This window comes from Neoarius graeffei, chromosome 1 (genome assembly GCF_027579695.1).
Source record: "Neoarius graeffei isolate fNeoGra1 chromosome 1, fNeoGra1.pri, whole genome shotgun sequence".
NCBI classification, from domain to species: domain Eukaryota; kingdom Metazoa; phylum Chordata; class Actinopteri; order Siluriformes; family Ariidae; genus Neoarius; species Neoarius graeffei.
The window spans coordinates 92,201,413-92,345,591 of record NC_083569.1 but is presented as its reverse complement, the minus strand read 5'-3'; the positions used below and the strand labels follow the sequence as shown (position 1 = coordinate 92,345,591).

The following is a 144,179-nucleotide window of genomic DNA, read 5'->3' as shown; positions in this document are numbered from 1 at the left end:
CAGCACACAGATACCCATATCTTTGTCCCTTTTATGTAACATCCCAATGGTATTGGTTTAGCAGAAGTGAGTCAACCCTGAAGTACTGAATTGTTGGATATGTGTTAAACATGGACTGTGTGGGGTGTAGACGGCACCCTGCCTCCGGAGGTTGGTAGTGAGATTGGCAATACTCTCCTTCCATCTCATCCTTTACAGGATACTTTTGAGTCGGATTATTTGTGTGACCATGTTATTTTTTTTTTCTTTTCTCGTGATATTTAATATTTTAGCAAAATTCAGTGGGGGTGGGTGTAACAGAGTTGGAAATGTGCTTGGTGAATTTCATTAAAAATATTTGGTTCTTGTGATTTATACGAGTTTGGAGCCACCTGGTGGTGTATTCTTGCAGCTGCAGTAGGTTGGTTTTTGCACACGATGCTTACTCCAGCTAGAAAGAGTTGTCTCCGCTGGAGGTAAGTTCAGTGGTATAATGCTCCGTGTATATCCATAATTGTAATATTATAAATGTGTGCATACTAAGGTTTGCAATTAAAAATGTTGTTTTGAGTAATACTGCTACACGGTCATGGAGTTGCAAACGATTGTGCATTAATATTGTAATGTTATTTTGGAATGATCATTTCTGACCACGTTATGAACTTGCTAGTCGGTTCGCTGCTAGTCAGAGCACACTTGTATTCTTTGTTGTTGACCGTGGACAGTAAGCTAACTATCTCAATCATTCCGTGTAGGTTACAGATCTACAAATGTACAGCAGTTGCATTGTATTATTTTCTGTTTCAGCAGGTAGGCGTTGTCATTACTTTTATGTCTCAGAAACGTAATTGAAATGCAGAAAACTGAGGTGTATTTTGTCTCGTTGCTTGTCTGATTCAATTCTCCCTGTAACTTTAAGGAATCAAATATTAAGTACTGTTGATGTTTAGTGTGGATCATTTCAAAGTAGTTCTTGTCCTGTTCATTTACCCAACAATGGAATGTTGTAATGGAATGTCCCGCTGTTTAATGAGGGAATGTTATCGTAGAATGTTTGCACTTGTTGCGTGTGTAAAAAGAAAATGGCTCCGTGTCTCACTTTGATAATTCTTAAAGTTAATCACGATACGATCACAAGCCAGCTAGAAAGAGTTGTCTACGCTGGAGGTTACAGATCTACAAATGTACAGCAGCTGCATTGTATTATTTTCTGTTTCACCAGAATAAAAGTGAGTTGGAGCCAGTCCTTGTCCGTCCTTCCTTGCCTTCGACCTGCCGCTGAACGCGGTCTGTTACATGTGCTTCATCATTTAACAAATATAGAACATCAGAGGACACTTACATTTCATAACCGCAATCTGATGTGTTGTTCATTTACTTTATCATTACATTACACTGCTTCATCTATTTATACTGAATTTATACAGAATACTCAAAACTATTTTCTCTGTTTCAGCCTCAGAGCTTCAAAAGGAGAAGCAAGATGCAGGTGAGAATAAAGTGTGTGTGTGTGTGTGTGTGTGTGTGTGTGTGTGGGGCCGGAAAGGAATTTCAGTAAATACACAAATTACTGATATGAATGATCATTTTAACATACAACATTAGCTCTGCTGTACACTACATGGCCAAAAGTATGTGGACACCCCTCCTAATTCAGCTGTTTCAGCCACACTCATTACTAACAGGTGAATAAACTCAAGCCCATAGCTGTACAGTCTCCACAGACAAACACTGGCAGTAGAATGGGTCGGACTAAAGAGCTCAGTGACTTTAAACACGGCTCTGTCAGAGGATGACGCTTTTACCACAAGCCAGTTTGTGAAATTTCTGCTCTGCTAGATTTGCCTCAGTCAGCTGGAAAGATATGTTCACACTCACGAGCAACAAAGCAACAGGCAGCCATTCATGTTCTCTATACACACGTGACACAGAGCTGCGATTTCAGCGACAGTGACAACGCAACAAGCAACATGCGAGTTTACATTTTCTCAACTTTATGCAAATTAGGTATGAAGTTGTAAATCCAAACAACTGTCACAAACGATTCCTCAGACTAATCGTTTGGGACACGTAGTACAATATTTTTTCTTTCCTGCCTCATTTTATTTCCGACCTGCAATTAGTTCCTATGTACTGCTTAACTAAACTAAAATGGGGGGCGACCTCTTCACAGTGGATTCAGTTTAACCTGTCCTTTAGGATTTCTCATTAAACATGTATTGAGACATTACAAACAAAACTAGCTGGTACAGTTACCTTGTGTTCCTAATGTATGTGTGTATATATATATATATATATATATATATATCTCATCTCATCTCATTATCTCTAGCCGCTTTATCCTTCTACAGGGTTGCAGGCAAGCTGGAGCCTATCCCAGCTGACTACGGGCGAAAGGCGGGGTACACCCTGGACAAGTCGCCAGGTCATCACAGGGCTGACACATAGACACAGACAACCATTCACACTCACATTCACACCTACGGTCAATTTAGAGTCACCAGTTAACCTAGCCTGCATGTCTTTGGACTGTGGGGGAAACCGGAGCACCCGGAGGAAACCCACGCGGACACGGAGAGAACATGCAAACTCCACACAGAAAGGCCCTCGCCGGCCCCGGGGCTCGAACCCAGGACCTTCTTGCTGTGAGGCGACAGCGCTAACCACTACACCACCGTGCCGCCCGTATGTGTGTATATATATATAAAATATAAAATATTTCATACGGACAGATGGACATTGTACAGTCAAAAGCCATCAAAAATCAGGTCGATGCATTCCCATATTCTCTTAAGTATGGAGCTCTGTTCCGCTAATACAAAAATGCATGTTATACAGCGTACAACAAACACACAATTCTCACTTTTTCCACTTTGATAAAATGTTACAATTAAAAGTATATTTTCAATACAAGTAAATCATATCTTGGAGTAAATTGTGTGCTGGAGGCGACATTTTGTTCAGGACTCCTCCTCATTGGAGCTGAATGGACGGTACACACCCACCGGCTACAACAGTCGTGCTCGCTCCACGCCAACAAGAGACAAAATACAAGCGACATGAGTGACTTGTGACATCAGGGGCCATAGGGCTAGTGTTATTATTGTGAATCGTCAAGGAGCAACAACAGTTCAAGCACGAAGTGACAGTCCACACAAACTCCCAGAGCAGGGCCGCTGAGTGCTGAAGCACAGAGTGCAGAAAAACCCTCTGCTGCATCACTCACTACAGAGATCCAAACTGCCTCTGGAAGCAACATCAGCACAAGAAATGTGCATCAGGAGCTTCATGAAATAGGTTTCCATGGCCAACAGCTGCACACAAGCTTCAGATCACTATGCGCAATGCCAGCCCCATATTAACACCCATGGTTTTGGAATGGGACGTCCAACAAGCTCAGATACAGGAGGTGTGATGGTCAGGGGTCCACATACTTTTGTCCATATAGTGTATATAATATTATCCATATGAACCCATTCATGTGTTCAACACCACATTTTTACTCTCTATAAAATGTATAATCATGAAGTAGAAATCTCAAGTTCAGTCAAGTGAAATCTGGTTTTATTCAACACGTACAACGAACACCATGGGAAATAATAAAGGCTAAAGTCCTTTCCCGCACCATATGGCGCATAGGGCGGCGCCGATCTCTGTTTCTGTAGCCCTCGGCCTCTTGCCTGTTACATAGCTAGGGTTACAGTGGGGGGCTAGTCCTCTGGTAACCGCGAGAGTTTGGGGAAATAATAACAGTGTATTAAACAGGATCCTACAAGTATGTCTTGTCTCGAATTTGAACTTTTGGTTTGTAGTGTAAATATTATTCACATGGTACACTACACACATTTTTGTTATTGAATCTAATTGTATTTGTTGAAAGTAATTGCTGCCAGCTGAAACATATTAATGACCTCAGTAATTATACGATCAAAGGCTCTTAAGCATTTACTAATTTAAATCCAAACTGTGACTTTTTTTTGTCCTGGTAGTGTATTTGATGATTTTCTATCATATTGTGCAGCAGTAAGGCACTGTGTGATATTAAATGTGGTAGTGATTGTGCTGAACTCGCACTAACACTGACTCAGTAGTGTTTTATCAACCCCTTCCCCTCAGTACCCAGGACTTATAGAGACACAGTTTAACATGGTGAAGGTTCATGAGAAGGTGCAGATCGGGGCAGAGGGCAGAAATTACAGCTGTTTCTCATGTTTAATGAAATGAATGCTACCAGATTATGGGCAGCTCAGGTCATGTATCCAGATTTGGACAACAGGAAGTAAACAGGAAGCAAACAGGAAGGAGGTTTATGGAGTGAAATCAGAGTCAGCAGAACCCGATATTATACTACATCATTTTATTATGACCTGAATTCTTGAAACCAGAATTTCTGAAACCTTGAATTTCGTAACCTAAATTTTCAGTGTCAGAATTTCAGATGGTTTAATTTAGGACAAATATATTCAAATATCTTAAGATTCACACTCTCAGTTTTCAATCATCACGTTTACACATTTCTTTTCAAGCATTACAAATTCAGGTTGAGTTTCTACTGACTCTGATTTCACTCCATCGAGGGTTCTGTAAGAAGAGCAGAGACACAAACACATCACTCACAATACATTAAATGACTTTGTAACAGTCCATATAGGTGGGTGGAGCACAGAAGGACAGAACTGAGTTCCAAAAACTCTTTTTATTTGCACTTTTCAGTCACAAAACCACACTCTCCCAGCCACACGCATACACACACACACAAAAGTCATCTGGTTGGGGAGAGAGAGCCCCCTCTGCTCTCGCTCTCTCTCCTTAAATAGGGCGCGGTCACTGGGAAGACACACAAACACATTAATTAACAACAGGTGTAGTGATTCTGCCACTTAACTTCCCCGACTCCGCCCTCCTGTCACAGACCGCTGCTAGACCACGCCCCCGCTGCCACATACCCCCACCGCCGGGCAGCCGTCCGGCCCGCAGCCGACCCCCCCCCCCCCCCCCCCGATGGGAGAGGAAGTCCGCCACGACCATCTGCGCCCCCGGCCTGTGGATCACCTTGAAGTTAAAGGGTTGGAGTGCCAGATACCAACGGGCAGGGGTGCCGCCAGAAATTTTGGGCCCCATGAAAGATTAGAATTTTGGGCCCCCCAACTTTGCCCACCCTCGTCACAATTGCACTATTGTCATTATTTGACTTTTGATAGCCCATGGACCTTGAGTTTGTGACTTTGTTATTACATTTTATGTATTAACCTACCAGGGACTAGATGAAAACTGGTCAGTGACTAATTTTGGTGCATTTACAATCACAAATGAAAATTCAAGATTTTGCCACATTCCTTCTTGTGCTAGGACAATTGGTAGTGAAATGTGTGATGTGACTGCTCTATCCCTCTTTTATGTGTGCTGCGCTTTCTCCAGCTCCTCAATTTGAAACCAATGGTTTAGAACGTGTGAACATTCCACACACATAACCATGTCAAACACTTGACTGGTGTCTGTTATTAGCAACACTTTAATCTAGCAAACTGTATATGGTGCTCGCTCATTAAAAACTTCAATCCTAAAGCATTTATGGGTTGTATTGCTGCTTACCTCCTTCTCCAAAGGGGGGTTCAGTGGTTTGGTAGGGCGGAGGTCCCCCTGAGGCTGAATCTGTGCATATTTAGGGCACCCCATTAGTTATGAAACTGGTTATTAGCACTAGTTATTAGCACCAGCATAACGTAATATTTCATCTTGTTTATCACACAAGTCAGTTCAGTTATTAAAATGGAAAAAATGTCACTGTACAAACTGTAAAAGTGTTCTCTTGATAGGCTAATCCAACCACGTTCATACTGTTCATTTACCATTCGCTAATATTTTGAACACACGTGAGCAATAGCTACCTTTCTTTGGGAAAAACGGAGTGACCAGTTGCCTGCCTCTCCGGTCCCTCTCAGCTTTCAGCTGCCTTTCTTTACGTTTTTGACAGCCACTCTTCATATTTAGCGATCATAGACTGTACGCACTCCACTGCTGGCTGGCTGGCTGCTGCACCGCGACACAGCAGCAAGTAGCGTTGCACTGATCAGCACACAGATTTAACGCATCACGCTTCTACCAGAACTGGACTGTACCATTTCGCAAAAGGGGGAGGGTTAAATGACAATATGTTGAAGAACTCAAGAAATAGACAACCTTGTTCAATTAGCTCATTTTACCAGATGGAATATTGCATTGTTGTTATTTCAAAAGTCTTATTAAAATCATTAAAAGCATATTAGCCCCTTAAAGGGCCCCATGGCAGTGCTGGGCCCCTAGAATTGTTCTAACCTTTCCCCCCCTGGCGGCGCCCATGCCAACGGGTGAGCTGTGCATTGGCATACTTCATGCAGTGGAGCCACTGGAGGGGCGCGTGGTCCAAACAGAGGGTGAAAGGGCGTCCCAGCAGGTAGTACCGGAGGGCGAGGACCGCCCACTTGATCGCCAGGCACTCCTTCTCAATGGTACTGTAGCGCCCCTCACGCATCGACAGCTTGCGACTAATGTACAAGACGGGGCGATCCTCCCCCTCCACCTGCTGGGACAAAACGGCCCCCAGCCCTCTGTCCGACGCATCCGTCTGCAACATAAAGGGGAGAGAAAAGTCAGGGGAATGTAAAAGTGGCCCCCCACACAGTGCAGCCTTAACCTTAGAAAAAGCCCGCTGGCATTGCTCCGTCCACTGGACCGGATCTGGTGCCCCCTTTTTAGTCAGATCAGTCAGCGGGCTGGTGACGTCCGAATAATTAGGTATAAACCTACGATAATAGCCAGCCAGCCCCAGGAACTGTCTCACCCCCTTTTTGGTCTTGGGCCTCGGGCAGGCCGCAATCGCTGCAGTCTTGTTAATTTGGGGACGCACCTGCCCGTTGTCCAAGTGGAAGCCCAGATACCGTACTTCCACCCGCCCAATCGCACACTTCTTCAGGTTGGCCGTGAGCCCCGCCCGCCTCAGCGACCTAAGTACGGCCCTCAGGTGTTGTAGGTGCCGCGGCCAGTTATTACTATAAATAATGATATCGTCTAAGTACGCGGCCGCATAGGTGGCGTGGGGGCGGAGGACCCTGTCCATCAGCCGCTGAAACGTAGCGGGCGCCCCAAACAGCCCAAAAGGAAGTGTGACGAATTGGTGTAAGCCGAACGGTGTGGAAAAGGCCATTTTTTCACGGGATAATGGAGTCAAGGGGATCTGCCAATAACCCTTTGTTAAATCCAGTGTCGAGTAAAAACGAGCCGTGCCTAGCCGATCGAGCAACTCCTCAATACGAGGCATTGGTTACGCATCGAATTTAGACACCGCGTTGACTTTTCTATAGTCGACACAGAACCGGACCGACCCATCGGCCTTGGGTACCAAGACCACCGGGCTGCTCCAGTCACTGTGGGACTCCTCGACGATGCCCATTTCGAGCATGGCCTCGAGTTCTTCCCGAACCACCTTTTTCTTGTGTTCGGGTAACCTGTAAGGGCGGCTACGCACTACCACCCCTGGGGGCATCTCAATGTGGTGCTCTATTAGGTTAGTGCGGCCGGGCAGGGGTGAGAACACGTCTGAAAACTCGGTCTGCAACTGGGCAACCACCGCGAGTTGGGTTGGGGAGAGGTGGTCTCCACAGGGGACCGGAGAGGGACGTGATGCTAATGTTCCTTTTTGAACCTCCGGCCCCAGCTCCGCCTTCTCCGGAACCACCGACACCAACGCCACGGGGACCTCCTTGTTCCAGAGTTTGAGTAGGTTGAGGTGGTAAATCTGTAGCGCCCCACCCCTGTCTGTTCGCTTCACCTCATAGTCGACGTCCCCGACTCGCTGTGTGACCTCAAATGCTCCTTGCCACTTGGCAACTAATTTAGAGCTCGATGTGGGCAACAGTACGAGTACTTTCTCTCCTGGTGCAAACTCTCTAAGGCACGTACCCTTGTCGTACAGGTGGGTTTGCCGTTCTTGGGCCTGCCGCAAATTCTCCTGGGTTAGGTGTGCAAGTGTGTGGAGTTTTGCGCGCAGGTCAATAACGTATTGAATTTCATTTTTGCTTGGTGAAGGTCCTTCCTCCCAATTTTCTCGCAGCACGTCTAAAATGCCGCGCGGCTTACACCCATATAATAATTCAAACGGGGAGAACCCCGTGGAGGCTTGGGGGACCTCTCGCACTGCAAAGAGCAAGGGTTCGAGCCATTTATCCCAGTTATGCGCGTCCTCACTTACAAATTTTTTAATTATGTTTTTAAGGGTGCGATTAAACCGTTCCACTAAACCGTCCATTTGTGGGTGATGCACGCTGGTGCAGATCGGCTTAATACCTAATAACCCATACAGTTCGTTCAGTGTTCATGACATGAACGAGGTGCCTTGATCAGTCAGAATCTCTTTCAGGATTCCAACTCGGGAGATGATGCGGAAGAGCGCCTCCGCAATACTGCGTGCTGAGATATTGCGAAGAGGCACGGCTTCCGGGTATCGCGTTGCATAGTCCACCAGAACTAATATAAAGCGGTACCCTCGTGCCGTGCTGACCGATCTAATGGCCCGACAAGATCCATCCCAATTCTTTCGAACAGGGTCTCGATTAACGGTAGAGGGCGCAAAGGTGCTTTTGGAATGGCCGCTGGATTTACTAACTGGCATTCGCGGCACGCCGTACACCACCTACGGACATCGCCGCGAATCCCCGGCCAATAGAATCGGGCCATTATTCGGGCTAGTGTTTTATCCTACCCTAAGTGTCCAGCCATGGGATTAAAGTGAGCCGCCTGGAATACCAATTCCCGGTGGCTCTTCGGAATTAAAAGCTGCGTGACTCGCTCTTTAGTTTGAGTGTCCTGCGTCACTCGGTATAATCTATCCTTCATAATCGCGAAGTAAGGGAAGGACGTGGTGGCGTTCGGCTGGAGCGTTTGACCATCGATTACTCTCACTTGGTCAAACGCATGCCGCAGAGTCTCGTCTCGCGACTGCTCTAATGGGAAATCCGCAAGGGATTCCCCAATAGAGAGAGGAGGAGCCAGTGGCTCCTCACTCTGACGCGGAGATGACGTAGACGGCTCTGTGACAGCTGCTCCCGCCAAAGCGACACCGGGACCCCCCCCCGTCAAATGGCAGGACCCACTCTCTACTAGGCATGTCATTAAACCCCGAAATCCCGGCCAATCAGTCCCCAAAATTAAAGAGTGGGTAAGGCGATTATTAACCACCGCCTTCACTATAAATTTTTCCCCTCTGAAAATAATGTGGACCGACACCAAAGGGTAGCGGTGAACATCCCCGTGCACACACAACACCTTCACCCCTTGTGCTCCCCCCAATGCCTCATCTTGAACCAGGCTTTGGCGAATTGAGGTCTGATTACAACCAGAATCCACCAACGCCTGATATGTAGCCCCTTGGATACTCACCGGTATGTGATACGCTCCGGCCCGATCGAGGGCGGCCTCTGGCGCGTCGGGGATCCGAACCACCGCGCCCACCTCCATCGCCGTGCACGGCTGTTGAAGGTGGCCCGGCTCCCCGCCGCGCCAGCAAACCGGCCCGGGCTTTCCCTCTGTACCGGTGACCTGGGGCTCACTCACCTGAGGTGGGGGAGAGACAGACACAGAAGGGAGAAATGGGAGGGCACTGCGGGTGTGGCGGGATGGCTGGGGTGGTGCCGGCCCCCGCCTCCGTGGTGGGGGAACAGGGAGAGGACAGGACACAGGAGGAGGGGGAGAGAGAGAGAGAGAGAGAAGAGGAGAGAAGAGAAGATGCCATCTGCTGTCCTGCCGCCGGGACAGCCGCCAGATGATCCTCCGCCAGCTCGATTGCCTGATCCAGTGACGCCGGGCAGTGGCACTGGACCCACTCTGCGATTCCCGCTGGTAAACGCGCAACGAACTGTTCCAGTACCACCTGGTCGATGAGTCCCTCGGTGTCGCAACTGTCAGCCCTCAACCACTGCCAGCAGGTGTCCCGGAGTTGCTGGCCAAATGCAAACGGCCGGCCGACTTCCTCCAAGCGCAGAGCACGGAAACGCTGATGTTGTTGCTCCGGGGTGCATCCCACCCGCTGGAGGACGGCCCGGCGAAGGTCTGCGTAGGCCAGCCGGCGGTCGGCGGGGAGCTGTAGCGTGGCCAGCTGTGCCTCTCCCGTTAGCAGGGGGAAGAGGCGCGCCGCGCGCTGTTCCACCGGCCACCCCGAGGTCTCTGCTACCTGCTCAAAGAGCATGAAGAATGCATCGGGGTCGTCCTGCGGGCCCATCTTCATGAGGGTGAGGGGGGAAGGGCCCGCGGCGGTGGACCCTGCCGACGCGAGGAGGTGCTGGAACGCCCGACGATCTTCCTGTTGCGCCAGCACCAGGGCCTCGAACCGTTGTTCTTGCTCCTTTCGGAGGGCGAGCAGCGCCTGGTGCTGGCTCTGTTGGGCCGTGGAGAGGGCGTGGATCAGGTCGGCGAAGGTGGAGGACTCCATGGGGCTGTTGTCTTCTGTGCGCAGGTCCCGGGTTTCGGCACCACTGTAACAGTCCATGTAGGTGGGTGGAGCACAGAAGGATGGCAGGACAGAATTGAGTTCCAAAAACTCTTATTTGCAATTTTCAGTCGCAAAACCACACTCTCCCAGCCACACGCATACACACAAGTCATCTGGTTGGGGAGAGAGAGACCCCTCTGCTCTCGCTCTCTCTCCTTAAATAGGGCGCGGTCACTGGGAAGACACACAAACACATTAATTAACAACAGGTGTAGTGATTCTGCCACTTAACTTCCCCGACTCCGCCCTCCTGTCACAGACCAATGCTAGACCACGCCCCCGCTGCCACAGACTTGTTTTCTATCGGAGTCATAACTGACCTGTAACATCATGTTCCACTGTGTGAAGTGTGCTTCATCATTTAACAAATATAGAACATCAGAGGACACTTACATTTCATAACCGCAATCTGATGTGTTGTTCATTTACTTTATCATTATATTACACTGCTTCATTGATTTTATACTGAATTTATACAGAATACTCAAAACTATTTTCTCTGTTTCAGCCTCAGAGCTTCAAAAGGAGAAGCAAAATGCAGGTGAGAATAAACTGTGTGTGTGGGGGGGGCCTGAAAGGAATTTCAGTAAATACACAAATTACTGATATGAATGATCATTTTAACATACTACATGGCCAAAAGTATGTGGACACCCCTCCTAATTCAGCTGTTTCAGCCGCACTCATTACTAACAGGTGAATAAACTCAAGCCCATAGCTGTACAATCTCCACAGACAAACACTGGCAGTAGAATGGGTCGGACTAAAGAGCTCAGTGAATTTAAACACGGCTCTGTCAGAGGATGCCGCTTTTACCACAGGCCAGTTTGTGAAATTTCTGCTCTGCTAGATTTGCCTCAGTCAACTGGAAAGATATGTTCACACTCACGAGCAACAAAGCAACAGGCAGCCATTCATGTTCTATATACACACGTGACAGAGAGCTGCGATTTCAGCGACAGTGACAACGCGACAAGCAACATGCGAGTTTACATTTTCTCAACGTTATGCAAATTAGGTATGAAGTGGTAAATCCAAACAACTGGCTCAAACGATTCCTCAGACTAATCGTTTGGGACACGTAGTACAATATTTTTTCTTTCCTGCCTCATTTTATTTCTGACCTGCAATTAGTTCCTATGTACTGCTTAACTAAACTAAAATGGGGGGGGGGGGACCTCTTCACAGTGGATTCAGTTTAACCTGTCCTTTAGGATTTCTCATTAAACCTGTATCGAGACAACACACACACACACTGTATATGGCACTGCCCAACAGCGGTGCTCCCGATTAGTGTAAAATATGATTGTAGAGTTATTTTTTCAAAATCAAATTAAAAATAAGCACTGGGAGGAAAAATCAGTCTTATGTAAATAAAGATACAAATCTCGTTGTCTGGTGGTCAAGTGTTCATGAGATATGTTCATACGGACATTGTACGGTCAAAAGCCATCAGAAATCAGGTCGATGCATTCCCATATTCTCTTCAGTATGGAGCTCTGTTCCGCTAATACAAAATTGCATGTTATACAGCGTACAACAAACACACAATTCTCACTTTTTCCACTTTGATAAAATGTTACAATTAAAAGTATATTTTCAGTACAAGTAAATCATATCTTGTTGTAAATTGTGTGCTGGAGGCGACATTTTGTTCAGGACTCCTCCTCATTGGAGCTGAATGGACGGTACACACCCACCGGCGACAACAGTCGTGCTCGCTCCACGCCCACAAGAGACAAAATACAAGCGACATGAGTGACTTGTGACATCAGGGGCCATAGGGCTAGTGTTATTATTGTGAATCGTCAAGGAGCAACAACAGTTCAAGCACGAAGTGACAGTCCACACAAACTCCCAGAGCAGGGCCGCTGAGTGCTGAAGCACGGAGTGCAGAAAAACCCTCTGCTGCATCACTCACTACAGAGATCCAAACTGCCTCTGGAAGCAACATCAGCACAAGAAATGTGCATCAGGAGCTTCATGAAATAGGTTTCCATGGCCAACAGCTGCACACAAGCTTCAGATCACTATGCGCAATGCCAACCCCATATTAACACCCATGGTTTTGGAATGGGACGTCCAACAAGCTCAGATACAGGAGTTGTGATGGTCAGGGGTCCACATACTTTTGTCCATATAGTGTATATAATATTATCCATATGAACCCATTCATGTGTTCAACACAACATTTTTACTCTCTATAAAATGTATAATCATGAAGTAGAAATCTCAAGTTCAGTCAAGTGAAATCTGGTTTTATTCAACACGTACAACGAACACCATGGGAAATAATAAAGGCTAAAGTCCTTTCCCGCACCATATGGCGCATAGGGCGGCGCCGATCTCCGTTTCTGTAGCCCTCGGCCTCTTGCCTGTTACATAGCTAGGGTTACAGTGGGGAGCTAGTCCTCTGGTAACTGCGAGAGTTTGGGGAAATAATAACAGTGTATTAAACAGGATCCTACAAGTATGTCTTGTCTCGAATTTGAACTTTTGGTTTGTAGTATAAATATTATTCACATGGTGCACTACACACATTTTTGTTATTGAATCTAATTGTATTTGTTGAAAATAATTGCTGCCAGTTGAAACATATTAATGACCTCAGTAATTATCCGATCAAAGGCTCTTAAGCATTTGCTAATTTAAATCCAAACTGTGACTTTTTTTGTCCTGGTAGTGTATTTGATGGGGTGTAAGGGGTGTCCATGTGCCTTGCAGTACAGCCAGTGCTGTGAGGGTCGGCTAGCCTAGTTTATACTGGGCGAAGAGTGAAATCAAGTAGCCTGCCGATGAACCGTAGGGCATCCCAGCCAACCTCACCTCCTAGTGGTACACCCTGGAAACTAGTTCCTCGCGGATCTAGGCCAACGAGGCAATGGCTCGGAGAAGGAAAACTCTAGAAAAAACCTACTGCGATGGGCTAACAACCCACCCAGTTCAATTCATTGTTACCGAAGCACGGACAACTGAAACCAATCAACCTTGCTTGGAAGAGGGAATGCCTCAGCCTCTGAGAAAAATGATGCAGTGCAGTGAAAGCCGAGAGGAAGCTGCACCGCCGATAGCCCTCCTGACTTCCAAGAAAACCCTGAGACTAGGAAACTGGAATGTAAGAACAATGTATGTAGCAGGGAAAACAGCACAGATTGCTAATGAAATGAAGAATTACAAGATCTCAATCCTCGGACTGAGTGAGACCAGATGGACCAATTCAGGGCAGCTGCGATTAGCATCAGGAGAAACGGTACTGTATTCAGGCCATGAAGACGAAAATGCATCCCACACAGAAGGAGTGGCTCTCATGCTCACAAAGGAAGCTCAACACTCCCTGATTAGCTGGGAAGCAGCTGGCCCAAGAATAATCATAGCCCTCTTCAAGACCACACAAAAGAAGATTAAGTTCCACATAGTACAGTGCTATGCTCCCACAAATGAGGCAGATGACGACCTGAAAAACAGCTTCTACAATAGATTACAGAACATCCTGGAAAATGTCAGTGAGAATGACCTACTTGTGGTCATGGGTGACATGAACGCAAAGGTTGGAGCAGACAATACAGGTTTGGAAGAAGTGATGGGAAAACATGGTCTTGGTGAAATGAATGAAAATGGAGAAAAATTCACAAACCTATGTGCTTCAAACAACCTGATCATAGGTGGCAGCATCTTCCCACATAAAAGAATTCATAAGGCCACATGGATATCCCCAGACCATGTTACAGAAAACCAAATCGATCATTTCTGCATCAAGAAGAAATTCCGGAAGTCGCTGCTAGATGTGCGTGTCCAAAGAGGTGCCGACGCAGCATCGGATCACCACCTACTACTGGCCAAGGTGAAGCTCAAGCTAAAGAAAATCCAAGCACCAAAAGGAAGTGCCAGGAAAATGTTCAATGTTACTTCACTGAAAGACAAAGCAATATGCACAGAATACTCTTTGGCAGTGTCAAACAGATACCAGGCCCTACAAGAAATGCTGGAAGATGAAGACTTGAGTGTAGACCAGACATGGCAACAGGTGAAAAACCTATGGTCCGACGAGTGTGAGAAAACCTTGGGACTGAAAAAGCAGACACAGAAGGAATGGATCTCCCCTGAAACAGTGAGAAAAGTGGAAGACCGGAAGACTAAGAAGTCATTGCTAAACAACAGCAGAACCCGGCTTGAAAAAAAGGAAGCACAAGAGAAGTATACCGAAGCCCACAAAGCTGTAAGATGAAGTGTTCGGGCAGACAAGAGGAAATATGCAGACAACCTGGCAAAGGAAGCAGAAGATGCAACAGCCAAGAGAAATATGAAGGCATTATATGATACCACCAAGAAGCTTGCAGGGAAACACCACCGAGCAGACAAGCCTATCAGGGACAAAGCAGGTACAGTGCTGACCAGGACAGAAGACCAACTCGATAGATGGAGAGAACACTTCAGTGAGCTTCTCAACCGACCATCACCTGAAGATCTACTGCAAATTGCACCACCAGACACCCTGCTAGATCTGGACTGCAGCAAACCAAGCAAAGATGAAATAAGAAAGGCAATCTCCCTTCTAAGAAATGGGAAAGCGGCAGGCCCAGACAATGTTCCTGCAGAAGCCATCAAAGCCAGCATAAACACCTCAACAGATGCCCTACACACCCTGTTTAGCAAGATCTGGGAAGAGGAGGAGATACCACCGGATTGGAAAGGTTATCTGATCAAGATATCAAAGAAAGGAGACCTTAGCAACTGCCAAAATTACAGAGGGATAATGCTGTTGTCAGTTCCGGGCAAAGTCTTCACCAGAGTACTCCTGGAGAGAATAAAAGCAGCAGTAGACAGTAGACTGCGTGATCAACAGGCAGGTTTTCGTAAAGATAGGTCTTGTACAGATCATATAGCCACCCTCAGGATCATAATAGAACAATCAACTGAGTGGAACTCTCCGCTGTATGTTAACTTCATTGACTATGAGAAAGCCTTTGACAGCATCGACAGGAACACACTCTGGAAGCTGATGCAACACTATGGCATTCCACAAAAGTTTATCACGCTGATTCAGAAAATCTATGAAGGCTCGTCTTGCAAAGTCATGCATGGAGGACAACTGACCAACAGCTTTGAAGTGAAAACAGGGGTCAGACAGGGCTGCCTTCTATCACCGTTCCTTTTCCTGCTAGGGATTGACTACATCATGAAAAAGACCACTGAAGGCAGGAGAAATGGAATCCAATGGACGTTTTGGTCTCAGCTGGATGACCTAGATTTTGCAGATGACCTTGCATTGCTGTCCCACAAGCACAGTCAGATGCAAGAGAAGACAACATGCCTGGCACAGGTGTCTACACAAATAGGGCTAAACATCCACCTCGGCAAGACCAAAGTACTCAGGATAAATGCAGCTAATGACGAAGCAGTCATGCTTGGGGAGAAGGCCCTCGAAGAAGTCAACAGCTTCACGTATCTGGGCAGCATAGTGAACAAACAGGGAGGATCCGATGAAGATATTAGGGCAAGAATAGGAAAAGCAAGGGCCGTCTACATCTCTATGGAAAACATCTGGAAATCAAGAGAGCTGACTACCCCAATAAAGATACGCCTGTTTAACTCAAATGTCAAATCGGTACTCCTATATGGCTCAGAAACTTGGAGGCTGACCAAGACAACAACCAAAAAACTGCAGACGTTCATCAATTGCTGCTTAAGAAGGATCCTGAGAATTCATTGGACGGACCATGTACGGAACGAAGTGTTATGGGAAAGATCCAAACAAGAACCCATCGTGAAGACCATCCTGCAAAGGAAGTGGAACTGGATTGGGCACACCTTGCGAAAGCCAAGTTTGAATGTTACCAGGCAATCCCTGACATGGAACCCTCAAGGGAAGAGAAAACCAGGACGCCCCAAGAACACATGGCGACGCGACCTGGATGCCGAGCTGCGAAGAGCAGGCTACTCTTTCCGAGAGGCAGAAAACCTAGCACAGGATCGGCAACGCTGGAGAGAGGTTGTCCGTGGCCTATGCTCCGCAGGGAGCCAAGGGCCTAAGTAAGTAAGTGTATTTGATGATTTTCTATCATATTGTGCAGCAGTAAGGCACTGTGTGATGATAAATGTGGTAGTGATTGTGCTGAACTCGCACTAACACTGACTCAGTAGTGTTTTATCAACCCCTTCCCCTCAGTACCCAGGACTTATAGAGACACAGTTTAACATGGTGAAGGTGCAGATCGGGGCAGAGGGCAGAAATTACAGCTCCTTCTCATGTTTAGTGAAATGAATGCTACCAGATTATGGGCAGCTCAGATTTTGACAACAGGAAGGAGGTTTATGGAGTGAAATGAGCGTTAGCAGAACCCGATATTATACTACATCATTTTATTACGACCTGAATTCTTGAAACCAGAATTTCTGAAACCTTGAATTTCGTAACCTAAATATTCAGTGTCAGAATTTCAGATGGTTTAATTTAGGACAAATATATTCAAATATCTTAAGATTCACACTCTCAGTTTTCAATCATCACATTTACACATTTCTTTTCAAGCATTACAAATTCAGGTTGAGTTTCTACTGACTCTGATTTCACTCCATCGAGGGTTCTGTAAGAAGAGCAGAGACACAAACACATCACTCACAATACAGTAAATGACTTGTTTTCTATCGGAGTCATAACTGACCTGTAACATCATGTTCCACTGTGTGAAGTGTGCTTCATCATTTAACAAATATAGAACATCAGAGGACACTTGCATTTCATAACCGCAATCTGATGTGTTGTTCATTTACTTTATCACTATATTACACTGCTTCATCTATTTATACTTTTATATAGAATTTACACAGAATACTCAAAACTATTTTCTCTGTTTCAGCCTCAGAGCTTCAAAAGGAGAAGCAAAATGCAGGTGAGAATAAGGGTCATTCCACGAAATCGGTATCTTTTCAACTTTGAAAAATTTAAATATAAAATCTCTTTTTTCTCAATTTTTAAAATACCTATGGAAAGAAGACATCTTAAAGTGACAATAAATTATATGGTGCCATCTCAGGCTATTTATTTTATTCATTTTATGACATGTTTTGAGGGATTTGTAGTTGGAATCATGACTTCTAGACAAAGTTCTTTTAGCTGATATTTGGTTTCATTTTCTTTAACAGATAGAGGGTGAGGTTCTGTGTGTCATTGCATTTACACATCATTAACAAGAGTTTTAGAAGAATGTTACTTTAATTGAAACTGATCTTCAGTAAAACTAGACCATAAAGACCGATCACACATCACAAATCTCTGAAGTATCAAAATTCACACTGAGTCGGGTAAAAACTCCATCAAATTGGTTAACATGGTGAACATGCAACATCACCAGACCGTTAACACTTATCACAAGTTACATGCCTCATTGAAGATGTGTGAAACACTGAGAACAGCAATAGCAATCAGCACATATGAAAGTGTATCATCTTCACATCAAAACTGAAAACATATACTTTAAGGGTAGAATGAAAGTAAATGCATAAAAATCTGAGAATGTATGGCGACTGTATTGTGTAGCAGTTTAGAGACTAACAGCTGTACAAACATAGTATTAGAAATGAAAACTTTCCTGCCATTGAGGGAGGTAGCACCATAGGAAAATGAGATTTAAAACTCAGAATGTAACCATACTATAATGTTAATAAGAAATGGAGCTCAGAGAAATGTAATGAATTTTTCATAGATAATTTCTATGGTGCAGCAATATAGAATGAAATGCTGTCGGAGCCATCGTGGATTTTACAATGGCATAGAACCAATCACAATCAAGGACCGGAACTATCAGTTTTAGAAATACACATATATAATGTACTTGTTCTGTGTCTGTTCTTGAATGCATTCTTCCATGCAGAATTGCACTGCTTCTAACACTCTTTATCTGTGTATGTTGTATGTATACCTGCATGTACACCTGGCTTATAGTGACTTTATTTTTTTTATTGTTCTGACCTTGAAGAACCAGCTTCTTCTTGATTTGCCTGTTCTGGGCTCACTGGAGGAGTTGCTACACTACTGAGTGCAACTGAAACTGCCTTTTTTGCTGCTCTGCTCTTTGCCTGGGCTTGTCTCCATTTTCTCTGCTGTAACCTCTGCTCTCTCTGACTGCACTCATGTATGGATTTCTTCTTTCCCTGTTCTCTATCTCTCTTCCATTTCTTCCTCTCCCACTCAAGGTACTTGGCCCTTCTCTCAGGATCTTGGTCTCGGGAAGCGCGATAGCGCCTTTGCTTTTCTGCTGCACTTAATGGCATACTAATAGCATCTGTAAAAGTGTATCGAAGCATAAATATAAACAAATAATAAAAACAACAATATTACATTATCTTTAGCTAGCAAATAAGACAGCAACCTCAGTAAGTCATTAAATATTAAGCACTACTAGCAAATGTTACCAAGACTGTAATAAGCGCTCATAAGCAGCCACACTGCATAATATGGGCATCTTCTCAATGATACTTGAATGAAATTTTTAAAAATACACAATGAAACTTTTTAAAAATGATAGCAATTTAACTAAATAAACTTTTAAAACTGTGTGACTAGAGTGAAACCTAATCAATGTCACTCCTGTTACTTAGATGTCAAACCTGTTACTCTGGGGAGAGTAACAGGACTGACAGTAACAGGATTGATGATTTTAAGCTAATTTGCCCCTAGCTAGCTAATGTTCAAGGTCACAAGAGCAGATGTCATACAGTTTGAAAGGAGATTACTTGCAGATATGGTAAACATCAAGATATGAAAATTATAATTTTAATTAATATGTAAAAATTGGTAACAGTAATGATGCTGTATGATGTCCTCACCCCCAACAATCTCATAAAACAATAAAATTTTACATTATAGAAGAGAGAAACTTATTTGTGTTTCAAAGATTGTTAATCCTCTCCTTGTAAATGATGTAACTTCCTGTGAATGATGTCACTGCTGGAATGTGCCATTATTTTACAGGGGTGTTTTTGTGTCAGTAACAGTGTTGACTTGAAATCAGGGGACACTGATAAAATAGGGTGACCAGACGTCCTGGTTTTAACGGGACAGTCCCGATTTGGGGTTGTGTGTCCCGAGTCCCGACAAAAGTCTGTCGGGACACGGATATGTCCCGGTTTTCGCCACTCACGACGTTTGCGACTGAGCAGTGTGGGAATCATTAGCGGAGAAATGTCTGCATTTACTATTTTGATGAATTGACAGGAATCGCAAACTTTCCTGGTTACTGCCCCCTGGCCCTGTGGCATGGCTGTTTATTTAGCCACATTATTCCAGACAACAGAACGTGTTGCCATGCAACAATAAAATAAACATTAACTGGTGCGAATGTTCTTTGTCTAGCAGCTAGCAGCAGTAATGCTGCAGCAATTATGCCAAAAAGAAAATGTACCTTTTCCAAAGATTTACAGGGCACCTACCCCTTCCTCCGAGAGGTGCAGAACAATGCGCACGAAGCCTACTGCACACACTGTAAGTGTTCCTTCTCCGTAGCCCACGGTGGTAACGCCAATATACAGGATCACATTAAAACGCTTCTTGTAAATATACGTAGGCTAATGCATTTTGTTTAGGGTGGGTGGATTGACAGTCGCCTTAGCTTTGTTCCTGTGCTTTGTTCTTGTACTGAGTTGGGTAGCCTATGTTGCAAATGCTGTGCGCTCCTGTGGGGGCTTTCCTCAGGCTGTCGCCCCTCTCCTCTTTTATTGCTGTTTTGTTTGAGTGTATATTCTCAAATCACTTGTCTCTTTTTTGTTTCTGTTTAACATACCATTCAGACAGTTTGGCCATATTGCTGTGTTGAACAGCTTGTTGCACCTTCCATTAAAGTGTTCACTTTTGTACACATCTTCTTGCTTTATTCATTCAGTTGTGGGGAATGGTTAGTAAGGTTGATTCTGACCTAGGCTATGTTGAGGTCACATATCTACTTTTTAAGTTCATGCTATAGTGCATACAATTTTAGAGATATAGCCTACATGTGCATATGCATTCTTCTTGGTGTTCTCACAAACGGGTGAAATAAATCAGTTTAAATTTGGCCTATGGACATAGCCTGGCCTGTTCTCAGCCATTACAAAATCTGTTGTCTGACCATAATTTAACTGATCTGTATACCACTATGCTACTAGATAACAAAATGCCTGTTTGTTTTATTTAATGTGAAATGTTGATAAATGTGAGCTTCAGCAAAATGATAAGAGCACCTCTTTGAGTGTCACGTTTATGTAAAAAAAAAAAAGGTGTGCGTGCACGAGCATGGTCGCGCGCAAAATGTCCCGGTTTCAGACTAGGGAAATCTGGTCACCCTATGATAAAATGATTTATATTTTATAAAGATAAAAAGTATTCATGCCAAAAACATTATTTAACAATATTAGTTGTAGAACAATATAGAAATGCAAAATTTGTATCATTTTAACAACAATTTACAATTAAATCAACGTGCTGAAAAATAACTTTCATAGTGAGGGACAAGCCGAAATCCCTGCCTTATCAACATAATAGCACATTTAACCATGGACAATAATATTTAATTCACTTAATTTTGAGGTAGTGTTGATGGGAGAAGACATACTAATGTTATGTTTTCAAATTATGAATATATTTGGTATTATATTGATTTCATGACAGATTATTTCTCTGGGACGCAAAATATACCGATTTCACGGAATGACCCATAAACTGTGTGTGTGTGTGGTCTGAAAGGAATTTCAGTAAATACACAAATTACTGATTTGAATGATCATTTTAACATACAACATTAGCTCTGCTGTACACCACATGGCCAAAAGTATGTGGACACCCCTCCTAATTCAGCTGTTTCAGCCGCACTCATTACTAACAGGTGAATAAACTCAAGCCCATAGCTGTACAATCTCCACAGACAAACACTGGCAGTAGAATGGGTCGGACTAAAGAGCTCAGTGACTTTAAACATGGCTCTGTCAGAGGATGCCGCTTTTACCACAAGTCAGTTTGTCAAGTCAAGTTTATTTGTATAGCGCTTTTAACAATAAACATTGTCGCAAAGCAGCTTTACAGAATTTGAATGACTTAAAACATGAGCTAATTTTATTCCTAATCTATCTGCAATGAGCAAGCCTGTGGCGACGGTGGCAAGGAAAAACTCCCTCAGATGAAATGAGGAAGAAACCTCGAGAGGAACCAGACTCAAAAGGGAACCCATCCTCATTTGGGCAACAACAGACAACATGACTATAACATTAACAGTTTTAACATGAAGACAGTTTCGTTGATGTTAAAAATCTTCATTGATGGAAACTTGAGTGCAAAACTGTTCATGACAACTGCAGTCCTAAAGTTAGCAAGTCAACTGTAGTCCTCAGCCGTAAAAGCATTATTGTAAGAGTCCAGAGTGTCCTCCAAGTGTGACTTTCAACTGTCCTCATGGGGCCGTCCTCCACAGGAGCAATGTGATGAGACTCCAACCAGACACAGGGCACCAGGATGGATCAGGCAGGTCCGAAGAGCAGAAGAGGTCAGCATCTCGATCCCAGGACCAACATGTAACTCAGAGGGACAGATTGGGGGGAGAGAAAACACAGGTTGTTAGGTATGCCCAATGTCACCTGAATAAGTAGGAACAGTATACATATTGCACTGAGTACAAGCAGGGACTCCGGCAACTAACAATGACAGCATAACTAAAAGGGGAGAGCCAGAAGGTAACACAGGCATGAGGGAGCCCCGGGACATAAAGCAGCAGCCACTACACCATCAACAAACTCGAGTGAGCAAGCGAGTGGGGACTGACAGCATCCATACATCCCAGTTTACCAGAACACTCTGAGGACCCTCCAGATCTACACCTTTACCTCATAAACACCATTAACAAAAGGCTTGACAAAACAGATATGTTTTCAGCCTAGACTTAAACACTGAAACTGTGTCTGATTCCCGAACACTACTTGGAAGGCTGTTCCATAACTGTGGGGCTTTGTAAGAAAAGGCTCTGCCCCCTGATGTAGCCTTCACTATACGAGGTACCAGCAGATAGCCTGCACCTTTTGATCTAAGTAGGCGTGGCGGGTCATAGAGGAGCAGAAGTTCACTCAGGTACTGTGGTGCGAAACCATTCAGTGCTTTAAAGGTCAATAGTAGTACTTTATAATCAATACGAAATTTGATTGGGAGCCAATGCAGTGTGGATAAGACAGGGGTGATGTGGTCATATTTTCGAGTTCTAGTAAGGACTCTTGCTGCTGCATTTTGAACTAACTGGAGCTTGTTTATGCACTTATTGGAACATCCAGACAGTAAGGCATTACAGTAATCCAACCTGGAGGTAACAAAAGCATGAACTAGTTTTTCCACATCACGTAGTGACATTAAATTTCTTATCTTAGCAGTATTTCTGAGATGAAAGAAAGCTATCCGGGTGATGTTATCAATGTGAGTTTCGAATGAAAGACTGGGGTCAATAATCACTTTGAGGTCTTTTACTGCTGCACATGAAGAAACAAAAAGGCCATCCAGAGTTACTGTGTAATCAGAAAACTTACTTCTAGCTGCATGTGGTCCTAGTACAAGTACTTCAGTCTTGTCAGAGTTAAGCAGAAGGAAATTAATAAGCATCCACTGTCTAATGTCCTTTACACATTCCTCAATTCTATGAAGGTGGTGTCTCTCATCAGGTTTTACAGAAACATACAACCCCGATTCCAAAAAAGTTGGGACAAAGTACAAATTGTAAATAAAAACGGAATGCAATAATTTACAAATCTCAAAAACTGATATTGTATTCACAATAGAACATAGACAACATATCAAATGTCGAAAGTGAGACATTTTGAAATTTCATGCCAAATATTGGCTCATTTGAAATTTCATGACAGCAACACATCTCAAAAAAGTTGGGACGGGGCAATAAGAGGCTGGAAAAGTTAAAGGTACAAAAAAGGAACAGCTGGAGGACCAAATTGCAACTCATTAGGTCAATTGGCAATAGGTCATTAACATGACTGGGTATAAAAAGAGCATCTTGGAGTGGCAGCGGCTCTCAGAGGTAAAGATGGGAAGAGGATCACCAATCCCCCTAATTCTGCGCCGACAAATAGTGGAGCAATATCAGAAAGGAGTTCGACAGTGTAAAATTGCAAAGAGTTTGAACATATCATCTACAGTGCATAATATCATCAAAAGATTGAGAGAATCTGGAAGAATCTCTGTGCGTAAGGGTCAAGGCCGGAAAAACATACTGGGTGCCTGTGATCTTCGGTCCCTTAGACGGCACTGCATCACATACAGGCATGCTTCTGTATTGGAAATCACAAAATGGGCTCAGGAATATTTCCAGAGAACATTTTCTGTGAACACAATTCACCGTGCCATCCGCCGTTGCCAGCTAAAACTCTATAGTTCAAAGAAGAACCCGTATCTAAACATGATCCAGAAGCACAGACGTCTTCTCTGGGCCAAGGCTCATTTAAAATGGACCGTGGCAAAGTGGAAAACTGTTCTGTGGTCAAACAAATCAAAATTTGAAGTTCTTTATGGAAATCAGGGACGCCATGTCATTCGGACTAAAGAGGAGAAGGACGACCCAAGTTGTTATCGGCGCTTAGTTCAGAAGCCTGCATCTCTGATGGTATGGGGTTGCATTAGTGCGTGTGGCATGGGCAGCTTACACATCTGGAAAGACACCATCAATGCTGAAAGGTATATCCAGGTTCTAGAGCAACATATGCTCCCATCCAGACGACGTCTCTTTCAGGGAAGACCTTGCATTTTCCAACATGACAATGCCAAACCACATACTGCATCAATTACAGCATCATGGCTGTGTAGAAGAAGGGTCCGGGTACTGAACTGACCAGCCTGCAGTCCAGATCTTTCACCCATAGAAAACATTTGGCGCATCATAAAACGGAAGATACGACAAAAAAGACCTAAGACAGTTGAGCAACTAGAATCCTACATTAGACAAGAATGGGTTAACATTCCTATCCCTAAACTTGAGCAACTTGTCTCCTCAGTCCCCAGACGTTTACAGACTGTTGTAAAGAGAAAAGGGGATGTCTCACAGTGGTAAACATGGCCTTGTCCCAACTTTTTTGAGATGTGGTGTTGTCATGAAATTTAAAATCACCTAATTTTTCTCTTTAAATTATACATTTTCTCAGTTTAAACATTTGATATGTCATCGATGTTCTATTCTGAATAAAATATGGAATTTTGAAACTTCCACATCATTGCATTCCGTTTTTATTTACAATTTGTACTTTGTCCCAACTTTTTTGGAATCGGGGTTGTACAACTGTGTATCATCAGCATAACAGTGGACACTAATACAATGTTTACAAATCATATCACCCAGAGGTAACATATATAAAGAAAAAAGCAGTGGACCCAAGACAGAACCTTGTGGAACACCAAACTTTACCTCAGTACGTCTAGAAATATCACCATTTATATCAACATGCTGATGGCGATCAGTTAAATAAGACCTGAGCCAGGAGAGGGCCGTTCCCTTAACTCCCACAACATTTTCTAGTCTATCCAGAAGAATGGAATGATCAATGGTATCAAATGCTGCACTAAGGTCAAGCAACACAAGCAGCAAGACACAGCCCTGATCAGACACCAACAGTAGGTTGTTTACTACTTTAACCAGAGCTGTCTCTGTGCTATGATGAGGTCTAAATCCTGACTGATACATTTCATGGACGTTATTCCGATGTAAATATGAGCATAACTGCTGATATAACTGACCTGTTATATATACGGAGTCATAACTGACCTGTAACATCATGTTCCACTGTGTGAAGTGTGCGTCATCATTTAACAAATATAGAACATCAGAGGACACTTACATTTCATAACCACAATCTGATGTGTTGTTCATTTACATTATCACTACATTACACTGCTTCATCTATTTATACTGAATTTACACAGAATACTCAAAACTATTTTCTCTGTTTCAGCCTCAGAGCTTCAAAAGGAGAAGGAATTCGCAGGTGAGAATAAATTTTGTGCTTTAAAATTACAGTGAATAATCAACTGTAAGATAATAAAGCACTCTAAAAGGTCTACACATAAAAATAAATGGTGTGTGTGTGTGTGTGTGTGTGTGTGTGTGTGGTCTGAAAGGAATTTCAGTAAATACACAAATTACACAAATAACAAATAACATTAGCTCTGCTGTACACTACATGGCCAAAAGTATGTGGACATCCCTCCTAATTCAGCTGTTTCAGCCGCACTCATTACTAACAGGTGAATAAACTCAAGCCCATAGCTGTACAATCTCCACAGACAAACACTGGCAGTAGAATGGGTCGGACTAAAGAGCTCAGTGACTTTAAACACGGCTCTGTCAGAGGATGCCGCTTTTACCACAAGTCAGTTTGTGAAATTTCTGCTCTGCTAGATTTGCCTCAGTCAGCTGGAAAGATATGTTCACACTCACGAGCAACAAAGCACCAGGCAGCCATTCATGTTCTCTGGGAGCGTTCACCGTGACGTCACGAAATGGTCACGTGATGTTTTGGTTGGCAAGAAGCTGTTTATAAATGGCCGATTGGAGTTATTGGGTCATTAATTAATTATGATAGTGTCGTGTTATCGGCTGTACATACAGATTTGATAAGAATGATCCCAAGAGCTTTTACCGCATACCAAAGAAACCTGAAGCTCGCCGAAAGCTTTGGATCGCAGCAATTAAGCGTGACAAGTGGGAACCTACTGACAACGACCGTGTTTGCTTTCAACACTTTATATCTGGCAAGACACATGATTTTTTATTATTTTGTTTTACAGTTTAATATTGTGATATTAGATAAAATTTCCTCATCAGAAATAATTTGTTGTGCTATGACATTGCTTAGATATCAATCAAAAGATGAGTAAAAACACACGAGCAGCTGATTTGTATGCAGCACACGAGTACCATTTCCGCAAACGCACTCGCGGCAAATTTATGTACTTTTTGCAGTATAAATATTTGACATTAGAAGATTGGTCGAGCTTTTCATGATATGTATTTGAAGATAAATAGCATAGCCTGGATTTAAAACACTGCTTGTGCATTCTAAATGTAGAACTTGCTGAAGTTTAGTACTGTACTGTACATCTTTGGTGTGCACGTGTGAAGCAACAACATTAACTTATGTTTCAAAGATTATATATTGTGCCTGTTTAATCTTTGTCTTTTTATTATTAGGCACAAAAAGCAAATATAAATGAGTATTTCAATAAAAACAACTGAATAACACTTGTATGCATCAAGAGACTTTCAGGCTTTCATTGATTCTTTTGTGTATATTGATGGCGTGTCAATCACATACAGTAGATATCGCCGAAGGTCAGGCCAGGTGCTTGGATTTGGGTCCCATTTGTTCGTAACTGCGTAAGGATCAGGCAAAACTTTGGTGCCACTGTTGTACAGAAGCTTTGCTGCATGTCTTTGTTTAGCATCAGTTGGCAACGAACTTGCATACTGTGATAAACCGCTACGAAAACTAGGTGATGATGCAACTTTGGTGGCCATTGTGAATGGTTTAACCGTCATATATGATTTCTCATTAAACCTGTTTTGAGACATTCCAAAGAAAACAAGGCAATCAGAGATGGCAGACCTCGCCCCCACAGCATAACGATGATTTCCTCTTGGCTAGAAGGGGGTCATTCAGATTATATTCATGCACTTTTTTTTTTCTTATTTGTTTCTTCCATTTCTCCAGTTGAATATAATTTTTGTCGGGTTACAATACATTGGTTTATCAATTTTCAAGGGCATCATTAAAGACAGGCAGTGCGGCGCTAGTATTATTAAACAGATCAAAACAAATCGTAGTTCATTCTTTTCTCATAAAGCAGAATTGTTTGGAAAATATACATGTGAAAGTACTCTTTTTCTTTTCTTTTTTCTTTGCACCACAATGTAATTAATTGAATGGTTTCCGATGATCATGATACATCAGCCCAACAAATTTCCTGTCAATCCGTCCAGTCGTTGCTGAGTTATGAGCGAAAATCTGGGGTGGGCAGCGGCACGGGAAGACACTGTCAGCAGGGGGTGCTGTGACGTGACCTGGGACATCTTTTTGAAGGGGGGTCTGGGGGTCCTCCCCCAGAAAATTTTGTATTTCTTAGATGCAATTGCCTGCATTTTAACCAATCAGGCGTCCGAAATCCTTTTAAGCTTGCAATTGCAATATTTCGTTAAACTGCCTACTACTTATAGGCCTAATCCGTAAAAACGACGGTTTTTTTTTTTTGAGTGATGACGGAAGAATCTGAAGCCTGTCTGTCAATGACAATTCTCAGTTAACACGATTACGAAGGACAGGTTATTTTAGAAGCAGAAGCGCACAGCTGTGGTTTAACAGTCGCAGGTTTTACATCTGCTCTAGATAAACTGAAGGAGACGCGGATTCCACCCGATTACAGCCTTACATACCCAGATCCAGTCAAGCGAGTGTGCATTTCAAATACAGTAGTTAGTCGCACACATATGAAACAGAACAACACTCTCGCTGGAACAACACAAACACCATGGTTCTCTCAATCAACAGACCGAAATCCATGAACCCACTCATCCTACTACTATGGGTTAGTGACACTAACTTAGTGTTCTATTGCAAAAATCACTCATAAAAGTGATGCAGCGGTATTTCACACTCTCCATTAAGAAAAGTAAAAGTAAAACATGATGAACATGGACACACCGTTTTAAACGAACATTTTTTAAGACTGTAGTTACATCTGAGTCAACTTCAAAGCACGATGCTAGCAACACCTGCACTTCTTCAAGGCATACCAAATAGGCTCAAGTGAACATGACACAGCGGGCAAAATTAATGACCAAATGGCCTTACCTTAAAACGCTGTCTTGATCATATGACTTCTCGCAATTATTCCACTTAAATCCACACGGTTTAACACACCCAACGCAGATACCAAGCTGGAAATGTGCTAACATTGTATTTCTCTACAGACGGTCGACTCGTACTCGCTTCCTGTTGTAATTTCGCGTGCTGAAAAGCTGAACGTCAACGTCACGACAAAAAAAAATTCTGATGGTCCACTAGGCTACATATTAAGTTACAAGTTTTAATTGAATCCTTTTTTAAATAACTAAAATGTAGCCCTCATCATCCTACATCTAAAACATGACATATAAAATCAGCAGAGCCAAATGAAAGCAAATAAATAAACAAATATATTTTCACGTAAGTTTTGTTTTATGTTCATGTCAGTTTTGAGGGTCCACCACCAGGGGGTGCTGCCGCACCACCAGGGGGTGCTGCCGCACCACCAGGGGGTGCTGCCGCACCACCAGGGGGTGCTGCCGCACCACCAGGGGGTGCTGCCGCACCCCCCGCACCCCCGGTTCCCGCGCCGGTGGGGGTGGGGGACACGGACACACACACACACACAGACTCACACACACAGAGTCTCACACAGACAGACTCACAGGGTGATCACAATACCTTGCCATCCCACTAGGGGGCGAGGTAACTAGGTATTACAGTTAGTGTGTGTTGCTAATAGCTAATACAAATATGCATGTTATGTAACATACAACACGCAACCAGATTTTCCTCATTTTTTCCACTTCAATACAATGTTTCAACTGAAAAAATATATTTTAAAGACAAGTAAATCATATCTTGTAGTAAATTGTGTGTTGTAGTCTACATTTTGTTCAGGACTCCTTCTCATTGGAGCTGAATGGACGGTACACACCCACCGGCGACAACAGGAGTGCTCGCTCCATGCACACAAGAGACAAACTACAAGTGACATGAGTGACTTGTGACACGCTAATGTGAACATAGGGCTAGTGCTATTATTTTGAAGCATCGAGGAGCAGCAACAGTTCGACCACGAAGTGACAGTCCACACAAACTCCCAGAGCAGGGCCGCTGAGTGCTGAAGCACGTAGTGCAGAAAAACCCTCTGCTGCATCACTCACTACAGAGATCCAAACTGCCTCTGGAAGCAACATCAGCACAAGAAATGTGCATCAGGAGCTTCATGAAATAGGTTTCCATGGCCAACAGCTGCACACAGGCTTCAGATCACTATGCGCAATGCCAACTCCATATTAACACCCATGGTTTTGGAATGGGACGTCCAACAAGCTCAGTTACAGGAGGTGTGATGGTCAGGTGTCTGAATACTTTTGTCCATATAGTGTATATAATATTTTACTTGTGAACACATTCATGTGTTCAACACCACATTTTTACTCTCTATAAAATGTATAATCATGAAGTAGAAATCTCAAGTAAAGTGGACTCTGGTTTTATTCAACACGTACAACTAACACCATGGGAAGCAATACCAGTGTATTAAACAGGATCCTACAGGTATGTCTCGTCTCTAATTTGAACTTTTTTCTCTTTTTAGAGCTGCAGAGACAGAGAGTGGAAGACGGTAAGGACATCTGACTTTGTGAAAAGTAATTTGTTAAAAATTGTGAGTAGAGAAATTAGATACATAATATTTGGGACAGCATATTGTTTTTATTTGCCTCTGCACGCCATAATTTTAATTTGTCCTCAAACCATTGTCATGTGGTTAAAGTGCACATCCTCAGATTTTCATAAAGGGTATTTTTATCCTCCTGAGTTTTACCATGTGGACATTACAGCACTCAGAATTCATTGTGCTGCTGCCATCAGCAGTTCCATCATCAGTGAAGATGAGTGAGCCAGTACCTGAGGCAACCATACAGGCCCATGTTTAACAGATGAGGTAGTGTGCTTTGGATCTTGGACAGTCCCTTTTCACCTCCACACTCTGCTCTTGCCATCACTCTAATACAAGTTCATCTTGCTCTTATCTGTCCACAAGACCTTTTTCCAGAACGCTGCAGGCTCCTTTAATCACTTTTTACTAAACTATCCTGACCCTCCTGTTTCTGTGGCGAACTCATGGTTTGCATCTTGCAGTGTCGCCTCTGTATTTCTGTTCATGACATCTTCTGCAGACATTTTTCACTGACAAATCCACACCTACCTCCTGAAGAGTGTTTCTGATCTGACAGACAGGTTTATGGGGATTTTCCTTCATTATGGTGAGAATTCTTCTGTTATCAGCTGTGGAGCTCTTCCTTGGCCTACCAGACCCTTTATGGTTACTAAGCTCACCTGTCCTCTCTTTCTTCTTAAGAACGTTCCAAACAGTTGGTTTTGCTGAGCCGAAAGTTTGGCCGATATCTCTCACTGTTTTATTTTCGTCTCTCGACCTTTTAATGTGTCCTTGACTTTCATTGGCACAACTCTGTTCCTCGTGCTGACAAACAGTAAAAGACGACTCTAAAGATGACAGCACTGATGAAGCAATTAAACATACCTGAATAATCACCAACACCTGTGAAGCCCCGTGTCCCAAATATTATTAAAAAGTGCTGTAATTTCTACATGGTCAAACTATAATGGATAAACATTTGCTTTATTAAAATCTGAGGATGTGCACTTTAACCACATGTGAATTGTCTCATCTCATCTCATTATCTCTAGCCGCTTTATCCTGTTCTACAGGGTCGCAGGCAAGCTGGAGCCTATCTCAGCTGACTACGGGAGAAAGGCGGGGTACACCCTGGACAAGTCGCCAGGTCATCACAGGGCTGACACATAGACACAGACAACCATTCACACTCACATTCACACCTACGGTCAATTTAGAGTCACCAGTTAACCTAACCTGCATGTCTTTGGACTGTGGGGGAAACCGGAGCACCCGGAGGAAACCCACGCGGACACAGGGAGAACATGCAAACTCCACACAGAAAGGCCCTCGCCGGCCACAGGGCTTGAACCCGGACCTTCTTGCTGTGAGGCGACAGTGCTAACCACTACACCACCGTGCCGCCCACATGTGAATTGTTTGAGTACAAATTTAAAACTGTGGAGTTCAGGGGCAAATCAAACATCTGCCTTTGTCCCATACATTATGGAGGGAACTGTGTATATTTAGTAAGAGGAACAGATTGAGATTTATATTTCTCTCCTTTCTTTACATTCAGTGTTTTTAGAGAAAATCTACTGATGGCAATAAACTTTTTTTTTTTTGTACATTGTTTTGTACTTTTGGTCTGTAGTGTAAATATTATTCACATATTAATTAATTTATTGTTATTTTTGTTGAATCTAATTGTATTTGGATAAATTAATACAAAATAATATTGTTTTGTATTTCAGAGTTTATAAAGAAATCGTTGTGTGCAGGTAAGAACAATTTGAACTTTTTATCTTCAGGACAGTTAAATCACAGACTCTACTGTGTGTGTGTGTGTGTGTGAGTGAGTGAGTGAGTGAGAGAGATCCTTAAGAAAATAACACAGACATGATTTTGTTTTGAAACAAAAGTGCTGAGGGGGAAAAAAGACATTAATTTTGAATTCCAAAATTTTTAATGTTCTGTCTGGAAAACTTCAGTGTAACCTGTGTTTAAATCCACAGTTCATTAATCATGGAGTAACAATAGTTGTTATTGTTATTGGGTTGCTGTGGTTTCCATCACCTACACTGGGAGTTTACTGGGAGTCTGTTAGAAGAAAGAGAAAGTAAAGTCTGATCCTACAGGATTAAACTCACCGTTATACTGAACTACAGCTTCACACTTTAGCTCTATAATAGATTTATATGAACACAGTCTCATGATGATAGTTTTCTGTAAATAAGAAAACAATAAGAGACTTCTGTAAAATCTCTGGAGAGATTGCAGCTCTCGGCTGGCCCGGGAATGGCTCGGTATTCCCCCGGAAGAGCTGGTGGAGGTGGCCGGGGAGGGAAGTCTGGGCTGCTCTGCTTCTGCTGCTACCCCCATGACCCGGATCCAGATAAGTGGTAGAAGATGGGTGGATGTTTGTGATTTTTTTTTTAAACTCGCAGTCGGACAGAAAAACACACAGAATGATATAAAGCGCGAGTCTGTGGGTGAACTGTAACGAGCCCAGTGCTGTAGTCAGGGAGACGCTCTGCTGTAGGGTCATGCAGCCAATCAGCGGCAACCGTGTCATGTGACTACAGTGTGACACGCCCCCCGAGTTTTGAGCTCCAATGGGTGAATATATTCTAACCCATTTTGGTGACATTTCCGTATTACGTCACCAGTGGGCGTGTTCCAGACTCAGTCTCGGGTGAACTGAACATGAATGAAGTGGATTATTCAGTCCATCATTATTTTTCCTTTCAAAGATGTTTGGAGGAGAAACTGAAAGTTGATGGACTGAGCACACATTTTCGAAACAAAGTATAAATTACACAAAAGGACAGATGACAAAACCGTAAGTTTGTTTGTTTTTAACAAAAGGGTGAAAACTTTTCTGTGTACCGTGTTTGTTATTCAGATGAAACACAGTTCAGATTCAAAAGACAAAAAAGCTTTTATATAAACTTTTTAATTATATATTAGTGATGTATGTTATTTACTGTGGCCCACAAATAATTTACCACCAGCCACCATCAAGACGCTTATTCAAGTACATTTATGATTTAAAAAAGTATTTATACTCCATTACATCAGACTACACACTTCTCACTACTTTTATTTATTAAATTGTTTTGCAGGCATCAGATTTTTCCGGTTTTTAGACATCTATACGGGTCATTCATGAGATCAGTGTAAATTCGATGAAAAATGCTGGGGAAGGTGTTGGTTTGGGTCCATGATTCGGTCCTCAGTATTACTGTTCAGTCCTTGCAATGTACGCTTTGAGACTGGCTGTGATTTTTAGCGGTTCCCGGCCCACAGAGTGTTTAAAGTGTTGACTTTTGGTCAGTTGGGATATCTTTGACGAATCCCGGTTCGCGATGTACATTCTGTCAACTACGTGGCCTGCACAAAAATGGAGACGATCATCGGTGCTCGTGATACTGGGGCGATTAAAGAGTTGGATTCTTCCATAAAAAATAAATTTACGGGGTTGTGGTTAGAAGAAGAAATAGAGTGGCAGCTACAATTATCAACAGTCCATAATTATTGACCCCTTTTCAAATGTACCAATAAAAAAACAATTTTACAAAGGTGAGTTTCAGTTCCAACAGTTATTATTGGTTAATTAATCAACCGGAAGACCCGCCTCACCCTTTGATCTTGTCGTCTGATGACACAGCTCGTTACCTGAGATGGAATTTTTTTAGCACGATCAACAATTTGAGGAAAACCCGGGCGTTATCATCGCAGGTAAGCATGGTGGAAAGATCATGGACATGTTTTTACTGATCAAATTCACTGAAATTTCATGATCTCCTTGTCGAAACCTACTTTGTTTCTTACTCTTTCATTTGACAGTCGCCATTTTGTATCTAAACGCGCGTTTGAGAGTCACGTGAGGTGTCGATAATAGTGATCACTTTCACTGATGTCCACCGTTATCGACACCCTGTGGAATTAAGGGACATTTACAACTGTTATGGATCGATCTTTGTGTAACATTTGTTGAAGTACATGAAGTACTTTTAAAAAAAATAAGTGCTATGATTTATAATTTTTTTTTCTGATTCATAACAGAGTGGCATGTTTGTAGAGTATTTGGAATCCAATTGCAATAAATAGAATTAGAACAGAATTAAAGTCCTAACATATAGAAAATTACATGCTTGAAATCGTCAGATTTTATTTCATTCAGAATTTTTTTTTTTTTGCAGTTTGTTGTAAATATTGACCACATATTACAATATCAGGAGACATTTTATATTTTTAGATCTAAATTTAAAATCTCAATGGAAAAAAATCAGTTGCTTGAAAATACTGAAGCTTCACCAACCTGAGCATTGTTTGAATTAATGGTAAACTACAAAACTAAAAATTAATACAAACAACAATGAATGATTAACAAAATGTGATCTACGAAAATAGTTAGAAAGTGGAGCAAAAAGATTTTCTGACAGGTTAAACATTATCAGTTCATTTGTTTACAAACATTAGTACAGTGGCCGGGAAGTGCAAAACAAAATTACAAACTGTAAAACACCTTTTACATTTTATAAAACAAAATTACATTGCCAAAACACTTTTACCAAGGACAAAACAAATTTACATCTTAGAAAACAAACTGACAAGATGTGAAACACTTTTACGAGCACTGAGACAAATCTACAAGTGGAGAACACTTTTACGAGTCCCGGAACAAATTTACAAACGAAAATCTTGACGGAAGGGGAATGTACCAAATGCCGCAAGCGACTTGGAAGTACGGTGGCCGGGAAGTGATGGAGTGAGCGGTCAATTCATGTCGTCTTCTATGGAGTTTATGGTGAAAGAACTTCAACTGTGACCTGAATGATGTTTTGCCCCTTTTGTGGAAAACACACGAACCACTTAACACTGCTTTGCTTTTCGTGTGGACGGTCTCTAGAGGTTTTAAAAGGACACGGACCAGACAGAAGGACCAGATATGCCTTGCCATTACATACAATATTTGAATGAGAGCTACTCGTATGATGTAATCATGGATATGATGTCAAGTTCCTGCAGTGTAAACATCAGCTTGAGGACTTTTAAAAGTAATCAATGAAGCCGGGTTGTACCTCAGAAAGGATTATTCCTCTGCAAACGCGATAATTAACACCATCAGATTGGAACTTTGTGGACCTGGACAACTGTTTGTCTGCCGCACGATGTGGCAGGTATTCGAGCAAAAGTACAATCTTCGAGTGAAGAGAGATGATGTGATGAATTTGCTCTGGGACCTTAATCCTCGAGGGTGTGAGAGGAGAGCACACAGAAGGTTCTTATAAGAAGAACCTACCACTCATTGGAACCGAACTACATGTGGCACGCTGATGGTTATGTTGTTGGGTTTTCTTCCTGCATTTTTTTTTTAAATGTATGCCAAGAGATGACCATGTTGTTATTTGGTGCTCTATAAGTAAAATTTTCTAGCCTGAGAATCATGTACATTTGAAAATGCACTTTTGTTGTTTTAAAATGGATTGAGAAAATCTCATGACCAGTCTATCACAGAAATAATTAAAAGGCAATATCTGAATTTTTGTTGTTTATTAACGTAACATTTGGTGAAGAGGTATCCGAATCATTTGGAAACATCACAGGGAAAAGTGAAAATGCAATCTTAAACTATGAAACCAGACCGTGGTGAGCCCCGTCATCTGATCTGGAGTGAAACATTGCTGTCTATGCCTGAACACTAAGTGTCTGAATCTGTCACCCACAGCTGGACAGTGGTGTACATTGTACAGTGAAAAACTGGAATGCTACAGTTAATAGTTGTTAGTTTACATTGCTGTGTGTTTTGTAAATTTTTTCACACTGAATGCAGCCAGCTCCTCGTCCTCTTCCTCAACATCTGGTGCGTACAGGTCTGTGTATTTACTGTTGGGAAATTACCATTTTCATGTTAAAACATCTGACAACACACAAATTTCTTTCCCATGGAATCCATGAATTAAAATTGAGTTCTTATCATTTTTTTTTACTTCCCTGTAACAAGAAGTCTTGTCTGGATTTGTTTCAGGTGAATCCAGATCCTCAGTATCAGATCTTAATATCTGAAAAACAATTTAAAATGTATGAAACAACACTGAAAGCAAGAAACATCAGGCTGCCACAGTCTGCCTTAATACCTGTCCAGGCTGATTTGTGGCTGAATGTCCCGGTCCATCTCGGAAACATGATAAAATTCATAAAATTACTACGTTCATGATACAGGCTACAGTAGAGCTCTGAGTAATATTTAGTAGTCAGATTTATAAATAAGATATTATTTTTTATTATTAATCACATTACATGTATAGTGTTTTCTGCTACATGTTCATCAAAGCAAATGCTCTGGGATAATCACATCAACAATTTAAAGATAAATTACTGATTGTGGGCGGCACGGTGGTGTAGTGGTTAGCGCTGTCGCCTCACAGCAAGAAGGTCCTGGGTTCAAGCCCCGGGGCCGGCGAGGGCCTTTCTGTGTGGAGTTTGCATGTTCTCCCCGTGTCCGCGTGGGTTTCCTCCAGGTGCTCCGGTTTCCCCCACAGTCCAAAGACATGCAGGTTAGGTTAACTGGTGGCTCTAAATTGACCGTAGGTGTGAATGTGAGTGTGAATGGTTGTCTGTGTCTATGTGTCAGCCCTGTGATGACCTGGCGACTTGTCCAGGGTGTACCCCGCCTTTCGCCCGTAGTCAGCTGGGATAGGCTCCAGCCTGCCTGCGACCCTGTAGAAGGATAAAGCGGCTAGAGATAATGAGATGAGATGAGATGAATTACTGATTGTATAAAAGTGAGTACTTACCTTTCATCATCAGGTTTGTGTTGGGGAGTACTTTGGTTTTGTGGTTCAAAAACCTGAGAGGAAACGCATACAATTATCAACAATTTTTAACAGCTTCCATTATTGTTCCCTTCCCACATACAGTACAGTATATATCGATGGTGAAAGGTTGTCCGTGTTTCTGATAGTAACTGCAAAATAATCAAAACAAGCCTTGTTCTTCTAAAATATAGACCAGGATGTAGGTTTTACGCTTAAAATGTAGATCCAATAAATGAATGAATACATGCATACTTATTTTTAAAAAATTAAATACATAATAAATGTATGTACCACAATGTCAGCTTGATTGAATTTACCTGTGCTCCTTGATGTGATGACAATCTCAGAATCAGAGTCTGACGTATCATCCACTGTTGTAAAAACAAAAAATCCAACAGATTATTATGTATCCTGCAGTAGAGTATGTAATTATGTAAAAAATATTGAATCATGAGCTCCACAAACCTCCTTTAAAGTGTCTTTCTATGCAAATGAAAAAGTAATCCTGGAATATGCTTTTCCTGTTTCATTTTTATATTCTGGCAGTTTGAATGGCCTTTCTGACCCAGGCACATGGATCACCTCTGAGCAGTCTAGAGAAAAGAATATACAATCCATCACGCATGTCTTTGTTGAAATTTTGCATTTTCTGGACAGCTTGTTTCAGTAGATCAGGTGCTGCTACCTCCGGGTCTGTAAATAACGGGAGTGTTTTCCCTCTTAGAGCTTTTAAATCAGTTCCATGTGGCACCATCAATTTTATGTTTATCTAGTAAAATAATAGAAAGATAAAATTAATTTCATATATCATGCACAGATAAAATGATATACAGTTTTGCAATGCTATAGAACAGCCAATCGAGCTTACCTGGCCATGTTTCCTTCCTTGTTTTGGCCGATGTCTTCCCTTTCAGCCCACAGTTACAGGACTGTCGTTCTTCTGTCTTTGAGCTTCTGTACTCCAGGAACTGTTTATATGATGGACACGGTTATTCTGCTGGAATGGACAGAGTTCCATTTCGTGGTTCATGTGTTTTCCACAAAAGGGGCAAAACATCGTTCAGTCACAGTTGAAGTTCTTTCACCATTAACTCCATAGAAGACGACACAGATTAACCGCTCACTCCATCACTTCCCGGCCACCGTACTTCCAAGTTGCTTGCGGCATTTGGTACATTCCCCTTCTGTCAAGATTTTCGTTTGTAAATTTGTTCCGGGACTCGTAAAAGTGTTCTCCACTTGTAGATTTGTCTCAGCTCTCATAAGTGTTTCACATCTTGTCAGTTTGTTTTCTAAGATGTAAATTTGTTTTGTCTTTGGTAAAAGTGTTTTGGCAATGTAATTTTGTTTTAATAAATGTAAAGTGTTTTACAGTTTGTAATTTTGTTTTGCACTTCCCGGCCACCGTACATTAGAATTATTTCCTCATTTACGTAAGCACCGACATTGATATATTTATATAAAAGATATTTTGTACTAAATATAAGTCTATGTAAAACTAATTTTGAATAAAAAACTGTTTTGTTTTCACTTAATACCACATACCGGTTGTTTGTTTATTTCAAAAAATATCATCTGGGTGTCGATAATTGTGGAACGGTGTCACGTGATCTGATACTCTAAGTCAGGGGTGTCAAACATACGGCCTGCTAGATGGTTTAATCCGGCCCCAGACTTGTAGAGAGAAAATTTCTAAGGATGTCAAAAAAAGTAAATCTCTTGTCCAATCCTGTGACGACTTATGAATTTTTAAAGAAAAAACCGAAATGCTCAATTCAGCCGCTAGGGGCAGCCAAAAAGCGCAGCACTGACATAACAAGAGATCAGGAAATAAACAGCACATTTTAGCAACGTGCCCAGATGTGCTGTCTGATTCCATGAATGGCAGTCTTGCCTCACCACTATTAAGTTGCTATCAAAATTATCAAGAGTGATACCCCCATTACCAAAATGTCTTTGTCAAAAAGAAGAAAAGTTGGCGTAGAGTGCAGAGTTTTCCAGGAAAAATGGACAGAGTATTATTTATTCACAGAGGTGAATACAAAACCAGTGTGCTTGGTATGTAATCAGGGCCGTTGACAGCTTTGGCTGGGCCCGGGACAAAATAATCTGAGTGCCCCCCCCCCCCCCCCCCACACACACACACATACGCGCGCACGCACATCGCCACACAGCAACCACCCACACCCAACCCCTCTTTTCACAGTCTCCATTCACTCCAACCCTTAAATAACAGGTATTCCAAGCCCATTATAACAGTCAACCATTTTATTTCAACATTTCAACATATTTACAGTTTGAACATTTCCTTAGTCTGCAACTATTCAGGTGCGAAATGCAATGCGCCGGACTTTTGCTGTGGCAAAGTCGTCAATAAGGTCATTGAAGTCCAGCTTCTTTGCAAGTTCGCGCTCTAAAGAGAGCATAGCCAGCCCATTGAGCCTCTCCTGTGACATGTTTGAGCGCAGGTAGTTGATAAACCAAAATGATTGTTTACGGGATGGAACTGGGCCTCAATGAGAACGGAGTTATGGCTTTCCCAAAATCTGAACATAGAAGCATCACCACTAGTGATGTGTACAGTGAGTTTTTCAGTGTATTTTTTTTGTCTTGTTTTTCATAAACGTCCTTTCTGTACTCGATTTAGAATGTTAAAAAAAAATTTGACACCCTCCCAACCACGTAACATTAGCCTATCTGACCTGGGGGCTGACACGTTTATTACGGATAAACCAAAAGGATTACAACGTTCCCTGGATATAGAACTGGACCGAGAAGATTTCAAAATCTTAACGTGTAAGCAACAACAATAAAACAGAGGTTGTTTTATTCATTTAGGGCTTATTAGGCTACTTTCATTAATTGCGCTTTTCATACAGGCCTATCATTTTTCACTTGAGCAAGGGAATTGTTTGAAGAGTATCCAGTCTAAGCAAAAGTTTAATGTTTTGCAACAGACTAACCTCAAAACACCCCATTTATAGCCCATTCGTTACATTAAACTCTATCTAGCTGGCAATTTCACATGCCGTCGTATCTACACGGGATGATTTCCAACAAAATAAGGTTTAATTAACAAGAGGCAGCGTTCCACGGGCTTTCAGCTAACCGGAGTCCAGCTCAGCGCAGCTCAGCAAGCGTGCCTAAAACATTTGGATATGATTGCGGGCCAATGTGCTATTCTTTGCTTCATTGAGATATATGCAACACAGTGTTATTAAACCGATATGTTTATGAAATAATTCAATGCCCTGTGCATTTCAGTGTTCACTCAGTGTACCCTGCTATCCCCTACTTTATAATTATGAATGGCGCGTCGCGCGTGCTGGGGTTACATTACGGGGCTGGAAAAAAGTTATCTGTGTCTTACCTGGCTCAGCTGCCCCACTGCCTTCACCACCTGCTGCATCATCTGAATCTTTTCTAAAATATCTATGCAGTGAGCCCCTGAGGCTCTTGGCTTCTTCATCTCTTTTTCTCTTTTCTTTGCTCCTGACTTGTGCATGTTGGCAAACGGGCTCGCATGCTTATTGTCGAAGCGTTATGATGGAATAGTGCCGTGTTATTTGACGCCTTAATCAAAGACCAAACCATTTCTGCATTAGGGGTGGTAGGTGGGTTCTTGAATCTATTTTCGAAGACAATAAAGGCAAAATAACCAGAAATCATTCATTGAATGCAAATATAGCACATTTTTCTCCCCCAAATCAACACATTTTGAAATGAAACAGAATGATTAATGGCATCTTCATGAGGGACCAGTTCTGGGCCCCCCCTCATGCCTGGGCCCGGGACAAAATACCCGGTTCTCCCCCCCTGTCGACGGCCCTGCTTGCATACATAAAGAACAAGTACAGGGCAAGGCTGGCACCTGAAAATGGCATGAGACTGGCACTTTCTACAACAATATCCCCCCAGATAGACAGACTGTGTGCAAATCATCATGCCCAGGTATCTCATTAGCAGGTAAGAAACCCCCCGCTACCCGCACGCACACTCACACACACACACACACACACACACACACACACACAGAGGGGGCCACAGGCTACTGCTTAGTCTGAATGGTGGTCCCTGGGGCAGAACCAGTTGAAAACCCCTGATTTAATGATTTTCACGAAGCTGCTGTTCAGTAAAATTGTAAATTCTAAAAAGGGAATGTTTTCAGCTCTATAGCAGTTCAAACCTGATGTTAATAGCAACAATATTCAGAAAATTATGGCAGATTTACCTTCGAAAATCAACAAATCTGTCAACTCGGCCGTTTTGACAAGGAGAAAAAACTGGACAAGTTATTTATGGAGTTGGTGAGAAAAATGACAAGAAAACCATCTGCATCTGCAGCAGTGAACTGTACAAACCGTCAGGTCAAAGGTTGTGGACGGACATTTCACCTGCGAGTGTTGATAGTGTGATCATTTTTACACGTGTGTGCACAGCGCCGTTTGTGCGGATAAAAGTCGCATTTGTTTGTCACATCATTTGCCAAGTTCTATTTCTCATTGCATTTGTTTCACACATTAAAGGTTACACCATTTATTAAACACTGTGCGGTCTTAAAAAGAAAGAGCATCAAAATTGAGTCGTTTGTGTCTAAAATGACGGTGAATTATGTGACCAATAAACACTGTTTAGACATGACTGTGAGAATGAAGTGAAAATGGCAAATAACACAAGAAAATAATCCTGTTTCAGCAACTGTCCTAAAAAGAAAGGAAATATTGTACAGCCTTTGTGTTTGTATAATCATGATGATGATGATGATGATAATAATAATAATAATAATAGAACGGCGGCTACAATTATCGACACCTTAACGATCTTTTGGCCGTTGCAAAAGTATAAAAGACTTTCAATATGTAAATTGTGCATGAATAATGACTCAAACTTCCACTGGGGGAAAAAAAAAAGAGTTGATTCCTGATTACTGAGCGTATCAGATCACGTGACACCGTTCCACAATTATCGACATCCAGATGATTATTTACATTAAAAAATAGTCGGTATGTGGTATTAAGTTAACAAAACAGTTTTTATTTCAAATTAGTTTTACATAGACTTATATTTAGTTCAAAATATCTTTTATATAAATATATGGGGGTGGCACGGTGGTGTAGTGGTTAGCGCTGTCGCCTCACAGCAAGAAGGTCCTGGGTTCGAGCCCCGGGGCTGGCGAGGGCCTTTCTGTGTGGAGTTTGCATGTTCTCCCCGTGTCCGCGTGGGTTTCCTCCGGGTGCTCCAGTTTCCCCCACAGTCCAAAGACATGCAGGTTAGGTTAACTGGTGACTCTAAATTGACCGTAGGTGTGAATGTGAGTGTGAATGGTTGTCTGTGTCTATGTGTCAGCCCTGTGATGACCTGGCGACTTGTCCAGGGTGTACCCCGCCTTTCGCCCGTAGTCAGCTGGGATAGGCTCCAGCTTGCCTGCGACCCTGTAGAAGGATAAAGCGGCTAGAGATAATGAGATGAGATAAATATATGGATGTGGGTGTTTACGTAAATGAGGAAGTAATTCTAATGTTTGTAAACAAATGAACTGATAATGTTGAACCTGTCAGAAAATCTTTTTGTTCCACTTTCTAAGTATTCTCATCAATCACATTTTGTTCGTCATTCATTGTTGTTTGTATTAATTTCTAGTTTTGTAGTTTACCAATAAATCTCAACAGGCAATTGACATTGTAAGCACATGGACATCCGGGTCAAAGATCGCATGACATTCCTCAAACCAAAATATAAAATGTCTACTGATATTGTAATATGTGGTCGATATTTACAACAAACTGCAAAAAAAAATTCTGAATGGAATAGAAAAATCTGAATATTTCAAGCATGTAATTTTTTATATGTTAGGAATTTAATTCTGCTCTAATTCTATTTCTTGCAATTGGATTCCAAATACTCGATAAACATTCCATTCTGTTATCAATCAGAAAAAAATGATTACAAATCACAGCACTTTCATATTTTTTTAAGTCCTTCATCGACTTCAACAATGTTACACAAAGATCGATCCATAACAGTTGTAAATGTCCCTTAATTCCACAGGGTGTCGATAATGGTGGACACCAGTGAAAGTGATCACTATTCAAATCATTAGTTTTCTTTTGTTTCAGACATGTAAAAGTTTTTTCCTTTACCTGACATGTTTCAACGGTGTAACTTCCGTCTTCATCAGAGGGTCAATATTGACAGGGAGGTCACACCGTCGAAACATGTCAGGTAAAGGAAAAAACTTTTACATGTCTGAAACAAAAGAAAACTAATGGTTTGATTTAATAAGACATAATGAACGTAAACGAAAGTGATCACTATTATCGACACCTCACGTGACTCTCAAACACATGTTTAGATACAAAATGGCAACTGTCAAATAAGAGTCAGAAACAAAGTAGGTTTCGACAAGGAGATCATGAAATATCGGTGAATTTGATCAGTAAAAACATGTCCATGATCTTTCCACCATGCTTACCTGCGATGATGATGCCTGGGTTTTCCTCAAATTGCTGATCGTGCTAAAAAAATTCCATCTCAGGTAACGAGCTGTGTCATCAGACGACAAGATCAAAGGGTGAGGCGGGTCTTCCGGTTGATTAATTAACCAATAATAACGTATCACTGAAACTCACCTTTGTAAAATTGTTTTTATTGATAAATCTGAAAAGGTGTCGATAATTATGGACTGCCGATAATTGTAGCCGCTGCTCGAGAAAGATAGAAAGGAAGAAGAAATATACGAAAGAGAAAGATCCACTGTATAAGAGAAACTGAAATATCTCCATAAAAATAATTATAGGAGTAAAAGAGCCGTTCAAAAAAAAAGATCAGAGACTGAACTGGAAAAGGGAAAAACCAATAACAGTGAAGCGGAGCGCAATAAAGATCTGTAAGGAATGGGGGGATAAAGTGGAGAAAATAAGAGGAGGGAATGAAAGAGGAAAAAGTCAGGAGATACTTTTCTTGGGGCAAATTTGATCGGATACGACGCTTTAACACATAAACCAAATACACGCGATGTGAGCGGTAAGATGGCGGCCAGGTGGCTTCACTCGTCTCTACAGCAGGGGATGGGCTCTGAGCCCTCCAGATTTTACACAGAGCTCAGTGAGAGACACACACACACACACGATTCCACTTTAGCTTTTATCCAGTAATGTTACTCCGACACCAAACTGATGACTTCATCAACTAAATGCCTCCAGATAATAAAATCTCTCAAAATGCTGTGTGTAAATAGTTTATTTTGGGAATATTATACACACTCGCCTACAAGCTAATGAAGGTGTGTCTCTCTCCTTCTCTCTCCCAGTGCGCTTTTAAACTTACACACACAGGGAGCCTGAAAACTTATCAATTACCGTACAATAGTAAAATAATGAGCTCAGTGACCTTACTGAAGTCAAAAGCTGAAGAAATTGTGGAATCTTATCAGTAAACTCTGACAACAAAACTGTCTGGAGAAAAGCAGGTGAAAAAGATCCGGCTAAAAAAATCCCTCTCAAAATGACGGTGTTGTATTTCACAGGAAAAATCTATTGAGTGTGGAATTCACCCAGCAGAGAGTTTAGACCATGATGCTTTTCAGATCTACAGCAACATGCCGTCTACAGGTTCGACAGTCAGCATTTGTTCATTATTCAGTAAAAATGCTGTGAAAACGACAGACATTTGGAACAGTGTGGACAAGTTCTCTTTTTACAAGAGATCATTTAAAAATGTTGAATTAGGCAGCATGGTGGTGTAGTGGTTAGCGCTGTCGCCTCACAGCAAGAACGTCCTGGGTTCGAGCCCCGGGGCCGGCAAGGGCCTTTCTGTGCGGAGTTTGCATGTTCTCCCCATGTCAGCGTGGGTTTCCTCCGGGTGCTCCGGTTTCCCCCACAGTCCAAAGACATGCAGGTTAGGTTAACTGGTGACTCTAAATTGACCGTAGGTGTGAATGTGAGTGTGAATGGTTGTCTGTGTCTATGTGTCAGCCCTGTGATGACCTGGCGACTTGTCCAGGGTGTACCCCGCCTTTCGCCCGTAGTCAGCTGGGATAGGCTCCAGCTTGCCTGCGACCCTGTAGAAGGATAAAGCGGCTAGAGATAATGAGATGAGATGTTGAATTATTTAATCTTCTACAAATCCTCTCATAAATCCGAATGAATCTGAGCCACTGGATGATTCAATCTTTTTTACCTGCAAACTCACATCACACACTGTGTGTTTCTCTCAGTGGATGTGACTCTGGATCCTGATACAGCTCAACCCAAACTCATCCTGTCTGCTGATGGAAAACAAGTGACACATGGAGACGAGCGTCAGAAACTCACTGATACACCACAGAGGTTTAAATACTATCTCGGTGTTCTGGGAAAGCAGAGTTTCTCCTCAGGGAGATTTTATTATGAGGTGCAGGTCAGAGGGAAAACTAAGTGGCGATTAGGAGTTGTGAGAGAGAACATTAACAGGAAGGGGAAGACTACAGCGACTCCTCAGAATGGATTCTGGACTGTGAGACTGAGGAATGAGAATCAGTACTGGGCTTGTGCTGATCCCGCTGTCCGCCTCCCACTGAGAGAGAAGGTGGAGACGGTGGGGGTGTTTGTGGATTATGATGAGGGTCTGGTCTCCTTTTATGATGTGAAGTCCAGATCTCATATCTACTCTTTCACTGGTCAGTCTTTCACTCAGAAACTCTATCTATTCTTCTGTCCTTGTGATAATGATGGAGGTAAAAATTCAGCCCCACTGATCATCTCTCCTGTATTAAAGACTGAATGAATTTTCAACTCACAAATTTAATCATCTATTAAATGGTGAGAATAAACAGAAATATTTTACATTTTCTGGTTAATTTTTGTAAAACACTTTTCCCCTTTAAAATGCTGTACAGTGTATTTTAATACCTGGGTTACTTTTTTGCAGAAACACATAATTTTACTCCTACTGTCTGTTTTTACACATTTTGATTGTGGAACTTTGTCATGACAAATCAAATCTGAATAAAGCTGATTTACAGTTCACACTGAGATTTACTGCAGAATTGAATCTGATCAATAAAATGGATGAAGTTCAGCTGCTGATGTCTGTGTAGATAAAACCCAACACCACTGTGTTTCTCCTTCACACTTCATCACACACAAACACCATCAACCTCAGCTTTTATTGAGGTTGATGGTTCTAATTGTTTTTGAAACCATTTTTGTTAAGTTAGCGCACGAACGTTCGTGTTTGAAAGCGTTTTTGTTAAGTTAGCACATTAACGCTAGAGATTGACAACATTTTTGTTCAGTAAGCATGCTAACGTGAGAGTTTGATAGTGTTTTTGTGGAGATGCTCATTTCTGTTCAGTTAGCGCACTGATGCTCATTTTTGTTCACCGCATGCTAATGTTAGTTTGACAGCGTGTTTGTTTACAGTTAGCATGCTGATGCTCGTTTTTTGAAAGTGTTTTTATTCAGTTAGCACGCTAATGCTAGAGTTTGACATTTTTGTTAAGTTAGCACAATAATGCTAGTGTTTGAAAGTGTTTTTGTTAAACGTTAGCATGCTAATGGTCGAGTTTGACAGCGTTTTAACAGTTCGCGTTCTAATGTTAAAGTTTGACAGCGTTTTTGTTAAACATTAGTGCACTAATATTATTGTTTGACAGTTTTTGTTAAGTTAGTGCGCTGACACTTGTATTTGACTTTTTTTAACATTTAGCAGACTCACGCTAGAGTTTGACAGTGTTTTTGTTAAGTTTGTGCATTAACGTTAAAGTTTGACAGCATTTTTATTTACAGTTAGCGTGCTGATGCTTGTTTTTGAAAGCGTTTTTGAAAGCGTTTTTGTTAATAGCACGCTAACACTCGTGCTTGACAGCGTTTTTGTTAACAATTAGCCCGCTGATGCTCATTTTTGAAAGTGAGTTTGTTAAGTTAGCATGCTAAGGCTAGAGTTTGAAAGCGTTTTTGTGAAGTTAGCGCACTAACACTGGAGTTTGGCAGCATTTTTGTTAAGTTAGTGCGTTAACATTAGAGTTTGTGAATGTTTTTGTTCAACGTTAGCGCACTAATGCTAATGTTTGATGGTTTTTGTTAAGTTAGTACACTTTAGCAAACGTTAAAGTGTGACAGTGTTTTTGTTAACGTTAAGCCCGCTGATGCTCGTTTTTGAAAGCGTTTTTTATGAATAGTTACCATGCTAATGTTAGTTTGTGAATGTTTTGTTCGTGTTTGGTGGTTTTTGTTAAGTTAGTGTGCTGACGCTCGTTTCTGACAGCATTTTTTTAACAGTTACTGCGTTGATGCTAGAGTTTGACAGCATTTTTGTTAACACGCTGATGCTCATTTTTGAAAGTGCTTTTGTTGAAAGTTAGCGTCTTAACGCTTTTTTCACAGGGTTTTTGTTAACAGTTAGCGTGCTAACACTAGAGTTTGAGAGCGTTTTTGTTAAACGTTAGCACACTAATGCTAGCGTTTGACAGCGTTTTTAACAGCACACTAATGCTAGAGTTTGACAGCATTTTTGTTAAGTTAGCGCGGTAATGCTCATTTGTGACAAATCAGCATGCTAACGTTAGAGTTTGACAGCATTTTTGTTAAGTTAGTGCGCTAACATTCATTTTTGACAGGTTTGTTAAACTAGCATGCTAACACTAGTTTGAGAGCGTTTTTGTTCACACGTTGATGCTCGTTTTTGAGTGTTTTTGTTAAAAGTTACCATCCTAACAATTATTTTTCACAGGGTTTTTGTTAACAGTTAGCGTGCTAACACTAGAGTTTGAGAGCGTTTTTGTTAAATGTTAGTGCACTAATGCTCGTGTTTGACAGCATTTTTGTTAACAGTTAGTGCGCTAACATTAGTGTTTGAGTGTTTTTGTTAAATGTTAGCACGCTAATGCTGGTCTTTCACAGTTTTTGTTAAGTTAGCATGCTGACGCTCATTTTTGACAGCATTTTTAAATTAGCGCTAACGCTAAGGTTTGACAGCGTTTAACAGTTAACACGCTAACACTTGTATTTGACTTTTTTTCACAGTTAGTGTGTTAATGATGGTTAGTGAGTTCTGTTCCTTATTGGATTCTTTTGGCCTTATCCAACACATCAATCAGCCAACCCATGTTCATGGCCACACTTTGGATCTCATTTTATCCTGTGGGTTTTCCATTGATTCCATGTGCATCGAGGATGCATCTATCTCCGATCATATGCCTATTGTGTTCAGCGTAAAATTATTTCACCACCTGTTTACAACCAGATCTTCTGGTCACTACTCCTGTCATATTAACTCTTTCACTGCAAAGAAGTTCTCTCAATGTTATTTAATAAATGACATTACCACCTCTATTTCCACTGCACATCAGCACCTCTCCAGTCCAGAGGAGTTAATGCTCCTTTTCAATACCTCCTGTGTTGCCATCTTAGACACTGTGGCTCCTCTTAAATTCAGACATCCCAATTTTAAATCCCAACAGTGGCTTGATGAGTCTACCCGCCTCCTCAGGCAGGTCTGTCGTAGAGCCGAGCGGAAATGGAAGAAGGACCACCTCATGGTGTCCCTAGAAATGTTCCGAACTTCTCTGTCAAATTTCCAGGCTGCTGCTAAGAAAGCTAGAGCCTCGCCGGGTTACGCGCACATCCTCGCCGGGTCACGTGCACGTTCATGTCCCGGATGTGTTTGTGTGCTTTTGTGTCTCTAATATTTTTACGGTTTTTAACGTAATTTTCCTACTTATGGCTAGCAAATTTGTTTCATGTCCAAGACAAGCTTCAGATACAACACCCAGGAACGTTATTGTCGCATCAAATTTTCGCTGCTTGTCATTTAACGCTCAGAGTCTTCGCAGCCTAAATAAGTCATCTGACGGGACTCAAATCAGCAATCTGAAAGCCTTTCAAGATCTGGTTTATGCAGAAGAGCTGGACATCATTGCCATCACTGAGGCTACATCCACACGACAACGGCAACGAGATTTTATTTTAAAAAATATCGCGTCCACATGGGCAATGGATCAGTAAGATATCAGGTACATATGGCAATGCAATGCTTGCTGAAAACTGTGCAATACACATGCCACACCTCTAGGTGCGCTGTAAGACTGTCCCATCGGAGACACCAGAACAATAGAAGAAGTAGGACGCATGCGCATAAACCCCTTCTTCTACCCGGCGTGAAAACACACAAGAAGAAGAAGATGATGATGGCTGCGACTACGCGAGGAAATCGTGCCTTCTGTGTGTACAAATTAGTTTTATTAGTGTGCATAGTTTTATATAACGTAATTTTCTTATTGTGTGTGAACATTTTGAAAAGCATTTTTATATAATTCATCTCATTATCTCTAGCCGCTTTATCCTGTTCTACAGGGTCGCAGGCAAGCTGGAGCCTATCCCAGCTGACTACGGGCGAAAGGCGGGGTACACCCTGGACAAGTCGCCAGGTCATCACAGGGCTGACACATAGACACAGACAACCATTCACACTCTCATTCACACCTACGGTCAATTTAGAGTCACCAGTTAACCTAACCTGCATGTCTTTGGACTGTGGGGGAAACCGGAGCACCCGGAGGAAACCCACGCGGACACGGGGAGAACATGCAAACTCCACACAGAAAGGCCCTCGCCGGCCACGGGGCTTGAACCCGGACCTTCTTGCTGTGAGGCGACAGCGCTAACCACTACACCACCGTGCCGCCCCTATATATATATATATATATATATATATATATATATATATATATATATATATATAATTTATATAACTTTTTAGATTGTGTGAACATTTTGAAAAGCAGTCTTATCCAATAAAAAAAAGAAATTCAAGAAATGGTTCAGTTACTTGTTTATTTAAAAGAAAAGCTGTATACAAAAGTGAATGCAATGCAGTGGTTCATACAAAACAGCGAGAGTGCTGCTTGTTCTAGTCATGTGGTTGTGACATCATCATAAACAAATCCGTTCTACTCATCCAGACGACTTCGCAACGGCGCCGTTGCCAGATTTTTCCACTCTGGAACCCGTTCTCAAAAAATATCGTTTTGGGGCACCCAAAACGCCGGTGCCGTGTGGACGCCAGGCCGAAACGATAAACAATTTTATCAGATTCACCTGAATCCGTTGCCGTGTGGACAGCCTCTGAATCATGGCTTAACGACAGTATCTCTGACACTGAAATCATTCCAACTGGATAGAACATAATTCGAAAAGATCACGCGGCTGATAAGCGAGGAGGAGGTGTACTTTTAGCCCTAAAGGATACCTTAATTTTCAATGGAATCGTTTTAGGGGACTGGTCTAACCATTTGGAGATCGTTGCTATTGAACTTGAATGTTTTAAATCTAAAAACTGTCTTCTCTGCGTTTGCTACCGGCCTCCGAATTGTGATCTTAATGAATGGCTGTCACTGTTTACTTTGCTACTCGAACTCACTTCAAAGTACGATAAAATACTGATTACTGGTGACTTTAATTTTCCTGACTTAACTTGGAACTCTGATTTTATTTCAACATCCACTGGGAGGAATATCTCTTCTGGTTCTTTGAATTTTCATGAACTGACTTTTGACTTTTTTTTACAGCAATTAAATATGCATCCAACAAGACAAGATAACATTTCAGATCTCATTTCAGATCTCATTTTTGTCAACTCCCCAGAGATGGTTTCAAACATAACATGCATTGAACCTGGAACAATGGGTATCTTCACTGATCATTCCCTATTGTTCTTCGACCTCACAACACACGCGACTATTTCTTCACGCGATTCAAGAACTGTTTTTGACTATAAAAACGTTGACTGGGACAGTCTCTTTGCTTCTTTAACATTCGCTGATCTTTCGCCATCACCGACATCTAATATCGACATTGACTCAGATTGGCAATGCTGGAGTGATATCTTTTTAGCTGCTGCTTCAGAATACATTCCATCGAAGACGATCAAAAGGTGCTGCTCTCCCCCGTGGATCGACAGTGAAGTCAAGCATCTATTAAAGAAAAAAGAGACTGCTAGGAGAAAAGCCAAAGCTAAAACTATGTTTCACTAACCTACGTGAAAGATTTTGCACACTACATCAACAATCTAAGGCACTCATCACCCTTAAGCGTAAGGAATTCTTTGAAACTCTACCAACTCTGTTAAAATCAAGCACTAAGAAGTTCTGGTCTATCTTTAAATCAACACCTAAGCAGTCAAGCGTACCTTGCAAAATGGTCTTGAAAAGCGACGACGGAACAATCAAAGAAGCTGCTAATAATCCTATCGAAGTGGCTAATTTGTTCAACAACTACTTCTATTCTACACTCAAGCCTCCGCTGAATCCTGAAGATTATCAAAGCCATACACCATCTGAAGCTGTAAAAACTCCTTTGGTTGACATTATAGATGATCTACAACTTTCTTCAAATGATGTAAAAGACGCCCTACTATCGCTAAATGTAACAAAAGCTACTGGTCCTGACAAGATACCAGCTCGATTGTTGAGGAGTTGTGCACTATACATATGTACATCACTATGTTCCCTCTTCAATAAATGTCTAACATTAGGCAAGTTACCAGCTGAATGGAAACTTTCGAACATCGTCCCGATATTAAAGAATGGCCCAGCTAATGAAGTCTCCAACTACAGGCCAATTTCCTTACTACCGCTTGTCTCAAAGGTAATGGAACGCTGTGTTTACAACAGAATCATCGATCATATCTCTTTTAAGCTACATCAACTCCAACATGGATTCTTAAAGGGTCATTCCATGTCAATTCACACAAATGCCCAAAACCTCCCCAGTGACACCTCTTCAATTTGCCTTATTTTAATTTTCTTAGTGCCTTATGATGTCAAATGAAAGAATCCAAAATTTTAGCTTCCTAGCTCGAACATTTTTTGAGTTATGGCCCTTCAAAGTTTGGGTGCCACGCCCACTTTTGGGGTCCGGGAATTGTACACTTAATTGGCAAGCATTTTTGGAGGCCCATATCTTTTGTTCTAAGGGGAATATAGACCTGTAAATTGCTATATCTATGTATTCTGGCCCTGTCTATCTGATTCTGCACCTAAAAATAGCACAAGTTTACTAACTTTAGAGAGATTAACCCCTTAAAAGTGGATTTTTTTTAATGACAATTTTTTTTTTGACATTTCAGGGGTCCATATCTTGGAAAGTTTTTGTGTTGATGGGGTTTAAACTGATTTATCATCATATTTGGGAACTCTACTATGTACTTAGAGAGTTTCAGGGCACTCAGAGCTTTGGTGGGGGTACAGGAGGGCCACAAATATGGCTTTGGGACAAAATTACCATTTGGTACGTCCTACTTCAGGCCATTAGTTGGCCATGTGGGCACATGATGACTGGAATAAGCCTTTAACCCTATCAACAGACACCTTTTATCAAACTTTTAAGCCAATAAAAACTTTGATTATCCAACTCCTTCAATATAAAATAAGCATTTGTATATGGTACTATTTTTGCATATTTTCTGAAAAATCCTAAGTCGGGAAAGTAGGTCAACTGTTGTTTTGACTGCCTGTTCATGTTTAAGGTAGTAAAAGCACACCCATATAGTGATTTTAATCTATGGGAAGATTATTTATACCCAATACCCCATTAGTTATATTGACAATTACAAGGGATAAACCCTTTCCCGGCTATTTCATGATGCTGTTTTTTTTTTTTTTTTTACATTTGACACCTTTCCCTGTATCCAACCAAACTCTGACCACTATACACTTAATAGTTAAATGCATCTTTCAAACAGGAAAGGGAAAGATGCAAACAAGGGGATGATCCCAAGAAAAACATCCTGGTTGCTTTACTACATTTGTTCTGACATCCGATCTGGAAGTTAAACCTAGACTCATCAGGGTTTTTTTTTTTTTCAAGAAAAGGGGAAGGGGCCCCTAGCCACTCATGTGGGGAACATTAGCATATCAATTAGTAAAAAGGGGAAATACTAATTGATATGCTAATGTTCCCCACATGAGTGGCTAGGGGCCCCTTCCCCTTTTCTTGAAAAAAAAAAAAAACCCTGATGAGTCTAGGTTTAACTTCCAGATCGGATGTCAGAACAAATGTCGTAAAGCAACCAGGATGTTTTTCTTGGGATCATCCCCTTGTTTGCATCTTTCCCTTTCCTGTTTGAAAGATGCATTTAACTATTAAGTGTATAGTGGTCAGAGTTTGGTTGGATACAGGGAAAGGTGTCAAATGTAAAAAAAAAAACGGCATCGTGAAACAGCCGGGAAAGGGTTTATCCCTTGTAATTGTCAATATAACTAATGGGGTATTGGGTATAAATAATCTTCCCATAGATTAAAATCACTATATGGGTGTGCTTTTACTAACTTAAACATGAACAGGCAGTCAAAACAACAGTTGACCTACTTTCCCGACTTAGGATTTTTCAGAAAACATGCAAAAATAGTACCATATACAAATGCTTATTTTATATTGAAGGAGTTGGATAATCAAAGTTTTTATTGGCTTAAAAGTTTGATAAAAGGTGTCTGTTGATAGGGTTAAAGGCTCATTCCAGTCATCATGTGCCCACATGGCCAACTAATGGCCTGAAGTAGGACGCACCAAACGGTAATTTTGTCCCGAAGCCATGTTTGTGGCCCTCCTGTACCCCCACCAAAGCTCTGAGTGCCCTGAAACTCTCTAAGTACACAGTAGAGTTCCCAAATATGATGATAAATCAGTTTAAACCCTATCAACACAAAAACTTTCCAAGATATGGACCCCTGAAATGTCAAAAAAAAAAATTGTGTCATAAAAAAAATCCACTTTTAAGGGGTTAATCTCTCTAAAGTTAGTAAACTTGTGCTATTTTTAGGTGCAGAATCAGATAGACAGGGCCAGAATACATAGATATAACAATTTACAGGTCTATATTCCCCTTAGAACAAAAGATATGGGCCTCCAAAAATGCTTGCAAATTAAGTGTACAATTCCCGGACCCCAAAAGTGGGCGTGGCACCCAAACTTTGAAGGGCCAAAATTCAAAAACCGTTCCAGCTAGGAAGCTAAAATTTTGGATTCTTTCTTTTGACATCATAAGGCACTAATAAAATAAATATCAGGCAAATTGAAGAGGTGTCACTGGAGAGGGTGTGTGAATTGACATGGAATGACCCTAAAGTGGAAATCCACGACAACTCAGCTTCTCTCAGTTCTGCATGAAATTGGCAAATTGCTTGACAAAAGAGTGTAGACTGATGCCATCTATCTTGACTTTGCCAAGGCCTTCGACAGGGTAGACCACCATCTACTTCTTTGGAAACTCCAACGTTTTGGGATCTGTGGTAATCTTCTGAAGTGGTTTGAGAACTATCTCTCAGATCATTACCAAAGGGTTACAGTTCTTGGTGTTACATCTCCACCACTTAAAGTTGCATCTGGAGTTCCTCAAGGCTCAATACTTGGGCCTCTCCTCTTCCTCGTCTACGTTAATGACCTTCCTCAAGTTGTCTCCTCAACATCTGTTGCATTGTTTGCCGACGACACCAAGTGCTATCGGGCCATTAAGACCTTAGAACATGAAGTGATCCTTCAGCGGGACCTCGATTGTATATGTGAGTGGTGCAAACAGTGGCGTATGGATTTAAATATCTCTAAGAGTTGCCTTCTTTCCATTACAAGGAACACTGAGCCTGTCAATTCATCTTATCGTCTAAATGATGATCAGGTAAAATCTATAAATGCTCATAAGGACCTTGGGATCCTTGTGTCATCTGACCTCAAGTGGACAACCCATGTACGCACAGTAACTGCCAAAGCAAATAAAATGCTCGGGTTTGTAAGAAGATCATCAATTGGTATCCACGACTCTTGTTCGTTTTATCCTGTACACCACCCTGATCCGGAGCATATTTGCTTATTGTTCTCAAGTCTGGGCCCCTCAAACTGTCTCGCTCATCACCACCATGGAAAGAGTTCAACGACGGGCAACCAATACATCCTATCCCTGCCTTTCAGAACGAAGGTCAGCTATAAAGATCGACTCCTCAAGCTTGGACTACTTCCAATAACTTATTGGCTCGAGTATTTGGATCTAGTTTATCTTTTCAAACGTCTAGCAGTTGATAGCGACCCTAACATCTCCATTAACATCTCGAGAAGGACAACAAGGAATACTGTCAAAGGACCTTTTGTTAAATGTTCCTACATCACAAACTGTAACGTTTCAAAACAATTACTACATCAGAGTTGCAAGAGTCTGGAACATCTTACCTGCACATATTAGAACTATAATCAAACTAAGCCAGTTCAAGAAGGAACTATACGAGTACTATATGAATATTGCTGAACAATTTTACAATGTAAACGTCCCTCAGTCCTTTAAATCTATATGTATTAAGTGTCACACGTGTCGTCAAATTAGTGATCGTCTTTGTTGTTAATTAATATTATTACGATCATCTTTGTTGTATGTATAAATGTTAGTATTATCATTTTTTTTTTTTAAGATTGGGTCCCCGTAGTGGAGCTATACTCTGTGGGGTCACCCTGCCTTTGTGGCAAAGCTTATAAATAAATAAATAAGCATTACTCTGACATCATAGAAAAACATTCCCACCGGCCAAAGATTTTATTTAGTTGCATCAACTCAATTATTAACCCTCAAGTGTCCCCAGAGGTCGAGGCATCCACCGACCGCTGTGAGAAATTCCTGAAGTTTTTCATTGAGAAAATTGACCACATTAGGGCACAGTTTTCTCCTGTTGTATCTGAACCCCCCCACACACACCTCCCCAGTGCCACAGCTACCTTTGACCACTTTCAGGCAGTTTCATACAATGAGCTGTGGGACACTGTAAAACACATGAAAACTTCAACAGCCCCGAGTCACGACCCTTTCCCTTCCCTGATTATTAAAGATGTATTTGATGTTATTGGTCCAAGCATTCAAATCATTCTATATTCCTGCCTTGCCACCGGTAGTGTTCCCACCTGTTTTAAGCACGCAGTAGTCCAGCCTCTCCTTAAAAATCATAACCTTGATCCAAAATGTTTAAAAAATGTCAGGCCCATCTCTAAACTCCCATTCATTTCAAAAATTATGGAAAAGGTTAACACAGTTGCTTCCCTTCCTTAATTCAGCAGAAATCCTAGAGCTATTTCAATCTGGCTTTAAGGCCCGTCATAGCACTGAGACAGCCCTGTTAAAGGTAACAAACGACCTGCTGCTCACCCTCGACTTTGGTGATAATGCCATTCTTATCCCGTTGGACCTTAGTGCTGCATTTGACACTGTAGACCACACAACACTGCTGGCCCGGCTTGAACAGTGGTTTGGGATTAAGGGTTCTGCTCTAAAATGGTTCCACTCATACCTCCAGCAAAGAACCTTTTCAGTGTCCATAGGCCAATACTCCTCACCCCCTGCGTCTTGCGGTGTCCCCCAGGGGTCCATCCTGGGTCCTGTTCTTTTTTGCTTCTATATGCTCCCACTGGGTAACATCATTAGAAAATTTAATATTACATTCCACTTTTATGCTGACGATTCCCAATTGTACCTCTCTCTAAAATCTGGAAATTCCTTGTAGCCTCTTCTGGACTGCCTTAAAGAAATTCAAAACTGGATGGCCAATAACTTCCTCCAGATAAACGAAGACAAAACTGAGGTCATAATCTTCGGCCCCCCAAAATCCAGAAATTCCATCTCTGGCAACCTTGGCTCTCTTACTCCATTTGTCAAAACCCATGCAAGAAACCTGGGTGTTATTCTAGACTCCCAACTCAGCCTTGACAAACAAATCTCTTCTGTTGTTAAGACTAGTTTCTACCAATTAAGGATCACTGCAAAATTTAAATCTGTTCTGTCATACAATGACCTGGAAAAAGTCATCCATGCCTTTACACGGCTCGAAATTCGCGGTGGTCCGGTCGCCCGAGGTGACTTAATTTGTCATTTGGCGGGTAATTCCTGTCACTTAGTTGAAAATAAAAAATATATATGAAGCGAAGATTCAGACACACCGTCAACTAAAGCCGCCACATATTAAGCGCGTGGCGTGTCTGTGTTCATCGATGTGTTTATCGGCGGGACGGAAAATACCGAAGAATTCCGAATCATATCGTGTACGAGTCAGGCTGTCGGTTTTTTCACTACTGCACGTGCATATAACGCATCTCATTGAATATCGCGGTAATGACGTTATCAAATTCAATAGATGTGGCCACATTATTGCCCATTTAAACATGCGTTTTTGTTGTTGTTTACATCTACATCTGCCAAAGCTACGTTGCGATGTGGAATTTTCTGAAAGGTGTACAGAAACCGCCAGAGACGGGGACAAAGCGAGCTCGGTCTGAAGAGGAGAAAAAGGCCGCCGATAAAGCATACGAGAAGGAGAAACGACAAAGGACTTGTAAGCAAACGTGGGAGCAGGGTAGGCCTTGGCTGCGATACGATTTTTATGGAATAATTAATTTTTTTCAAGTTGATTCCTAGTCAATATGAAGCTCCTAATGCTTTCTCGCTCATAAATGGTTAAATACAGAAAGCATGTTGGACATATTTTGGGTGCTATAGTCATGATAGTAAGTATATTTGTTTTCAGTACTCATACACCAAGTTAGCATTAGCATTCCCTACATTTTAACTGTTTTTCTTTTGTCATGTCAGTAATTGTTTGTCTTTTGTTGCTGATGTTTAAATCAGTTGTTTTTGTTTCTTTATATATTTTATATCTATGTCTGTGTCTATGTGTCAGCCCTGTGATGACCTGGCGACTTGTCCAGGGTGTACCCCGCCTTTCGCCCATAGTCAGCTGGGATAGGCTCCAGCTTGCCTGCGACCCTGTAGAAGGATAAAGCGGCTAGAGATAATGAGATGAGATGAGACTCTGTACAGCACTTTGGTCAGTGTAAACTGTGTTTAAATGTGCTTTAGAAATACATTTTACTTACTCACTTCATATTCATGATGAGTAAGTGCTCCCAGGTGAGGTTTGTTTTGCCTGGCAACACTTGTTTTAAAATATGTTTCTGATACTTCAGTATGTGTATATTTACTGACTAAATTATATAGAATTGCTATAATTTACACAGAATATCCTCTGAGGAAATCTATCTACTCAAAAACACTAACATTTCTGAGGACTGTTGTGTGTATGCGCATGCGCGCCCCGTTCGCGTTGCCCGGACGTATGCGGAAGTTCCCATGATCCTCTGCGCCAGATCTGTGTGCAAATAAGAAAATAAAGATGGCGGCTGATGGAATCCCGGGCACAGAGCCGAACCCAGACCTGAACTCATGGAGCGGCCCCGAGTTACAGGCCAAACTGACGGAGATCGGAGCGCCTGTTATGGGTGAGAAAAACGAGCTCATCTACAAACAAACAACCCCCGAGTGAGTGCGCCGGTTAGCTAGCTCAGCTAACGGCAAGCAGCGCTGTATGTTAGCGTTAGCTTTAGAAAAACAAAACCGGCTATAGCTTGGTGTGATTTCATAACTTGCCTTGTTGCAGAATGTTTTGTCTCTCTGTATTTTATTGCGTGCGCCTGTGTAAGGCCGTGTTTTATTCCTAATGTCGCTGAGCCTGGTGTAAATGAATGAGGCGGTCCGCCATGTTTGTGTGGAAAAGCTCTAACGGTGAGCTCCAGCACAGTTTACTCAGTCCCTTAAGGCTTAAACCTCCCTTTTTCACTCACTTTTTCGTTTCTAATATAGTCATTTCCGCTGGAGTTTTCTTCTTTTTAAGCTTTGACTGTGTAAATGCTGAAAGTGTGCTGTGCTCTGTTCTGTCTTTAGGCCCGAGAGAAGAGTTAATAGACAGACTGAAATCCTACATGATGCAGGTAACATTTCACAAAGCCCACTTCCCACCATTTGTACTGTGCAAAAGTCTTGGGCACTTTTTTTTAGTACAAACTTTGTTATATTACATTAATGGCATTTAGTAGATGCTGTCATCCACATCCACAGAGCAGCCTGGGGTTCGGGTCAAGTTTATTTGTATAGCGCTTTTAACAATAAACACTGTCGCAAAGCAGCTTTACAGAATCTGAACGACTTAAAACATGAGCTAATTTTATCCCTAATCTATCTGCAATGAGCAAGCCTGTGGCGCTGGTGGCAAGGAAAAACTCCCTCAGATGACATGAGGAAGAAACCTCAAGAGGAACCGGACTCAAAAGGGAACCCATCCTCATTTGGGCAACAACATGACAATAACATTAACAGTCCGAACATAAAGTCAGCTTTGTTGATGCTATCAACCCCCCACTGACGGAAACCCGAGCGCAAAACCGTTCATGACAACTGCAGTCCTAAAGTCAGCAAGTCAACTGCAGCCCCCAGCCACAAAAGCACCACTGCTGCCCCTTTTCCACCAAATCAGTTCCAGGGCTGGTTCGGGGCCAGTGCTTAGTTTGGAACCGGGTTTTCTGTTTCCACTGACAAAGAACTGGCTCTGGGGCCAGAAAAAACAGTTCCAGGGTAGCACCAGCTCTTTGCTGGGCCAGAGGAAAGAACCGCTTACGTCAGTGGGGGGCAGAGTTGTTAAGACCAACAATAGCAAGACCGCGATAGGTCACCATTTTTAAGCGACGAGAAGCAGCAGCTGTACAAATGTGAAATCATCCATTATTGTTGTTATTGCTGTTTCTTCTCCTCCGTGTTGTTGTTGCTTCGATGTTCGTGCCAAGGTTTATGCAAACGCAGCGGCGTAACTGACGTATACAGCGACATAATGACGTGGCTCCCCTTAGCACTCCGAGCTATGGAAAAGCAAACTGGTTCTCAGCTGGCTTGCAAGTTGAACGAGTTGTGAACCAGCACCAACACTGGCCTCGAACCAACACTGGCCTCGAACCAGCCCTGGAACTGATTTGATGGAAAAGGGGTATGCAAGAGTCCAGAGCGTCCTCCAGGCGCGACCCCCAACTGTCCTCATGGGGCTATCCTCCACAGGAGCTATGTGGTGAGACAGGGCACCAGGATGGATCAGGCAGGTCTGAGGAGCAGAAGAGATCAGCATCTCAATCCCAGGACTGACATGTAACTCAGAGGGACAGATTTTGGGGGGGGGGGGGAAGAGAGAGAAAACGCAGGTTGTTAGGTATGCCCAATGTCACCTGAATAAGTAGGAACAGTATACATATTGCACTGAGTACAAGCAGGGACTCCGGGATCTAACCATGACTTCATAACTAAAAGGGGAGAGCCAGAAGGTAACACAGGCATGAGGGAGCCCCGGGACTAAAGCAGCAGCCACTACACCGTCCACAAACTCGAGTGAGCAAGCGAGTCGGGGACTGACAGCATCCATACATCCCAGTTTACCAAAACACTGTCTGAGGACCCTCTAGATCTACTCCTTTACCTCATAAACACCATTAACAAATGGCTTGACTAAACAGATATGTTCAGCATCCTGCTGGTCCAGGGACTCGAACCAGCAACCTTTGGCTCCCAAAGCTGCTTCTCTATCCATTCGGCTATGGCTTACGGATATAGAATTTTATGATATCTACATTATTGAGTCAGTTCAAAGACATGTGGTGAGGTTAACATGAGGCAGCCATGGGCTGAAGCGCCCTTGAGCAAGGCACCTAACTGCTCCCTGGGCGCTGTAGCATGGCCACCCACTGCTCCGAGTGTGCACGCGCTCATTGCTCACTGTTAAATGCAGAGGATAAATTTCACTGTGCTTGAGTGTGCATGTGACAAAGGTGGCTTCTCAAAAACATTAGATTTCTAAACCTTAGTGCGTTAGTTTTCCAGCACAGAAATAAATGTTCGAGGAAAATGTTTGCATCGAAAGAACATACTCACTCAAAGCTGCTGATAATTTCATTATAAAACTGCACAAATTGTACCTGAGACTACTTTTTAATCCCCTGCCGGCTGAAAGGCCTGAAAGGGGATTATGTAGTGGCAATGTCTGTCTGTCCCGGGAAGGGTGCTCACCTTCTGAAATCATCTCCTCTCGCAATTTGTGTAGGAATTTCACGAAATTTGGCAGGGTTCTTTGTGTTATGTCAGTAATACGCGTATAATTTTATTAAATTGGGTCACATTTGACCAGAGTTACAGCGCTTGATTGACAATGTCATGAGGGTGTCTGTGCTGACCACCACTGAGTGATTTTTTCATCAAATCATGTTATACACAAGTTTTGTTCATTTTAATTTTGTATGAAAGCAGAGACCAAGTCTTGAACATTACGGATGTTTGTGTGTATTAATGTCACATTTGATCAATTAAAGAACTAAACCAGGCTGTTCCAGCCTTCGTACAGCCCGTGGGCCCGGTGGCTGACAGCCTGTTCACAGAGCACGTTTTTTGACGGCTCGCTCAGTTTCCCACAGAGGTTTAAACCCTGACAGACTAATAGTTTCTTCAGACGCATTTGCAGATAAAAATTAAGCCCATCACCCCACTGTAAGTGGTTTAACTGTTCAATTAAACATTTAGTTCTGATTACAAAACAGCACAATAAATGTGAAATCCGTCAATTTTTACATAAACAGAAGCTTAGATGGTCTATTTTCAAAAAACTATATTTGGTGTGAGCTCAAATAATCTGATGTGAACCTGCATCTCGTGAGGTGTTTTTTAATATTTTAAGCTTGAGTCTCCTCACCGCCGACATCGACTCTGCAATAGAAACATGGCGGATCCGGCGCACGTGGAATATCAACAAGTGACACAAACACTCAAAGAAGTTGATGTTTCCTCTCAAATATGCAAAGAATTGTGTCGGTCATCACTTTCTAAAACCATATTATTTCCCCGACATGAATCTTGGAGCTTAAATTTGCATGGATATTATGGAATCACTGCTGACGTTTCTGCACATCTCTGAGGCTGATTCCTGTTTTACAATCCTGATCTACAGTAAATTAATGTCAGGAGTCGCGACCGCCAGCGGGCGATAAGAGAAGTTATTAGTAAACATCACATGTTAAACATGCTGCTTTACCAAGCTGGAAAAATATGAATCTCTCTCTGCATGAATGATTACAGCCAACAAAAATAAATTATATTTCTGACTAGCCTGGGCCCGCCCATCCTAAGCGTGACGCAACATGAGGGCCTGTTGCGAGCTTAGTCTGGCCAGGCAAGCTATCTACAGCTCTTCCAAGCTCCTGAAAAATTGGGAACCAATCAACTTTGAGCATCTCCAACAGCCCTGGGTAGAGGCGTGTTCAAGGCAGTGATGTAGTAGAACTGCGACCAGAAGCCATAGATTGTTTACAGAATCTATGCCGGAAGCGCTTCATTCACTAGAAACATTATGAACATGGAGCAAGTTCTCATTGAAAACGGAGCAAAGAGCAGCCCTGGAGGTATTTATTGAAAGGGAGGACGTTTTCGCCTTGCTCCCAACCGGCTTCGGTAAGAGTTTAATCTACCAGTTACCCCCATCGCGTCACATACGTCAGAGGAAAGAGTGATGTGATTGGTTTAAGCTTCGTCACAGCCTTTTCTGGCTTCGACCAGTAGCAAACTGAGGCATTTCAGGGAGGTGGGTCAACCACGGGCTCTGGGAAACGGTTGGGCTTAATATCTTGGCCAGACCAATAGCTCGTAGAGCTTTGCAGTCACGTTAGCCAGGCTAATTTCTGACCACAACAGCAGCTTTCATGGAACATAATGAAATGAAACATTATGAGCCCAAAATACCACATTTATAACTTTATACATTTAAAATGATGTGGGCCGAGGGACATTAAAGGGCATATTATAGGGATTAAATGAATAATTTAAACACATTGTACACACATTACAGATATGCAGATATGACGCTGCTACTTTATTGATCATAGAATTGTTTTAATACGAATTAACACTTCATTAGTAAGGTCACATGACCATATAAATACATGTACATATTCATTTGAAAGATAAAGGACTTACGCAGTGAATGGTGATGTCAAAGCAATAAGATTTCATTAATGTACTTATTCACCAATATTTTTTTAGATTTCATCATTTAATGATTTTCACAAAGCTGCTGTTCAGTAAAATTGTAAATTCTAACAAGGGAATGTTTTCAGTTCTATAGCAGTTCAAACCTGATGTTAATAGCAACGATATTCAGAAAATTATGGCAGATTTACCTTCGAAAATCCACAAATCTGTCGACTCGGCCGTTTTGACAAGGAGAAAACACTGGCCAAGTTATTTCTGGAGTTGGTGAGAAAAATGACGAGAAAAACGTCTGCATGTGCAGCAGTGAACTGTACAAACCGTCAGGTCAAAGGTTGTGGACGGACATTTCACCTGCCAGTGTTGATAGTGTGATCATTTTTACACGTGTGTGCACAGCGCCGTTTGTGCAGATAAAAGTCGCATTTGTTTGTCATCATTTGCCAAGTTCTATTTCTCATTGCATTTGTTTCACACATTAAAGGTTACACCATTTACTAAACACTGTGCGGTCTTAAAAAGAAAAAGCATCAAAATTGAGTTGTTTGTGTCTAAAATGGCGGTGAATGATGTGACTAATAAACACTGTTAAGACATGACTGTGAGAATGAAGTGAAAATGGCAAACAACACGAGAAAATAATCGTTTCAGCAACTGTCCGAAATAGAAAGGAAATATTGTACAGCCTGTGTGTTTGTATAATCATGATGGTGGTGGTGGTGATGATGATGATAATAATAATAGAGTGGCAACTACAATTATCGACACCTTAACGATCTTTTGGCCGTTGCAGAAGTACAAAAAACTTTCAATATGTAAATTGTGCATGAATAATAACTCGAACTTCCACTGGAAAAAAAAAAAAAAGGTTGATTCCTGATTACCGTATGTTCCGCACTATAAGGCGCACCTTCAATGAATGGCCTATTTTAAAACTATTTTCATATATAGAGCGCACCGCATTATAAGGCACATAGAATAGAACCTACAGTAGTGGCTGGAGTTGCGTTATGCATCCACTAGATGGAGCTGCGCTAAAGGGAATGTCAACAAAACAGTCAGATAAGTTAGCAGTCAAACTTTATTAATATAATACAGACCAGCGTTCTGACAACTCAGTTCACTCCCAGAATGAATAAACAGTTTTGTTTTCCCCGAGGTAATGTCAGTGACGTAGTATATTCGCGAAACAGATTCTCTCTTAACAGCATGGTATAACAAGTAGTGCAACTTTTTTTTTATCACAGTGGAGGGGAACTTTTCCTCGATTCAGTAAACATGTAAAAGAAACCGATACCGTTACGGTAAATCTAGTCACGGTTAGTGCAATCACAATATAGTAACTCTCGAAATGGTGCAAAGCAATAACAATACAACAATAAATCAATAACTCAACGTTGTTGAAACGTTAACGTTCATATTCACAATATGACCAACCTTGTTCAGTTGTGAACACACAAAAGAAACACGTAAAGCTCACTTTATCAGTTCATTCCTCATCCACGAATCCCTCGAATTCTTCTTCAGTGTCCGAATTGAACAGTTGGGCGAATACGACATCCAACATGCCCGGCTCCGTCTCGTCAAAGTCGTCGGTGTCGCTGCTGTTGTCTGGCAGTTCAGTGACAATTCCTGCCTTCCTGAAAGCTCGGACCACAGTTGAGACTGATATATCAGCCCAGGCATTTACGATCCACTGGCAGATAGTGGTGTATGTCGCTCAGCGCTGTCTCCCCGTCTTGGTGAACGTGTGTTCGCCTTCTGTCATCCACTGCTCCCACGCAGCTTGAAGTCTAGCTTTGAATGCCCTGTTGACACCAATATCTAGCGGCTGGAGTTCTTTTGTCAATCCACCCGGAATGACGGCAAGCACCGAATTAGTGCGCTCCACTTGTTTTTTGACACCATCGGTGATATGGGAGCGCGTGGAGTTGTAGATCAATAGGGATGGAGCTGTGTGAAAAAAGCCACCCGGTCTCTTGATGTAAATTTCTCTCAGCCACTCACTCATCTTTTCTTCATCCATCCATCCCTTCGGGTTAGCTTTGATGACAACGCCGGCTGGAAAGTTTTCTTTTGGCAAGGTCTTCCTCTTAAAAATGACCATGGGTGGAAGTTTCTGGCCATTTGCCTGGCAGGCGAGAACTACAGTGAAGGCTGACTTCTCATTTCCTGTGGTGCGTACATTCACCGTACGTGTCCCCGTTTTATCCACAGTGCGGTTCACAGGAATATCAAAGGTGAGTGGAACCTCGTCCATGTTGATGTGCTCTGGCCGGATCTTCTTTTCAGCGATCTTGTTTTTGCAGTATGCCCGGAAAGTGGCCAGCTTTTCTTGATAGTCTTTTGGCAGTTGCTGCGAAACACTAGTTCGTGTGCGGATGGAGAGATTACGTCTTTTCATAAACCGAAAGCACCAAGAAGGGCCGCCTCTGAATTCATTTATGTTAAGTTCGCGTGCTAACACTGTTGCCTTCATTCGAATAGTGACTGTAGAGACGCTTCTACTTGCTTGTCTCTGTTCAGCAACCCACTGTTCGAGTTTGTCCTCTAATTGTGGCCATCTCGCTTTGTTCCCTCTGAAACTCTGTTTGGTCTTCTTTACTTGGCGCAGATCATCTTGTTGCTTCCTCCACTTCCGTACCATTGATTCGTTAATGCTGAATTCTCTCGCTGCTGCTCTATTCCCATGTTCTACTGCGTGACTGATAGCCTTGAGTTTGAACTCTGCGTCGTAAGCGTGTCTCTTCAAAGGAGCCATTAAAGGGGTCTTTAAACACACACAAAGTTAGTCTGGTTAACACCAAATATGGTCTGGAATCCGCCTATTGAATTTCTCGTAGGGGAGGTGTGGTTTACGATTGTCAACGGCCGTTTATTGGACGTTGCGAATGTCTATCATTTGGCGTATACGTAGCCCATGGCCAATCATGGCAGTTGTACCCGGTGACGTAGTTAGAGCGACGAAGAACACGAAGAGGCAAAGAAGAGAAGGAAATAGAAAGAGAAGGCAAAACAAAAATAGGAAAACAATGGCACCGAACGATTACTGCCGTTTGTGCAAGACAAATATGAGAGAAGCTGGTTTGGTTCGTATCGCTCGCCGCCATGTTAAATGTGATCCGTAAACAGTCCCAAATAAACTACAAGCTTCCGTTTGTCGAGTAGTACGCGTCACCATCTTTCCACCCCTCCTCACTCTCTGATTGGCTCCCTAACTCAGGCGAGCCTTTAGACCATAGTTTCCATGCTGTCTTTTCAGATCGGAACGATTGTGCAAAGCAGCATGGGATTTCCCAGGCTAACACAGTCTGTGTGTATGTGTGTGTATATGTGTATATATATATATATATATATAAATAAAAAAAATATACACACTCAATCTCTGACACACACAAATGGTGTGGGACCGTTACCGCGTTCTTACCGTTGTTACTACGGTGACGCCCCCTGACTACGGTAGCCGTGATTAACCAATATTGATCCATATATAAGGCGCATCGGATTATAAGGCGCATTGAGGGCTTTTAGGTGCGCCTTATAGTGCGGAAAATACGGTACTGAGCGTATCAGATCACGTGACACCGTTCCACAATTATCGACATGCAGATGATTATTTACATTAAAAAAAAATTGGTATGTGGTATTAAGTTAACAAAAGTTTTTATTTAAAGTTAGTTTTACATAGACTTATATTTAGTACAACATATCTTTTATATAAATATATGGATGTCAGTGTTTATGTAAATGAAGTAATGTTTTTTTTGTATACAATACAATCACACTACACAAAAAACAGAATTCAAACACCACCGATTTTTAAATTGAGTGAAAAACCAAAAAAAAAAAAAAAATATATATATATATATATATAATAAAAAAAAAAGGTAGTACTGACTTACAGTTGGACCGGGGAGATGGAGGCTAGATCGCAGAGAAGGAGGGTTTCAAAGGAAATGAGTATTATCTTTATGTAGGAGGATAATAAGAGAAATAAGGATAGGAATAATTTGATTAACTGACTGATTATACAGATTGCCTGGGTACCCAAGTATGACCACGGTGTCGCCCCGCACAAGATATACCACAATGAGACGGCAGAGGGAAGGCCCTGCGTGCTAACCAGCCCGCGGCCCACCACACCTCGACTCCAGACCATCACGCAACACGCCATATTTGTAAGAATGTAAATGGCTATATTGTGAGCTTTCTCTAATGTATTGCATTAAAAGAAGTGCGTGCAGGTTGAGTCTCTGCCCAGATTTCCCCCTGCACGCCACAACAACCCTGCGTACCCGTATGCCTCCTCTACATTGTGTTAGCATTAAAAGAAGTGAGGCGTGCAGTGAAACACCTGCAGAGGCATCTGCATGCACGCCTCGCTTGCCCAAGTCTATTTGTTGTTATTGGTAGATGTATGACGTGTGCAATCTAATGTGTAGTGCATTTAAAAGAGAATACGGCGTGTTGCGCATTGCCAGGAAGAGGTATGTGTGTGTGCGCAAAGGGGGCCCAGAACCCACAAATACCCCACAGCACCGACCAATACCGGTCCCACATGGCAACCCGACAGGATTGGGCCGCCCGAGCCACCCATGGGGCCCAGGCAGAACAGGGATGAGTGAAGTAGAGAGGCAAAGAGAAGGGAGGAAAGGAGAGGAAAAAAAATAAACAAAAGAAAGAGGGGAGAGGGATGGAGATGTATAATAAAAATAATTGTTCCAGCTACCATCTGCTGCCCTATTTTATATATAGCTATTTACTTGTGGATGTAAAGTTGTGAGTTGGATCTCAGGCACAGAGGGTCAGGTCATAACTGTAAGAAGGTGATGAAGGGTGCCCAAGGGGAGGGTGTATCCTGAGTGTTGTTTAAGTTTGGAGTGGATATATTGTCCAATGATATATAATCCATTAACAAATTTTTCCAATGAGTGATGTGTACAGTATTCCTTGATGGATAGAGCGGCGACTACAATTATCGACACCTTCATGATCTTTTGGCCGTTGAAAAAGTAGGAAAGACTTTCAATATGTAAATTGTGCATGAATAATGACTCAAACTTCCACTGGAAAACAACAAGAGTTGATTACTGAGCGTATCAGATCATGTGACACCGTTCCACAATTATCGACATCCAGATGATTTACATAAAAAAAAAAAATAACCGGTATGTGGTATTAAGTTAACAAAACAGTTTTTATTTAAAATTAGTTTTACATAGACTTTTATATTTAGTACAAAATATCTTTTATATAAATGTATGGATGTCGGTGTTTACGTAAATGAGGAAGTAATTCTTGTTTGTAAACAAATGAACTGATAATGTTGAACCTGTCAAATCTTTGTTCCACTTTCTAAGTATTCTCATCGATCACATTTTGTTCGTCACTCATTGTTTGTATTAATTTCTAGTTTTGTAGTTTACCAATAAATCTCAACAGGCAATTGACACTGTAACCGCATGGACATCCAGGTCAAAGGTCGCATGTCATTCCTCAAACCAAAATATAAAATGTCTACTGATAGTAATATGTGGTCGATATTTACAACAAACTGCAAAAAAAATATTTTCTGAATGAAATAGAAAAATCTGAATATTTCAAGCATGTAATTTTTTTATGTTAGGAATTTAATTCTGGTCTAATTCTATTTCTTGCAATCGGATTCCAAGTACTCGATAAACATTCCATTCTGTTATCAATCAGAAAAAAATTCAGGCACGAAAATCTCACTTTTCGGTAAAATTCGCCGTTTTGAAGTCAAAAAGGGTGACCTACGCGAATCGTGTAGATCCGAGAAGATTTTTTTGGGGGGTGGGAGATTTTTTTTTTTTTTTAGTTATCATATGATTGCGTATTAAGTCAAACTGAGCACTTGAGAAATCAGCCCTTTAAATGACAATTGGACGGTCAGCAAATCCTCCTTGCTGCTTCGCTGCCGAGAACCAATCATATGCCAAACTGCGTTCCATTATTCCAATCATGCGCACACTCTTCACATGTACTTGGAGTGCATGGAGAGAGCCTGTGGTTGAATTGCAAAGCTGCGAGAACGAGAAGCAGGACATATCCACCTGGGACAAGGCAGACCAGAGCGTAACTTACACATTTACCTGCATTTACCAGCGGATTGAATTTGGTGAGTAATGGTTTCAATCGTTTTCATATTTTGTGCGGTATAACAAAGTTACTGCTGTTCGCTACAGCTTGCGTTGAACACTGCCAGAGCTAGCCGAAGCTCTGGTGAAAATAATAGCTCCCGTTTGCCAGATATTAAGTTAGCTTAAAGCTTGTGTAGTTAACGGTAACATAAAAGAAGAAACACAAACTTCTTTCTAATATCTCTGTCGTTGGTATTTCAGGGACGTGTGAGGATAATATTCATGTGAGGGGCTGAAAAGGCTGAAGGTGAAGTGGTAAACTCTAAAACTTGTTAGCCTATGCTTTGGCCCATGCTTGAAGCCTTTTGTGACAAAAAAACTTGTGAACCCTGGTCTTTTTTACACTCCACTGTTTTACTGTTTCCACTGTTTTACACTGTTATTTATTGATTTCATTAAAAGGTAATGATTTTGAGCCATCTAAAATAGCGAAAGCAGGCGTCTCGCATTTATTGCCTGGGCTCCATCCATTGACAAGACGGGGCGTCAATTTTTTTCAGCGCGAAATGCCCAAGTTTTATCACGTTATGAATCAAATAAGGTAAATATCTTAACAAAAAAAAAAATACTGGAGGCAGCAAGTAAACTTCGTGAAGTTATAATTCAAACAGGTGTCACGGTCTGATCGTGTGCTGGTATAAATTTACCATGCGCTTGCGCAGACTTTTCCCCCCCCCCCCCCCCCCCCGGTTAACTTCCGGGAAGTCTAAATTTACCATTTCTTGCTGCGATTTTGTACCGAGCATTTCAACACATTTATGGACTAATAGAACACGAATTGTGACTACAATTGTGAGATCTGATTATCAGTAGACAAGAATGGTTTGGATTGAATTTTATTAGTATGTGTAAATGAAGTTAATAAAGTTGTTCAAAACACTACATTCTGACTTCGTTCTTTCATATATACTTACCCATGTAGCAAGCTGACATTGAAACGATGTAGAATCAACATTGCATTGTCGACGTTAAACCATTGAATGTCAAATTTTGATGTTGATTTAACATCAGTTTGCACCCTCCGCTAACATTGAAACGATGTTGATTTATTAACTACGGACACATGTAACTTCAATTGTATTTCAATTCATGTCGATATTGAAACAACATTGAAATTTCGACATAACTAAAAATCAATGCGTTTTCAATGTTATTTCAATTGATAGCCTACCAGAAATATCTGGCACATATATCCTGCTTTATCTACAGCCAGGATCTCCATTTTAATTGCCTAAAATAGTAAATATGAAACACATGCCTTTTAAGAAAACAAGATTTTTATTTTAAGTTCATTTAATTTTCATGTCTTTCGGCGCGAGCGACACCTCCAGTTCTGTCTGGCACATATCGTAACCATTTCTGCACAGCCTGGGTGAAGACCAGATCATTCATGCCAGGCTGTTGAGTGAGGGCATCTGAAACACACACAAAACATAGTTTTCAGTTACACTTTGTACTACTGCTGCTAATAATAGGCTGCTACCAAAAAATAAACTAGACAGGGACACTCTAACAAGTGCAAACCCCGCCTTTTCCCTATTAAAATACATTGGGCGAAAATTTCGAAGTTCTGCCATGACCTTGACCTTTGACCTCAAATTTAATGGTTTCCTTCCTGGGTGATTGGCAACACATGTACAAAATTTGGTCCAAATCGATCCATTGGTTCTTGAGATATCTTGCAGACACACACACACACACACACACGTGAAAATAGGCTATATATTTTGTGGAATACTATTATTTAAACGTCATCTATCCTCATAAAGGTCAAACACGCTCAGGGAGGGGGAAAAGATAAAAAGTAGGCAAGTAAAACTCGAGGATCATAATTACAGTAAACTAGAACGTCCGAGCTAGCTCGCTAGCGCTGGCTCACGGCGGCTCGGAGCCAGCGCTGGCGAGCTAGCTTGGACGTTCTAGTTTACTGTAATTATGATCTGGCAGCTATTTACACCGGATCCAGTGTAAATAGCTGCCGGAGCCAACGTCCGAGGTTCCGGAGCCAGCACTAGCTCGGACGTTGGCTCCGGCAGCTATTTACACTGGATCCGGTGTAAATAGCTGCCAGATCATAATTACAGTAAACTAGAATGGAATGTTAACAGCAATGTAATGCCTTTTCTGGCTAATTTTATTCGTCTTACCTCCAACAAAGTGATCAATACACAAGCGTTGGTATGCCGCTATCCATCTTCTCCGTCGGTTAGCATCTACCAGGATCCGATAAAACGATAACCCTTGCCTTGTTTGTTGATGGTTACTACATCCAGGTACACAATATAGTGGCATGATGGAAGTCTTGCTGAAAGTAAAAACTTTCTTTGCTGTCGTTCCTCAATGTTGGCTGTGGTAAACTACTGGTAGTACATGTCCAAAATGACATGAAAAGGGCCCATACATTGAACTATGTGTAAGGATTAAATGCTGAAAGTGCTGCTTACCTGTAATTGATCCCGGTTCCAAGAACGGGTGCCTGTGCGCCGCTGCCGGTCTTTGTCTCACGCTGTCCCCTGTCCCGTTCAACAATGATCGATGACTGACCTTTCAATCATCTTTCCCGGTCAACTATATATCGATGGCTTTTCGACCATACGTGATTTCCCAGTCAACACAAAATCAATGACTTTTCAACATGACTGTTATCACCCGGTAAACCAAATATTAATGATGCATCAATCATAATAAGGACGACTATGAATCAATGTTGTTTCAATATCACTGCTGTCAACTTTATTTTAGGTCGGGTTACATCGGTTTAACAATGGTGATTCAACATCGATTTGCATCAAGATTTCAATGTCGACCATTCTGATGATTCGGATGGAAAATCAATATCTATTCAATGTCGGCTTGCTATCTGGGTAAACAAATCAATATTCATGAAGATAAAGTTCATCATTCCTGGCTGCTGGCTGGTCCTGATCAGCCTACTTGGTGCATAAACTGGAACTAAAACATGGGTCATTCATTCAAGATAGTGAAAATTTATTTGTGGATCAAGTATGAACATAAATCCTATATCATATTGGGCTGGTAAATTCGGACTAGGCCCAATGACAGCAGTCTAATTATACCAAGTTGGTAAATTATTATAATCATGAGGAGTCTTACTTAAACAAATCAATATTCATCAAGATAAAGTGTAAATAATTCAAGTATGAACAAGATAGCTGCCACTGCATGTGCTGCAGGCAGAAGCAAAATTCGAATAAAACCTAAAATCTATCACACAGATTCAGGAGAGGTCATTGTGGAAGATGAATTTTTAAACTTTTTTTTTATTAAGATCAAAACTGTGAAACAGGATGAGATTGTTTTGATGGCCGTGGACCATTTTGGATCAGAATGGATTACAAATTCTACCAAATTGCTCTGAGTTATGCCCTGGTACCACTCGCAAGTTTGTGGCTCATAATGGGCCACAAAAAGATTCAAAGAATGTTAGGAGTTGCCTTAAGCTCCTTAATGAAGCTGGTGAAAACGTTCCTCAGTTTGTTTCCCACCATCTTGATGAATTACCACCTGTGACTTTTAGCAGCCTTGATGTTTCGTGTCTGCTTGGTAAGATTGAACAACTGAGTGCAGATAACACCATGAAACAGGCTGTGTCCTTGCAGACTAACATCTGCAATGATCTGCGAATCATCACTGCAGACATAAACCAACGTTTGGACATTATTGAACAGCCTAGAGCAAATCAGGACAGAGGGCCTACTTTCCAAACCAACAAGTCTGGAATAAGTCAGAGAGTGTCCATTCATCAAGCCTGTGAGAAGACCCAAGATGGTATGGAGTGCCAGATCACTGAGGAAGACTCAAGCCAGAAGGTGGAGAATTCTGCCTCGAGTCTGGATGGACCAACCTGCACTGCAAAGGTACATCCTAATGTGGCATGGAGTGAAGTGGCTGCTACCTCACCTTGGATCCTGGTCCAGGGCACTAGGAGCAACAACCGACGTAAACAGGTTCCTGTAAATGCTGCTGTTAACACTAAGCCTTGCCTGAATCATCCCAAAGGAAAGAAGACTAGTGGTATTGTTGGGACTGGTACTGGTGGAGATATTCAAGTCATAAAGTCTAAGCTGGTGAGTGTGTTTGCAACAAAATTTTCACCTGGTGTAGACTCAGACTTTGACTAGTTACATGGAAAATAAACTTGGACACCAGGTAACCTACCAAAAGTTAGAAACTGTGCAAAGTCGGTTCAGTTCATTTAAAATAACTGCAGAATGTAAAGACGTGAGTGAAATGGATAACCCAGAGCTGTGGCCTGAAGGCACTTTTGTGCGTCGATTCTATGAGGCACGTAAACCCAAGCCCACAGTGGGGCTACAGGCAGTGATGAATGTGCCTTCAATGGGGGCTGGGGTGTATGATGCCCAGTGTTAGCCACAGTGATGGTGATCAGAGTGGTGTCTTATAACTCACGAGGCTTACGCCTAGGACAGTCTGCTGGGGACAGAGCACATCGTGCTGTTGTTGACCAGCTACTGGAGACCACTGACATTCTCTGTTTGCAAGAGACATTTTTAGCCAAACAGGACCTTGATAAACTTGATTCTGTAAACAGTGGCTTTCATGGAGTAGGCAAATCCACAACAGATCTGAGCAGTCAAGTGCTGCGCAGTCGAGTTCCTGGAGGTGTGGCCATTTTGTGGCGCAAGAAATATGATCCAATGATTAGTGTGGACTGGTGTATCACAAAATTGTGCATGATATGAATTTTTATTATTTTAAATGTTTATACCCCATGTGACTGCTATAAAATTGATGAATATATGAATAGATTGGCATTTTTAAATTCTTATATTAAGGAGTGTACATGTGCAAATGTTTTTGTGATGGGTGATTTTAATGCAGATATTTCTGATGAGAAATCTCTTTGGTTGGCATTTGATGCAGTTTTGTCATGACAGTAAACTGTTTTTCCAGTATGAAATTACTCCCTGTAGATAGTTTTACTTATCAGTGAAGCATGGCACACAATGTCCTGGCTGGATCATGTAGTCTGTACAGCTGATGCTCATGAAAGTTTGGAAGTAGAAATTTTGTATGGGCTCACTACCACTGAGACTGGTACCAAAATTCAAAAAAGTGCTTATTTAAGGAGTTAAAGGCATTTTTGAGACAGTCGGCAAACAGTCTTTTGTCAATTTGGGTGTGCCGAATTCAAATCTGCAATATGCTGAGCTCTATCTGACCTCTGTTGACCTCTAGAGGTCATTGAACTTTGGGCCTGTAAACGTCTGAGCTGAACCCAGTTTCTCAGCTTTCTAAGGAATGAAATGTACTAAAATGATTAATGAAGTTAGCAAATGGCCTTGTTTGTTAAATGTTTGGGTACTGAATTCATTTTTCATTTGTAAAACATCATATGACCTCTGATAACCTCAAGGTCACTAAACTTGGCCTATAGGCCTATGCATTTAACGGCATTTTTAAACTGACTTTACTCCCCCAAAAAGAATATGAACAGACAAAAAAACAAATAGAAAGGAACAAATAACATTAAATGCCAGTCCATGTACATGTGACTTACTTTTCACAATGAGAATGCCTAGGCGATCACCTTACATAACATTGCATTACATTTAGCGGTTATTGTTTATACAAAGCTACTGAAAAAAGGACAGATTCAGCAGCATACAAAATTTGGGGGCATACAGGGTGTACAGGTTAATCAGGGTTAGTATATATGAGTTTTTTTTCTCTGTTTTAAAAGGGGTAAAGCCTTTACAAAAAACAAAGAAAAAAACTCATATACTAACCCTGATTAACCTGTATACCCTGTATCCCCCCACATTTTGTATGCTGCTGAATCTGTCCTTTTTTCAGTACCTTTGTATAAACAATAACCGCTAAATGTAATGCAATGTTATGTAAGGTGATTGCCTAGGCATTCTCATTATGAAAAGTAAGTCACATGTACATGGACTGGCATTTAATGTTGTATTTGTTCCTTTCCATTTGTTTTTTGTCTGTTCATATTCTTTTTGGGGGAGTAAAGTCAGTTTAAAAATGCCGTTAAATGCATAGGCCTATAGGCCAAGTTTAATGACCTTGAGGTTATCAGAGGTCATATGTTGTTTTACAAATGAAAAATGAATTCAGCACCCAAACCTTTAACAAACAAGGCCATTTGCTAACTTCATTAATTATTTTAGTACATTTCATTCCTTAGAAAGCTGAGAAACTGGGTTCAGCTAAGATGTTTACAGGCCCAAAGTTCAATGACCTCTAGAGGTCAGATAGAGCTCGGCAGATTTGAATTCGGCACACCCAAATTAACAAAATAAGACTGTTTGCCGACTTTGTCTCAAAAATGCCTTTGGGTGTCCCAATTCTGGATTTTGGTACCAGTCTATGATCACTTGCCTGTCTCTATGATGATAAATGTTGATAACTTGCCTGATTACAGCAGTTTAACACAAGATGGCGCCAACGGGACCAAAGTAAATTGGGCTAAACTATCCAAAGAGGATGTTTTATATTATTGTTGGAGGTCAGATGTTCTCTTAAGGGAGTTACAGCTGCCAATGAATGCTATTTTATGTTCAGATATTAACTGTGATGTCACTCATTGTAATGATCTTTGTAAAATGTACAACAGCATAGTGAGTGCTATACACGAGTCCAGTAGACCTCTACATACTCACCCCAAAAGGGCTAACATCAAGCCTGGTTGGAAAAAGTACGTGGCTGACCATCAAGAAGCTGCTAAGATGGCTCATAGGGCCTGGGTTATAGCTGGTAGGCCTAAACATGGACCAGACTTGGAGCATAAGAAACTTGCCAATGCTAGATATAAATATGCAGTGCGCTTTGTTGAGAAGTATGAGCAAGCCTTAAGGGAGTCCAGAGTTCTGGAAAGGGGTAAAAATTACAAATAGAGCTAAAGCAGTACTGTCATGCCACATTGAAGGTGTATCTGGTGCAGATAATATAGCAGAGCGGTGGAGACAACACTATGCAGCTTTGTTTAATTGCATCAAAAGTGAACCCTATTGTGTAGGCAAGCTAAATGAGGAAGTGATTCATTTTACACCTAATGAAGTTTCTCATGCTATAGAGCAACTAGCCGATAATAAATCTAGTGGCAATGATATCACTGCTGAACATCTTAAATTAGCCAGCCCCAGAATTGCAGCATTGTTGTCTATTTGCTTCACAGGACTGATGACACATGGGGTGTTACCTGACACTATGCTCACAGTTACATTAGTGCCAGTTATAAAGGACAAGGCAGGTAAAATGGGTAGTTTGGACAACTACAGGCCCATTGCCTTAGCCAGCATTCTTTCCAAGGTTTTAGAGAAGATGCTGCTAGACAGACTGTGAGTTTATCTATACCACAGAAAATCAATTTGGTTTTAAGCCTATGCACAGTACAGATCTCTGTATATACGCCTTGAAAGAAACTGTTGAATCCTATAGGAAAAATGGCTCGACAGTATTTCTGGGGTTTATTGATGCTTCTAAGGCATTCGACAGAGTGAATCACCATAAGCTCTTCACTAAACTTATGCTTAGAGGTGTACCTGGATGCATCATACGTATTCTGGTTTATTGGTACGCTAGACAACATATGCAGGTGAAATGGGGAAATAGTCTATCCTCTCCCTTCAGTGTTGGTAATGGAGTGAGACAAGGGGGACTTCTATCCCCTGCTCTGTTCAACCTTTACATGGACAGTTTGTCCAAACAATTGGGTATATGTAAGGCAGGATGCCTGATGGGGAATACTGTCTTAAACCATCTGATGTATGCAGATGATCTGGCTATTATGTCACCCAGCACTGTTGGGTTCCAGCAGCTCCTGAATATATGCTCTGAGTATGGTGTTGAGTTTGATGTACAGTATAATGCAAAAAAGAATGTTGTGCTGATATGTAGGACCAAGGAGGATCATAAAGTGTCCTTTCCAACGTTTTACCTTTCAGGACAATTATGTGTATCAAGCTGTATAAAATATCTTGGGCACATCACTGACAAGTTGGAAGATGATATGTATAGGCAGACACGAATGTTGTATGTTCAAGCAAACATGTTAGTAAGAAAATTTCACTGCTGTTCTGATGTGAAAATAAGCTTGTTTCGTGCCTATTATACCCCTATGTATGCAGCCCCATTATGGGCCAGTTACAAAAAAAGAGACTCTTTGTAAACTCCAGGTAGCATATAATGACTGTCTGAGGATATTGCTGAAAAAGCCCAGGAGTTGCAGTGCTAGTAAACTGTTTTGTGATTCAGGTCTAAGCTCTTTACAGGCTCTCTTGAGGAACCTAATGTTTAAGTTCATGTTTCGGCTGGATAAGTCTCAAAACTGTATTATAATGACTCTCACAAGCCCCAGATGCAGCTCTGTCAGATATCAGTCATATTTGTGGAAGCATTGGTATGGATGCCTGTAATGACTGATGTTTGTATGTATCTTTTTTTTTTTTTTTAAAATGTATATGTCTTGTTCTTGGGCCTAGAGCCTGTAATAAAGTTTAATAAATCTCATATTAGGCTGGTAAATTCAGACTAGGCCAAATTATACCAAGTTGGTAAATTTATACTGTGGTAAATTCAGACCGTGGCTGCTACAGTTTAAATTTACCGGGTAAATTCAGACTGACACTAGCTTCTTCCTCCAGGTAACCTTTTTTCTGCTTCTCCTACTCAAGTGAGTAGGACGCTTCTTTGCTTTGCTCCTGCTTGATCTTTATTTTACTTTCTCATTTAATTTCCACTACTTTTTCATTTTATTTTTCATCTTTATAAGCTTTTAATTTAATTTCCACTATTTCTTCATTTTATTTTTCATCTTTATAAGATAAGTTAGCTTTTAAACCAAAATGCCAGGGGGCAAAAAATCCAGGAGATCCTGCAGAAAATGCACAGAACTAGAACAGAGGATTTCTATCCTGGAATCAAAGATTGATGCTCTGCCAAAGACTGATGAATTAAGAGCAATATCTCAGGAAAGGAGTACAGAAACAGTGGCTGAGAATACAGAGAATGTACCCCGACAAGCCGATGACCTTGCAGATCAAGTGGATGAATTCATCGATCTAACAGGACAAAATGTGAGTACAGATGAAAATAAAAACAGAAGACTTATTACCTCAACACCGGCTTGTTCTGATACTGTGCGACCTATGCTCCACAGCCATGCTATCAGAAATGGAGCTAGGTCTACAAATTACAATAGGATTTACAAGCCTATGGAAAATCCACAGCCCATAAGGCTTCAGAACAAATTTGAATGCCTCAGGGATGTGGAAGCGGAATTTTCAGGCGGACAAACATCACAATTGAAGAGCTGTGGGAAGAGGCAAAAAGCAGCTCAAAACACCACCTGATCCCACAACCCTTGTTCTTGGTGATTCCACTGTAAGACATTTAAAAGGACATGGAATGATTATTTGCTGCCTTCCAAATGCATCCATCTCTGACACCAAAGACAGCATTTTGAAACTCATGTCCGAGCATAAAACTATTAAATGTATTGTTGTGCATGTGGGAGCAAATGATGTTTTCAGAGAACAGCTGTTTGTCCAAGAGGACTTCAAAAAACTCCTCTCTATAAGACTGGAATACAATCTTTTATCAGTGGCCCACTTCCTGCAAGGGGAAGTTTTGCATTTAGTCGACTTTTCAGTCTTAACACCTGGTTTGGAAAAACTTGTTTTTCATCTGGTATGAACTTTATAGACAATTTTAACCTTTTCTGGAATCACAGAGAATTTTTCAAGCCAAACAGCACTGAACTCAGCTGGATTGGGACCAAAGTTTTAGCAGATCATTATAGACTTGCAATTTTCTCTCCGTCAACACTGAAGAGAACAGTTGAGATGATGTCGCAGACTGACCTAGTTAATATCAACAATAACTCTGCAAACCCAAAACAATCATCTATGCAAGTCTTCACCAAGGACACAGCCATCTGGGGCAGACTGCCAAGGACAACAACAACCACACGGAGAATGTGAGCATGTGATTTTATCATGCGATTCCATCCAGATTAAGGACCTGACTGAAGATAACCATGTCAAGGTTGCTTCGTCCACTTCTTGACCCCATGCAACTATCACAGAGACAATCAGTGAGACTGTCACCACAGAGACAGTCATGGAGACACTTACAAAGGCCTCACCAAAGTCTCGCTCTTCTGATCTTATCGTACTATCTCCGTCTCCCCCTTGCATGGATTTCCCAAATAGTATGCAAAGACTGATGCAAATGGCTACACTTTTCCCAGCCCAAATCTGTCGCGACAAGCAGTGTACCCAGTTCATCAAAAATCAACCAACAGACTGAACTGTGTTCGCCCAGGACTTTTAGCTGGCTACCAATCTTTTTCACCATCTAAAAGATACATGACCTCTCCAATCCTCTCAGTCTCAAACAAAATGGAACATAAAGAAAGTCTAGTATGATGTGCTGGGGGTCCCTGCATTGGGTGTAGTTTTGAAAACAAGCTGGGACCCAGTATGCCTATGCCATTCTCTATTCCTGTGTTGATAAGAAATAGAAAACATAGAGCATATTAACCCAGGGGGTAAACCAGTCTAGTCTCCTTCCTGTTTCAAAACATCAGAGTGCCCAAGTGGATATTACTTCTAGACTTTCTTGAAAGCTAGCTCTTCTGAACGTTAGATCACTTTCAAACAAGTCATTTTTAATTAATGATCTTATCTGCAAACATAATCTTGATTTTTTGCTTCTAACGGAAACTTGGCTGGATCAAGCAAATAGTGCTACCACCCTTATTGAAGCAACTCCCCCAAATTTTAATTTTATGAATGTTACCCGACAGGGGAAAGGTGGAGGGATCGCAAATGTATTCAAATTCTCTTTTCAATGTAAACAATCCTCACTGGGTGATTTTACATCCTTTGAACACTTGTGCAATTGTTACATGCTCTAACATTTATTATTAACTATTTACAGGCCTCCGAGACATTCAGCCAAGGTTTTTCTGGAAGAGTTTGGTGAACTGTTGTCAGTCATTTTGCTTGGAGTTGACTGTCTTATTATATCTGGGGATTTTAAACTTGCATGTAGATAATCCTGAAAACACCTATGCCAATGAACTACTTGCACTTATTGACAACTTCAACTGTAGGATATAATGATGAGGAAAGTAGTGGTCATACACCCGCTGGCCTAATTCTTCAGTCAGAAAGAATGCAGCTGTTCTAGAGGTTGTATCTTGCCATTGTTTAATTGTCTCTGTGCATATATACATCTGTGTCAAAGGTTCTGAAGTTGTGTTGTGACAACAGTTGTGGTTTCTAAGACAAAGAAAGAAATAAAGGGAAAATACTTAACATGAGAATGCTAAAGTTATTCCCATAAACATGTCCTATTTAACACCCTATTTGAAGGTAATAATTGCAAGAAATGTACTGAACACACAGTAATAAAGATATGGTGATTAACAGTACTAAAATGTCATAAAACACAGGAAATTCGTACTGCCTTATCTCCATTATGTGCAAACATAAAACATGGTGTAGGATTGCTAACACAGTATTGCTGAGTCCCAGAACATGCTAGACATTTCAAATGGCAAAGAAAGATTGTCTGGCTGAAATACAAACTTTATAAATGGCTATACAAACAAAATAAAGTCTAACAAGGAAAATAAGGGCACTTACATTTACATTCACGCACAACAGCACCGAGAGACCTTCAAACGAGACATGAGACTCCTAGAATGTGACGGCATGAAAGAGAAACGTCCGTGCCTGTTTATATAACGCAGCTCCTTAAAGGGGCGGTGCCACATTTTCTTAAAGGCAAAGTATTTTGCATAGAACAACAAGAATTTACACAGAAGAAGGCAGGGAATTTTGTACATCAACCTTGTACAACATGTACAGGGGCCGACCCACTCTCGTGGTCATACCCTTGACCTCGTCATAACAAAGGGTCTTACTGTTTCTACTACTGTTGTTGACCTGGCCTTTTCTGATCATTTTTGTGTTTTCCCTGATGTTTCTATGTCTCCTCACATTCAGAACAGCTCAATGACTATGGGTAGGAGAGTCATAAACGACAACACGTGTGTTCTCTTTGAGCAAGCTCTCTCTCGGATTTCAACCACAAAGGTCAGACTCTGTAGATGATTTACTGGAAATTTTTAATTTAAATATGACCCAAATTATGGATGATATTGCTCCATTCAAAATCAAGAGTCAATGATAAGCAGAAAGCACCATGGAAGTAATACCCAGCTGTTAAACTGTTAGAGAGAGAATGTAGAAAGACTGAAAGAAAATGGCACAAAACTAAACTTCACATCCATTATCAAATCCGTAAAGAGATGCTTTGTAAATATAATTATGAAATTCGTAAAGCAAGACAGTCTTTCTTCTCCAACAGGAATATGAACAATGCCCGTGTGCTATTTTCAACAGTAGAGAAGCTAACAAATCCCCCACCACAATTAGTACCTGAACTTCTCTGTTAATAAATGCAATGAGTTTGCATCCTTCTTTAAAGGTAAAATTGATAAAATACGACATGATATTGCTCATAATATATCTCAGTTGCAAATAATTGAAAAACTGCAATCACCAGTGACACAGACAGATAACTTCAACACAATGTCAGAATTTTGTTTAATTGATTATGAGACTCTTGAAAAAACTGTACAAAATCTCAGTTCCTCAACATCTGAATTGGACATTCTGCCCACCAACTTTAAGTCTGTTCTACATCTTATAATTACAGATGTGCTTCAAATCATAAATACATCCCTAGAGACTGGCATTGTTCCTGTGTCCTTGAAAAAAGCCGTTGTAAAGCCCCTACTTAAAAAGAATAATCTGGATGCTTCAGTATTAAATAACTACAGGCCAATATCAAATCTACCATTCATCGGGAAAATCCTTGAAAAAATTGTCTTCAATCAATTAACTGCCTTCTTGATATCAAACAGCTGTTTTGATAACTTTCAATCAGGATTTCGTGCCAATTATAGCACTGAAACAGCGCTGATTAAAGTTATAAATGACATACGTCTTAATACTGACGCAGGCAAAACATCGGTCCTGGTATTACTGGACCTCAGTGCAGCTTTTGATACTGTTGATCACAACATACTGCTATATCGACTTGAACATTGGGTTGGGTTGACTGGTAAAGTTATCAATTGGTTAAAATCATACTTAAAAGCTAGAAGCTTCTTTGTTACCATGGGAAATTGTACCTCGGCGTCAATGTCCTTGACCTGTGGTGTCCCCCAGGGGTCGATTCTTGGACCATTACTATTCAACCTTTATATGCTCCCACTTGGGCAAATTATCAAGAACAATTCAATTTTATATCACTGCTATGCAGATGATACCCAAATTTATCTTGCTCTATCACCTAATGATTATGCCCCCCTTGAATGTCTCTACCAGTGTATCGATCAAATCAACAACTGGATGTCTCAATTTTCTTCAGCTGAACACAGATAAAACAGAAGTAATTCTATTTGGAAAAAAAGATGAAAGACTCAAGATTACCACTATTCTTGACACAAAGGGGATTAAAACAAAAGAAATGGTTAAAAATTTTGGTGTCTTCATTGACAGCGAGCTAAACTTTGAGAGGCATATGAAAGCAATCACTAAAACGGCCTTTTATCACCTAAAAAACATTTCCAAACTAAGAGGACTTGTGTCAAAAAATGATCTGGAAAAACTTATACATGCCTTCATCTCTAGTAGGGTTGATTACTGCAATGGCCTTTTCACAGGCCTGCCAAAAAAAAACGTCAAACGACTTCAGCTGGTTCAAAATGCAGCAGCTAGGATTCTCACACGAACAAAAAGAACAGAACACATTACTCCAATTCTAAGGTCCCTTCACTGGCTTCCAGTAAGCTACAGAATTTATTTTAAAGCATTGCTGCTGGTGTACAAATCTCTAAATGGTACAGGGCCCAATTACCTCTCTGATATGTTGCGGCGGCCTAACCCAATCAGATCTACCAGATTGCAGCAGAAAAATTTACTGTTAAAACCTGTTGTTAAAACAAAGGTGTGGTGAAGCAGCTTTTAGCTACTATGCAGTACAGCTATGGAACCAACTGCCAGAGGACATCAAAAATGCTCCTGCTGTTGGCAGCTTCAAATCTAGACTAAAGACCAAGCTGTTTTCAGATGCTTTCTAATAAATTATTAATATTGCCATCTCTACATGTTTTAAACTCTTTACTTTTACAGTCTCTCCATGTTTTAAATTTTACTTAACTTTTATTCTATTTTATTCTGCTGTATTTTTTTGTTTTTTGTTTTTTTTTTAATTGAACTTTTCTCATTTTATTTTATTTCTACTATTGTTTAATTCGTATTAATTTTCTTCCCCATTTATTTTATGTAATTTTATTTTCTATTGTTTACTGTTTTGCTTTTACTTCTGTAAAGCACATTGAACTGCCACTGTGTATGAAATGTGCTATATAAATAAACTTGCCTTGCCTTGCCTTTTCCACCCCCTCCTCTGGCCTAGTGACATGCATTTAAAGACATATCCCCAAAATCCGTGTCATACATTGATAATTGGCAATGACTTACAATGTTAACATGGCGATACTAATTAACAAGAATTACGTAATACATTCTTAAATATTTAGCCGTGTAAAAAGGTAGACTTACTGGCGACCTTTACAATATTGATCTTATTTGTGTTTGATATTGTTGTTATAAATAGATATTGCCTGATTTTATTTAGGTTTTCTTGAAATTTATGTCAAAAATGTTTTAATGTTTTGGAAGTATTAATTTGTGTGGAAATATTTTCTAATACATTTATATGAATTTATTATTATTTTTTTAAATTGCTGATGTTGGGGTTAACCCCAGTCAGAGACCCCGATTCCTTCGTGGGCCCCCCTCGGATCCGAGGACGAATGAAACAGGTCGATAGAAACAGACAGGGGAACCAGAGAGGTTTCACATGCCAGTTTATTCGCACAGTCACTTCGTCGAAATTAAAACATTCTTGGAAACATCTTATAGTATCTCTGTGTTTTGTTTTGTCTTCATTTGTGTGTGTGTGTGTGTAATGGGTGTGCGTCTATGTAGAAGTGTGTAATGATCTTGAATCAATCATAATATAACATATTTCTGATCATAGTAAGGTACAGATAGATATCAGAGTCTCAGCTTATGGTCAATATTATGGTTAATATTCATTACATAGAGCATGGAATGTCTAAACACAGATAATGTCTAGTCTACGGAGTCTATTCAGAGAAGGTCAAAGACACTAGTTTGCACAGAAAGGATCTAATAATTAACATGATTTCTTAACACATGAATGTGTGTTAAGTCAGTAAATTACATCTTGATTTCATCAACATAAGCAAAATAACAAATTACAATGTCTTTAATAATGCTAAAACAAAGAATGTTATAAGAAAATAAACATAAAAATAAGAACAACTTAAACATAATGAGAATATGTCTGAAAGAGAGAGAACAATTAAACAACTAACAGGATTAAACTCATAACTAAATTAGGTTAATGCTTTTAAACTAAAAACCCTTAGAATCATAAGATCTTAACTATAATTATAATGTCATTATGAAACTAATCTAAAACTAACATTAATCACGGAATGCATTCATTAATTACAGGATCCAAATCACTACCATAGTATATTTCAAGCTTTTAAGAAGCTATAAACCTAAGTTTCAACTAAACATGAATTAACATAAACATGAACCTTAATTCTACCATTTCAGAGTGTGTGTGGGTCGATCTGACACCAAAACAGACCTTGGTGAATCTTTCAGACACCTCTCTGAATGAATACACATTCATATAAAAAAATAAACAAAATGTTCCCAAACAATGTCCAGCCGAGATGTAAGGTCATTTCAGCTAATATAATTTTGTCACAGAATAATTTGCTGAATTCTTGGCCAAGAATTAATACTTAACTAAACTTGCATATAACCTACATATATCTTGATTTAACCTACATATAATAAAATTTAACCTAACAATCCCCCCCTTTAATACTAATCACAGTATTAACTAGATTTTAATTAGATTAGTGTTACACCCTAGCAGGACGATAATATACATTGTTTTCTCTCTGCAGGGGTTTGCGGGTAAGACTATCATCTTATGCATTCTGTCCATCAAGCATCTCAAAATGCAAGGTCCCAGGAAAATAAACAAAAGAAAAATCACCACTACAGGGATACACATGGAAAGAATAGCAGACCAATTACCAAACAGTCTAGAAAACCACACCCACCCTGCCATATCCCCATGTTCATCATGCTCTAGTTGTTGAGCGATCTGTCTCATTTGATGTACGGCTGCACCTATTTCACCATCCGGGTTATCATTAGTAGGAATAAAAGTGCAACAGCTGTCTCCAACCATAGCACAAACACCCCCCTTTTCTGCTCACAAAATATCAAGGGCCATACGATTTTGAGTAGTCATTAGACACAGGGCGGTTAACTCAGTCCTAATACCATCGACAGCTTTAATGGTTTCATTAACAAAGCTGGCTAAGCGATAATGTGTTAATTCTACATTCCTCCATAGATCAGCTACACCAAAATGAGGAAACATTGATGTCCAAAACCGGTGCCACCTAGTAGTAAGATGATGTTCCAAGGGTGGAAAATTATGAATGACATCTCGTTTTGGGCGATGAGCAGAGAGAGGATGGATAGCAGTGATAGCGTTTTTGAGTTGTATGGGAGCGTAAATGCCTGACCACTTGGTGGGAAACGAAACAAGGAGATTACCGCAGTGCCAGTACCAGTTTAATGCTAATTTAACACCAGGATAATTATTAGGGTGTGGTGGAACACAATTAGGATGAGCCCTACATGTATTCTTGATATACCCGATACTGTTGAGTGTACAATCAGTTAGCGGAGGGTTACATTGGCATGAATTCGGGACCCAGTGAGGACATGGAGAGGTGGCGGAATTCTGATCATATATCTGCTTACATCGAGACTTAGGAATGTGTCCCAAATAAATGTTACTTTTTTGAGAGTAATTCATTCTAAAACAGTGAGGGAAAGTGAAATTAGAAGGCATATCTACTTTCAAAGTAGTGAGAATAGAATCTTGCAATATAATGTCGGGGGTGTTTGTGCCATATGCTAAAGAAGTCTGGTTTAACCTTGCTACCACAGAAGGGTGAGGAGAGTAATCACAAAAAGGGCCCCAAAATTTAAAAGGTTGGCCTTTTGGGCCCCAAGCATAATATAAAGCTTCAGAGCATAGCGGCAAAGGTGGGCGTGTAATAATAGTAGAAGACGGCATCAAATGACATACATAACTTTCGTTTGTCTGAGTCCGTGCAGTCCAGTTAGCGAATTGCCAGAAGATGTTGTCTCGAGGTCCAGCTCCAGCGGGTAACCCTGCTTCGAGCAATAAGAAAATAGTCACGAGGGCTCAGGCGGGTAACCCTGCCCCGAGCAGAGATGAAGCAGCCACGAAGGCTCGGGTGGGTAACCCTGCCCCGAGCAATGAAGTGGTCCTGAAGGCTCGGGCAGGTAACCCTGCCCCGAGCAATGAAGTGGTCCTGAAGGCTCGGGCGGGTAGCCCTGCCCCGAGCAAAGATGAAGCAGTCACGAAACCCGCGATGCGGACCATCATGGTTGTAGTGAGGAGGGGTGGTTCCAAACTGGGCACGAGATCTCTTCCCCTTTTTGTTCACAACGTCTTGCAGGCAGCAACTGATTCTCAGTCAGCCGGGCTGCACACAGGTCAAATCTATATAGAGCACAGAGAGAGGGAGAGAGAGAGAAACAGACTGGATAAGCGTTAATAGCAAACTGATCACTGTAACACAACTTTGTTATGGAGCCTTCTTCAGTCGTGTGGCATGGATCCACTGTGGAAAAAGGTCAGTTAAGACAGCAGTACGAGTAATGGCGACTATTTCTGCAGGCTCACTATATCTAGGTTCTCCCAATTGTCCAAATCGTTTAAAAAGTCGCACCAGCACCTTGTCTCCCACTTGGAAGGGGTGTGTGTTTGCGGATGGTGGAAATGATATCGTACTATTGACCTTAGTACAAATTTCATGCAATTTATCGATAAGGGCTGCAGAATACTCATCCATATGTGTCTTCAAATCAGAGGTACCCAGAGCCGGAGTCCCCTTTCTCCAGGGGAGAGGGAACGGTCGCCCAAAAATTATCTCGTAGGGGGAATAACCGCCGAGACTAGGTTTCGATGTCATGCGAATTTCAGCCAGTGTGGCTGGCAATAGGTCTACCCAATTTTTGGAACCTGTGGTCTGCATAGCCTTAGTTAGTTTGTCTTTCAATGTTCGATTAGTACGTTCTACGATACCAGAAGATTGAGGATGGTACGGAATGTGAAAACGCCAGTTTAGTGAAAGATACTTACACAGGTCTTGTGTGACCTTTGAGGTGAAAGGGGTACCCTTGTCTGAGTCTATGGCATCAGGAACCCCATAACGAGGTATTATTTCTTTTGCCAGCGTATGAGTCACTACCTTTGCATTCTCTCTAGAACACGGAAAGGCTTCTACCCATTTAGAGAATTTGTCCACAATCACCAGGAGATATTTAAACGGCCCACAGGGAGGCATGTGTGTGAAGTCGATTTGCCATTCTAGGAATGGAGACGTAGGTATGGGTAAACACTCGTGTTTCGCGACTGCTTTGGAGTGATTGTTTTGTGCGCAGATGAGGCATCTCTCGAGAATTGAGTCCACCAAACTGTTTAAATTGGCTATACAGAAAAGTTTGTTCATGTCCCCCTTCACCCCCCTTCGTGCACGGTGTGTCACGCCATGAAATTCACGTACGAGGAAGGGAAGGCAATGTGATGGAAGACAAAGGCGACCATCCTGACTGTACCATAGGCCATCAGAGGCGACATAAGCGTCTTGTAGCTGCCAAAAGGCAGAATCATTTGGAGAAGCTGAAGCCTGTAAAGAAATAAGGTCTAAATCTTGGATCAGGCTACTAGCAAGACAAGATGTATTACATGATGAAGGGTCTAGGCCAGGAGACATGACACCAGAACCAGCAGCAAGTTTTGCCATACGATCAGCAAGAGAATTACCCATGTGTTCAGGGGTGTTTCCCGAGGCATGCGCTTTAGTCTTAACTATGGCGAGTGACCTAGGGAGATGACAAGAATCAATAAGGTTTTGTACTTAGGTAGAGTGTGAAATGGGCTTCCCATCTGCGGCGTGGAAGCCCCGTGACTGCCAAATCTTCCCAAAATCATGAGCCACCCCAAAGGCGTAACGAGAGTCTGTGTAGATTGTGACGTCCTTGCCCTGAGACAAAATACAACCACGCATTAGTGCATACAACTCGGCTGCCTGAGCGGAAGAGAACGGGAGAGCATAGGCCTCGGGTACAATGTCAGGCAGGGAACACACAGAATAGCCACAGAGGAAAACACCATCTGAAGGTTTAGAACAAGAGCCATCAACAAAGATTACTTCCCCCGTCTCCAGAGGGCTGGAGGAAAGATCAGGCCTGATACTGGTAGTATGCAAGATTTCAGATAGACAATCATGATCGGTGTCCTCTAGGGTGTCGCCCTGAGAATTAAGAAGGCGTGCGAGAGCGTGACCTACAGTATTAGAGGATGTGGCACGAATTTCGAGATTGTCAGTAGAAAAGAGAATGGTTTCATATCCGGAGCGTCGCTGCGCAGTCATATGTTGAGTCTGTAAATTTTGCAATATAGTGCAGTGGTTAATTGCATATTTCATAAGAATCCTTCAAATGGTGACACAAGCATGAAATTCTCCACAAATATGCTTTAATGTCCTCTTTTTTAGAAAAGGGTCCTGGCCACACCAAAAATTCAAGATGGCCACCATTTTACAAGATGGCTGCCCGAATGTGACAATTTTTTGTTATTTTCCCTCTTTTCTTAATTTAATTTTCCAAGTGAACCATGTTTATGCTCTTATATGCTAATTTTACAGATTTTGTTGTCTCTGATATAAATTTAAGAAGGTTAGCCTTCAATGTGGTGCCCAAAATGGCTGCTACTCCTTGAAAATTATGATTTATCCATTGTAAATTGAGCATATTTAACACACACATGCAATCGTTTCTGGATGTGGATCTTGGTTGGTGTGGTGCAGATCCCATTCAACCGTTTTTTATAAACTACAGTTGTGACTGTGATTGCAATTAAAAAAAAAAAAAGAGTGATTGTCAGCACACAACCAGGGCACACTGGTGTCAATCACTGCTGTGTAACTCGGCATGGGGTTCAGTGTCAACTGATCTAGCTTTACTAACACTGCAGTATTAGACTAGTTGTAGTAGTATATGCATAGTTTAGTGTCCCAAATGCTTTCTAACAGCCCCATATCATGTAGCTACTAAACTGTAGTTTTTTAGTTATTAGATACTAGTTAGAGTCGCACCTGAATTGACAGGATGTGCCAGCGCGGGAGAGCCGAGCCAAGGGTAAGGGGGCTATGCATTTCTCACCAAATGTTCATGTACGGCTGCCACTGTAGATGAGGCGAGGCTCGAATTATTTGCCAGGAAACAGCGACCTTATGAGGCCATCCCGCCAACCAAAGCCGCTGTTCTCCAACATACCAAGCGTGCTGCCTACCAGGCCGGTTGTGTGTGGGGCCAGGCAACCCTGTGTCAGCCTGAACCTGAGAGTCCTGCTGACTGGGGATGGCAGAAGTCTGGTGAACAGTGGCACGTTTTCTGGACGGCCAGTGCTCCCATAGCCAAGAGCTGTGAGCAACTGACCAAATGTGGTTGCAAAACCAGCTGCCGTGGTAGATGCAAGTGCTTCAGGCTGGGCCTTGTGTGCACAGCACTCTGCTCCTGCAAATGTGAACTGTAGATAAATTTTGCGCATTGATTTTGTTTGTCTTTTGGTGGATGGCATGCGTTGTCAGACCATCACTTTTGGGATTATTGTGACTTCCTACAGCCTAAAGGTTTTTTATATAGTTGCAAATAAGTTAGAGTTAAGTTAGTCATAAGTGTTTAGTGTTAGAGTTAAGTGTTAGAGTTAAGTTAGTCATAAGTGTTTTATAGTTATAAGATATGTATAAGATTGTGTAACAGTATTACTAATGTAGATATTAAGATAACACTAGAGGGCAGTAACAGATACGAGATAAGAACATAGAAGTTATAGATGTCACTGTAAGTAAAACAAATCGAATCCTGTTGCTTTTTTTTCAATGCAGTTCAATGCAATTAATTTTTTTTTTTGTTGGATATCTTCGCTGATTGCGCATAATAGAACAACATTTTCTTCTCTTCTTTATTTTCTCTGGGGCTGGAGCCAGGTTCGCCTGGTTTGGTGGCCCCATGATAACTGGGCTGTGCCCAGTGCCACTGCTGGTCTTTGGCTGGATACGGAGCAGGCAGAGCTGGGCTCTCCTAGCTCCGATAGTTTAGGTTGGACTTGGAGGTCTTCTTTGTTTAAATCTTGAATGACATGGTAGATTGTGGGAAACAGTTCATGATCACAATCCCATGATTTAAAGTTCATTTAAATGGAAAAAGCATGTTTATTTCAACAGATATATGGTCTCGGTGTGAGATTGCCAGATACTGATGGCGGCCATCTTGAAAAAGGTCGCCATCTTGAATTTTCACGTGGCCAGGATGCTAATCTGAAAGAGTATATCCAGGAGGGTATCTGTGCAAAATTCCATGCTTGTGTCACCATTTGAAGGATTTTTTTAGTTATCTGCTCCACTAATACCTGTTTAACTTGATGTGACGAGTGCAAAATCAGTGGGTGAGACAAAACCAATTTCTCTGCATCTGAAACCATCATAGCACAGGCGGCGACAGCTCTTAGACACGCAGGCAAGCCTTGAGCAACAGTGTCTAATGTTTTAGATCAGAACGCACACGGACGAATTCCCCCCCCATGCTCCTGAGCCAAAACACCATACGCCGGACCTTGTTGTTCACAGGCGTAGAGATGAAAGGGCTTTGAGTAGTCAGGTAAACCCAGAGCTGGGGCGGAGCAGAGAGCGCTTTTGAGGGAGTGATAAGCGTTAATCATAGTGTCAGTCCAGGTCAAAGGATGTCGCTGTGGATCTTGATGAGAGATTGCAGAACGGAGAATCTTGTCATATGAGGAGCAGTCAGGGATCCATTGTCTGCAATAGTTGATAAGACCCAGAAAAGACATCAGTGCATGCTTAGTGGCAGGGCGTTTTGTGTCTAGAATCGCTTGCACCCGATCAGCTGACAGCTTACGACAACCTTGTGAAAGTTCAAAGCCCAGGTACTTAACAGTGTCCTTGCAGAACTGGAGCTTGGTTCTGGAAACCTTGAAACCCTTTTGCGCCAGATGTTGGAGCAGGCGCAATGATGCGTCTTGGCAGATTTCCGGTGACTCAGCGGATACCGGAAGATCATCTGCGTATGTCAGGACCACAGACCCCTGGGGGAGGGAGAGGTCACAAAGTGCGTTACGAATTACAGCTGAAAACACAGCTGGAGAATCAATAAAACCTTGTGGTAGGCATGTCCAAGTATACTGCTTCCGTCTGTGCGTAAACGCAAACAAAGGCTGTGTGTTTTCTCCAACTGGAACGCTGAAAAAAGCAGAACAGAGATCAATGACGGAGAAATAGCAATGATCAGCAGGAACTTGTGATATTACAGAGGAAATGTCAGGTACAATGGGTGCTACAGGAACAATCAGTTCATTAATCTTACGCAAGTCCTGCGTAAAACGCCAGGTACCGTCCGGCTTGGGCACGGGGTTGACAGGTGTATTGTACGGGCTAGTACACTTTCTCACCATGCCTTGTTCAAGGAGAGACTGTAAGATGACATCAATTCCTTTGAATTTGTCCTCAGAGAGAGGATACTGGTTAACATAGACAGGAAGCAGGTGTTTCAGCTTAGCTTCATAAGGAACACAATGAACTAGGCCTACCTCGTCCTTCTGTTCAGCCCAAAGAGAGGAGGGGATTTCAGCCAAAGCCGTAGACGGGTCAGTAGAGGAAATAACAGGGTTTACAGAAGTCATGCAAACAGCAGAGATATTTGGCACAGTCACATGTGAAGAAAGATAAGATAAAGCAGGAGGCAGCGAGTCAGGAGTGCAAATAGTCATCTTGGATCCCTGAAATGAAATGGATAAATGTAACAGACTCATTAAATCCCGCCCCATTAAGTTAAAAGGACACTGTGACATCAACACAAAAGAGTGATGTTTACGAAGTGCTGGGTCAGCGGGACAGGTTACCAGTAACGGAGGAGTACAAGGGGAGGAAAAAGGGACCCCATCAATTCCCACAGAGCAAACAGTTTTGTTAGAAATCGGACCCTCGTATGAATTTCCCACCGAGGACATTGTAGCACCAGTGTCAATTAAGAAAGGGAGCACCTCTCCATTCACAGCTAATTCCACAACAGGCAGATCACTGGCTAGATAAGAGTCGAAAGAACAATGTAGCATCATGGGGTCACAGCTCTGTAGGCAGCTCTATGCTCGATATGGGCCTACGCTTGCCGTAGAGGCAGGCAAAGCAAGAGGGGGAGGAGGAGGAAGAGACACACCACGCTGAAGATTAGAAGAAGAAGAGGGGGACATTTGCCGTGCCCTGTCTTCATCTGCCCTTTTCTTTCGACACTCACGTCTCCAATGTCCTTCTTTACCACAATAATGGCACAATCTATCACCAGGGAATCCCTTATTCCCCGCCCTGCCCTGTGGATCACCCCAATTCCGATTCCTCTGCCTATTCATGTCCTCATGGGGCTGTGAGTAACCACTAGCAACAGAAAGGCAGGCCACCTGCTTAGTATCCAAAAGACCATCTCCCTCCAAAATTCTAATTTTCTCCCCTAGAGCTCTCACTATCATATTACTCCGGTCACTCAAATGATTTTTCAAAACCTTCTGTACATCAGGACAACAATTATTCAGAAATGTCGAAATAAAGAGAGGATTGGTTTGCTGCTGATTCAGTGGCATATTTCCCAAACAAGTCCACGTCTCGCTAAAGCGTGTCAAAAACTTTGAAGTGAGTTCAGCCTTCTCCTGTTTACAATTAGTAACCTGTGAGAGATCACGGCTAGCCTGTCTTCGTGAGAGCAGATAACGCGTCAATTGGTCCTTTAATTCTGTCATAGCTCCATCAGTCTCTTTCCAGTAAAACTTAATCACATGTTTAATAGTGGTTTGGCCGTCTTCTTCTACCTTCATTTCAATCACTTCGTATTCATCATTCTCAGGACCTAGGCAGGGCACTGCAGCCAGCAATGCAGTTTCATCATATCTATCACTGAGAACAGCATGCATGATAAAACGATAATCTGCACCAACCAGTTGTTTATGCCTGCACATTCTTACGAGCATGTCTACAAAGTTGAGTGGGTTGTTTATCGAAGGCAACAACTTAATATCTTTTAATTCTGATGCCGAAGGCGGATTGATCTTGAACCCTTTTCCTCTTCATGCCCACACACAAGCTGTATTTATTTCATCATCAGAGTCTGTATTAGAATCGTTTGTCTCGTTTCTTCTCCCTCTCATTACAGAGGGGGGTTTTCTTCTAGCACCTGTGTTATGGGATACGCTAGGAACGTTATCAGCGGGACATGAAGTATTCGCCGGTGTATCTACAGGAATATTTCCTGCTCCCTCGGATATCAGCGGGGGAGCAGAGGCTATGGATCTAAATAAAGCAGGTTTTACCTCTTCATTAGGCTTAGGATGTGGTACTGAATTCTTTTGCTCTTTAGTTTCTTTAATTCCATGAAAATCATCCCATATTGGCTTCATTTTAATCCACTCTAAATAGCCTTTGGTCATGTAATCATAATCCCATTCTGGGTTGCCAAATCCTTCATATATCTGTTTATGTGCCGAAACGAGATACTCTGGTTTAAAAGTTCCTGCACGAGGATAAATTGACTGAGACTGAAATTGTTTTCTAACCACTCGGCTAAATGGTCCAACCAAGGAGTAGTATAGAGTTCTAAATCACATCGATTCATCCAATCCCTTGGAGTGTCTTCAGAATCGGGTCTGAGTACCTCCTTACTACAAATACCCCCCATAATGGCTGCACGAAGGAATCAAAGATTAAAAGCGCGCTCTTCCCGTGACAGCTCTTTCACTTCATGAGGGTCACCTTCCCGTAAACAAATTACGAGGTTTACCAATCTTCCCGTGGCTCTTCCAAGCCCCGTAACGTCCCGTAAACAAGAGTCTACGAGGTTCCCCAAAATAGAAACGTCCCGTGCCTCTACACGAGGTTTACCAAGAACATAACCAGAATTATAAACAACTGGGTCTCTTTTCTTTTTTAAATTACTACCAACCAGGCGGAAGTCTAACCAATCAAATTATAAATTAAAATTAAAATAATTTACTCACCTGGTTGGCAGTATCCCACTTCTGACACCAAATTGTTGGGGTTCACCCCAGTCAGAGACCCCGATTCCTTCGTGGGCCCCCCTCGGATCCGAGGACGAATGAAACAGGTCGATAGAAACAGACAGGGGAACCAGAGAGGTTTCACATGCCAGTTTATTCGCACAGTCACTTCGTCGAAATGAAAACATTCTTGGAAACATCTTATAGTATCTCTGTGTTTTGTTTTGTCTTCATTTGTGTGTGTGTGTAATGGGTGTGCATCTATGTAGAAGTGTGTAATGATCTTGAATCAATCATAATATAATATATTTCTGATCATAGTAAGGTACAGATAGATATCAGAGTCTTGGTTTATGGTCAATATTATGGTTAATATTCATTACATAGAGCATGGTATGTCTAAACACAGATAATGTCTAGTCTACGGAGTCTATTCAGAGAAGGTCAAAGACACTAGTTTGCACAGAAAGGATCTAATAATTAACATGATTTCTTAACACATGAATGTGTGTTAAGTCAGTAAATTACATCTTGATTTCATCAACATAAGCAAAATAACAACAATATGTCTTTAATAATGCTAAAACAAAGAATGTTAAAAGAAAATAAACATAAAAATAAGAACAACTTAAACATAAGAACAATGAGAATATGTCTGAAAGAGAGAGAACAATTGAACAACTAACAGGATTAAACTCATAACTAAATTAGGTTAATGCTTTTAAACTAAAAACCCTTAGAATCATAAGATCTTAACTATAATTATAATGTCATTATGAAACTAATCTAAAACTATAAAACTAACATTAATCACGGAATGCATTCATTAATTACGGGATCCAAATCACTACCATAGTATATTTCAAGCTTTTAAGAAGCTATAAACCTAAGTTTCAACTAAACATGAATTAACATAAACATGAACCTTAATTCTACCATTTCAGAGTGTGTGTGGGTCGATCTGACACCAAAACAGACCTTGGTGAATCTTTCAGACACCTCTCTAAATGAATACACATTCATATCAAAAAATAAACAAAATGTTCCCAAACAATGTCCAGCCGAGACATAAGGTCGTTTCAACTAATATAATTTTGTCACAGAATAATTTGCTGAATTCTTGGCCAAGAATTAATACTTAACTAAACTTACATATAACCTACATATATCTTGATTTAACCTACATATAATAAAATTTAACCTAACAGCTGATCTGGAACAGTATATGAGGGTTCACAGCCTCCGGGCAATAGGATATGATGTTACTTTTGTTACTTCTCTGTTGTGCATGTATTTTCTATTTGGTTGAATAATAAGAAGAAGAATCTGCAGTAATTTTCCTGAATGTATCTCCATTCATCCATCCATCATCTGTAGCCGCTTATCCTGTCCTCCAGGGTCGCAAGGCAAGCTGGAGCCTATCCCAGCTGACTACGGGCGAGTCGGGGTACACCCTGGACAAGTCGCCAGGTCATCACAGGGCTGATACATAGACACAGACAACCATTCACACTCACATTCACACCTACGGTCAATTTAGAGTCACCAATTAGCCTAACATGCATGTGTAACTCTGCCTACCTGGGTAGGCTTCTCGTTGCTATCTAATAAATCTAATGCATCTAATAGTCAACTAAGTTCTTATCCCTGGGTTCGAACAGGAGGACTGCAGTAGTGAACACTATTATATTATAGTATTACCGCCACACCAGACAATAACACAGACAACAACAATTAAGTTTTTTTTTTTTAAATTATTCTGTATTTTTACATTTAACGCAGAAGAGGATCAATAGAAGTTAATATCTAAATCTAAAATGAATCTAGTTTCAGTGTGCAGAGGGAATTATGTGATGGGAAATGAATGTAAGGTGTGAAACAAATGTGGTGTAGTACTACATGAATATCTGTAATGTGGAAGGAATACGGTGTAATATCAATATATAATCTCAATGAATGTTATGTAGTGTTAAATAAATGGGGTGTGATGTTAGATGAGTGTGGTGAAATGTAAATTTAGTGTTGTGTAAAGCTAAATGGCAATCAGCGTGAAATTAGGGCATTCGATGTACCATACCCAATATCAGGATATAAAGGAAGAAGTATCAATCAGGTATAATAGGCACAAGACAATATAAAGTAATGATATAAAATATTTGTAGTCTATACAATCGTTAAACAGGCACAGAATAGTGTGAAATATATGGAAAATTCAAAATCTAAATCTACCCTTTGTTGGATCCAACAACCCCAAAAGCAAAAGGAATAAAAGAAAGATTGTCCTCAGATCTCAGGGGAAAAAAGAAAAGTGTCAAAGCAAAGTATCAAAAGGGATGAAGAAGTTGTCTCGAAAAAACCTATGCAGTTCTGTACTCCGAGTTCGTATCAGTCCACTCCTACCGCTCTCTTCAACATCAATCCTTCGAAGGTGAAATATGTGGCAGCGATGGAGTTAGTCCAGGACCAGGGCACAATCCACAAGTCATACAGCACTTGAAGGGGGGGGAACCCAGCCTGCACAACCGCGCACAAGCGATCAAAAAATGTATTGATCAAACTAGACATCTTATCATTGTTTATCACTAAACATCATAGGTCCTACATCATCACTACTCAACATGAATAAAAACGACTGTGTTATTCAAAAGAAGCTTACATCTTATATCTTACATCAAATACGTTAACTGGCTAATCCAGCCGGAAAAGATTATCAATGCACCTAACTTTACCTCAGTGCTGTTATCACAATCCTGTATGCTACATCGCTATAACATGAAACTTTCACTCTCACGTCGAGTTGGAATATCAAAATAAGAACGTATACCAAAACAAAAACATATCTTAGAACAAAACATATCCTGACTGGTCCATTACTAAGTTTCATTCATATACGGTTGATTAGCTTACAACTCACCAGGATATCTTTCAATTACAAATGGAACAAAAATCTTCTGCGGGAACCAAAATCTTGGGGGATCACTATTGTCGTGTGGATGTGTTGGGGTGGTGTGTGTGTAATCAAAATCTATTTATTCATTTGATCGCTAAATCTATGCTTTATCCGTGGAATCAATGGGGCGTCTGGTCTGAGGAAAAAAAGATGAACGCTAGCCTATGTGTTCGATGCTTATGTTCCTTAGGAAGTGTCTACGAATATCCAACCACGGTCATAACTAATACCTATGGGAATTCCCCAGGTAGCATCTGTAAATATCTCCCTACCCCCAACAACAACTTAACAGCAAGGGGGTTATACACTATGGACAAGTGAAAGAAAGGGTTGATGTATGAAAAATCACTGACTGAATGTGGTGCAATAACTCATGGGGATTACACATGTCTTTGGACTGTGGGGGAAACTGGAGCACCCGGAGGAAACCCACGCAGAACATGCAAACTCCACACAAAGGCCCTCGCCAGCTGCTGGGCTCGAACCCAGGACCTTCTTGCTGTGAGACGACAAGGCTAACCACTACACCACCATGCCCCTGAATGCATCTATGATGATAAAATGTATTGAATACTGTACATTATGATTAAAACACAAACACTCCCACAAAAATCAACCATTCACACGTGTATAAACAACATGTCCAGCTTTGTGTAGCTTCCTGGGTAGAGATATGACCAGACCGATCCGATGTGCGTGGTAATATGGCGGCCAGATGGCTTCACTCTGACGAGCCTATGAGCCGTCCAGATAGTTTACATAGAGACCCCGAGCGTCTCATGGTTACCGTAAAACCCCGTATATACTCGCGGGAAAGTTTCTATCGCTGTGAGAAGGCACGCCTGTTCTAACACCGCTCTGTGCTGTCTATAGACACCTCATCTAAACAAATCCAGCAATGGAAGTGAAAAGAAAAAGTACATAAAATGTCTCTAAGTCTAAATAGAGTTATAAACAAAAACTACTTTAAGCTTCACGAAAAAGATGACACTACTACATTATTACTGCATACTAAATAATATGTACTAGGCTTAATGCTTGCAAACAAACAAAAAACCCGCATTCAGAGTGCTTTCATACGAATATGTATTTCAAAACAGTATGTGTATAATACAACTGAGTATAGTAGTACTGTATTCGACCATGTTGGATTGATTTGACTGCGCATGCGCACAGAGTTGGGGTGGTTCTAACAGCTGGGCTTGAGTGGAAATCTCTGAGTCCGGATGGATAAAACATAAAACACTTTATTAGTCACGCATTTGTTCGGAGAAGTGCAACAGAGAGGTTTGGGTGAGTTGTTTTGTTTGGGTATCTGCTTTTAAAACATCCTGAGTTGCAAGCCGTGTTGTTGTTGTTTGTTTATTTATTTATTTATTTATTTATTTATTTTTCTATCCAGTGTTGACTCGAAGTTAGTGACCCTGTAGTTTACATGTTGCCACTTTTTTATGCAGCTGTGTAACCTGAGGAATTCCCTTCCTCTTTCATGCATGGACAATTTTCTGATGTTTTGACAGCATGTCCTTTTAATCAGGATAATAAAATGTCATTTCAGTCACTTGCAGAGGTGGGTAGAGTAGCCAAAAATTGTACTCAAGTAAGAGTATTGTTACTTTAGAATAATATTACTCAAGTAAAAGTAAAAAGTAGTCGTCCAATTAATTACTTGAGTAAGAGTAAAAAGTACTAAGTGAAAAAACTACTCAAGTACTGAGTAACTTTGTTTATTGATCAGGATGTCATAACAGGCAGAGATTTCATATATATTTCACACAAACTGTGTGTGTGTAGTTGTGTATTAACAATAACAACAAGAAGCTCAAGGCAGTCTGCACATAAACCATAACACTGTGTGTGTGTGCATGCACGTGCATGTTCACTCCATTAATTGACTGTTCAGCTTTAACAGCAGTTGGCTCTCAGTTTTGCACTGTGAAGCTGTGACCTTTTAGCTGTGAACAGGTGAAAACAATAAATTAAATATTAATTAATTAAATCTTTACAAAGTAACATAAAACAATGGGTAGAGGTTACAAAGAAAAAGAAGAAAAAGGCAGTCAAGCTAGCAAGCGGTCAAGCTAACAAGTTAATGCCCTTCCTTTTGTGAACAAGCACTTGTAGATAAATAAAACAAATCTCACAGAAAAAAACGCCTAAAGTCTTCACAAATCCTTCTAATCCACAACAAATACAGTAGCTTGAAAAATGGAGATTTCACAAACGATATGTTATGCGTTTTGTTATTTAGTAAGTTTTCACCAGTCTTCCAGTCCCAGTTTTTGACCAGAGCCGTGTACAACTGTAACGCTATTGAGGAGCTGACATTAGGCGAGCAACCTTATTTTCATGAGCATTTTTTGGTTTCACATCAATAAAAAGTGATTGTTAGGAAGATTTTTTGTAGTTTTATTTCTTGGTTCTCTGGGGTGTGTGTGTGTGTGTGTGTGTGTGTGTGTGTGTTATCTTGCCGTCTGAGGCCGCAGTGCGTCAATACATTTCCACAAAACAATCTATTTTACAGTTATTTATGATGTTACAACAGGGCTAACGTCTGCCTACGAAGACAGCCATAAGCACACAGCCTACTTACCGCAATGTGTTTCCTCAAATTCGAAGTTGAGTTTTTATAAGCTGAAACGTCCACTGGTTTGGGGAGACACATTGTGACACCGCATAACATAACTATTATTTTTTGTTGTTTGGAGAGTGAACATGGTTTGTATGTGTGGCCAGGGGTGTGCCTCTTCGGCTTGATGAGAAACGCTGGCCGCTGTCTCTGCCATTTTCCTTCTGCTTTCGGGCTCTTTTCCACCTGGACTGCTCTTGCCGCAGGAATTTTGTGTGTGGGCGCACGTGGCGGCTTGGCTCTGTTTGATTGGCGAAACGGAGTTAAACCAAAGCTCCTCTCACTATGGCTCTGGCTGCTACATTTTGTAGGGGACAGAGCCTACTTAAATTACTGGGTTTACTAATAACTATGTGTAGCAACTGGGATATTTATGAGCTTATCAGAGTGGCAGTTACATGGGATATGTGCGTGTGTATGTGTATCCTGGTGTATTGTGTCTGTTTTCCCACCCCACAATTTAGAGTAGTAGGCCAGTTTAAATCAATAAACCAAATGAGTTTATTTTAGAGCCCCATGCTCCACAATTATCGAATGAAACTATGAAATGAAAATGTAGAATAAGATTGTAATAAAATAAAAAGCAATAATTAAGTTGTCACAGATAAGCCTTCAATGGCAGTTCAACATTTAAGCATTTCTTAACCCTTTTAACTCCGTAGTACCTTATTTCACCAAATCCCCAACTCAAAAGTTGTATACTCGTATTCAAAAGCCTAGCTGATGTCCCGGGACCGTCCTAATAGTAGCTACTACACTGACTAAATGAACTGAACCAATATCAGTGAACCTTATTGGCAATTACAGAATAAGCAATGTGAACTTATTTGGTGTGTCTCTCAAAGACAAATAAACCTCAGCATATAAATGAAAGAAAACCTCCAAAATTACCGTACAAGATTATCATACACACATACAATTTCAGGGCGGCACGGTGGTGTAGTGGTTAGCGCTGTCGCCTCACAGCAAGAAGGTCCTGGGTTCGAGCCCCGGGGCCGGCGAGGGCCTTTCTGTGTGGAGTTTGCATGTTCTCCCCGTGTCCGCGTGGGTTTCCTCCGGGTGCTCCGGTTTCCCCCACAGTCCAAAGACATGCAGGTTAGGTTAACTGGTGACTCTAAATTGACCGTAGGTGTGAATGGTTGTCTGTGTCTATGTGTCAGCCCTGTGATGACCTGGCGACTTGTCCAGGGTGTACCCCGCCTTTCGCCCGTAGCCAGCTGGGATAGGCTCCAGCTTGCCTGCAACCCTGTAGAAGGATAAAGCGGCTAGAGATAATGAGATGAGACATACAATTTCAGTCTTTAGTGTCACAGTGTCCGAGACTCTGAGTATTCGTCAACGTAAACAGCTCCTCCGATAGAAATAAACCTTCTGTAGTTCCGGGTCAACTTAATAAATCCAGTCGAGCCAAAGTTCGCTTGTTAGGCAACTTGTTGAATTGTCAAGGGTTCCAGTGCTGTTTGGGTGAAGTCAGGTGGCAGGGAAATCCTCACAGTGGAGGGGGAGAGAGGGAGAGAATGAGGAAACCAACTTTAAACCTTGTTCGAGCCGAAGAAGCCGATGTTCGTGGACCCCAGCGCCGTCTTCTCGCAGGACTCGCCAGCTGTCACCACTCACAGTGCTCCAGAATTCCAACTTTGCAAAAGTCACTTGCTTATCAGCACAATAAAACTTTTCCTGCTTCACAGTTTACCAGCTGCCGGTGCTCGCCGCCATGTTCAACCAACTCTGCTTTGTTGCCCGCCTCCTCATTCTCTCTCCAGACCAGTCGTGCCCCCTGACTGGCGGAGGAGCGAGTCAATCACAGGCTCCCCCACAATTTGATCGGTGAGATGCGGTCATGTGACAGAGCCTCTGCTGGAAGTCTCGACAAAACATAAACAAACAGGCCACGCATCGCACGGATCAATAAAAATAAAGTAGCGAGTAACGAGCAGAATATAGCCCAATGTAACGGAGTAAAAGTACTGCTTCTTCTTCACAAATATACTCAAGTAAAAGTAAAAAGTATGCTGCATTAAAACTACTCTTACAAGTACAATTCATCCAAAAAGTTACTCAAGTAAATGTAACGGAGTAAATGTAGCGCGTTACTACCCACCTCTGCTCACTTGTCTTGTAGCAGCTGAGATGATTTGCAGGACATTTTGTCTAAAAAACCCCATCTACATGAGGTTTCTGTGCTCAGCTTGATGAACAGTCCCTGATTGGGTTTATCAGGGGGATACTGCTAAGGAAGTGGACACAGTGAACTTGACACAAGCCCAGTCACATTTCTTATCTCTACTGAACACGGCTGACTGCCTTTTAAACAAGAACCCTCAGCCATGCCAGTGTTGCAGTAATGTCTCATTATTCACACAGTCACCCTTAATTACTGTGTTCTGGTATCACCGTATGATCTTAGAGAACATCTAGTGATCATTTTTGAACACATTTCACTTGTTTGTCTCACCACCTCAACAGGAAGTGTGGGGTTTCATCAGTAATACTAGTGTGTGTGTGTGTGTGTGTGTGTGTGTTATTGCACACATTTGCACACAGACAGCTGCTCAGCTTTGATGTGAAGTGCTGTAGATCAAGTTATCACAATACACGTTACTTTTTTTTTAATATGCTTCTCAGTCTGATTAGATGCTTCTAACAGATCTGGCATGGGAAACATTTTGTATGAGCACGATGCCGAGGGCATGGGTGCCTCTTTTATGGCAGATTCATACACTGAGACCGCCACCTTGGATTATTTTTTTTAATGCTCTAGAGCAGGGGTATTCAACTAAAGTTTGTAAACGTTCAGCTACATGAAATTCCTGGCTTACTAAAGTCTGGATGGACAACTAACTTCACTGAGTAGTGATAAGATTTTTATGACGTAATGCTGTAACAGTTGATGGTTTAAGGTCGTTTTGTTTTGCAATTTTGACTAGAACCATGGATGTTGAATTGATGAGATACCTGAGACACATATCATCTCATCTCGTTATCTCTAGCCGCTTTATCCTTCTACAGGGTCGCAAGCAAGCTGGAGCCTATCCCAGCTGACTGCGGGCGAAAGGCGGGGTACACCCTGGACAAGTCGCCAGGTCATCACAGGGCCGACACATAGACACAGACAACCATTCACACTCACATTCACGCCTACGGTCAATTTAGAGTCACCAGTTAACCTAACCTGCATGTCTTTGGACTGTGGGGGAAACCGGAGCACCCAGAGGAAACCCACGCGGACACGGGGAGAACATGCAAACTCCACACAGAAAGGCCCTCGCCGGCCCCGGGGCTCGAACCCAGGACCTTCTTGCTGTGAGGCGACAGCGCCAACCACTACACCACCGTGCCGCCCCCTGAGACACATGAAAGAGAATAAACACATACTATGGTCCATTCTTCTTTCAGCATTCAGTTTGCTAATTCAACCAAAGACTGGAAATAAAAGGAAAAAAACCATGGAACTCTGTGAAAATTCTTTCCTTTCTGAGCTAATCCCTAGGGAAAAACTTCACAGGATCTTTAAGGATCCATGAGGATTGTCAAAGACCTGCCAAAGATCCTTAAAGGATCTTAAAAAGATCTTCAAAGATCTTCATATGCAAAATCATTTGTAAAGATCCTCAAGGATTCAACAAGGTTCTTTCAAAGATCTTAGAAAATTGAAGATCCTTGAAAATCTTGACAAGAACTTAAAAGATCTTTGTAGATCTTTGAAGATCTTGCCAAGAATTTTAAAGATCCTTGAAGATCTTTTGAGGGTTTTTGAGATCCTCAAAGACCCTAACAAAGAACTTTACGGATCCTTGAAGATCCTTGAAAGATTTTCACCAGGGAATGTCCCTTAGGGGTGTGTGTGTGTGTGTGTGTGTGTGTGTGTGTGTGTGTGTGTGTGTGTGTGTGTGTGTGTGATGCCCTGTGTGAATATGAACACTCCATGATCTTTGTGATGCCACTAATGGACTTTCCTAAACTCAACTTTAGTATAACCTTGTGAATTTCCTGTACAACCCACCCGTTTCAGACATGAGCCCAAGGAGAGAAAAAAGTTTGATTGAAGAGGTGATATATATATATATATATATATATATATATATATATATATATATATATATATGGGTCTGTCTCAGAAACTGGGTACTGTGGGGGTCCCCCACTAAATATACTCACAGTCAATAAACTATACGGTTTTGAATGCTGATGTTGGTTTTAATTTGAAATGAAATGATGAAAGAAATAATACAGGTAAAACTAAATCTTTGATGTGAATACTCTATTCAGAATTTGGCAAAAATTCTGCAAATTTGTGGAAAAATGGCAGCTTGATCTGGGACATGATAAATGGTTGACTACATCGCATTCCCTTAAAAAGGTTGTAGTCCACTGAAAAGTCTACAGTTGTAACTTTATACACCTAAGGATTGGTGTGCTCACAGAATAATCATCTCATCTCATCTCATTATCTCTAGCCGCTTTATCCTTCTACAGGGTCGCAGGCAAGCTGGAGCCTATCCCAGCTGACTACGGGCGAAAGGCGGGGTACACCCTGGACAAGTCGCCAGGTCATCACAGGGCCGACACATAGACACAGACAACCATTCACACTCACATTCACACCTACAGTCAATTTAGAGTCACCAGTTAACCTAACCTGCATGTCTTTGGACTGTGGGGGAAACCGGAGCACCCGGAGGAAACCCACGCGGACACGGGGAGAACATGCAAACTCCACACAGAAAGGCCCTCGCCGGCCCCGGGGCTCGAACCCAGGACCTTCTTGCTGTGAGGCGACAGCACTAACCACTACACCACCGTGCCGCCCCAGAATAATCATAACCGTAATAAAACATCATGCAAAATATTTGATCACCGTTGTAACTCCATTTTCCACATACCCAAAACCAATACGATCGTGTGTTTTGATCTAAACAGAAAGCCTCAGGGTCAAGGTCACTACCTCACCAAAAGTAGTAACTTAAAATCACTACGCCATATAAAAATGTAGTTATAAATCTGCAATTTTGTTTTTTAAAACGAAAGCTGAAAGTTAGGTATAGAATATGTTTCTTACAGAATATGTTACGATGGTAGCTGGTCTTGTATGAATTTCCGAGCGATAAAATGAGTTGTGGTCTATTTTTTACCGTCGCATGTTTTGTGTGCGGGGAAGGACACACATTAACAATTTGCATGTGTAGAATGGAATTTTCCACTCCAACAGTTAAAAGTTGATCGTGCTTCCATTTGCGGTCTTTCTGTTACGCGGGTGATATGTTCGGACGTTATCACTGAAAAGGTGAGTTTTGACAGTTTTATTTTGTTTTAGTCTTGCAGTATACGGTAATAGAATGTTTCTTTTTCATCTTACTTTCATATTTCGTAGTGTTTGCGTATTTTTGGCCAATATTTTGCAACCATGGTCAATTTAAATCGAACTTTTGATAGAATCTGCGGCCAGTCATTTTGCCCCGCCCCTGCCTTGCGCTCCGTCCGGTGCGGTAGTGATGTCCCGTTGCTCGCGCGCCGCAGCAGAGACCCGTGCGACCTTCAGCCTGTGCAGTCGCTGTTCTTTTACAACCACCGTTATTCTCATCTTTCCGGTGTGTTCTTGATTTTTCCATTGTGTCCTATTGTCTTATTTCGCCATATCAAATACCCAAAATGTATCATATTATTCATATTTAAGTGAATAATCAGTTCAGTCATCATAACTTGGCATTTTTAACCCAAGCAATCAAAAAGAGGAAATTTATTCAATATTTTCACTCATCTGTGAAGGAGGAGCTTTAATTTTTCATGATGTAGGTATTTTATATGTAAATCAATTTTACAAAAGCATTTGAATTGTAATAAAAAAATTATACAGTGGAGGCCAGATAAAGCAAGGTACTATCTTTATTCTTATTAAACATGACAAAAGAAACATTGAGTGGTCGGTAAATGCAAAAAAAAAAAAAGTAAAATTAGAAAATTAGAAAATTTATTTTTTGACCATAATGTCCCAAATGAGAGACCAGTTTCTGAGACGGACCCATATATATATATATATATATATATATATATATATATATATATATATATATATTACAGCAGACGGAAGAGCTGAGCACATCTCAAGGGCAACCTAAAAGGTGAGTTTGGCCAGAAAAAAAAAAAAAACAGAGAAAGCAAGCTCCGGAGGCAGGGAGGAAACGTGGTCGACCTCCAAAAGCAAAGAGGCCTGGTTGGCCACATAAGAGGGCAGCACCATCCAGTCCTACATACCTTGCATCAGAGTCCTCCAGCTCTCAGGACCATAGGGAGGCCCCTCCACCAAAGAGGACATGTGCTCAGAGAAGACAGGGAAAGGACTGAGAGGATCAACAGCCTTGTCAACCAAGTGTCACCTGAGGACTCGAAGGAGCTGCTGAAGAAATTGGCAGCAGGGAAGGTATTTGACTGTGCTGGTGCTCCCCAGCCTGATCCTCAGCATGATGTGCCGAGCTGGTGTGTGTGTCATCGGTGTTGCGAGATGCCGACTGATCTGGAGAGGAAGTGCTGTGAGAATCACTCTGGACACTGCATCAGCATTATGCCCGTATGTATTTATATAGGTACTATCAGATATCGGTAGATATTGCACCCTTTCAGAAAGTTAGAAACATCACAGCCAGTCTGTGAAAATTTTATATTCGCAAAATTTGTTGACTGTAAATGTTTACTGCAAGTGTCATTATACTGCTATTTTACTGTATTTAGGAAAATCCCAGTAAATTAACATCCTGCACAAACATACAGTGCTGCAGCACCAGCTTTTGACATGCTTATTGCTTCAATCAAGTTTCTAGCATAGTTGTCATTCATAATTTTTTTTTTTCCACTTTCCAAGCATGTACATTTAGGCTATGTTCACACTGCAGGCTGAAGTGACTCAAATCCGATCTTTTCGCCCATATGTGACCTGTATCCGATCTTTTATTGACAATATGAACGACACAGATCCAATTTTTTCAAATCCGACCCAGGCCGTTTGGATATGTGGTGCTAATTCCGATTCCTATCCGCTCTTTTCATATGCGACTTCAGTCTGAACCGCCAGGTCGCATTCATCCGACTTACACGTCATCAACAAGCCACAAACGTCACTATTCTGCGCTGAAGTAGGCGGCGGGTCTCTCAAAAAAGTTACAACAACATGGCGCATAATCACGGGCGCAGATAGAGGGTGGAACGAGTCATATTTAAATTCACCTCGTTCGGTCCCCCCCACTTATAGGGAGGAAAAAACGTCTATGCTGTCTTTCTTTGCATAAGGCAAACCTCACGGAAAAATCAAAAGACTAATTACCATTCGGTTTATTGAGGTGCACAGCAGTGTATACATAGTTGCAACAATTCACATAAAACAAAACAAAGACTGATATTCGGTTGGTTGAGCTGCGCAGACTGCACAGGTTGCGAGCTCGAGCTTGGTTGCTATGGTTACTAACAACAAGTTTGACAGGCATATCGGGGTTGGGGTTGGTTTGCTGGCAGCTTTGTCCCCCCCAGTTTTTTGTCCCCCCCAGTTCAAAAAACGTATCTGCGCCCCTGCGCATGACATCAATGCGAGGGACGCTTCGGGCTGTGAAGGTTCTGAATTTTCTCAATGGAAGGACGCAGAGGTTAGGGAGCTGATTTCCATTTGGGGGGATGCAGCTATTCAAGCTAGATTGGATGAGTCATACCGCAACCGGGCGGTTTTACTTCCGTAAACACTGGCCATGCTCACTGCGTGTGACGTCGTCGTATCCTGCAGTGCGCATGCGGAACACTTTTAGGTCGCTTTTCGTTCATACTGAGGATCACATACAAGTCGCATATATTTGTTAATGTGAACGACCTCACAAAAAAATCGGATTTCACAAAAAAATCGGAATTGAGCATTAAGCCTTGCAGTGTGAACGTAGCGTTAGATACACAATTTACTGGCTAATGTTATATTCATGAATTCCTGCACATTTTATTTCAGGACATGGACCATTTCATTTTGGACGAAGTAGTCCTTCACCTACAGAAGCTATTACGAAATGACTTCCTTGCACTCCATACTGCCATTGAAGATGACGTCAGTAAGACCAACCGCCATGTAGCCTATCGGCAGTTTATTTTGTGGCAGTATGGCCGACTGACAGTAGGAGACCGTCATGTGATCCCCAGCTGTGCTGTCTGGAGAATTCGTGACAAATTTCCAGCCAGCACAAACACCTACACTGGATATGTTCCAGGACTTCTAAACTGAGATTTGATATAATTGGACTCTTTCTACAATGATCATAGAGATGTAATAAATAATGCATAATAATGTCTGTATAAAATCTTTAATGTGTATTCTCAGTGGGTGGCACAGTGGTGTAGTGGTTAGCACTGTCGCCTCACAGCAAGAAGGTCCTGGGTTAGGCAAATAGACTTGATTTGTGGAACCGGCCCCATTGCGGGGACTGTGGAGTTGGAATTTTTTCGTCGCGACCGGTCACGACAGACTGCGACCATTCATCGGTAATGGCAAGTTGGAATCCAAGAACACAGTTTGTGGAATTGGGATAGCTTAGCTTAGTCGGCTAGGCCGAGGGCATATTGGACTCTAGGTGGCGCTCTAACACTAGAGACTTGTTTTCTGGACTCCAGACTAGTTTTTTGGAACTTGCCCCAAACTCGATTCTGATTGGCTGCGGACCCCCCCGGGACCCTAGGCCACGCCCCCCAGACTTGATTTTTGGAATTGGGACTAGTTTTTTGGAACTTGCCCCAAACCTGATTCTGATTGGCTGGGACACGCCCCCCGACCCTAGGCCACGCCCCCCGGACTCGATTTTTGGAATTGGGACTAGTTTTTTGGAACTTGCCCCAAACTGGATTCTGATTGGCTGGGACACGCCCCCCGACCCTAGGCCACGCCCCCCGGACTCGATTTTTGGAATTGGGACTGGTTTTTTGGAACTTGCCCCAAACTCAATTCTGATTGGCTGGGACACGCCCCCCGACCCTAGGCCACGCCCCCCGGACTCGATTTTTGGAATTGGGACTAGATTTTTGGAACTTGCCCCAAACTCGATTCTGATTGGCTGGGACACGCCCCCCGACCCTAGGCCACGCCCCCCGGACTCGATTTTTGGAATTGGGACTGGTTTTTTGGAACTCGCCCCCAACTCGATTCTGATAGGCTGGGACACGCCCCCGGACCCTAGGCCACGCCCCCCAGACCCGACATCCGGATCCGAGACCGCTTTTTTGAAATATCGCTCGAAACTCGATTCCGATACGACGGGACGTGCCCCCGGACCCCGGGCGACTCCCCCGAATCGTTTTTTTGGGAAACCGGGAACGAGTTCCAAAAAACTAGTCCGAGTTCCAAAAATCAAGTCCGACCGTCTCGCCCCTAAAACGGGGTCGAACCGTAACAAACGCGGTATCGGTAGATAGCCCCGAGCGAGACGAATCGGGGGATACTCGTCCGACCTCCGTACGACCTTCCTGTCCGGAACGGCGGCCCGAAACGTCCAAGGCCGAAGGCCCGTAAAAACAGTTTGAAAAGAGGATGCGTGGGGCTCAGGGTAACCGTATTTAACGGATTTTTGAAAAAAAAAAAATCGGCCTCGTCGCCAGACCCTACGTCCAAGGCCTAATACCCTTACTCGACACCGTGGGCCTAAGATCATCCAAAATGATTTGGGATGAAATGAAACCCTTTTATTTTTTTTTTCCCCCACTCCCAGGGCTTATATGGGATGCTGAAACACAATATCCCATCAGAAATGACTTTTCTGACTTTCAAGTGGGTGAAACGGCCAAGTCCCACTTGCCAAAAAAACTTCCCAGGGGAAGGTGTTAGGAGCACGTTTCAGCCCATTTGGAGGCGTTTGGCACATATTTTGGAGACATGATTTTTTAAAAAATGTTTTTGTGAAAGGTTAGGCCTCGTTCCGGGTATAGGATACAGTAAATAGGCCTAATTCAAGGAAACGAAGTCTATTTCCCTAACCCGCTAACCCTCACTCCTTCACTTCAGAGCGAGCCCTTTTGCAGGCTGAAAGTTGTATGTCTACAAAAAAGGATGCGTGGGGCTCAGGGCAACCGTATTTAATGGATTTTTGAAAAAAAAATAATAAGAAGAATAAGAATAATAATAACTAGACAATTCCCCTGTGGGAAATCGCGAGAGTGATGCAGCGCGCTTAGCCAGGCCCTGTGAGGAGACCCCAGAAAATCACACCAAGATTCCCTGTGGAACTGAAGTCGAGAGGCAGAGTATTATCGCTTGTGTTTTGCCTCCATCTGCTGGCGAGATCTCACGTATCTCCAAAGAAGCCCATATAAATGAATGGGGAAAAAGGGGTCGTGCAACGTAATAGCGCACCGAGTCCGATCGAGCCGCACGGGTCGATGTCAGAAATTATTTTTCAAGTGGGGGAAACGGCTCTGGAAATCACTCGGTTAGGACTTTGGACTCGATTTCCGGAACGAGTCCTAACCCGACCCCATCGCTTAGACTTGCAGGTTGGAATTTCGATTTCGTCCGATCGCGGCCCGCCTTTTCGGCCTAGGGACTCGCGCCCCCGTCGGTAGATAGCCCCGAGCGAGACGAAACGGGGGATGCTCGTCCGACGTCCGTACGACCTTCCCGTCCGGAACGGCGGCCCGAAACGCACTAGGCCGAAGGCCTCGTAAAAATAGTCGGAAATATTCACAAAAAAATCAGGAAGAGGTGCCGTCGACCCGGAATCGAGTCTACCCCCCCTAAATCGAGGGCGCCGAGCGCGCCTGACTTGGAACCGAGTCTCTAGCGCCTTCCTGTCCCGAGATATGCCCGAAGGTGAAAGGTCGGAAAAAAAGTGTAAAAATATTCGTGAAAAATTACCCGAACGTCCCGGCGGCTTCAAAATCGTCGCGCACCCTAAATCGGGGTCCCCGATCGTGGCCGACACGTCCGTGAAGCCGTAGGACCTTTAGTTTCAGAGTTATTCGAAAACAAACCCTAACCCATTCGTTTCAAAATTCAATTCAAAATCATTCCAAAAAAGGCCCATAACTCGGTCCACGAAAGACACCCGAGAAAACTTTTACCGTAGGGCCGCACAGACCCGGCTCTCTACCGATACCCAAAGGCGCAAAACCCAGGCCCAAAAAAATCGACCGTTTTTGGAGGGAAAATGAAATTCCAACCGGCAATGTCTAAGCAATGAGTTAGGTTAGGATTCGTTCCGGAAATGAAGTCTATTTCCCTAACCCGCTAACACTGATTCCTTCACTTCAGAGTGAGCCCTTTTGCAGGCTGACAGTTGTATGTGTACAAAGAGGATGCGTGGGGCTCAGGGTAACCGTATTTAACGGATTTTTGAAAAAAAAAATCGGCCTCGTCGCCAGACCCTACGTCCAAGGCCTAATACTCTTACTCGACACCGTGGGCCTAAAATCATCCAAAATTTTTTATTTTTTTTCCCCCCACTCCCAGGGCTTATATGGGATGCTGAAACACAATAGCCCATCAGAAATGACTTTTCTGACTTTCAAGTGGGTGAAATGGCTCTGGAAATCACTCGGTTAGGACTTTGGACTCGATTTCCGGAACGAGTCCTAACCCGACCCCATCGCTTAGACTTGCCGGTTGGAATTTTGATTTCGTCCGATCACGGACCGCCTTTTCGGGCTAGGGCCTCGCGCCCCCATCGGTAGATAGCCCCGAGCGAGACGGAACGGGGGATACTCGTCCGACGTCCGTACGACCTTCCCGTCCGGAACGGCGGCCCGAAACGCACTAGGCCGAAGGCCTCGTAAAAATAGTCAGAAATATTCACAAAAAAATCAGGAAGAGGTGCCATCGACCTGGAATCTGGTCTACCCCCCCTAAATCGAGGGCGCCGAGCGCGCCTGACTCGGAACCGAGTGTCTAGCACCTTCCTGTCCCGAGATACGCCCAAAGCTCACAGGTCAGAAAAAAAGTGTAAAAATATTCGTGAAAAATTACCCGAATGTCCCCGCGGTTTCAGATTCGTCCCACCCCTTAACTCGGGGTCCCCGATCGTGGCCGAGGTGTCCGCGAAGCCGTAGGACCTTTAGTTTCAGAGTTATTCAAAAACAAACACTAACCCGTTCATTTCAATGGAAGGCCGGTAGTGAAAACCTCCCAAGTCCCACTTGCCAAAGAACTTCCCAGGGGAAGGTGTTAGGAGCATGTTTCAGCCCATTTGGAGTCTACCTATTTTGGATACATGATTTTTAAAAAATGTATTTGAAAGGTTAGGCCTCGTTCCGGGAATAGGATACTGTCAATAGGCCTAATTCCGGAAATGAAGTCTATTTCCCTAACCCGCTAACCCTGACTCCTTCACTTCAGAGCAAGCCCTTTTGCAGGCTGAAAGTTGTATGTGTACAAAGAGGATGCGTGGGGCTCAGGGTAACCATATTTAACGGATTTTTGAAAAAAAAAAAATCGGCCTCGTCGCCAGACCCTACGTCCAAGGCCTAATACCCTTACTCGACACCGTGGGCCTAAAATCATCCAAAATTTTTTATTTTTTTTCCCCCCACTCCCAGGGCTTATATGGGATGGTGAAACACAATAGCCCATCAGAAATGACTTTTCTGACTTTCAAGTGGGGGAAATGACTCTGGAAATCACTCGGTTAGGACTTTGGACTTGATTTCCGGAACGAGTCCTAACCCGACCCCATTGCTTAGACTTGCCGGTTGGAATTTTGATTTCGTCCAATCACGGCCCGCCTTTTCGGGCTAGGGCCTCGCGCCCCTATCGGTAGATAGCCCTAAGCGAGACGATACGGGGGATACTCGTCTGACGTCCGTACGACCTTCCTGTCCGGAACGGCGGCCCGAAACGCACTCGGCCAAAGGCCTCGTAAAAATAGTTGGAAATATTCACAAAAAAATCAGGAAAAGGTGGTATTGACCCGGAATCGAGTCTACCCCCCCCCAAATCGAGGGCACTGAGCGCGCCTGACTTTGAACCGAGTCTCTAGCACCTTCCTGTCCTGAGATACACCCAAAGGTCACAGGTCAGAAAAAAAGTGTAAAAATATTCGTGAAAAATAACCCGAATGTCCCCGCTGCTTCAAAATCGTCACACACCCTAACTCGGGGTCCCCGATCGTGGCTGAGGTGTCCGCGAAGCCGTAGGTCCTTTAGTTTCAGAGTTATTCAAAAACAAACACTAACCCATTCATTTCAATGGAAGGCCAGTCGTGAAAACTTCCCAAGTCCCACTTGCCAAAGAACTTCCCGGGGGAAGATGTTAGGAGCACGTTTCAGCCCATTTGGAGTCTACCTATTTTGGATACATGATTTTTTTTTAAAATGTTTTTGAACGGTTAGGCCTCGTTCCGGGTATAGGATACTGTCAATAGGCCTAATTCTGGTATTGAAGTCCAATGTCCTATCCTGGTCCAAACTCAATTTTGACGTGCTGGGACACGCCTTAGGACCCTAAGCCACGCCGCCAAGGTGTTTTTTTGGAAAATCCAGTCTGGGTCTTGTCAAAGAAATGCTCTTAGAAGAAGCTCTCTGCTGCTATTGCCCCTCCCCACCCACACAGAAGCTCTCTGCTGCTGATGCCCTTCCCCCACACTACTTTTCACAACAACAACAGAGATGTAAGTCAAACACAGGGTCTGTCAAGTGTATGTGAGCATCAGGGTTTCCCACACTTGAAAGGGAAGGACTCGGACACAGCATTCCACTCGTCTTGTATTTTATTGGTTTTCAGTGGAACTGACGTTATAGTATAATTGTGGTAGTAGTGGGTTTTCCCAGAACAAAACATAGAACCAGAATCAGAAGTAGAAGCTAGAAGGTTAAAAACCTTTAAACATACAAACATAAAATAAATGTATGAATAAATGCCTGTTTTTCTACAACAAAGCATGTATGAATAAATGCTTGTTTTTCTATAACAAAACCCAAGTTAATTAGGCAACAATATATAAATATTTATGTATAAGGTAAATTAAGTATATTTTAACAATTTGTAATCATTCAGGTAATATGTTGCTGAACAAATATAACTGAACAGAAAACCAGTTGTAAAGTAAGAACCATTTTAACCATTAGCCCTTTCACAGGCAGTTTGTTCACTTTAACTGAAGATATTTTACTACACGCCACTGAGAAAGAAAGTTTAAACCAATCACAGGTAAGGAACAAACATTTGTCATGCCCACGGATTACTGCGAGCGCAGCGTTTGCATATAAAAAAGTTCAGTGGGTTTACCGGTAGCCTTTTTTGTCCTTTTTTCCCTGATGTGCTGTAAAGTTTGCGTTAGTAGTAAATTCTCTTTGCAACTGCAACATGATTTTTTAAAAAATGTTTTTGAAAGGTTAGGCCTCGTTCCGGGTATAGGATACTGTCAATAGGCCTAATTCCGGAAATGAAGTCTATTTCCCTAACCCGCTAACCCTGACTCCTTCACTTCAGAGCCAGGCCTTTTGCAGGCTGAAAGGTGTATGTGTACAAAGAGGATGCGTGGGGCTCAGGGTAACCATATTTAATGGATTTTTGAAAAAAAAAAATCGGCCTCGTCGCCAGACCCTACGTCCAAGGCCTAATACCCTTACTCGACACCGTGGGCCTAAAATCATCCAATTTTTATTTTTATTTTTTCCCCACTCCCAGGGCTTATATGGGATGGTGAAACACAATAGCCCATCAGAAATGACTTTTCTGACTTTCAAGTGGGGGAAATGACTCTGGAAATCACTCGGTTAGGACTTTGGACTTGATTTCCGGAACGAGTCCTAACCCGACCCCATTGCTTAGACTTGCCGGTTGGAATTTTGATTTCGTCCAATCACGGCCCGCCTTTTCGGGCTAGGGCCTCGCGCCCCTATCGGTAGATAGCCCTAAGCGAGACGAAACGGGGGATACTCGTCTGACGTCCGTACGACCTTCCTGTCCGGAACGGCGGCCCGAAACGCACTCGGCAAAAGGCCTCGTAAAAATTGTTGGAAATATTCACAAAAAAATCAGGAAAAGGTGCTATTGACCCAGAATCAAGTCTACCCCCCCTAAATCGAGGGCGCCGAGCGCGCCTGACTCGGAACCGAGTCTCTAGCACCTTCCTGTCCTGAGATACACCCAAAGGTCACAGGTCAGAAAAAAAGTGTAAAAATATTCGTGAAAAATTACCCGAATGTCCCCGCGGCTTCAAAATCGTCGCACACACTAAGTCGCGGTCCCCGATCGTGGCCGACGCATCCGCGAAGCCGTAGGACCTTTAGTTTCAGAGTTATTCAAAAACAAACCCTAACCCATTCATTTCAATGGAAGGCCGGTAGTGAAAATTTGCCCAAGTCCCACTTGCCAAAAAACTTCCCAGGGGAAGGTGTTAGGAGCAGGTTTCAGCCCATTTGGAGTCTACCTATTTTGGAGACATGATTTTTAAAAAAATGTTTTTGTGAAAGGTTAGGCCTCGTTCCGGGTATAGGATACTGTCAATAGGCCTAATTCCGGAAATCAAGTCTATTTCCCTAACCCGCTAACCTTACCTATTTTGGAGACATGATTTTTTTCCCAGAGAGGGGCCATTTGGCCTTTTTACCTAGAAAACCCACAAGAGGGCCAATTGGCCTCAAGTCCCCCCTCTGGACACTCATTTTGTTATGGAAATGTGGCTGATAGTGGCACACGGCTGGAGCCACTTGAACTTGTCGCAAGGGTTTGCTCCATCCAGGATCATTTCCAATGCCTGTTGAATCTCTGCATCTTCGTTCCTTGGAGAGGAGCTTCTTTCACCACAAAATTCTTGAGGGAACTGAAGCGATAGTCCATGTGCACTGAGGTATTTATCCATCAAACAATTGTCTGGTTGCAGTCACATGAGTCGTTATGACTCGTCTTGACTTGAGTTGAAAGCTTTAATGTCCTTAAAAAAGGCAATTTGTCTTACAGCACAGCAGAGTGACAAAAAACACATACAATAAAAAAACCCATCACAACACAATAAATAGCAAAACGTGTAAATAAATACAGACCACTGGTCAGAGGCATCAATCAATGCTAGAAATGTTAAAAGGAATCATTTGTACATTAAAGTGTAGTTTTAAGTATGTATCTCCCATATCTTGTTCAATTGATTAATTGCCATGGGGATAAATGTTATGGTCACATGGGACAGTCACATGTTCACATTTTAGAATAGAATGTGTTTTTATTCCTCATTCTCACAGAAGCAGCCAACATGACTTCACCACTGAAGTGTGAAGTGTGTGAAGGGTGACCCCCTCCCCCCACACACTGCCACTAACAGCCTCATTACCATAACAAAAGGAGTGCATAAGGGAAAAGCGGTCGGGCCAAACGGCCCCTATGTGGGTCTTCTAGGTAGACAGAAAAATGCTGGGACTTGTAGTGTTAAATGTTTTTGAAAGGTTAGGCCTCATTCCAGGTATAGGATACTGTCAATAGGCCTAATTCCGGAAATGAAGTCTATTTTCCTAACCCGCTAACCCTAACTCCTTCACTTCAGAGCGAGCCCTATTGCAGGCTGAAAGTTGTATGTGTACAAAAAAGGATGCATGGTGCTCAGGGTAACCATATTTAACGTATTTTTGAAAAAAAAAAATTGGCCTCGTTGCCAGACCCTACGGATGGGTCAAAGGCCTAATACCTTTACTCGACACCGTGGGCCTAAACTCATCCAAAAAAATATTTTTTTTCCCCCCACTCCCAGGGCTTATATGGGATGCTGAAACACAATAGCCCATCAGAAATGACTTTTCTGGCTTTCAAGTGGGTGAAATGGCTCTGGAAATCACTCGGTTAGGACTTTGGACTCGATTTCCGGAATGAGTCCTAACCCGACCCATTGCTTAGACAAAACCACATTGTGTTAACAACCCCAACGTGAACTCTACCTTGACGTGGTGTTGGGGCTTACGAGCCTAGGCTCAAACTAAAAGAGTTCAATATCAAATTTAAATGTCTCCAAAACAGGCACCGATACACTCCAAATGGCCTGAAACATGCTCCTAACAACTTTCCCCAGGAGGATTTAGGGCTGTGGGAGAACAAGCCCAAAGTGTCCCCATGACCTTCTGTTCCATGCTGTTCTATTAAAAGTGTGTTTTGAAATGTTTGATGTTATTGTATTTCTTTAAAGGTTTTTTGGCTTACTAAAGATATGGAAGTGCATTAAAGTTATTGAATTGCAATAAAATGTTTTCTTGGTGTCCAGGGTCCAGACATCATGTCACAACCCTACTTTGCTCCAGATATCAAGTCTGAATTCCAGATATCAAGTGTGAACCCTAGTGGGTTCAAGATATTAAGTCTGAATTCCAGATATCAAGTTCCAGACATCAAGTGACAACCCTAATTTGCCCCAGAGATCAAAAATATCAAAAATCAAGCCTCAATTCCAAAAATCAAGTCTCAATTCCAAAAATCGAGTCTCAATTCCAAAAATCAAGTCTCAATTCCAAAAATCAAGTCTCGGTTAGGAGTTTGAGACTTGACTTTTGGAATTGAGACTCGATTTTTGGAATTGAGACTCGATTTTTGGAATTGAGACTCGATTTTTGGAATTAACCCTAATCCTAGTGTAATAGCACTGGAATTTGATAGAGGAGCCCAGTCTGTACGACCCTGTGGTGAAAGTTTCCTCCAATGTCTTTCAGGGAGCGAGATATAAGGGTTTTTCCTGATGAAGTTGTCTGTTTTCCAAAGAAAAGAGTGTGGTGAAGTGTCTTATGGTCTGGTGGCACATGTCAGCACATCAGAATTGAGTTTGGAGCAAGTCCCAAAAAAGTAGTCTGGAACCCAGAAACCGAGTCGGGTGGGGTGTGCCTTAGGGCCAGGGTTGGTGCCCCAGCCTATCAGAGTTGAGTTTGGAGCAAGTTCCAAAAAACTAGTCACAATTCCAAAAATCCAGTCTGGAGGGTGTGGCTTTATTAAAGATATGGAAGTGCATTAAACTGTGGCTTTTTTAAAGATATGGAAGTGCATTAAAGTTATTGAATTGCAATAAAATGCTTTTTTGGTGTCCAGTTCCAGATATCAAGTCCCAACCCTAATTTGTTCCAGACATCAAGTCTGAATTCCAGATATCAAGTGTGAAACCTAATGGGTTCAAGGTATTAAGTCTGAATTCCAGATATCAAGTTCCAGACATCAAGTCCCAACCCTAATTTGCCCCAGAGATCAAAAATAACAAAAATCAAGCCTCAATTCCAAAAATCAAGTCTCAATTCCAAAAATCAAGTCTCAATTCCAAAAATCAAGTCTCAATTCCAAAAATCAAGTCTCAATTCCAAAAATCGAGTCTCAATTCCAAAAATCAAGTCTCGGTTAGGATTAGGGTTAGGAGTTTGAGACTTGATTTTTGGAATTGAGACTCGATTTTTGGAATTGAGACTTGATATTTGGAATTGAGACTTGATTTTTGGAATTGAGACTCGATTTTTGGAATTGAGACTTGATTTTTGGAATTAACCCTAATCCTAGTGTAATAGCACTGGAATTTGATAGAGGAGCCCAGTCTGCACGACCCTGTGGTGAAAGTTTCCTCCAATGTCTTTCAGGGAGCGAGATATAAGGGTTTTTCCTGATGAAGTTGTCTGTTTTCCAAAGAAAAGAGTGTGGTGAAGTGTCTTATGGTCTGGTGGCACATGTCAGCACATCAGAATTGAGGTTGGAGCAAGTTCCAAAAAAGTAGTCTGGAACCCAGAAACCGAGTCGGGTGGGCTGTGGCTTAGGGCCAGGGTTGGTGCCCCAGCCTATCAGAATTGAGTTTTGAGCAAGTTCCAAAAAAGTAGTCTGAAGTCCAAAAATCCAGTCAGGAGGGTGTGGCTTCATTAAAGATATGGAAGTGCATTAAATTGTGGCTTTATTAAAGACATGGAAGTGCATTAAAGTTATTGAATTGCAATAAAATGCTTTTTTGGTGTCCAGTTCCAGATATCAAGTCCCAACCCTAATTTGTTCCAGATATCAAGTCTGAATTCCAGATATCAAGTGTGAAACCTAATGGGTTCAAGGTATTAAGTCTGAATTCCAGATATCAAGTTCCAGACATCAAGTCACAACCCTACTTTGCCCCAGAGATCAAAAATAACAAAAATCAAGCCTCAATTCCAAAAATCAAGTCTCAATTCCAAAAATCGAGTCTCAATTCCAAAAATCAAGTCTCAATTCCAAATATCAAGTCTCGGTTAGGAGTTTGAGACTTGATTTTTGGAATTGAGACTTGATTTTTGGAATTGAGACTCGATTTTTGGAATTGAGACTCGATTTTTGGAATTAACCCTAATCCTAGTGTAATAGCACTGGAATTTGATAGAGGAGCCCAGTCTGTACGACCCTGTGGTGAAAGTTTCCTCCAATGTCTTTCAGGGAGCGAGATATAAGGGTTTTTCCTGATGAAGTTGTCTGTTTTCCAAAGAAAAGAGTGTGGTGAAGTGTCTTATGGTCTGGTGGCACATGTCAGCACATCAGAATTGAGTTTGGAGCAAGTCCCAAAAAAGTAGTCTGGAACCCAGAAACCGAGTCGGGTGGGCTGTGGCTTAGGGCCAGGGTTGGTGCCCCAGCCTATCAGAATTGAGTTTTGAGCAAGTTCCAAAAAAGTAGTCTGAAGTCCAAAAATCCAGTCTGGAGGGTGTGGCTTCATTAAAGATATGGAAGTGCATTAAATTGTGGCTTTATTAAAGACATGGAAGTGCATTAAAGTTATTGAATTGCAATAAAATGCTTTTTTGGTGTCCAGTTCCAGATATCAAGTCCCAACCCTAATTTGTTCCACATATCAAGTCTGAATTCCAGATATCAAGTGTGAAACCTAATGGGTTCAAGGTAGTAAGTCTGAATTCCAGATATCAAGTTCCAGACAACAAGTCACAACCCTACTTTGCCCCAGAGATCAAAAATAACAAAAATCAAGCCTCAATTCCAAAAATCGAGTCTCAATTCCAAAAATCGAGTCTCAATTCCAAAAATCAAGTCTCAATTCCAAATATCAAGTCTCGGTTAGGAGTTTGAGACTTGATTTTTGGAATTGAGACTTGATTTTTGGAATTGAGACTCGATTTTTGGAATTGAGACTCGATTTTTGGAATTAACCCTAATCCTAGTGTAATAGCACTGGAATTTGATAGAGGAGCCCAGTCTGTACGACCCTGTGGTGAAAGTTTCCTCCAATGTCTTTCAGGGAGCGAGATATAAGGGTTTTTCCTGATGAAGTTGTCTGTTTTCCAAAGAAAAGAGTGTGGTGAAGTGTCTTATGGTCTGGTGGCACATGTCAGCACATCAGAATTGAGGTTGGAGCAAGTTCCAAAAAAGTAGTCTGGAACCCAGAAACCGAGTTGGGTGGGCTGTGGCTTAGGGCCAGGGTTGGTGCCCCAGCCTATCAGAATTGAGTTTTGAGCAAGTTCCAAAAAAGTAGTCTGAAGTCCAAAAATCCAGTCAGGATGGTGTGGCTTCATTAAAGATATTGAAGTGCATTAAATTGTGGCTTTATTAAAGACATGGAAGTGCATTAAAGTTATTGAATTGCAATAAAATGCTTTTTTGGTGTCCAGTTCCAGATATCAAGTCCCAACCCTAATTTGTTCCAGATATCAAGTCTGAATTCCAGATATCAAGTGTGAAACCTAATGGGTTCAAGGTATTAAGTCTGAATTCCAGATATCAAGTTCCAGACATCAAGTCACAACCCTACTTTGCCCCAGAGATCAAAAATAACAAAAATCAAGCCTCAATTCCAAAAATCAAGTCTCAATTCCAAAAATCGAGTCTCAATTCCAAAAATCAAGTCTCAATTCCAAAAATCGAGTCTCAATTCCAAAAATCAAGTCTCAATTCCAAATATCAAGTCTCGGTTAGGAGTTTGAGACTTGATTTTTGGAATTGAGACTTGATTTTTGGAATTGAGACTCGATTTTTGGAATTGAGACTCGATTTTTGGAATTAACCCTAATCCTAGTGTAATAGCACTGGAATTTGATAGAGGAGCCCAGTCTGTACGACCCTGTGGTGAAAGTTTCCTCCAATGTCTTTCAGGGAGCGAGATATAAGGGTTTTTCCTGATGAAGTTGTCTGTTTTCCAAAGAAAAGAGTGTGGTGAAGTGTCTTATGGTCTGGTGGCACATGTCAGCACATCAGAATTGAGTTTGGAGCAAGTCCCAAAAAAGTAGTCTGGAAACCAGAAACCGAGTCGGGTGGGCTGTGGCTTAGGGCCAGGGTTGGTTACCCAGCCTATCAGAGTTGAGTTTGGAGCAAGTTCCAAAAAAGTAGTCTGAAGTCCAAAAATCCAGTCTGGAGGGTGTGGCTTCATTAAAGATATGGAAGTGCATTAAATTGTGGCTTTATTAAAGACATGGAAGTGCATTAAAGTTATTGAATTGCAATAAAATGCTTTTTTGGTGTCCAGTTCCAGATATCAAGTCCCAACCCTAATTTGTTCCAGATATCAAGTCTGAATTCCAGATATCAAGTGTGAAACCTAATGGGTTCAAGGTATTAAGTCTGAATTCCAGATATCAAGTTCCAGACATCAAGTCACAACCCTACTTTGCCCCAGAGATCAAAAATAACAAAAATCAAGCCTCAATTCCAAAAATCGAGTCTCAATTCCAAAAATCGAGTCTCAATTCCAAAAATCAAGTCTCAATTCCAAATATCAAGTCTCGGTTAGGAGTTTGAGACTTGATTTTTGGAATTGAGACTTGATTTTTGGAATTGAGACTCGATTTTTGGAATTGAGACTTGATTTTTGGAATTAACCCTAATCCTAGTGTAATAGCACTGGAATTTGATAGAGGAGCCCAGTCTGTACGACCCTGTGGTGAAAGTTTACTCCAATGTCTTTCAGGGAGCGAGATATAAGGGTTTTTCCTGATGAAGTTGTCTGTTTTCCAAAGAAAAGATTGTGGTGAAGTGTCTTATGGTCTGGTGGCACATGTCAGCACATCAGAATTGAGTTTGGAGCAAGTCCCAAAAAAGTAGTCTGGAACCCAGAAACCGAGTCGGGTGGGCTGTGGCTTAGGGCCAGGGTTGGTGCCCCAGCCTATCAGAATTGAGTTTTGAGCAAGTTCCAAAAAAGTAGTCTGAAGTCCAAAAATCCAGTCTGGAGGGTGTGGCTTCATTAAAGATATGGAAGTGCATTAAATTGTGGCTTTATTAAAGACATGGAAGTGCATTAAAGTTATTGAATTGCAATAAAATGCTTTCTTGGTGTCCAGTTCCAGATATCAAGTCCCAACCCTAATTTGTTCCACATATCAAGTCTGAATTCCAGATATCAAGTGTGAAACCTAATGGGTTCAAGGTAGTAAGTCTGAATTCCAGATATCAAGTTCCAGACAACAAGTCACAACCCTACTTTGCCCCAGAGATCAAAAATAACAAAAATCAAGCCTCAATTCCAAAAATCGAGTCTCAATTCCAAAAATCGAGTCTCAATTCCAAAAATCAAGTCTCAATTCCAAATATCAAGTCTCGGTTAGGAGTTTGAGACTTGATTTTTGGAATTGAGACTTGATTTTTGGAATTGAGACTCGATTTTTGGAATTGAGACTCGATTTTTGGAATTAACCCTAATCCTAGTGTAATAGCACTGGAATTTGATAGAGGAGCCCAGTCTGTACGACCCTGTGGTGTAAGTTTCCTCCAATGTCTTTCAGGGAGTGAGATATAAGGGTTTTTCCTGATGAAGTTGTCTGTTTTCCAAAGAAAAGAGTGTGGTGAAGTGTCTTATGGTCTGGTGGCACATGCCCGCACATCAGAATTGAGTTTGGAGCAAGTCCCAAAAAAGTAGTCTGGAACCCAGAAACCGAGTCGGGTGGGGTGTGCCTTAGGGCCAGGGTTGGTGCCCCAGCCTATCAGAGTTGAGTTTGGAGCAAGTTCCAAAAAACTAGTCCCAATTCCAAAAATCGAGTCTGGGGGGTGTGGCTTTATTAAAGATATGGAAGTGCATTAAATTGTGGCTTTATCAAAGATATGGAAGTGCATTAAAGTTATTGAATTGCAATTAAATGCTTTTTTGGTGTCCAGTTCCAGATATCAAGTCCCAACCCTAATTTGTTCCAGATATCAAGTCTGAATTCCAGATATCAAGTGTGAAACATAATGGGTTCAAGGTATTAAGTCTGAATTCCAGATATCAAGTGCCAGACATCAAGTCACAACCCGAACTTGCCCCAGAGATAAAAAATATCAAAAATCAAGCCTCAATTCCAAAAATCGAGTCTCAATTCCAAAAATCAAGCCTCAATTCCAAAAATCGAGCCTGAATTCCAAAAATCCAGTTCGGGGCCTTGTCACAGTCAAAGAAAAGCTCTTAGAAGAAGCTCTCAGCTGCTACTGCCCATCCCCCACACACTTAGGTTAGGAGATTGGACTTGAGTTGTGGCCTCCATTGCTTAGACATTACCTGTTGGAATTTAGATTTTGTCCAATCACGGCAAGCCTTTTCGGGCTAGGGTCTCGCGCCCCTTTCGGGCGATAGCCCGAAGCGAGACGTAACTGCGGGTACTCGTCTGACGTCCATACGACCTTCCTGTCCGGAACGGCGGCCCAAAACGCACTCGGCCAAAGGCCTCGTAAAAATAGTTGGAAATATTCACAAAAAAATCAGGAAAAGGTGCTATTGACCCGGAATCGAGTCTACCCCCCCTAAATCGAGGGCGCTGAGCGCGCCTGACTCAGAACCGAGTCTCTAGCACCTTCCTGTCCCGAGATACGCCCAAAGGTGAAAGGTCAGAAAAAAAGTGTAAAAATATTCGTGAAAAATTACCCGAATCTCCCCGCGGCTTCAAAACCTTAGCAAGCCCTAACTCGGGGTCCCCGATCGTGGCCGAGGCGTCCGCGAAACCTATGCCCAAAAAAATTGACCGTTTTTGGAGGGAAAATGAAATTCCAACCGGCAATGTCTAAGCAATGAGTTAGGTTAGGACTCGTTCCGGAAATCAAGTCTATTTGCCTAAAGCCGTAATTGTAACTCCTTCACTTCAGAGCGAGCCCTTTTGCAGGCTGAAAGTTGTATGTGTACAAAAAAAGGATGTGTGAGGCTCAGGGTAACCATATTTAATGGATTTTTGAAAAAAAAAAAAAATAGGCCTCGTGGCCAGCCCCTATGTCAAAGGCCTAATACCCTTACTCGACACCGTGGGCCTAAAATCTTCCAAAAATTTTTATTTTTTTTCCCCCACTCCCAGGGCTTATATGGGATGCTGAAACACAATAGCCCATCAGAAATTACTTTTCTGACTTTCAAGTGGGTGAAATGGCTCTGGAAATCACTCGGTTAGGACTTTGGACTCGATTTCCTGAACGAGTCCAAACCCGACGCCATTGCTTAGACTTGCCGGTTGGAATTTCATTTTCCCTCCAAAAACGGTCGATTTTTTTGGGCCTAGGTTCAGCGGACGCCTCGGCCACGATCGCGGACCCAGAGTTAGGGCGTGTGACGATTTTGAAGCCGCACGGACATTCGGGTAATTTTTCACGAATATTTTTACACTTTTTTTCTGACCTTTCACCTTCGGGTGTATCTCGGGACAGGAAGGTGCTAGGGACTCGGTTCCAAGTCAGGCGCGCTCAACGCCCGCGATTTAGGGGGGGTAGCCTCAATTGCGAGTCAATAGCACCTTTTCCTGATTTTTTGTGAATATTTCCAACAATTTTTATGAGGCCTTTTTCCGAGTGCGTTTCGGGCCGCCGTTCGGGACAGGAAAGTCGTACGGACGTCAGACAAGTATCCCCCTTTTCATCTCGGTTAGGGCTATCTACCGATACAGCATTTGTTACAATTCGACCCCGTTTTAGGTGCGAGACGGTCGGACTTGATTTTTGGAACTCGGACTAGTTTTTTGGAACTCGGTCCCGGTTTCCCAAAAAACACTTTGGGGGAGTGGCCTGGGGTCCGGGGGCACGTGCCGGCATATCGGAATTAAGTTTCGAGCGATTTCCAGAAAAGTAGGCTCGGATCCATAAATCGAGTCTGGGGGGCGTGGCCTAGGGTCCAGGGGTGTGTCCCAGCCTATCAGAATTAAGTTTGGGGCAAGTTCCCAAAAACTAGTCCCAATTCCAAAAATCGAGTCTGGGGGGCGTGGCCCATGTTCCAGGGGTGTGTCCCAGCCTATCAGAATCAAGTTTGGGGCAAGTTCCAAAAAACTAGTCCCAATTCCAAAAATCGAGTCTGGGGGGCGTGGCCTAGGGTCTAGGGGTGTGTCCCAGCCTATCAGAATTAAGTTTGGGGCAAGTTCCAAAAAACTAGTCCCAATTCCAAAAATCAAGTCTGGGGGGGCGTGGCCTAGCGTCCAGGGGGGTGTCCCAGCCTATTGGAGCAAGTTCCAAAAAAGTAGTCCGGAATCCATAAACCTAGTTTTTACAACGGCCACCCTGTGACAGGGTAGTATATTGCAACAATAATTAGTGGTAATTAGGCTTAAGGGGTTTTATTGCGGTATAAAATCATAAGAAGATCGAAAATTTATTTCAAAGGTGTCAAAAAATCTGTAATAACCTTCTACACAATCCCAAAAAGCGACCTATGCCGCAGGATTATCATTTAATAGCTTTCTGAAATTTCGGACTTGATTTGTGGAATCGAATTCCGCCTTAAGAGTCTATTCTCCTTCATTTTCCTAATTAGGGTTCGAGCCCAGTGGCTGACAAGGGCCTTTCTGTGTGGAGTTTGCATGTTCTCCCCGTGTCTGCATGGGTTTCCTCCGGGTGCTCCGGTTTCCCCTACAGTCCAAAGACATGCAGGTTAGGCTAACTGGTGAATCTAAACGGCTCTAAATATGCATGTGAGTGTGAATGGTTGTTTATCTCTGTGTCAACCCTGTGATGACCTGGCGACTTGTCCAGGGTGTACCCCGCCTCTCACCCATAGTCAGAAGGGATAGGCTCCAGCTTGCCTGCGACCCTGCACAGGTTAAGCAGCTACAGATGTCAAGTTTATTTGTATAGTGCTTTTAACAATAAACACTGTCACAAAGCAGCTTTACAGAATTTGAACAATTTAAAATATGAGCTAATTTTATCCCTAATCTATCCCCAGTGAGCAAGCCTGTGGCGACGGTGGCAAGGAAAAACTCCCTCAGACAACATGAGGAAGAAACCTCGAGAGGAACCAGACTCAAAAGGGAACCCATCCTCATTTGGGCAACAACAGACAGGACAAACAGACGAACCAAGAGCGCAAGTTAAATGTTGAATTTATTGATAGCAGGGGAAAGGGAGTTGGGAGGATGTGTGTGTGAAGTTCAGTAGCAGGAAGACTGAGAAGCAGGGATGGCTGGTGGGAGCATGGTGGTGACATCTGAGGTTTCCCATCCAAGTACTAACCAGGCCCAACGCTGCTTAGCTTCTGAGATCAGACGGAATCAGGTGTTGTCAGAGTAGTTTGGCTGCAAGCTGACAGCCCTTGGTGTTCAGGCGGTCTCCCAGCGAGCAGGCTCTCAGCAGGCAGACAGGACAGCACAACAGACAGGAGTTTGGGAACAGGCTGAAACACAGAGTCACAGGTCAGGTAGCGAGAATGGAGACAAAAAAGCAGGGTCAGGTTACCAGGGCTGAAGAGTTGTCGGAGTCGATGCCTTGAAAGACGATCTGACACTGAAGCTTGGGAGGACTGCAGTTTAAATATACACAGGGAAGGGAGCAGGTGATAGGAACCAGCCAATGACAGCCACTGAAAGTCAAATGAGGGTTAATGATGGTAATTGACAGCAGGTGAGCCTGATGGGGAAGGAGCATGCGGGCGTGGCAGGTAATACAGAGTGGAGAGGAGTGGAATGTTACCTGAAGAGAGGAAACCACAGGTAGGACCATGTAGGTTGAATTGGGATTAATTAAATTATAAATTGTGATAATTGATAATTAAATTAATCAATTTATAAATAAAGATCAGTCTCATAAAATCTTAAATTATTAATCTTAATACTCACCGTGAATGGTTACACTCAAGATTAATGGTAGCTCTGTATTAGATGGGAAACCCAGTTGTATACAAAAGCTAAATTCTGAAGGAAAAAGGAGTTCTAAATAGTTGACCTTGTGAATAAACAACAGGAACAAGTAAAATGCAATTCAATTTTATTAGCTTTTATTTGTCTACTACTCACTAATAATAATAAACTCAAAATACATTCAATGTCAGCAAAGGTAATAACAAGACAAAACAATGGAACAATTACACCTGGACTATAAATTTGAGGGAAAGAGAGAGAGAAAGAGATAGAAGGAAAAAAAAGAAAAGAATCCCTTGTGTGTGCGTGTGTGTGAGGCTAGGGCAAGCCGATGCGTGTGTGTGTGTGTGTGTGTGTGACCTAGCTTGTCGTTAGCTAAAACAAAGGAATGTTAGCTAAAACAAAGGAATGTTAGCTAAATAGAACAAAGGATTAGCTCTGTGGCTAATGTGTGCTTTGTGTAGGTATCTGTGGGCAGATGCTAATGCTAGCCACTCTGGCAATGCTTAAACAAAATGGCGGTCAGTGCCTAGGTGTCGTATCACAGGTAACTCAATGAGGAAGGTATCAAAATGGCGTCGGAAAAATGGCGCCTGCAGGCCTAGTCGAGAACACAAGCCTACCAGCTAGCAATAAGTTGCTAAGGAGAATCTGACCACGCTACAGCTGGATCCAAACACTGCACTTAACAACAATTTCCAACAGACTATCTAGGCAAAGAACTCAACGCGAGAGAGAGAGAGAGAGAAAGAGTGTGAGAGAGTGTGTATATGTGTTGGATGGAGAGAACTAGGCCTTGTAGCGGTCTAGCCTCGGAGCTTAAAATAACAAACTTGTCGCTGCGCTGCTAATCAGATAGGGAAGCTAGCAATGGAGTTAAGGAAAGATATCATGCAAGATACCCTGTCTAACAAGTTCAAAGAAAAAAAAACAGAACCAAAACAAACAATAAAAACAAACAAACAAACAATAAAAACAAACAAACACCTTCCGTGTCTGAGCGGGTATGCTAAATAGCTCAAAGCTTAAACATGACCCTAACAACCATCTGAATAAGCTACAAATTAAAAATTTGCCCAAGTGCCTACTCAATGCGATGGAAGTTCTTTCTCCGATGTCCGCGCTGAGGGTCGCAGTCCGAGGAGAGGAGGTTAGCGGCGCGTTGCGTCCAACCGCGGCTAACGAAGCAGGGAGATGAAGGCCTAGCTGGCCCACGGTGCTTCAGGAGAAACCTCCGGTGATGCGTCGACGAGAAAAAGGCTGAGAGGAGCGAAGCTGTCCGCAAATGCCTCTTAGCGTGGAAAACTACTTAACTGTAGTTAAACTTTGCAAAGGTTTAGAATCGAAACCACTAAATCGCTGAAACTTAGCGGGTCGTTCAAAAGTTCGGCCGAAACTAATTTGAACAGGCTGTTCTCAGACAATAGCGGTTAGTCTCAACACTGTAGGCGAGCGTGCCTACAGTCCGTCCGACCACTCCAGTAGTCAGAACATGAGAGAGCGAATCGAGGCGCTCTCGATACAGTTAAAGCAGTTCCACTTTACATCACATCCGGGTGGAGCGCGCAAGGAATTGTGGGATCGTTATAGGGGGCGCTGGCGAGTTACCAACATTCCCCCCTTGGCCATAGGCGCTGAAAGGAGTGATACCCTATGGGCACATGGTGTTTAGTCTGCGGCCCACGGTCCCTAGTAATCCACAATGAGGTAGTTCCACAATGAGGTAGTTCCAAGGGTCCTTTCTGTGAAAAGTCTTTCAGACACAGTTCAACAGTTCAATTCATTTCATACAGTCCATAAGATGCATAGGCACTTGGGCATGAAAGCATAGGCACTTGGACATGAAAACAATTACACTATGGCTACTTAACTACCTTCTACATACAATATTTCACACAGCAAACAAAAATAATCAAAACTCCATAAAGGAAAATGGAAAAGAGGGGTTAGTTAGCGTGTTAGCAAGCCTACTCTTCAAGAAAGTTAGTGGAGGCCTTAGGCCTGATGGAGAATCGGACAATGCCACGATCTAATTTCTCAGGTGCGTAGATCGTTTTGTCCAGTTTGCGGTGTAGTGTCAGTATGTACCTGTGTAGAGTGATGGCTATGAAGACTGTGATAACCCAACCACTAGCTAGAAATCCCAGCGCAATTCGGCTTATTAAAGATCCTTGATCGGACGAAGGGTTTGCGCGGTTATTCAAGAAAGTGGTAGCGATGCCAGTGGGCTTAAGATCGAATTGCACGGTTTTGGTCCCTTCCAGCAGTAGTTGTGCTTGGAGGGTGGAGTTTATCTCAAGTTCGTGACCTGGGAAGGCATCGGGCATTTCTATCTCGGTCTCATACTGGTCAGCGCTAAGGTGATGGAGGGTGATGTCACCCACGTGAACAGTGGCTCCAAGTGGGACACTTAGGAGAGAGGTTTCGTTAGGTATCTTCATTCTAGTGGCAGTGTTATGTTGATCATATGATACCAGAATCTCAGTTTGGGGAGTGTTGATTAGCCACCGATTACCAGCTCTTTCTACTCTAGTTCCTATTCCTTCATCTTTAATAGACAATTTGCCTGCACACTTCTGCTCGGGGACTTTTGTCAATCCACAGAGACGGTCTGTGGTGTCTCGGATAAAGGGATTGCTGGGGCAGACCCAGTGGATATCTTTGGTAGAGGTGCACATGTCTAAATTAGGGACGAGGTAGATAGAGGGGTTGTCATCGTGATAGGCTATGGTGGAAGGTGTCTGCAAACGTACGTGTACGTCGTTGTTCCAGAAACCTACATTAAGGACAGATTTGATTCTGTATATGTTTTGCCGTTCAATAACGGGGAGATTGAGGATGAAGCCTATTTCTAGGTTTTGAGGGTTCACAAAAATGGGGATAGCACTGCCAAGACTATAAGCCAGATGAATCTGTGATGAGTAAACGTTAGTCGTGGTAGTAGATCGGAGTATGCTGTCAACCATGCTGAGGGGTATCAAATATGGTGGGATTTTACCTCCACTCAGGGTGCTGAGAGAGCTACTTACTTCTCTCATCAGGTCCTGCATTAGGTCTCGGATTACTCGGACGTACTTGACTTCGCTTCTCATGATTGCTGCTAGCCTGTCTACGGCATGTACTGTGTTCTTGATTAATGTAGAATGCATGTTAACGGTTAGTATGGTTCCCTGCAGGGTTTTGCCTAGGCCCTGCAGCTCCTCCTGTTGAGTTAGTAGTCTACCCTGGATTTCTGGCATTTCTTCCTTAAGAATGTTCATTTCTCGTTTGACCGCGGTTAGGCTAACGGTATTAACGGCAGAGAGGCCCATTGAGAACAGAGAGCCAATGGCGGATGCAGCAGTAAGTAGTCCTCCGAGGAACCGTTTAGGGCGTGTTTTGCCGCTGAGTTCCTCCTCAGTGACTATGAACTTCTGTAACTGTTCGAGCATGTGAACTGTGGTACGCTTGGCGTGTTCGATGTTGGACCCAATCTCGGAGTCAGGCCCGGTTTCGAGGTTTGTTTGTGTGGGCGATCTAAAATGCTTACGGTACACGTCCCAAGGATCGAGGCGGGTGTACACGCGCTGGGTATGGACGCGGCAATTGGTGAGGAGCAGTCCTGGGGCATCTTGGAGAACAATGCCACTCGGCGGACCTGGTTCCACTATGTTACCGGCCAATGTGGTCTGCAGGACTAGGAAGATACCGAGGATCCAGAGAGGGGCCATTCTGCAACATACAGGAGTTTGTTATTCCGATTTGAGTGATAACGAGGGTGGTTACTTATAGATGCACGCTTATGGATTGAGAGGCATGCAACTAAGTTGGGCAGGCTATAACTTATTGTTTGTCCACCCCCCTATGGAGTGTGGACTGCTCAAAAAGCTTTATTTGGTTGCTATGGACCCATCTATACGAAGGCGCCTGGCTGGGCTTCGAAGTTTTGATGCGGTAGGCGACGGGGGACAGTTTACCGACGATTTCGAAAGGACCGGACCAACGGGGTAAGAATTTTCTGGCTACTCCTACTGGTTTGGTGAAATTGAAGTATAGGACTCTGTCGCCTACTTCGTACTCACGGTGTGTCGCCTTTCTGTCGTAGTAAGCTTTCTGTCCTTTCGCACTCTTTTCGAGGTGTTCCTGGGCCCACGCAAATGTGGCCTGCAAGTGGCGTTGCAAGTCGGTGACGTACTGGTGTGCGGTGTACGCAGTGGCGACGCTTAGGTCCTCTGGTCGGTAGAGGAGGTGTAAGGGAAGAACCATTTCACGGCCAGTCATCATTTCGAACGGGGTGACTCCGGTGGTGCGGTGAGGAGTGGACCGAATGGCCATCAACACCAGAGGGAGTTTGATGTCCCAATCTTTGCCATGGTGGCTAACATACTTGCGAAGCATGCTCACGATGGTTTGGTTGGCGCGTTCGACCTGACCGGAAGACTGAGGATGATACGCGATGTGGAATTTTGCCTCGACTCCGAGCATCTCCCACAACACTCTCATGACCTCTGCGGTGAAATGAGTACCTCGGTCGGAATCAATGGATAGGGGCAAGCCCCAACGGCTGAACACATGGTTCATAAGAAGGAGAGCGGTGGTCTCTGCGGTTTCGTTTGGGGCGGGCAAGCATTCCACCCACTTCGTGAACGCGCAAGTGACGGTCAGGAGGTACTTATTACCTCGAGCTGATTTCGGCACCGGTCCGACCCAGTCTATCTGGAGATTAGACCAGGGGAATGAGATGCCTTTGCTTTGCAGTGGGGCGCGGTTCAACGGTTGGGCTGGTCGGAATTGGCAGCAAATCAAGCACCCTTTAACATACTCGGTAACGTCCTGAATCATGAAGGGCCAATAGACAATCTGTTGGAGTGTCTGGTAGGTCGCCTGAGCGTTCCTATGGCCCCCGCACGGGCTGTCGTGAGCGTACTGCAACATGACCCCCCTATGATCTGTGGGCACGACCCACCGGGGAGGTCCCTGGTTGCGTGGTGTGTACACCAGGAGTCCTTTCTCGAGTTTTAAGCCGTTTTTGAGATTGTGAAGGTGATTTAAGTCTCGGGACTGTTGCAACTCTTGTGGGGAAATTGGGGACGCCACGGGGTCCGCAAGGAACTTACGGATTTGGTGGATCACGGGATCCCTTTCCTGCATAGACACCAGGTCGGCATCCTGGGGCAGTCGGCCGAGTTGCACTGTTCCTGCTTGGGGTACTGCGTCAGTTTGACCTGCTCTAGCCTGTCGGCGAGTAATCGCGGTTACATCATGGCGTGGCGTCTCGGGAAGCCATGGCGGCTGAAATTCCCAAAGGGGGCCGTCTACGGCTCCCGCTTTGGCGAGGCCATCTGCCTCATCGTTACCGACTTTGTCAGGTCCTGGGACTTGAGAATGTCCCTTCACCTTCTTCCAATAGACGCACATTCCCTGTTCGGTTACGAGTCGATCGCATGCTAGGAAGAGTTCGGAGTGTTTCACTTCCTTGCCCCTTGCATTTTTCATGTCCTGCACCTTCCACGAGGGAAAGTGTGAGACGAAGCTATGCCTGGCATAATTTGAATCAGAGCAGAGGACTAACCGCTTGATGTTCTCACGGGCAGCTTGTTGCAGGACGATGAGCACGGCTGCTACCTCCGCATATTGGCTAGTCTTAGCCCCGAGTCGGTGTTGGTATTTCCCTTGTCTAGGGCCGTTCGCCCATACGATACCGACACCGGCTTGGACTTTGCGTTCATGATGGAATGAGCATCCATCTATGTAAGCGGTGGGGAGGTCTTTGCAGACGTTCTCGTCATAGTAGTGGTGGTCGGAGGGGAGAGCAGGTACGGTTGTTAGTTCGGTTTGATCCGGACTATTCTCGCAGTCGCAATGCTGGCATTCCGCCAGCCCTCGGCCAAGCACCATCTTGTGGTTCTGGGCGTACTTCACCTCGACGTCGTAGCCCTGTAGTGCCATCATCCAAGCTGCGATGCGACTGTTCGAAACTCTTCCCTCTCTCAGCCTCTGGCTGTTCAAGAACGAGACCGGTTGATGATTGGTCTCTATCACCACCTTCTGGCCACCAATGTAACTGCGAAAGTGTTCAACGGCCCAGACCGTGGCCAGCAGGGCTTTTTCGCAGTCTGAAAATTTCAACTCCACAGCACTGAGGGGCCGACTGGCGTATGCTACGACACGGCGATCTTTGTCATGCTGCTGTGACAGTGCAGCGCTCAGGCAGTGGGTGGAGAAACTAGCCTCCAAGAAGAACGGTTTGTCTTTGTCGGGATACGCGAGGCAGGGAGCAGAGCAGAGCTTCTGCTTCATGCTCTTGAACGCGAGTTCTTGAGGCTCACTCCACTGGAAGGGTTTATCCTTCCGGAGGAGCTCGGTGAGCGGTCGTGCTATCTCCGCGTAGTCCTCGATGAACTGTCGGGAGTAGTTGCAGACCCCTAAGAAGCTCCTGAGTTCGGGTACGTTGGATGGGGCTTTGATATCTTGGATAGCCCGCACCCTCCCTGACTGGGGTTCAATGCCATCTGGCCCGACGCACAGTCCAACGTATTCAACTTTGGTGCGACACCACTGCCCTTTGGTGACAGAGAGCTTCGCTCCTGCTCTGGACAGCTGGGACAGAACATGGCGTATCTCTTCGAGGTGTGCATCAAAAGTCTGTGACCTAATGAGGATGTCATCGACATAGATCAAGTTGCCACGAGCTGCGGCATCGCTCATTGCCTTATGCAAGAAGATGTTGAATTCAGCGGGGGAGTTCGCGTAGCCGAACGGACATCGGTTGAAAGTTAGCTGGCGGTTCCCAAAGGAAAAGGCCAGCTTGTGCTGGTCAGCTGGATCCACGCGCATGGTCCAGAATCCACTCGCCACGTCGGCGGTGGAGAAGAACTTTGCACCCTTCACCTTGGCAAGTTCTTGATCCAGATGGATCATGGGCCATCTTGACAAGGGCACTTGCTTGTTCAGCTGCCTATAGTCAATTGTGAGACGCCACTTGCCGTTCGGTTTCAGCACCGGCCACAAGGGGGAGTTGTAAGTCGAGTTACACTCACGAATGATCTGCTTTTCCAGCAGAGTGTCCAGTGTTTCTTGTATTGAGTCGTATGCGGCTAACGGGATTTTGTATTGCCGCACGAACGTCGGTGGAGCGTTCGGATCTGTTGGGATTCGGACGGTGTGGATGTCCGTGACTCCGCAGTCATTAGAATCTCGCGCCCAGATCGCCTTGAAGTCGTAGAACAGTTCACGGAGCTGTCGTCTCTGGGTGTCCGTGGTCAGGCTGTCAGCTTTCACCAGCTGTTGTTGAACTTCTCGTTCAAAGCCTGGGTACGGTTCACCTAGAGCTGAATCAACGACCTCAGTTGCAGGGGTGTCGTTGCTCGATTGCGTGGCAAGAGCGTACACCAGCATGTGTTTCGGGGTGTCAGTTTTGGTCATGACTATGCGCTCGTCGCAAAGCATGTCGTGAGGTTCGACGCGGATCATGTGGAAAGGAAGAGTGATCCAGGGAGGTTCCACTGGATCGGAATGAGTGTCCGGCGTTGGCAGCTCACCAATGACTGGAATGGTGAGTTCAAAGTCATGGAATGCCTGGTCTATCAGAAGGCCTAAAGGCCGACGGGCGGGGATCGTGATGGCGTCCCGCGTGGAGTTTTGAACCAGGAGGTAAGCGGAACGATGACTCACTTCAAGCAGCGGAGTCCCACACACGGCTAAATCGAGCTCCATGAAGAATCTGAGAGGCTGGAAGAACGCCTGGGAGCTACGAAACTGTTGGTCTTTCATGATGACCAGCTTAAGAGGGGAACCAGCAGTCCTAGCGGGAATGACAATGTCAAATTCGCTAGCGACATGGCAGGCTTGGGGAATCGTTTGTCCTGACCGCATTTGTTCCGGGTCAGCTTGGAACGGGTGCTTAGCAGCGTCGGCTTGGGTCCAGATGACCCGGTTGACTAGGTCCAGTTGGGCTCCCAGTCTGACCAAGATGTCTGCCCCAATGACCAGTGGGTCAGGAAGTCCGGGGACGACACTCAAGAAATGAAGGAATTCTCTCTGACCGATGGCGAGCGACACGGCGCAGACGCCTGTGGCTTTGATGGGGCTCTGGGGTTGTTCGGCTGACAGTAGCCGGTGGCTCTTCTGCACAAAGACAGCGGAAGGAGTGCTCTGACGCACTATGTCGAACCACGTTTGGCTGATGGCTGACTTCTCTGACCAAAGCGCTAACCTGACGGCAGGTGCCGTGACGCCGTTGACAGCAATGTTGCCAGATATCCAGGGGTAGTACCTGGTTGGGGCAGATTCGCCAAGAAAGCAAAGGAAAGACGGGTGGCCATCAAGCGCGTTGCGGTTGAGAGGAGTGTCGGTTGAGTTTGGTGCGTCTTGACTCGGCTCAGGGTGGAGCGGAGTGGTCTCGAGGTTCTCGGGGACCTGCCCTGACTCAGCTATCAGTGGAGTAGCCTCCACGCTAACTTCATCGCAACAGGCTCGATCGTGACGACGAGGATCTGGGGTCTGTGGGGACGCGACCTGGGCCCACAGTTGCCCACGACGACAGTCAATGAGGGGCGCTAGCCTATCTAGTAGGTCTTGGCCAATGAGGAACGGTTCTACCCCAACAGAGCAGATGTAAGTGGGGTGAGTGATGGACATGCCCTGGAAGGTGAGTTCTAACCATGCAATGGTTGTTACTGGGGCTTGATTCTGGGTGAAGCTAACCAAGTTGACGTCACAACGTTCGGTTCTGATGGGTCTACCTTGCGCGCGCCGCGCATCAGAAACCTCTGCGAAGACTTTGGAACACATCAGGGTGATTTCTGACCCGGTATCCAAGAGAGCTTGGAGGGAAACGTTGCCTTCTACCACCACTGGGGTATAGATACGCTTGGCGTTGCCTTTCCTAACCAAATCTCCAAGAAACTGCGTCAGGGGTGCATCCTGCGGGTCAGGCTTCACTAACGGAGGGGGTGGTTTCAACTCATCGCTGCCTATTGGGCAGGGGTCCTTTCCCCACCCCACGAGGTAGACACGCGGTGGTGGTGGGGATGGGTCCCGGCCTAGTCATGCTGACGGTTCGTCCCTGTCCTTGCTCGGCTTACCCTTCCTGTTCTTATTGCTCAGCAGTTGTTTAACTCGTGCTAATTCGGTCCTCAGTTCTGCCATCCCAAGCGGCTCTTGGTTGGCTTGTTTAATCCGTGCTAATTCAGCCCTCAGTTCTGCCATCCCAAGCGGCTCTTGGTTGGCTTGTTTAGCGGTAGCTAGCTTAGGGCTCCGCTCCCTTCGAGAGGAGTTGCGATGGGGCCTTGACTGTCCGCTATTCTGAGATTTAGGGCCGTGACTGCCAGGTTTGCGGTTACCTTGCCCTTTGGCGTTGGAGCCCTGTTCCCCCTTGGCTCCAGCTTGTCGAACTTTCCAGTTACCTTTGGGTTGACTCGACGTCTGGTGGCCGGGGTTTGGGTTCGCCCAAGGGGGCCCGCGGTTTGGGGCTTCACCCCCTTCTAGGCCTAAGGACTGATCTTCCTGCTCATATAGGCTGAGGACTCTGGGATCGTCCTCGTGGCGGTCCGTGGGTCGGACGAACGTCTCCCACGTTAGTTGTGCGGTGCGACGCATTTCTCTCATAGTATGGGGGCGCTGGCGACACGCGAGTGTTACTTGGTTACGGATGCACGGGTGAAGGTTATGGAGGAAGAGGGACTTGAAGTTGCGATCTTCCTCTAGCCCGGGCTCGCTTCTGCCCTGAAAGTACGCTGCACGGAGCCGACGGTAGTACTCGCGAGGGTGTTCGCTTCGTTTCTGTCTGATCAGAATAGCACCCATCGTCGCAGCAGTCTCATCCTCGTACAACGAGTATTCCTCTTTCAAGTACTTACGTATTTTCTTGTAGTTGTCGAGGACTGACTGCGGTAAGGTCTCAACGAATGCTCGTACGCCACTACCTAAAGTTTTCCAGACTAGTCTGGCCTTTTCATGCGACGTAGCCTCTGGCAGGTCCAGGAGGCTACGCTCGATTTCCCGGAAATAATCATTAACGCTTCGGTGTCTATGATTTTCCGGCTCAAAACGCTCTATGTCTTTCGCAAGGGCGTCGATTTGGCGGATCCTAGTTTTGCGTTCTGCGACGAGGCGTTTTGATTTTGACCCGTAGGGGTCCTCGCTGTCTTCGCTATTTGAGCTGCTCTCATATCGCCTATGTCTGCGTTTCGGCTTGTAGGCGGCCTCTCCGTCAGAGGAGTCTGAGGGTACGTAGCGCGGCGTTTTCTGCGGGCTAGAGGCTGCAGCGATATTGAAGCGCGAGGGGGTGTAGTGGGGAGTAAAGTAAAAACTCCCAGCGCCACGAGGTGGCGATCGCGCGACTTTCACGCGAGTTGAGCTTGAGTGCGGTGTCTGATCTACCGTTCTAAGCTCAGGTTCTTCCTCCTCCAGAGCGGAACTCTGTTCTTGGGAGGGTTTGGCCGATCCCTCATCTGAGCGACGTGCTTGCGTCACTTCTTCCCTGAGGTATTCTATTTCGCGCTTTAGTTCATCTTGTGTGGCTCTCAGGCCCACGAGGCTACTCTCCGCGCTTTCTGCTCTCCTTTGAGCTTCGGCCAGTTGTCGTTTTAGTGTTCTTTTCTCTTGTTCGAGGGTCATACACACATGTTCCATTTCCTTATAGTAGATCATGAACAATTTGGGTAGCCCTTCTGGGAGAGTCATAGTACGCTCCTTAAGTTCCCTAACGGCTATGTGTATTTCATCAAAGCGAGCCTTTTGGTCCAGATCACAGAAGTAATTTCTCCTATCCTCCAGGACTTGGCCTAAATCGCCTACAACGTCGAAGAGAGAGAGGAGGGGCCCTTCTGACTCCCTTGATGGGGAACGCGACATTTTGTTCGAAATGTATTAATTAACTTAAAGGAAATTAATACTAGGTGTTGATTAGGTTAGAATTTAATTCAATCCAAGTTGCTAAATAATTGATGTGGTTTCTTAGCTACTTTGTTTTCACTAATGTTTCACTTGTATTAATTAGCTTAATTAATAATTAGTTAATAATAATGATTATTAATAATATTACTTAAGTACTTGGATTAGATATTACTCTAAGGTACTAATCAATTAAACCAGTTTATCAGCTAACTGTGGTTGGCAGCTGAATTTCAGTTCTGTGATTAACACACTGTTAATGATTCACCATTAAAGTCATCTGTGTTATACCTTGGCAGTTGATTTTGGGTATACAGCAGTTTACAAGTTATTGTTGAGAAATTCACAAGGTCATTAAACTAGGCCTCACACGGGGCACCACTTTAATGTAGGTTGAATTGGGATTAATTAAATTATAAATTGTGATAATTGATAATTAAATTAATCAATTTATAAATAAAGATCAGTCTCATAAAATCTTAAATTATTAATCTTAATACTCACCGTGAATGGTTACACTCAAGATTAATGGTAGCTCTGTATTAGATGGGAAACCCAGTTGTATACAAAAGCTAAATTCTGAAGGAAAAAGGAGTTCTAAATAGTTGACCTTGTGAATAAACAACAGGAACAAGTAAAATGCAATTCAATTTTATTAGCTTTTATTTGTCTACTACTCACTAATAATAATAAACTCAAAATACATTCAATGTCAGCAAAGGTAATAACAAGACAAAACAATGGAACAATTACACCTGGACTATAAATTTGAGGGAAAGAGAGAGAGAAAGAGATAGAAGGAAAAAAAAGAAAAGAATCCCTTGTGTGTGCGTGTGTGTGAGGCTAGGGCAAGCCGATGCGTGTGTGTGTGTGTGTGTGTGTGACCTAGCTTGTCGTTAGCTAAAACAAAGGAATGTTAGCTAAAACAAAGGAATGTTAGCTAAATAGAACAAAGGATTAGCTCTGTGGCTAATGTGTGCTTTGTGTAGGTATCTGTGGGCAGATGCTAATGCTAGCCACTCTGGCAATGCTTAAACAAAATGGCGGTCAGTGCCTAGGTGTCGTATCACAGGTAACTCAATGAGGAAGGTATCAAAATGGCGTCGGAAAAATGGCGCCTGCAGGCCTAGTCGAGAACACAAGCCTACCAGCTAGCAATAAGTTGCTAAGGAGAATCTGACCACGCTACAGCTGGATCCAAACACTGCACTTAACAACAATTTCCAACAGACTATCTAGGCAAAGAACTCAACGCGAGAGAGAGAGAGAGAGAAAGAGTGTGAGAGAGTGTGTATATGTGTTGGATGGAGAGAACTAGGCCTTGTAGCGGTCTAGCCTCGGAGCTTAAAATAACAAACTTGTCGCTGCGCTGCTAATCAGATAGGGAAGCTAGCAATGGAGTTAAGGAAAGATATCATGCAAGATACCCTGTCTAACAAGTTCAAAGAAAAAAAAACAGAACCAAAACAAACAATAAAAACAAACAAACAAACAATAAAAACAAACAAACACCTTCCGTGTCTGAGCGGGTATGCTAAATAGCTCAAAGCTTAAACATGACCCTAACAACCATCTGAATAAGCTACAAATTAAAAATTTGCCCAAGTGCCTACTCAATGCGATGGAAGTTCTTTCTCCGATGTCCGCGCTGAGGGTCGCAGTCCGAGGAGAGGAGGTTAGCGGCGCGTTGCGTCCAACCGCGGCTAACGAAGCAGGGAGATGAAGGCCTAGCTGGCCCACGGTGCTTCAGGAGAAACCTCCGGTGATGCGTCGACGAGAAAAAGGCTGAGAGGAGCGAAGCTGTCCGCAAATGCCTCTTAGCGTGGAAAACTACTTAACTGTAGTTAAACTTTGCAAAGGTTTAGAATCGAAACCACTAAATCGCTGAAACTTAGCGGGTCGTTCAAAAGTTCGGCCGAAACTAATTTGAACAGGCTGTTCTCAGACAATAGCGGTTAGTCTCAACACTGTAGGCGAGCGTGCCTACAGTCCGTCCGACCACTCCAGTAGTCAGAACATGAGAGAGCGAATCGAGGCGCTCTCGATACAGTTAAAGCAGTTCCACTTTACATCACATCCGGGTGGAGCGCGCAAGGAATTGTGGGATCGTTATAGGGGGCGCTGGCGAGTTACCAACAACCATGACAACAACATGACTATAAAATTAACAGTCCTCACATAAAGTTAGCTTCATTGATGCTATAAACCCCCCACCGACAGAAACCTGAGCGCAAAACCGTTCACGACAACCACAGTCCCAAAGTCAGCAAGTCATCTGCAGTCCTAAAGTCAGCAAGTCAACTGCAGTCCCCAGCCATAAAAGCACCACTGCAAGAGTCCAGAGCATCCTCCAGGACCCCCAACTGTCTACATGGGGCCGCCCTCCATAGGAGCGATGCGATGAGACTCCAACCAGATACAGGGCACCAGGATGGATCAGGCAGGTCCGAGGAGCAGAAGAGGTCAGCATCTCGATTCCAGGACTGACATGTAACTCAGAGGGACAGATTTTGGGGGGGAACTACAGGTTGTTAGGTATGCCCAGTGTAACCTGAATAAGTAGGAACAGTATACATATTGCACTGAGTACAAGCAGGGACTCCGGCAACTAACTATGACAGCATAACTAAAAGGGGAGAGCCAGAAGGTAACACAGGCATGAGGGAGCCCCGGAACATAAAGCAGCCAGCCACCAGAGGTGTGGACTCGAGTTACATGACTTGGACTCGAGTCAGACTCGAGTCATGAATTTGATGACTTTTGACTCGACTTGACAAAATGTAAAGAGACTTGCAACTCGACTTGGACTTTAACATCAATAACTTGTGACTTCACTTGGACTTGAGCCTTTTGACTTGACAAGACTTGCTGCTTTCCCCAAAACCCAAAAATTAAAAAGTATGTTATTAAGCAACGTATCTTTCATTGTGTGTATGTGTGCGTCTGTGCATGTATTTGCTGTCGGCACAACATCCAATCAAATTAGATCCACATTGTTTTGATCTGACATGCTGTCATCCAATCAAATTGCAGGACAACCAATGAAGAGGAACTGTCAAACAACATGCCAGTTAGAAAAAATTATACCAAAGATAGTTTCATTCGGGGATAAAAACTACAAGGTGGTCAACAAAAAATGAATTGCAGTATGCAAAACATGCGGGTCGAAGATTACAGACAGAGACGCAACAACTTCCAACTTCGTTCGACATTTGAAGTTGCACAAAGAACGGTAAGTTCTGAATGAAAGCTAATGTTTATTGGCTAACTTTTCTTTGCTGTGTAGTTAAATCAATGAAGCTGTAAACTCACTGTTAATGTTACATTGCAAACATGGTAATCTGTTGCGTCCACTGCGAGTTCACTCCCTTATTCATACATTTGTTAAGTGATTTTTTTTTAAGCGGGGTTGTATGAGGTACTTATACATAACGTTAGTCAATGTACAATATCACACACAGTAGACGGCGGTCAGCAGCAGTGCATATTTTAGGCACCTACAAAGACATACAATACATACACATGCAATTCATAACACAATGATATTGATATTAATAATATGAGTAATAAAGAGTAGTTTAAATACAATTCATTTGTGGTCATAAGGGATTTTCTGACACCTGTTTAATATGCTTACCTCTTACAGATTTGAAGAATACCAGATGAACAAAAGCATCACAAATGAAGCACAACAGCCTTCAATCTCACAATTCCTGGACAATCGTGTCAGGCATTACAGCATGAGTCATCCACAGCAGAAAGCTATCACCAATGCAATACTGTCCGACCTGATTATTGATTGCAACTTGCCCCTGTCTATTGTGGAAAACGAGTTTTAGGCACTTTCTGACAGTACTTGACAGCAAGTACACCCCAGTGTGTCGCAGAACACTGACATCAAAAACAGAGAACCTCGCTGAAGAGAGACGTTCAAAATTAAAAACTCTATTGAGCAACACTGACCATGTTTCAGTCACTGTGGACATTTGGTCTGACTGAAAGATGAGGGGATTCCTGGGTGTCACTGTGCACTGGATAGAGAAAGAGGAAGAGAGGATACAGCTGAAGTCTAATCTCTTGGCCTGTGAGCGCTTCAAAGGCTCACACACAGCTGAAAGAATCTGTGACCAATTTGAGTCAATATGTGATGAATACAACATTAAAGATAAACTGGACTACATTATTCGTGATAATGCTGCTAACATGCAAAAAGCATTCACTGTGTGCTTCCCCAGTCAACAAGAGGATGACGATGATGGAGATCATCTTGATGATCCTGAGCTCTGGTGTGACTTAACCCTGGAAGATCAGCAAACAGTAGATGTTGCTATGGCAAAGAAACAGTGCTTGCAGTGTTTTGCGCACACTTTTCAGCTGGTGGTGGGAGACGGTTTGAAAGAAACAAATGTGGTATCTCCTCTTTCAAAGTTATCAAAACTCAGCTCACTGCTGCACACAAGCACAACATTCAAAGATGTGTTTGATGCTGAATTTGGGGAACAGAAAGGCATCCCTGCTGCAGTTAACACAAGATGGAACTCAACACTGAGGCAAATGAAGGCAGTTCATTTCATCTAAAGCTCTGTGCTGTTCTAGAAAAGGCTGGGCACAGGGAGTTGTCATTCACAGCACAGGAGTGGAATCTGTTGAAGGAGTTGGTGGACATCTTGAAGCCATTTGGAGAAGCAACTTATTTGACATGGGGGAGAAGGTCATCACAATCAGTGCTGTTGTTCCATCCATCTTGTCCCTCAGCCACCACCTTGAGAAGCTGAAGCCTCAAGTCTGTTTCCTGAGCAGCCTGGTCAGAAGTCTCCAGGCATCCCTGAACAGAAGATTTCTTGGAATCTTCATCAACATGAAAATGGCCAGGACACAAGATGGGGTCACTGCTCCCTTTTCAGATCCAATCTACCTCAAAGCAGCTGCCTTGGATCCAGCCTCTTCTCTGTTGTGGGTGGAGCCCCATGTGCTGGTCAATCGTGACGTCAAGGCAGAGGTGGCACAACAAGTTAAAGGTAAATGTTACTGAGTCTAATGTAACTTTTTCCCTCATAATCTGATCTAATTGACTGCAACAATGATTAAGTGTTCTGTAGTATTTCAGTCTAACACACTGCATCACCAACACAAATGGTAATAAGGACTCTGTTGTTACTGCTATTGTTTTTACATGTTTTGCCAGAATTGATCCTGCAAGATGCTGCAGAGACTGAGCAACCTGTGCCTTTTATTGATGAAGAAGAGCAAGAGGACCTCAGAGAAGGAGAAGGGCTGTTTGCTGCATACCATAAGAGGCAGAAGAAGGATGTTGGGACTACTCCATCACTACAGCTAAGTCACTACCTTGACATAGCCGAAGGACAGAACGCCCTTTTGTTCTGGGCATTCAACATGAAGACTCTTCCTTCACTGTTCCGAGTGGCCATCAGAGTCTTGGCAGTGCCTGCCTCCAGTGCTCCAGTGGAGCGAGTTTTCAGCCATGGTGGCATCATACTACGTCCCCATCGTGCACAAATGACTGACAGACTTTTGGCCAATTTGGTCTTTTGCAAATGCAATGCAGCATAGGGCTCTGACATATAAAAAGCACAACCCTGTTCATTGTTATGTTCATGTATTTGTTATGTTTCTGACATGTACACACACACACACACACACACACACACACACACACACACAGACAATATGAGATGAGATAAGTACAGGACAGGACAAACTGCTGTGGAACTAGTTGAAATGCAATATGCCATGGAAATACAATGTTAGCACTTTTGTACAAATAATTACAGTTGCACTTGTTTTTTCAAATGTGTTTATTCTGTAAAGGAGTGGTTTAAAATGAAGAATATTCTTACAAAATATGAGTTAAATGTTAAAAATGACTGGTTAATAGTGCAATGTCGGCACTATTTTTTTCTGCAATTTCAATTGCACTTGTTTTAATAAATAAATACAGATTTTAAAAGCACACATGATCTGTGTGGGCGGCACAGTGGTGTAGGGATTAGTGCTGTCGCCTCACAGCAAGAAGGTCTGGGTTCGAGCCCCGTGGCCGGCGAGGGCCTTTCTGTGCGGAGTTTGCATGTTCTCCCCGTGTCCGCGTGGGTTTCCTCCGGGTGCTCCGGTTTCCCCCACAGTCCAAAGACATGCAGGTTAGGTTAACTGGTGACTCTAAATTGACCGTAGGTGTGAATGTGAGTGTGAATGGTTGTCTGTGTCTATGTGTCAGCCCTGTGATGACCTGGCAACTTGTCCAGGGTGTACCCCGCCTTTCGCCCGTAGTCAGCTGGGATAGGCTCCAGCTTGCCTGCGACCCTGTAGAAGGATAAAGCGGCTAGAGATAATGAGATGAGATGAGACAAGATCTGTGTAAATATATTATTACTCTGTGGTTAAAAGGACTCGAAACTCAAACTGCAGGACTTAGGACTTGACTTGAGACTTGTCAGTCTTGACTTTGACTCGGGACTTGCCTGTCTTGACTCAGGACTTGACTCAGGACTTGAGGGCAAAAACTTGAGACTTACTTGTGACTTGCAAAGCAATGACTTGGTCCCACCTCTGCCAGCCACTACACCGTCAACAAACTCGAGTGAGCAAGCGAGTGGGGGACTGACAGCATCCATACATCCCAGTTTACCAAAACACTCTATGTCTGAGGACCCTCCAGATCTA

The 144,179-nt window shown here is 42.7% G+C and overlaps 1 protein-coding gene and 2 long non-coding RNA genes across 5 annotated transcripts; 2 read left to right on the top strand and 1 right to left on the bottom strand.

Annotated features, from left to right (window-relative positions):
* Positions 1 to 36,736: 36,736 nt before the first annotated feature.
* On the bottom strand, positions 36,737 to 37,364 carry LOC132870762 (uncharacterized). The gene is made up of 3 exons (XR_009651199.1): positions 37,223 to 37,364; positions 37,075 to 37,128; positions 36,737 to 36,789 (listed from the first exon to the last, which is right to left on the bottom strand). It is a non-coding gene; the product is annotated as an uncharacterized LOC132870762 (long non-coding RNA).
* A 20,563-nt stretch (positions 37,365 to 57,927) lies between these two features.
* Positions 57,928 to 125,826, top strand: LOC132868657 (uncharacterized). Of its 3 annotated transcripts, none has more exons than XR_009650870.1 (3): positions 57,928 to 58,035; positions 58,478 to 58,524; positions 125,717 to 125,826. It is a non-coding gene; the product is annotated as an uncharacterized LOC132868657 (long non-coding RNA). The 3 variants fall into 3 exon arrangements; XR_009650880.1 differs by lacking the exon at positions 125,717 to 125,826 and adding an exon at positions 105,783 to 106,021; XR_009650874.1 differs by lacking the exon at positions 125,717 to 125,826 and adding an exon at positions 79,705 to 79,761.
* A 16,254-nt stretch (positions 125,827 to 142,080) lies between these two features.
* LOC132889258 (uncharacterized) lies at positions 142,081 to 143,363 on the top strand. The gene is made up of 2 exons (XM_060925575.1): positions 142,081 to 142,519; positions 142,687 to 143,363. Exons 1-2 carry the CDS (start codon positions 142,201 to 142,203, stop codon positions 143,070 to 143,072), a joined length of 705 nt encoding a protein of 234 aa, XP_060781558.1. The 5' UTR covers positions 142,081 to 142,200; the 3' UTR covers positions 143,073 to 143,363.
* The last annotated feature ends 816 nt before the right edge of the window (positions 143,364 to 144,179 follow it).

Bases quoted from the DNA above. Each gene is read 5' to 3' on its own strand.
- LOC132889258 (XM_060925575.1), top strand. From the start codon at position 142,201: ATGGGGGAGAAGGTCATCACAATCAGTGCTGTTGTTCCATCCATCTTG. The intron at 142,520-142,686 runs GTAAATGTTACT...ATGTTTTGCCAG, and splicing joins GGTGGCACAACAAGTTAAAG to AATTGATCCTGCAAGATGCT.